Source organism: Apteryx mantelli, chromosome 16, assembly GCF_036417845.1.
Source record: "Apteryx mantelli isolate bAptMan1 chromosome 16, bAptMan1.hap1, whole genome shotgun sequence".
Taxonomy (NCBI): Eukaryota; Metazoa; Chordata; class Aves; order Apterygiformes; family Apterygidae; genus Apteryx; species Apteryx mantelli.
This window is the reverse complement of record NC_089993.1, coordinates 2663947-2785842: the sequence shown is the minus strand read 5'-3', so window position 1 is coordinate 2785842 and position 121896 is coordinate 2663947. Positions and strand designations below refer to the sequence as shown.

General features: G+C 44.1%; 2 protein-coding genes across 2 annotated transcripts; both read right to left on the bottom strand.

Annotated features, from left to right (window-relative positions):
- Positions 1-14550: 14550 nt before the first annotated feature.
- On the bottom strand, positions 14551-68784 carry GSG1L (GSG1 like). Its single transcript, XM_013939988.1, has 5 exons — positions 68484-68784; positions 46219-46266; positions 24150-24302; positions 19605-19716; positions 14551-14848 (listed from the first exon to the last, which is right to left on the bottom strand). Exons 1-5 carry the CDS (start codon positions 68782-68784, stop codon positions 14551-14553), a joined length of 912 nt encoding a protein of 303 aa, XP_013795442.1.
- A 19697-nt stretch (positions 68785-88481) lies between these two features.
- IL20RB (interleukin 20 receptor subunit beta) lies at positions 88482-104599 on the bottom strand. The gene is made up of 7 exons (XM_013939990.2): positions 104387-104599; positions 98965-99091; positions 97993-98183; positions 93133-93257; positions 89460-89610; positions 89008-89153; positions 88482-88836 (listed from the first exon to the last, which is right to left on the bottom strand). The coding sequence occupies exons 1-7, from the start codon at positions 104448-104450 to the stop codon at positions 88711-88713; spliced, it is 930 nt and encodes a 309-aa protein (XP_013795444.1). The 5' UTR covers positions 104451-104599; the 3' UTR covers positions 88482-88710.
- Between the last annotated feature and the right edge of the window lie 17297 nt (positions 104600-121896).

Here is a 121896-nt window from a genome sequence, read left to right as displayed (position 1 = left end):
TTGGATTTTGTACCTCCTTGTTCACATCCCTTTCATTTTATACCACAGAAACAATCATCAACTTGGCACATGTGAAGAAACTCAGCACCAACATTGCCAGCAAACTTTTATGTGCAGGCGGTAGAGAAGTTGCAAAGCCAGCTGGCAGAATGGCATGTAGAGATAAATGGTTTTTGCACATGCAGAACCTGGCCTCAAACTATGGTTCAGAGACCCAAACTCCATGACAGTCCCCTTCCTAAGCCTAAAGAAAAGGATGTAGAAAGGTGAGTCTGAAGCTACAGCATGTACCTTTTGTGACCTTGAACATGTCATTTCTCATTGCTGCCTGCTTGTCTTCCTCTCAGCAGAAATTATAACACTTACCTACCTCACAGGGGTTACAAGCCTCATCACTGATGCTTTTGCTGTAGCTCTGCATGGTATTTCTTATGCAGATAATATAATGAGCTTGTTTGCATATTTGCAACTAATTGGCATACAACCAAAAAAATGAGCTTTGGGAGAACAGGAAAAAAAAAAAAAAAGGGCAGGCCTCGGGCTGGGGAAAGAAAGCGGCTTTGCTTTGGCAGAAGACTAGTATTTGTCCTTAGCGTGAGATGCCACTGGCTATCTACCTGGGCCAAGCAAGGAGGCAGAAGCTCGTGGTCCTAGTGCAGTTGTTGTCTCCCTGCAGTGGGCAGTTCTTGTCTTTTTTGTGAGCACGTTCACGAAAGCTGAGGTGGGTGCACAGCTCTGCAACTGCAGCTGAGACTTTCCCAACTCTTTCTGTATTCTGGATGCTCTGCATTTCCAGGGGAGAAATGGCTTTGAATCTACACTGTGCTGAGTCACTACACTTGCTAGTGATGCAGTTGAAGAGCTCAAATCCATTGATCAGTCTTATGGCACCAGCTCCTGTGAACAGCTTTTGGGAATTTGGCCCCAGTGCGGACAACCTTACAATGATAAAGAAAGCACTGGTCATCAGGAAGTTTTCAAACAAGATTAGGATGACTGTCATGTGCTGTCTCCTCTCGCTTCCTGGCACCACACAGAGTTACAGAGATGAGGAGGCTGAGTATGAGCTATTCTGTGAAGTTCTGATGCGCCTGTCCTGCCCTGTCCCTAGCAGACTCTCATAACACAACTCTGAAGTATGGTGTTCACTTGCCTATACCACAGGGAGTCTGTGCAGAGTCACTCGTGGGTCTGGGCTCAGAATGCAGGTTATTGTCTCAGCCTCCGTCATGCAGCTTTTGCCAGAGAGGATGCACAGCCCATTTGGTGCCCTGTGTTGAAAGTTTGGCTGTGTCACTGAAGAAATGGCTATGCCTAACAAAGGACAAGAGTGCTACAATTGCCATGTTGCAGTTCAGGCAGTAAAACCCAAGGCTCATGGTGTAACATCCAGCAGTTTCAAGAGCTATTCTCTGTGATGTCCAAAACAGACATAATTACATTTGTCTGCTCTGTCTGTAGTCACCCAACTACATCTCGCAGGGTCAAGAAGAGGCAACAAAAACTATAATTCCTAATAAGGTTCCCAAATAACCAGTTAATGCAACAGTGTGCAAAGCACAGCTTTGTGCTTCTCTTGCCTTTTTCTGAGCAGCAATCTGTGGTTTCAGGCCAAAAAGTAGAAACTGAGATGATTTTGAACTCAAAACTGAACAGTGATATGGGATTGTGGATGCTGTGCGGTATAACTTGTTTTCATTGTCACATTTTTAGCATTTGCAGTTTGGGTAATGGGACAAAAATAGCAGGAGTGTTTGAAGCTAGAAACACAGTCGAGGAGAGTCCTTTGGTCAGATACAGGCATGTTCAGACTTGATGTAGTACAAGAATTGCTCCAGGAAGCAGACTTTTCATCTAAAGGTTGGGAGCATTTGTGCCATCATGAGCAGCAGTAACTAACTTTTTTTCCTCCCTAATAAGCATGAATAATAAAGATTCTAAAGCGGAAGCTGCATTCATAAGTAAACTCTGAACTTGGAGCAGATCTTCACTCACATCACTTTCTTAAACTAGATTAGATGTAGTCATTGTAGGTAGCTGATGCTAAGATGAAACTGATGTGATATTGAACAACGGCCACTATTCTTTAGCCTGGTCTTCCTGTTGCTCTACTCCTTTCTCCCAAATGAAAAGGCATTTCTTTTCTCCTCTCCTCAGGGAAAGTGTGGTGTCCCTGGGTGATTCCCTGGGCTGCTGTTTAAGAAACCATTTCAACTGACATACATCCATATTACCTGTTAAAAGGGTGATCCTGGCCTGCCCTCTCTACTTCTGTTTTGCCTCCCAGAGGTACTTGAATAGCGAGTAGTGCTCCCCATCGGTATGAACGAAGTATGTATGGAAACGTGTTTGTGTAAACACCAGAAGAAACAGTAGAACTAAAGGAATGGCCAGTACTGATAACTAAGAACAGTGTTTACAGCAGTAAAACCATCAAGGCCAAAAGGGCCATGCTCTGATAAGGTCAGGACTATTAGAGCTGATGCAAGTGCGGAGGTGAAAATTCAAGGCTGGGGAAGAAAAGACCATTCTGTTGAGCAATCAATTGGCTTAAACCAATTGCAAAACCACAAGTTTAACTTACAAAATGACTTCTGTACTGTGCACAAGACTGCCAGCCCTTTGGGTCAGGGGTTCTTCCGGATAAGGTACTTCATGGCTGTATTATCTCGGTGCAGTGACCTGAAATAGATACTCTTGTCCTCTGTACCACGTCAGTGTCACTGTTTGGCAGTGCCCTGATAATTGCGCTGGAGTCATTCTGTGAAAGGGGGTGCAGTACAATGGACTACTATCAACATTCACCCTTCTAACACCTTCACAACAAGGTCACTTCCTTTGCTTGTTGGTCTTAGTTATGGGCTTACCAAATGTGTGCTGTTTACTTTCAGGCTTAAAGTCAGAGTGAGAAGCTGGATATAGAAATACAATCTTCAAAACAATATTAGGCAGCAGGAATAACACAAAATGCAAAGTGCTATACTTGAGCTTCTCAAATATGCTTGCTCAACTGATGCTTAGGGTCAGTTTCAATCGCAAAGAGATGGGCTAAGTTATGAAATATAATTTCTTAGATATTGTACAAGAGTAAATGCTGAGTACGGATCCTCCAGAGGACTACACTGACTTCCAAAGCTTATCCACTTTCCACTAGCTGAGGATCTAGCAGAGACTTAAATACAGTCTAACAGTGAGGAATGTAAAAATGCTGAAGAAAATGCTAGTAAAAGCAAAGGGTTAGGTTGAGTGAGGAGACCTGAAGATGGCATATTTGAAGTATTATACATGCTGCTCTTCTTTCCTATGGTTTTCCAGTCATTTGCTACCAGCTACTGCCAGAGGCAGAATGCTGGGCTACATGGACTTTTGGTCTGACTCAGCTCAGCCACTTTCATGTTCCTTAATATTCTGTATAGGCTAGGTCAGACTTCTGCCACAATGTATTAGCTCTAGTAAATCCAGTTATTAGATGCTAACTCTTTGAATCAGGGCTATGAATCCACCCTCAGAGAAGGGACTACAACACACTTTGGTCTCCTGTTAAGATTAAACCAGTCTTCCCAGTGGAATGACTGGCCAGGTCTGAATACCTATAAAAGGTTTAGCTTGTGGCCTGTGAACTGGACCTGTGCTCCAGTGGCTTGCGTTTTTCTATAAAGCAGTGACTTTTCCTAAGTAAACGGTCTTCAGTCTTTTGGAAAGTTGCTGCAGTTTGTCACTGGAAGTGGGGGTGATCAGTCAATAGTCTGCCCCCAACCTTCCTTATGTGGAGCAACTGGTGGTGGGGAAGTTCTGATGCCACTGTAGGTTCTGGGATTTGCTTGTAATATTTCGGTTCCTGTCTTCAGTTTGACCTAGAGATATTAACTGTCTTACCAGTTATGAATCTTGTTACAGAATTAAAGAATGATCAATTACTGGTAGTCACACCTTTGGTTAATTCATTTCCTAAATTGATTTATTGTGAGGTTTGCTAACTGATCCAGGGAAATAGCTCCATATCACAGGTCTTTCACTCTGTGAGGCCCCAGAATTAAGGTTAATCTTACTTTTGCCCTTGGATTTAGGACAAAAGTGGGAGGGCTCTTGTATAGCTTTTGGGATGATTTTGGCTGTATTGTCAAGAAAAAGCAGAATGACAGTGCTGTAGGTATTTTTATGTGGTGACTGGGTAAACCTGCTGCCAGTCAAAATGGAGGAATGACTCTAAAGTTTATTTCAAGATATCGCTCAGAAAAAGGGAACTGGAATAATTTAGGGAAACTTCTTGAGTATGTGAGAGCAGGAGGAAAGAAAAGGAACTTTTAATGATTGGGGGATGCCCTTGGGTTTGCATCTACTCCTATAACAGTAGAGTGTGATAATGGTCAGAAATTCTTTATTTCACCTAGATGTCACATCTATCACTCTTTTTTCTTGCCCCTGCCACATCATGCTACATTCTGCTTATCTGTGACTTTTTAGCCAAAGCACTAAAATAGGCTTTACAGGTAAGAACACAGCATCATCTTGAAGTCTAATTAGCTGAAAGCACATATTTTGTATAATGCTTCCATTAAATCATTGTGAGAGCATCAATGGGAAATGTAATTTTTCTTGTTTGCTTTCAGGTGTCATTGATTGTAATTTAAGACACTGAACACACTGAATGAAGTGCACCAGGTGATTTGGATACTTGTCTTCTCGCTTGCAGTTTGCTTTTACAGAGCTGCCAGCACAGCTAAGGAGGTAAGCTGTGTGTCCTTTACATCAAAATACTGGAGTGGACTTGGGGGTAGGACCAATATAACCTTGGTTCTATTCCTTGAAACACCTCGCAATATCAAAAATTGTTATTTTTTCTTTGAAACAAAGACCTTTAGACAGTCTTCATGATGAAATAAGCCCATTTGAGCCAATAGCCTGGTATGTTGTGAATTTTCTTGGGAAATAATGACCCAGATCAGTTTCGTATTGATAGAAATTTCCTGCCTGTGAAAAAGAAAGGATGTGGATCTGCCTGTGGAAAGGCCCCTGATTGACATGACATTACAAAGAGTAGGGGTTACCAACTGAGCTCGTGACTAACCAAGCTTGAGAGCAACGCTAGTATTATCACGTCTATGGGAAGATGACCTGCAGGGACATGGGGCTGGAGAGCTGTTTCAGCAGGTCTGAGGAGGAATCAGGCGCGCCTCAGTTGTGAGGGCTGTGGACATCACGCTTCCATGAGTATGTAGCTGAGATGTGCATCTTAGCACGACAGAGGCAGCAAAATGCTGTGAGGTTTCCACATTTTAATAGTACAGAGTCAATCTCAGAGCTCTGCCAAGCAGGTCACTTTCCCAACTCTCCCTTCTGCTAAATGAGGAATTGCTTTCTTTGCAAGGAAATTAATGCATAAAACTGCACACATCTTTCCTGGAGAGTAAAGGAAAAGTATAGTATTCACAATGGGCCAGGAGCCACGCTCCAAAATTGTTCTGTACATAGAACCACCAACTCCCATAGCCTAGAGTAAGCCTTTTTGCAAATGCTGAAAAAAACCGTAGCAATTTTCTGAGTAAGAATTAATAGAAGCACAAGAAATGGCATTAATTATATTAATCTTATTGTCTACCAATAGCTACTTTCAGTCATTTTATATTCAATAGCATGCATCATCATGAACTGGTGATAGGTAGAGAAGAAAAAAGGTAGTGATACTGAAAGTTATACAGTTATAAATTAGAGCATATTTTTAAACTATTGTGAAGTCACAGCTTCTTGAGATAACATAAAATTATAGGATATGTGCACATTCTAAATTGAATCCTGGAGAATTTTGTACTGTTCTGTGCTAGTGGATTATCGTTTGGGTAACACTGTCTGGGGAAAGTACAAAACTCTATTTTCACATGTTCCTACTCCAAACCCTATTCTTAACCCCAAGAAACCAGTATGGGGATGGTACAAGCCATTGGGTATTGGACATAATCAGAGCCATGGTCACTTACTATTTGGGGAGCAGCTATGGAGGCACTGTAACCTCAGGTCCCCAGCCTCAGCCCTCTCTTCCTCAGTCCTGGAAAAGAGAATATAGAAGTAGCACTTTTAACAGAAACAAATGCTGCTCCCAAATGTACAGAAATGGAAGGGTGAAAATCAATAAGAGTACAACATACCTGGGCTCCTCCATCTATAGCCAGCCAGGCCCATTATGGTGATCGTAATGGTCTCAGGAAGGACTTGGTTCCATTGGCTTTGCCCTTCTCAGGGGAAAGCTTATGTAAAGAGGCCATGGGGAATAGAAATGAGGGGCTCAGGGCTGCGTCTCTCCCATTCTTTCATTCTTCATGATGAATCTAAGCGTCGGGGACTAACAGCATTGTACAGTACATGTGTGTTGGAAGTGGGTATGTTGCTAGTGCTACACCATTTAAATGCCAGTCGGTGTAATTTTCCAGAAGGAACAGCTCTGCAGATAAACCTTCCTGTGTTGCAGAATAAAGTACAGAATAAATCCAAGGCAGAATGTTACACTCATCCTTGTGTGCTAATGAAAGGTGAATAATCAGATTTGAAATTCTTATTGATGTCCATATGAAAAAATACTGACTCTGTAAATGGAAGCTAATGCAGCTCAACAGCTTAAAACCTGTTCAGATACCTAGGTGACCAAGGTGGACATCAGAGCAAAAGGTTGGTATGTCTTTGGAAAATATCGGCTATGATCTGCACATCATTTTATATGAGTACAATGAAGTTAGAGAAAAAAAGGTAAGATTAAGGTACCTTAGAGAAATGTTGTTGAGTCATGAATAGTTCTGATTTATCATCTCTGCTATAGTTTTGGTCCTGATGTCTGTTTCCACCTGCTTCCAGCACTACAAAACTGCATTTTCAAGCCCTGAAGAGACATTTTGTCTGCACTGGTGTCAATGGAAGTTTGAACTCAGTTCACACTAGAATTTCACCAATAGCATCTGCCTGATGTTGAATTGGTTTTGCAGATCAGAGCAAGTGCTCAGTCACCAAGACCAGTGCAGTGAAATCAGCTGCAGTGCCACAGCGGATGTTGGTGGGCAACTGCAGGTTGGCAAACGCTGCGTTATGAATGAGTTACCTGTGGAAGGCTGAACCTTCGAGATTTACTTGCCAGATTTGTATGTTGGATTAACAGTGCCTAGTAAGTGAAATTTGCTTCACAGGGAGCAGAAGGTTGGATATCAGGCTGGATACAGGGCTATGCCAATCCCTAGGATTCCCTCTGCCACTGGTGCCAGGGTGGGCTGACCTCCTTCCCCCTCTCTGCAGTGGCTACAGTTCCGATGGGACTCAACTCCTCTGGCCTCCTCCAGCCTGTCCAGGCCTGGATGCATTTCCAGAAGCTGCTACTCCTCCTCTTGTCAGCAGCAAAATAGGTCAGTGACTAATTCAGGTTGTTTCACATCACTGCAATAACTTTTCATTCCTTGCCCAGGCAGTGAATAGCTCCTCTCCACCCAGAGCTCACCTGAATTGGATTTCTACCCTTTCAGGGCCCCCTATGCCTGACCCTAGGCTCCAGTTCTCCCGTACTCTCATCGCAAGCCTCTATGTTCCATTGCTCCAGATCCTTCCCCCTGTAGCTACAATCCTCCTTGTTACAGAAGTTGTGACAATTGCCCCAGAGCCTCCTTCTGCCCACTAACATTTTCTACCCTTCCTCTGGCACACTGAAGAACGAAAGAGGAAGGCTTCCTTTCTTTATCTGAAATCTAAGTCCACCAGAGTTCTGGGAGCAGGGAAAGAAGGTGGGGAGTGGCTGAAAGAGATGTTTTGGATATATAAGAAAAGCAAAAGAAGAAACTGAGGACAAACTTGGGGAAGGCATTCAGCACAAATAGCCTAGATGCATTATTCCCTGCCTGAGCTGACGTGATAGTGTCGCTGTAGCCAGCTGGTTTAAACACCAAGTGCAGCTCTTATATTATGAGTGTGCCCTAATTATAACACAGCAATAGGTTGGGCAAAGCTGCTAAAATTGCTGCATCTACTATTGATTTCCATCTTGCCTTCCTTTCACTGCTTCTTTTTGAACCCCCTAACTAGGCAGTTGCACATAAGTGAGAAGTTACACAAAGAAACCTGAAAATTTGACAGTCCAGGTGCACCAAAGTTAGTGCTGCACTGGAAGGGCTACCTCTGTCCCATGCTTGTGAGCTTTATTATCCCATAACCTTACAGTTAAACTTGTACAAGGTAGAGAAGAAAGTGAGGGAGGTTACGACAGTTTCCTGATTCCCTGCCCTGCACCCCACTGCAGAGCAGCTAAATCTCTGTGGCAGCAGGCCAAAGGGAGGGAGGCCCTGGAACTGCTAGCTGTGCTCTGCAAGGCATTGCAGAAGCCAGCTGCAGTGGAAGTGGGGAAGGTCCCAGCATGCTGACATTCCTTTAGCTGAGTGTTCCATAGCATATCAAACGAGAGAACATAGGACCCCCATCCTCCTAACTCATCTGGAAGGATCCTCAGAGCAAAGGAAGTAGAATCCCCTGTGGAGTGATACCTCCTCTGCTAGCTGGTGTGAACTGTAGACGAAGCACCATGCTCAAGATAATATGGGGCAAGAACAACTTCATATGAAACAGAATGGAAGGAATGTTAGACAGCTATTATCAATTGAAACCTCATTAAACTGAAAATTGAAAAAGATGAGCAAAATTATAGCAAAATATTCAGGCAAAGGAAAAACAATAGAAAAAGAGAGAACAACAGATAAGAGAACAAAGATCAGAAACTGAGAATTTGCAGCAAATTCTGCTGATAGTTTTACAGAATGCTTAATACATGAATAATGCCTCCAAGTCCCTATCATCTACTTATTCTACCTTGAGTTACTCTGAGCACAGAGGGGCTAAAATATCCCCTTGTTTTATGGTGTGAGCTACATAGTCTTTTTTGTCTGGACTTTTCAAAGTATGCCAGGCCTGGGAGAGAAATCATTGTTGAATATAACACCATGAATCTTTCATTTTCAGCAGCTCTTTAAATAGTTATCCCAGTGATTCAAATCAGTAAAATGTTTTGTGGTTGCTCATATCAGCGATTTAAGCTGTGTCTGTGTCTGCATGTAGTCTGCAACTTCATTGTGCTCACGTGTGGACCTAGGTTTGGATAACTATATGTGCACTGTTCCAGGTAGAGTCAGAACAGGCTGTGGAGCAGCATTGGGGGTGTACACATATGTTCATCCTCTCTGAAAGGTCTTTCCTATGTTCATCACAGCTGAGGCAGTTCTTACGATGTGAAGACTGAAGTTAACAAGCAAGAGTGTCCCATAAGGGATGTTTCTCCTGCTTCTTCAAGTCTATAAAGAACTTTTTTTTTCCCCCAATTTTGCCTTTTACTTCAAGTTTAAATCTGAAAGAGACAGACTGAGGTGGCAGTAATGGATACTGCACAAGGCCCATATGCTAGAGGAGGGAGTGGGGTGAGCTGATTGGGAGGGAGGGGGTCGGGACAGCAAGTCCTGTGCTGACTTGGCTTGTCCCCAGCATGACTGTTCTGCACTGGTTGGTGGGCATGGCACACACTTTTGGAACTGGGAGCTTTCATGGAGACATAACAGGTCTATCATCTAATACATATCTAGTAAATCTTCATTTGGGATCTTAAGGAGTCCTCAAGAGAAGGTGACGCAGTTATATGTCATTAAAATTAACTGAAATATAGTGATGCTACGTTTGACAAAGTACTTGCAATATTAGTGATGTTTCACTGTCAATATTTTTCATAAAAGTGATGTTGTCTTCTCTGGGAGCAGGGACCTGGAGAAATATGTTCCAACAGAGAACTTCTGTCAGGCAAAATGGGGGCTAACTCCTTCCCTGCCTCTCAGAAGATAAACTGCAGCTGTGGAGAATAATGATAAAGCTTTAGCTTTCAACAAAAATATATTATTCTTAGAGAACTGCCCATTGCATCAAGTCTGTTCAGCACAGAGACTAGCCGCAGGTGTACAGGGTGCTCCATGTGTACTCAGGTAGAGGAACATGCATAAATGGGGGAAGGGATGTGTGCAAAGCAACTGGAAGGAAGAGAGGCTGGAAGGATTTATTTATAGGATATGAAAAGGAACATGGAGGTGTAAGAGTAGGAGGGAATTTGAAGTATCCCTGGATATATGTGCAGGAAGGAAGGCGAATCTAAGTTATTTTCTATTTGTGCAAAGGAAGGACAGAGATAGAGGAAACTGTGTACTTGCTGGAACTGCTGGCACTTTGCTGGTGACATAAAGCATATGAAAATACTGTGTTACTAATTGCTCCCAGGACCCTCTGCATTGGCAAGGAATACACAGGTCAAAGTAGTGAAGCTGATCGTGAATATGCCAACTAAAAAGAAGTGCATGTAATGCTGCATAGCTTTAGATCTCTGGAATGATCCCATGGTAACGCACTCTCTGGGTTTCTTGTTATGTATTCAAATACAACAATTAAAATAATGTGAAATAAAAAAGTAAAGTCATAATCACAAAGTACATTAGTTGACAGCGAAGCCAAGATCACATATCAACAACCTGCTAGTTAAAAACATTGTAAGAATGTTGTAATTATCAGTACAGAGACATAAGACAGTCGTAGCTGAAGTGCATGTGCTGGGAGGTCTGTGGAGCGTTACGCTGAAGGAGGAGCAGGGATGCAGCAGAGGCATGTTCTGCACAAGAGCTGAGGGGTACCTGTGTAGTTTGGAGGTGCATTTGACCATACCATGGATGGGAAGAGCGTATACCGGGGGCAAATGTGTATTTTGGGCTATCTGTATTTAGAGGAGTACTTCCATTTTGGAGGGGGTCCGTTGTGGGGGTGTTTGGGTGTCTGCTGAGGCAGTTGTATGTACATGGTGTGATTTCAGTTTGGGAGCACCATGCGCTTGGACTGTGTTTGCTGAGTGTCTGTGAAGGGGGTTGGAGGATGTGACCAACAGGTGAATTATTTACACAGGCTGAAGATGTGCGGAGAACCTGGAAAGATGGAACAAAATATACAGGCCTGTGAGAAGGCAAACAACACAGACAAATGTATTAAACACAGGGTGGCTCAGACCAGTGCACAGAGGAATCACAAGGAACGGGCTGTTCTGTATGTACTTTGTCTAATATGGAGCTCGTTTTGTGTGATATATATATAGAAAAGGAGAGGTAAAAAGCATATTGTTTTTTACTGGCTGAGGTGGGACTTGCATCTTGTCTAAGGCATATGTGTTTAAATACCCTCTCAGTTGCATGGGTTTCTCCCAGGACACCTGAACCAGCATTTGCTGCTGCATTCAGCTTGTTGTCATTCTTTGTGGACCAAGATCAGCAGCTGACCTGATTAACTAGTGTGCTGGTGTGAAGGTCACCGAGATTACAACTACTCCAACATGAATTTGATTGGAGACGGTGACATGGTGTTGATTTACATGTGTGTAAAAGTGGGAGAGTTTGAAGTGTCATATGGAGAGTGCAAAAAGAATCAAAATCAAAACACACAGTACAAATGTGGAGACATTGAGAGGGCTACAGTCTTCCACGCAGTTAACATTCTTTGCTATTTGTTGTTCCAGAAAGGGTAGTAGTGATACTTTATCCAGTTCCATTAACTTTTCCCAATATAACTCAATGTATTCCCTTAACTTTTCCCAATATAACTCAATGTATTCTGTTGCTTACGATTCTGTCATTCTGTCATCTGTAATTCCAATTTCAATAATTCAGTTCACTGTCTTCCTGTCACTTACTGCTGATTTCCCCTGAGGCACATGCTGACCACTTCCCCCTCACTGTGTATTTTTTTCCTACAAAGAATTAAAAAAAAAGATCACTGTCACATCTAAAAACAAAATTAGGAAGATCACGGTCATTTGAATCCTTTCACTGATCTTTCCAGAATGTCTGAAGGGTAGAGTGAGAACTTGTAATTTGGCAGAGGAGTAACTGTAACAACAGAGACTATCAATGAGGGTTGGCTAACCCAAGCAAAGTAATAAGCATGGAAGGTCTCCATTTCTTCCTGCTCAGGAGAACTCCTCACGTTTGCTACAGAAATCTCTGGTGACACCAAATCTTCTGTCCCCTCTGAGCTTCCCAGCCACTCTCTTCCACCACTGAGAAACAGCCACATCTGTCAGCAGAACAAGAATGAATCCTTCTCCTGCCTTCTACCCCCAAATTATCTTTACATTGCTCCCAACAATAGACTTTTGGTAAGCCTTCTCTCTGTAGTTATCAGCTCTTCATTCTCCATGAAGGGAGAGGGGAGTCTATCCCCCTTTCCTTATATCTGGGGTCAATGTTTGTGTGTTCTTCACATCCTGCAATTTTAAGCAAAGCCTCAAGCTTCTCGCCAAAGGAGGCAGCAAGCATCCCCATGTAGCCGCATAGTGTAACAAAGAGGTTACACAGGGTTATCTCTAGCAGAACTCAGAAAAACATGCTTTCTAGCATGGCATATCTACATCCCACTCACTGAGCCTTAAGTGCCTTTCAGAAGGACCCTGCAAAGTCTGAGGTCTTCTCTATTCTGTTTGCGGAGCAACTATTTCTTAGGCAATGTACTAGTTTATATAATATGATGTGTCAGCACCTTCCAGAGCAGTTGATGTGCATCCTGTCTCTGCTGTCAATGCATGTAATTGCTCCAGTAGGTCATGTCAAGGCCCATTGTAAACCCCACTGAGACAAGGATAAGGTGTGCCTGACTCTGCATTTGGTAAAGGCAAGAGAAGAGAGCTGGATGGTAACAGGAGGGGAGGATGGACAGGTCACAGAGCCGGTTTGACGGTGGACTAACCAGCATGTTTTTGAGAATGGAGAATACTTGACATGTGGCTGGTGGTTGCACTGGACAAGCAGTAGGTAGAGATCACTGCTGATGTCTGTGTGTGTATATGGGCAATGATTTTTGTGTGTATGAGTGTGGGGGAAGGGAAGCATGTGTTAGGAAGAGGGTGTTTGGTGTATCATGGACCAAATATGGAAGGAGACTGGAGGCCAAATAGTGTGTGGGAGGCAAGTAATGTGTATGAAGGGGAAGACCAATGCATATGCCAAGATGGTGTGTAGACAATGTGTGAGCCATGCTGGATGGAGAGGATGGGCCTTGTGTGCTTGGGGGTGTATGTATATATCTATCTATACATATCTATATATACACACACATATATTTATATGCTGAAGAGCTGTGCAATTGTTTAAAGAAGGCATATTCAGGGATTTCCAGGGTTTGCTAGTGGAGTAATGAAAAGCAATATCTAAACCAGGATTAGTGGTGTGGAAGAACAGGTAGAAGGGTGAAGAGCTTGATGTATGCGAAGTGGACAGTGGAAGGAAACAGACTGTGTATGTGTGAGAGAAATGGATGAGCTCTGTGTGCCGAGGGGTAGAGGTTGTGAACGCTGATGGGTATGCTGGCATTTCTGGAGGACATATTGGGTTTGTAGGGAAGCTTGTAACAGTTTAGTGGGGTGAGCCCTGTGTTTGGTCCAGGGCTAGCTGTTTTGTGGGTATTGGGGTATACAGTCAGTATGTTTTGTATGGTGGAGCATGTATCCAGGATGAGCCATAGGGGCAGTGTATCTCTATGGAGAACTTTGATCATGCAAAAGTAGAGGAGGAGGCAAAATATGGGGCACTGGCTGTGCAGCGGAGATGGGAAAATATCTGATGCATGTGGGTGATATCTGTATGTGTAGGGGGCGGGTGACAGGAGAGCATGACAGGGAATGTTTCTTCTCTGGAGGACGGGAAATACTTTATATGAAATGGAGAAGAAAAATGCCAATAAGAAGTGTTCCTGGTTGTCCTGTCCTTTCCATGGTGATAAAAGCACTCTCTGGCCAAGGAAGGAGCTGGATATGGAGCTCTCTGATGAACATCCTGGCTATTGAGCCATTGGCTATGAAGAACCATCCAGCTCTGCAAATGTGTGCCTGCGGGCAGGGCTGGGCAGTGCATGCAGGCAGGCAGCGTGGGCTGATGGACAGTGCAAGGCGTTGGGCAGTGTATGGGGTAGGCAGAGCGTAGGGTGGGCAGTGTGTGATGGTGAGCTGTGTTTAAAAGGAGAGTTGGTCTGTGGAAGAGTAGTTCTGGGCCTTCAGGGCTCAGACAGGATTTAGACTGAATTTAAGGCCCTGGTAGCAGTGCGGGTGGCAGTGTGGGACTGTTTCTGCAGAGGAACATACTAGTGGAAAACAACATATGAGCTGTTTGTGTGGAGGAGCCCAGGATGGGTTGTAAGCATGTGAGTATGGAAGATGGCAGCTCAAGTGTGGCTTGGTGGTGGCTGGAAACAGTGTCAAAGCAGTGGCAGGATTATAGGGAGGTGCTCATTGCATGTGCTGAGAAAGGATGGTTGTAACATTTGTTATACTCCTGTAATTTTCCCAGGTAAGAGAGGGAAAATCTGCTTGCATTTGCAGCATAGCTTCTTATGAAATGCTATGAATCAGACACATACTGTAAGTACTTGCCAGTCTTGTGTTTTAATGAGTATATAAGAAATGGCAGGCACTGGGACATCACAAAATTTAAGAAAACACAAATCACGTAGGAACTTTTGTGTTTCTCTTTAACACACATCTTCTCCAAGTATCTCAGAGACTTCACCCATGTCTGCTGAAATGGGTGAGAGCCTGGATTTTCTGAGACTAGCAAAGTCCACAAAAGCCTCCACTGACCGAGAGACTGACTGCACTGACCTTTCTCTGAAGTACTTGATGGCTTCCTGGTCTAGGAAGTTCTGCTCTTCTCGAAAGCCCTGCTCAAAGATTTTGCGCTTGTGTCTGAACTCAATGACAGTCTTAGTGTAAGAGTTCAAGGTAGTAACGGAGGCCGCCATGCAGCAGGTGAAAGAACCCCATGCCAGACTGTGGAAAGAGAAACCAGCAGACAGAGCTGGGTTAAGACAGTAGCTCGTGTTGTATTTCTGGAGTCAAGAGATACACATACATAGGATGTGACCAGGTAGGTAAGTCAGCAGTGACAAACCCATTCTCCACATCTTACTTTGAATGATGCTGTGCTAGGGGATTCCTGCTCTGCTTATGGGGTTGGGCACAACTTTCATCCCACAGAGAACCATGTGGAAGAGCACTGACCTGAACACTCTGTGCACTCTGAGAGGAGAGTCTAACGCATCTTGAGTCCCCTCTGAAATATTTCAGAGGCTTGCAGACAAGTGCTGAAATGTATAGAGCAGTAACAAACTTCTGGAGGAAGCTGTGCAGAGAAGTGTAATGCCCAGAGAGCTGGTCTTCTGGACCAGAGGAAGTTCTCTAGCACCCACAGGAGACTGGCTCTGCAGTGGCACAGCACTACTGCAGGGGTGTTTTCTATCTCATTCTTTATGCCTTCATCAGACTACTGTATATCCTTCTTTCCTGGTTCATGGACTTTTCTAGCACTTCCAGCTTATCTGGTCTTTGAAAGCCTAATCAGAATAGAAAAGAACGCTTTTGTTTTGTGGAGAGATGCAATCTGAAGGCAATGCCCTAAGTGCACAGCTAATTGTAGTCAGCCAGTGGCAGGACAACTGCAGGAGCCAACTGGGAGCATGGACGTGCAGAGGGAGAAGGGAAGTGGAAGTGCAAAAGTGACCATTCCAATGCCAGGCTGGAAACACAGCAAGTGTTGGCCTGGGTCTCAGACAGGCAAGGAGAATTTGGCTGGGAGCTGTTCTGCTCCCTGCTCATGGGAGGGGTTTCTCTCCAGGATGCTTTCTGCCCTCCCTGTACACCTTTCCTCCAGCCTTTACTCACTATCTTCACATTAGACATGGCTGAGGGAAACCCATGGCCCCAAGGAGTTTAGGCGCTTTTTGAGCATAGGGTGATGGCACAGGCAAGGCACTGAATCCCTCCTTTTGCTTGCAGGACTTATCTGTTTAGTCTCCCCTTACCATCACATTCAGCTCTTCCACTCCAGCTACACATAGTTTACGGTGTCTTCCTAACTAATTTGGATTAACTTAATCATCTGTGTCACCTACACACTTTACCTGCTCCTTTCTTACACCTTGTCTATAACCAAATATAACAATGTTATAAATTATGCAGCACAGGAAAAATACAGCCACAGTAGCATTATCTTATAAATAAGAATTATAAATAGAGCTCTCAGCATGAACTGTTTTCCTATTCTGCAAATATTTTACAGGCAGGGAAGCAATTTCCCATTTCAAATTTAGACAAAAGTTGAAAAAAAACACATCTCCGTGAACTGGAAAATCTGAAAAAAAAAAGGTTCAAGTAAACAGAAATGGCTCATTTCAATAATTTCAGATTTCAATGTGTTCAATGTGTAACAGCAGTCCTTTAGGGAATCCCATGGTGAGGAGGTGTGTGGAGGCAGACCTTTCCTAGTACTTTTTGAACCTGTTTGCCAGTTGCAATCAAATCAGAAGAAAGGGTAGTGAACCTTGTGATGATGAAGGTTTCCCACGGTTGGATGGAGAAGTGGAAAGGAAACCTGTGGCTACATGTGAGCATCCAGCTACAGGAAAGCCTAGCAAGCGACGTTGCACACAGAGTCAGTAGAAAAGCTCTAACTGCCCCAAACATTTCCAGCAGGGCTCATAATCAACATCAAGGAAACCTGAAACCACCTGCTTTGCTGTGCTCAGTTGATGCCTGGGGAATGACAGGCGGAGAATTTTTTTTTTTTAAGTTTCTGGTCATTTTTCATCCTTAATCCAGAAATGTTGAAAGGTTCAGAGAAGGAAATACGGGATGAAAGACTCTCAAAATGACCTCAGGTCTGGTGTCTCATAATAATGAGACAATTATGATTGGTATGCTTTAGTTTTTATGGACCACAGTTGAATATAACTTATTTTGGAGAGTAAAGAGCACTGAGTTACATCCTACCTTAAGTGAAGATCTCTTTAACAATGATGCCCCTCCATGCCAGCTGTGACCCAAATGTGGTGGGACTGTATCTATACTGCTTCTGATAACAGTGCTCAGGGCTGGGCTCAAGTTCCTCTGTGGCTCAGATAGCTCGGGTTTTTGCATTTGTAATTTCTAGGGGAGCAGAACTTCAACTTCCTTCGATCTCCAGGACAACTGAGACTCCCTTCCTGGAAAATTCCCTGGCTCACTCCAGGCTTGTGCAGACTGACATCTAGGTTTTGCCAATGGCTTGGACATGGGGTAAAATAACACAGACTAGTCAGTGCATTTTGAACCCTGAGTTATCTAAGCAGATCACAAGCAGCCATCCCTCATTTTGAAGAGAGGAATAATTATCATTCCCATTTGACAGAGGGGAAATAGAATCACAGAAACAATAGTTTTTCCATTGTCACATGGGAAACTGATAGTCTGGATCTCCCCTCATGCCCTCTGGCCCTTGGCCATGGGTAGATTGTTCCCTGGCACCACTCTTCAGCAGTGTTTAAATTCTCCCTGCTCTAACAGGTTGTTTAGTAGGATGCTGCAATGATACTTTTTACAAGGGGCTGTGAATAATGCTGATGTCTACAGTACTGATATAGGGATATTTAAATCTCATGCTTCAAGGCGTCACCTGGACCCAGAGGGAGCAGGAGGAAATTCCTACAAGTGCAGAGTTCCCGAGTTCGCTCAGGCTGCATGGGCACTTGTTTTTGTCTTCTGTCAGATAGGTGTTCAGTCTGGGCAATGCCGGGGGCAGTTGCAGTTCTCTAGCCTGCATGGCAGTGATGGTTCAGTGTTAGCTGGAAGGAAGAAGCCTTGTTTTTGCAGTGCATGTGTTTCAGACTTTCCTTTGCCAGGTCTGTTACCAGCCACTGGCATGGCATGAGGAAGCCCATGGCCTTCCTCAGGCTGCTGAGCCCCAGTGCAGGGTGAAAACGCTGCTGCTGTTCATATTAGTCTCGGGGGACGGTGACTGAGCTGCTGTTTGCTCAGTGGCCAGCTTCCTGTGTTGGCAGGTGTGTTGCCTTGAAGGGCAACAGTATGAGGGGAGGAAGAGAGATTACTAAATCTGCAAAGTTGCCTTGTGATAGCAATAGCTTGGATGGAGGCTGGAGCTTTAACTAGGGTTAACAGCTTTAACTGTTTAGCTGGAGCTTTAATAGTTACTGCAAGGAGAGAAGCTGAGGCTCCAGTTCAGGGATGTGCGAAGAGCTGAGGCTGCTCCCACAGATTCGTCTGCTCATGGATATCTCCAGCATCAGCCCTGGTCTTTAAACCAAAGCTCATCATACCGTGGCTCTGGCCGTCCAGGGGCAACTGCAGGAAGCGAATGCACCTTCTGCTCTGCGACAAAGCTGTGGCTAGGACAGTAGGCAGTGCTGGGTGCTGTGATAACAGGATGGCATTCGGGCTTCTGAATAACCCTCTCCGAATGCGTGTAGAGTTAATGGGCCCAGGGTGGGCTCATAACACCCTACAGGACCCATGAGCAGCTGGTGCCTCTTCTGGGACATGGGGTCTCTTGTCTTGCACAAGATAAAGGAGAATAATCTAATGAGTGCTTTATCACAATAGACATTTAACACCATTCTGAATTTTGAGTATTTCAGTAAATTATAAAATAGATTACTAAAGACAAATAAATAGATAATACTCATTATTATTTAACTATATTAATAAATATAGTTAATTATAAAATAGTTATAAATATGTATATAAGTATTCTAAATATATGAACACACTATATTTATAAGTTTGTCGTATGCAAAAAATATTTATTATTAATAAACAAAATTAACTATATTATAAATCCAATACAATTTATAGTTTGTAATATGTTACTAAAATGTTAATAACTTCTCCCATAAAATACAGTGTAGTGAGGGGTGAAAGAAAAACTAACGATCCCCTGCAGGGCTGTGCATAAGAAGTATTTGTATTCTTTTATTGGTGTTTCCAAAGATTGTTGTTTCTGCTTTGAGAAGGAATTAAAATCATACAGTATATTCAGAAATGAAAGAAAGAAAGAAAGAAAGAGTTTTCCCCAGCCATCCAAGGAGTTTGATGGCTCTAGAGGGCTATGAATGTTGTTTGCAATGCAGGTATTTCTGTTCTCTGCATGTTCCTGTTCTTGTTACACTTCTTGTAAAGTTGGGAACAATAAAACACACCTGACATAACTTGGCCAAATTATTTCTATGCGATTTTCAGAACATAACTGGAAAAGTTAAAAACTAAATGAAACAAAAAAGAACATTTCTCCAAAATGTCTGGTGTTCCAAGACTTTTCCCCATGATTCACAGGGAAGTATCATGGTACCAGGAGAACTATGCCTTCCTCTGCAGTTGTGTTAAAAATCTCAGTGTAAGGTTCGACTGAGACATTAATTAAAAGCAAAAAAAGCTAAGTCTCTGAAATGTCATGGCAATTATGTACCTAAATTGAACTTTAATGAGAGTGCTCAATCTGTGTTGGTAATTGTGGCTGCTGTTTATTTACAAATGCTATGTACCTGCTGATATGCACAGCTTCCACTGCACAGTTACTGAAAACTGTCCTCTAACACCTCAACAATTGTATGTCTATGGTGGGTTTTGGCTCCTAGGATTTTGGCAGCTGGAAATTCACATGCATGTTCCTGGAAATTGGAGATGATATGTACAATTGCCCAACAGATTGATGGGACAACCCAAAAATGAAAAGATATTAACTGGTACTGACACTTACCAGAAGGACCATCCATAGTCCCATGAATGTGGTCTCCAGTCCTCTGGCCCAAGGCTGACTGTCACTTGGAAAACTTGAGTATACATCATGTGTGCCACCATCCCCAAGAGACCTGAGAAGCAGGAATTATAATAGGATTTTTTATGCTAATGTTTTTCATGATTCTTGAGAAAGCTACTGCCGGAAATGCTTTGAAAGCTCCAGTGAAGGGTTGTAGGACTTTTTATGCCTTCTATTCTACTGTGGAGGAGGGAGCTGCATGGGCAGAGGAAAGGGGTGACTGAGAGCTCATTATTTTACATCATACTGAATTCTCAATTGAAAGAATAGTTAAAGAAAGAAAATCTTTGAAGAAAATGTTGCACAATTAGCATCACTACCAACTTTGCTGCTGCAAACCAAGGCTATAACACCCACAAGATATTTCACTTAGCCCGTCTCAGGCAGGCCTCAGGTAAGGAGAAAGACTTCTGAAGGCAATACTAGACTGAATGTGTTAATTCCAAGCAGAACCATATTTTATCTGAACAATTGCTAAGATTCGTAAATTTAAACACTTTAAAAGTCTTGGATATTATACAAGGAAATTAAGTTAACTCAGTATTCCTGATGATATGTGGTGGAGCATACCACAGGAATACTATTGATCGTACGATGTTGAAGACACTTGCATTTGTGACACCATTATGTTTTGCTGAGATGATTACAACTGGGTGAAGATAAGACAATGTATGAGTCAGTCTACTCACTGTGATATTAAAGAACCCCAGAGCATGGACCTGTACTCTCATAAAATAGTGCTGTTGGCAGGTTGGCAGAGTAGGAATGGATTGTAGTCAGATCACAGGATAGCCTGAGTTTGCTTTGCCACTGAGCTGACCAGCATGGTGCTTCAGCTCAAGCAGAAAAACCTGCCTTTATTTTTAGAAGCAGACATCTATCTGAGGAAAATCAAAAGAAGTGAGGACCAGTAGTAGCTCTGATGCTTGGAGAATCTTCTAGCTACAACAGCCAGGGATGTATCCCTAGATGGTTCAGAATGATGACACTAGCTGAACTCGGGAAAGGCATGGGTTCAGACAGTTAGCTCAACAGCAGAGCAGGATCATCCAGGTCCCAAACGGATCTTGGGCCTACAGATGCCAAAGAACCCCTTGGGCTGCGAAATGGTTCAAGGCACTTTGAAACTCTGATGTTCTGCAGCAATGGAGTACAATGTCAGCCCATACATTACACATTAACTGAAGTCACCACTTACTGCTATCTCTGACCATCCACTCTGCTCTACAGGGGCCCTTCCTCCACATGAAAGATCCCCTTTTGCTCTCCCCAGACCCAAATTTTGGCTCTTGACTCCTGTTTACTTTCGAGAGCCTAATGAACTTCATTTGTCTCACCACACATGTGGATGATTCAGGGCAGTCCTGGGGGAGGGAAACTGAGGGGATGTCATGTTAGTGTTGTGGGTATGTTAAGCAGGACCTTCAGCAAGACAAATGTCATATTTGATACAAATAACTGCAGAGGCTGAAAGAGGATATTTTATTACAAGAAACTGCAGTGATTTGCTCAGCTGCTTCGTGTCGGTGTGACACACTGGGAAGTTAGGAGGTGGAAAGCAGCAATTCACATTGGCAGAAATGAGATATTGGCAGGGTGGGCGGCCTAATGGGAGCACAGCAACGTGGTATGCACCTTGCTTGTTTCTGGCTATATTTAATTTCCAGAATTCATTGGGAGCCTGCAGTACTTTTTAAATCAGGGTATTTTTCTCCAGTTGACAGTTACAGCATTGATGTTAAAGTTTGTGGATTGCTGTTCATATACCTCCTGCCAGTAACTTTTCAACCTTGATAAAACATTACAGACAGACTGCCCAGAAACATGTCATCGTCACTCACAGCCATCAGCAAGTTTGACACGGCCAAGACTACCTTCAGCAAAGCAGTTCTTTTCTATCATACGAAACCTTAATGGGGGTTTCAGCAGTGTTCGAACCTTTCACTTGAAGGGGCTGTGTGGGAGTCCAGGATGACAGTCCATTGATACAGGTGAGTAGGAGGTCATCAGCAAGCACTGCTCTAACACAGGGACCAAGATGAAACTGTGCCATTTATTGCTTTTTCTGCCTAACGGGGGGAGGGTCAGAGGAGGACATTTATCTGGCTGTACTGACAATAGCATTATGCAATGTATAAGCTATAGAACCTCAATACCTGTCTTTTTTACTGTGCCGCTTCACGCACTTTTTGTTTGTTCCTGATGCCACCCATAGGTTTAGTTTATTTTACATATACCTTGCCAACTTCTCCATGTGGATATCCTATGATATTTTATGTTGCATTTTTAATGTTCATATTTTGGATAAAATGACCTGTCTTTAACAGAAATAAACAAATGCGGTATTTATCCTTTCCTGCAACCCGCTGTTTAAGGGCTGGACAAATAAGACAAAATGCCTGTATGCCCACCCACCTGGAATCCAAGGCAATGGATGCTTGCAAATGGAATATCTGACAATATGGTGGGACTGTAGCAGAAGCGCTGACCACATGGATTTTTTTTGAGATCATTAGACCTGCAGGACCAGAGCTATTTCTAGGTCTCAATAATAGGAGAGCTTAAGGAACTAGTTTTGGAAAAGACAATGTATTTTGAAGCATTTTTGGAGAACTTTCCTGAAAATATTACTTATGGAATATATCACATAAATTGAATATAAATATTACCAGCGAAACCATTTACCTGGTACATTACTGAAACACAGGAAATTCTATCTGAACATAAGGAAAAACTTTTTGACTGTGAGGATGACAGAGCACTGGAACAGGTTGCCTAGAGAGGTTGTGGAGTCTCCATCCCTGGAGATATTCAAAAGTTGTCTGACAGGGTCCTGGGCAACCTGCTCTAGGTGACTCTGCTTGAGCAGGGGGGTTGGACTATGTGATCTTTAAAGGCCCTTTCCAGCCTCAATCATTCTGTGATTCTGTTTTGTGATCACCATTTTTTTCAGGAACATCCTAAGCCAGAAGTTTTCTGCATTCCAAACTTATGCTACTTAAGAATTAAAACTTACAGAGTAGAGTTGCCAGTGCAGAGGAGCAACATGTTTTTTCCAGAATTTTAGAATTAGAATAAGCAAAACTGCTTGTCCAAAACCTTCCACTTGTAAAAATAATGAGAAAAAACTAGAAACCAAAAAGAAATTTTGTTTCAAATAAAATTTTCATTTTTTTCAGCTTTGGAAAAAGTGGAGTCTTTTTCTACAATTAGTCTTCTTTCCTTTCTCTGATATTTTTGTCACTGCAAATAACAGCTAGCATTTATTTTATTGCCTCTTCCTGTTTTTCTATCCCTGTCCCCTGTAAAATTTTAAAATTTATATTTGGAATCTGATGTCATTTTATTTGTAAAAGGGGAAGGAGAAAAGAAAGACAGAAAGATGTGTGAAAGAAAACTTTATAATTCTTACAAAACTTACAACTGCAATTAATGACAAAAAGAAAAGAGAAACAGTGTGGAAATAATTACCTGAATGCTGAAGAATTCAGTGTTGTTTGTTTTTGCAAATTGAACTGAAATGACATTTTCTATCTAAACAACATCCAGAGCTGAAAAATATGCTTTGGCCATTTTTACCAGAATTTTTTGTCCTCTCAGATCCACTTCTGATCTAAGTTTTATGCCACAAATTGCACGGCACAATTTGAAACAATCCCTGAGAACAGAAACTTCTCCACAGAAATGAGCACTGCATGTTATCATCTCTTTTGGCTTGCAGTGCAGCAGGATAAAACGCACTTGCTTTCTTTTATTGCAGAAGTCCTTCCTGCCAGAGAAGGCTGTGCAGGAGTGCTCACAAAGGACAGCTGTTGCTGGCTGCTTCCATAATTCCTGGGAAGCTGCTCTCTGAACTATGGAGTTTTTAGTCAGCTCAGAAGTGAAAAGACCCTTAACTACATGGTTATATTTGCTAACTTCCTTTAGAGAAGTCAATTCCTTAAATTTATACACTGAAGGATTCCAAGCACAGACAAAGCATGAAAATAGCCTGAAATAGTTGCTCTGAAAGATGTACACGTCCCACTTTACTCTTAGGGTTGTTTCTAAGTGTAATTGCTAGAACCCTTTTCATTCTCAACTTTGCTAATGAACAAGACAGACTTCTTTTTTTTTTGGTTTGCAGTATCAAGCCTTCATATTTTCTTAGGATTAACAAGGCAAAAAGAATTTTCAACACTATACTTTTTTCACCTCCTATGGGAAAACCAGTGTGATGTTGCTGAAAAAAGGAGACTTGGGGAGGCTATGGTTGGGGGGGGGCTAATAACTGCATTGTCATTGGAGATTCAGGACTATGTATTTCTACTTCTCCCTGGCAAGAGGCAACTTTATTATGCTGGCCTTGCGCCAAACTTGCAGTGAAAATGGAATGGCTAAACGTGGATAAAAGAGTCTTGCAGCCCCATATTTCTATTCTTTCAAAGTTTTAGAAATTTATTTTGTTCTGGTTCCTAGGGCAACTGGAAAAGGGAAGATTCATACCTGAAAGCACAGTGAAGACAGCAGCAAAGGCATTTAACTTGAGCCCATCTATCACACTGCTTGAATGAAAGAGCTCTAGGCACATAAGGCTGAATCCAACGACTAACAGCATGATGTACAACACCTCAGATACTACTGACAGCCACAGGACACCTGCAATGTACAAGAGCAGCAACCAGTCACTTATTTGGTAAATACTTTCAAAAGCTTAAAATAAATTGGGAAATCAGTAATATATAGCAGTAGTTGGCTATTCAGACAGTTCAAATTTAGCAGACAACCACCCAAACTCTCTGGAGAAATAGAACAAGTGGTGAAGGAATGTGTGAAGAAGCGAAGGTTGATAAAGGTACTGGAGAAAGAGAAAGCTGTTGCCTAGGATCCCAGTTTGGCTAAAGACTTCATTGGTATACCTAGATCATCTTGGCTCCTATGACCCAAAACATGAGATACAGGATCCATTTAACCTCTGCTATGTCATGGTTTGGATAAGCAGAATTTAGCATACATGATGGTGATGGCACACGTTACTCTGCAGTATATGGGCTGCTGAGAGATGAAAAGGTCTGGACTCCTTTTCACAAGGCTGTTGAAAGCAAATGCATTCAGTCCAGGTTTTAAAATGCATACCAGTTTTGGGCATCAAGTACCAGAGCCCTGTTCTATAAAAGTCTCTTTCCTAGAAGCTAGTGTCCTGCAGAATGACTGTTCTGATTTGGGGTGTTTGGATCCACTGCACAGATCTCTATTGCTGGGACCAGTAGATAAACTGCCAGAATACCAGTGCCTGTAGCCAGTTATTTATAACTCATCGGTGAAAGAGCTGCAGATACAAATTTTGGCTGCCTCTGCACCCTCAACTCCCAGATATAATCCTGCAGATGAAGGGAAAAGCTGCTGTGCCCCATTAGACCTCAAGTTCTGTAGGACTTCGGAGATGTGGACAGGTAAGTGGTTCTGGCAGTGTTTTGGTAAAATGGCAGGCTGAGATTGGTGCATCCACTGCAGATGTTACGTTTGGACCTTTCAGCCCAAAGCCTCTAGCACGATCTGAATATTTTAAAGTCACCAGGCCATGGGGTAAATTTGAGAGGATGGTAACAGATGACAATATTAAGTCCCTGCCAGATTTCCAACAGTTGTTTCAAAATGAGAATCTGCTAGAATTCTTTGCTAACCTGATTGCTAGAGAATTCACCTAGAAACAATGAGCAGTGATGGAAAATTTCAGTTTAAGTAGTTGAAACATGGAAAGTTTAAGCATCTGAAGATGATGGCTTATATGAGAAAATTTTAGTCTGTAACCATAGAGACTGCTACAGACTGCACTTTATATTAGTATATTCTCTCCTAACTGTAAGAGCATGTGTGTGATAAAGACTATAGTTGAGCTTATCAAATCAGGTATGCAGCCTCACTGTTATCAAAGTATTCGAATCTCCTCTTAGTGACCAGGAAGATCCCAGCTCACATTTTGCCTGGGAACTTGTCTTTGTAATGTCATCTGTTAATATACACTATTAGTTGTTCCCACTAGATTTGACCTTTTGAGTTTTAAAGCAGCACTACAGAGATGGCAATAAATAAACCTTTTAATTTCTCACTGCGACTTTATGTGTAATATTGCATCTGTCAACAGCAAACAGCTGTTTATGTCATCGCTATTAGTCAGTTTGGTGTCAGAGCAACTGGCAAGCTTTTCTGAAAAGAAGTATGAGAGACTGACAGCAAAGGTGGTGTTCTGAGATACAGCAGGATTAAGGAGGGATTTTATCTCATTTCCTCACAAACAAAAGTTTCTATGACAAGAAAATGATGAAATTCTTTCAGTTGGAAAGGCTCCTATTTAGATTATCTAAGCCTGACCTACAAACTGAAGCAGCGGAGAGCCCTAATTAGTCCTAATTCATAAATATCTCAGCCTACCTGGAAAGAGTGATGTGCAACATATCTGTCAAGACGTTTGTTTATTTTCCTGATTTGACTCTTGAGGTAGGTTCACTGCTGGTGTCTACACACCAGGGTAGTGCTGCAGTAGTGACTGCTGTTCAACATTATGATGCAACTCTGTCCTCTGCTTCCCTGAGTACGAAATCTATCCCCTTGTTTCAGTCCCTTTCCTTGCAAGGCTTCTTCCTCCTTTTCCACTTACCCTATGCACATCCCCACATGACCCCTACCCTCACCCTCCTGAGACTAATGGGTCTCCAATGATCATATGCATTCAGTTGCTCCGAAACCTCCAGCACCTTTCCAGGACATGAGGCATAATACAATTTTAATTGTGCAGAATGGTGCTGAAAATGGCATTGCAGAGCACAGCATCCTACAGCATCGCTGTAGTATCTGTGCCTACTAATTCTAGTAACGTGTAATTTCAATACTGGTAGTGTTAAATAGGTAGTTCATCATGAATTTCCTTCTGGCTTTTTCATGAAAAATATTGATTTAACCTCTTATGCGATTTTATGAGCATCTGGTTGTCTTTAATCCAAGCATTTACAGGTACATTTTACCTTGGCTTTTCTGAAGTTATGGTAGTGATTCTGAAGGAATAAAAAGTAGGGGTTTCAGACTTGTTCTCTGGTGTTCCTATCTTCGTCCGTCTTTTGAATCTGGACTTAGATTATTAGGGTCCTGATGTGACAAGAGGATTCCAGAGTCTGTTCTATATGAATGCCTGCTACTGAGTTAGGGATGCAAGAAACACAGCAGACTAGTCCACTCGAGAGCTCTGTCAGGTGCTTCAATCTGCCTTGCATCTCCTGTCAGTCTCTGGCCTGCTTCCATATTGAATGCAGACTGGAGAACTGGCAGTCCAGGAATAATAGAAGAAGCCTCAAGACCAGGTCCTGCTGTTCAGTGTTGTTTGAAGTAGACTCATAAAGCAAACATGATTCATTTTTTGAGCAGAAGCCTTTCCTAAAATGCTATGCTCATTTGAAAGTCAGACCTGGATTTATTTGGTAAATAAAACATGCCACCTGTCCTCAATTTTGGTCAGAGTTGTAAACAACCAAAAATACTAACTTCACTTTCAAAGCTCTGGTGATTCTTTTTGGTCTATCTCTCTTCAACTTGATTGCTACTGCTTCCCCCTCACCTACCAGTGCAAAAAGGCTATCTTCTTCCAAAACCCTTCACCCTGAAAAATGAACTACAGTTGTCGTTCATTCACCTTACAGTGGCTTGTGAATGTTTTAGATTGACTAAGGAAACCAAGAGCTTGCAGCTTTTCTAAGTTTCCAGAATGTCTGTTAAAAGCTTAGACAGTTCATTGATATTTGCATGTTACTACCAAGCTTCAAGAATGCACTATGAAATAAATAATTTAATGCAGTTAACAAGGAGTAGGAAGGAAGGGTGAATTTTAACGTAAATGTCATCAAAAAGACCTCAGAGCTAATTGCTTCAACAAGTTAGGAAAGCTAATGGGGGCTGAGACTCATGGGGATTTCTTTGAGTTGGCTTATGGGGGTTAGTTTGTGTACATCAGCTGTATACATATTTTATCTACTGCTCACCTATGAAATGGTGCTTAAAGCTGGATGCTGTAGATGCAAGTGTAATGTGTTTGAGAAATGACAGGAAGCTGATGAGATGCACAGCACATCCCTGTCAAAGGGCCCAGGTTAACATATCCAGAAGGAGAGCAAGGGAAACAGCTCAACTGTGTAGCCCGCGGCCCATCTTCCCAATTTATTTACACACTTCTGCATTAGACAATCATTTGATAAAATGGACAAAAGGCCTGTGACAGTAGCCCTTGGACTTCACTGTCCTCTCAGCTGCTTTCCCTCTTCATTTATGGATTTTGCATTTAAGTCTGGAAAGTTACCCTTGACATCTCATTTCTTTCCTTCCCATACCATCCAGACTGAAGTGTAGTTCAGAGATTCCAGCACTTTCTTATGATTGCAGGAGGTATGGGTTCAGAGCCATTCAGTCTGCCTCATTCCCACTGGGCAAGAATCTGTATTATGCAAGAGATGAGTCTCTCTCTCTCTCTCTCTCTCTCTCTCTCTCTCTCTCTCCCTGTCTTTGCACTCTGATTTACTAATGGAGTGGAGGGGAGCATATTAAAAGGGTTTCTTTTTCTTTTTCTGAGCAGTTTGAACACTTCGGCATCTGTAGCCCCTGAACAAGGAAGTGATGTTTTTTGGACTTCTACTCTTAAGTCCACCAAGGAAATCCACCCTTCATTTGACCATTCATATTGGCTGCCATGACCATCCTCCCTAATGCCTATGTAAAAAATACTAACCAGTTAAAACCGTTATTGAAATCTGCCTTCTCCCTGAGACACTCTTCCTAGCCTTTAATAGTTTCACCATAAATTCATCTCAGAAGCAATCTCCCTACAGTCTGGCACATGCTCAATGAATCTAGACCATACCCAAAGAGCAAATACAAACTTTGCTGATGCATCTTCACCTACTATAGAGCCTTGAAAAGCCCTGCATTCACTTCTTGGAATAAAATACACACAGCGCAAACTCAGATAATTGATAAACAGTTTCCAATAGAAGGTGGAGATTTTTCATAAAAGTCACTCCATCTCTCAGTTCTGAAACAGCTTTCAAGGATGATGCTAGGCAAAAAACCCCACAACTCTACCAGATACCAAAAATCATGGACTCCAAAAGGTTACTAGCTTTAGGGAGCATTATACTCTCTACCACTATTCCAAGAAGGAATAAACTGTCTCCCGCTTTTTGCTATGATGTAACCACTTCACCCTATCCTCACTCTCTCTTTGCTATGTATCAGCTAGGCCCTTCTGATGAACCAGCCAATACAAGTTTAACTGAACTCAGAGCAGTTGGTCTCAACTTATATTTAGCTATGAAGTTTGCAGCTCCTGTTTCAAATCAGAAAAAGGAAGTGTGTGCAAGAGCATGCTTACTTTTTCCCATGATGCTAACTGGCCTAATAAAAGATCTTGCCAAACCTTGCCTTGTCTGTGTCTTCTAAATTTTGGAACATAAGGGCTTTTCTGGATTTGAGCCAACGCTCTTTAGGGGAGAGAATGTCTCTTTGCTACGTGGTTGTGCAGTGCTCAGTGATGTGACACTCTTGTTCACAGAAGCAATGCAGATAAATAACAAGTAAAGGCTAATAAATAATAGGCCTCTTTCTTTCCAGGGCAGGAATTGTCTTATTTCTCTGTTTATAGTGTCAAGCACATGAGACTTGAATCCTGAGAGGTTATAACCAGAACATAAACATTTAATACCATGGTCAGTGATAGCCACAAGAGTTGACAAAGGAGAGAAGATATATGACCCAAGATACTGCACATGACAGATAAGCCGATCTAATTCGTGAGCTACCGCTGGGAGGAGCAGACTTGCTGTCCTCCAACCCTTGTGCTCCTCATGTTTTCGTTGTGTTCAATCAGCAGCTGAGTGCTTGTGCATTGGGTCAGCTCAGCAAGTTGACTGATGGAAAATGAACCCTGCAAAATGTATGAAGTTTTCTGCATGATCAGCCAGCTCAGCTGCCTGTGCCTGCTGCTTGGGGAGCAGCTATATATCTGGCAGGCAAGACTGCAACACCCAGAGCCCAGCAGAGACATAGCAGTTGTCACTGCAGTTAAGTGCAGTAGGGGGCAAAGGAGTCCAGAAACTCTGCTCAGGACAGTGTGGGACTGCTTGGGATTATGCACTGATGGTTGTGATGTACTGAAAAGAAGGTAATAGAGCTGAAGTGGAGAGTGATGGTCATCAGAGATTCTCCCCTGTGGGGGATGGAGGCACCCATTTACCAGTCTGACTTGTTGTCTTAGGTGGTTTGCTGCTTGCCAAGGGATCTGATCTGGGATGCTGCAGAGGAATTACCAAGGCTTATCTGGCCCTCAGGCTATTACTTCTTGCTGCTCATCAATGTGGACACCAATGATACTGCTAGGGGCACTCTTGAGCATATCCAGAGGGACTGCAGGGCTCTGGGTGCTAGGGTGAAAGGCATGGGAGCCCAGCTGGAGATCTTGATCCTGCTAGGGAGGAGGAAAGGCTTGGGAGGAATGAACACCTGACTGCATTGCTGGTGTTGCAGGGAGTGCTTTGGCATCTATGAGCTCAGGACCCTCTTTGAGGACCAAGGACTGCTGAACAGGGGTGGGATCCATCTGATCAAGTGTGTTGGTAGTGTCTTTGCTAACAGGCTAACCTTGTGAGGAGGTCTTTAATCTAGGCGCTTTGGGGAAAGGAAGAGTTGTCATAATCTTAAGAGATGTAAAGGCACAGGGGCCAGTGAGGAAGCATCGGGGGGGCGGAGCACATGACATGCAAGAAAAGGCTGAGATAGCTGGGTTTGTTCATCCTGGAGAAGAGAAGGTAAAGGGGAGATCTTGCTATCTACAGCTACCTAATGGGAGGGTACAGAGAGGATGGAGCCAGACTCTTGGAGGTGTGCAGGGATAAGATGAGAGGCAGGCATCAGACAAAATTTGGAACATCAGAAATTCCAACTAGAGCTAAGGAAAAAGGTGGTCAAACACTGGAACAGGGGCCCAGAGGGGCTGTAGGATCTCCATCCTTGGAGGCATTCAAACCTCCACTGGACATGGCCCTGAGCAGCATGGTCTAATGAACGTGCTCAGAGCAGTGGGTTGGATTAGAAACTCTGGAGCCCCCTTCAACCCTACCTCATTCTGTGATTTTATAACTGCACAGTTACTAGATCCAGTGTGCTTGGGGAGTAGGTGGGGAGGAGGCAGTTAGCTGGGGTGGGGATAACTGGAGTAGAAAGAGAGTGGGACTATGGCTCTAATTAGCAGCTCAATAATAGATGAGTTTTGCTGTCCTGGGAAACCTTTTCCCAGTGAGAAATAAAGACTGGGTGAGTTTCTGGTGGAATGCCCAAGGAATACTTCTTTGTGTCCTGTTACAACCTAGTACGAAACTCTTATGTTTGACTCTCATGTGTCATGATGTAAACTGAGTATCTGCTCTGTGCTTTTTAAAATGTTTTTAATGTGGGGAAAGGTCACAAATGGAGCATTCACGTAGTTCTGACTATGTCTTGTCCTGCCTGCTTTGATTTTCAATTTCAACAGAAATAATAACATCCTGCAAATGCAAGCTGTGCCTGGGTTTTACATCTTCTTGTAGCTGTCAGAAGAAGAACAGTAGATTCAGGTTATTAATTCAGGAGACTGTCTCTCTGTTCTGTGCTGATGCTGAAGTGATCTCCCACTGTGCCTCTCTCGACATGAGATTCATGAGGCAGTCACTTGGCATCATTTACTTCCACTTACAATCTCAAATGCATCCTTCCTGCAAAGGAGCGAGCTCCTTCTCTTGAGGAGACCTCAGTTGTTCCCAGGTGACAGGGAAGAAGCTCTCTTGAGGGTTTTTCTTTCCTCTCCCTGTCTTCTCTGCTGTCACTTTTTATGGCTTAGTCTCCACCAGCCTGGGTCCTCTGCCCTAGTAGTTTCTCTGGCTTAACGCAACTTTTGTGAAAATCTTTCCTTCAGAGGAGTCAGCGTGTGAATCATTAGGAATCTCCTACCTGCCTAGCCAGTATCTGAGGGTCTGTGTTCTTATGATTCATTAGCTTTCCTTCATTTTTCAGTCTGTGTCCTGCTTATGCTTTTGCCTTGTCTCTTCGTTGAACCGACTGTTATGTGTGCACCAGTGCTGTGGGTTTTGTGTACAGAGCTCGCCTAAGTTGTGCATGTTATGTCAAGGATGTTTCTCATTACTGCAGAAAGATTTCAGGTTCTGACCTGCCTCCTCCTCAACATATGCAGCAGCCAGGCTGCTGTGTGTCCTTCCCGCTCATGTTGTAGGAAATAATATTGCAACATTGTAGTAGCAATATAGTAAGTCTTGATGTGAGAAGCTCTAGGAAGGGAAGGGCTTTTATTAAAAAAAAAAGAAGAAAACTGATTTCACTCATGCTCCCATGCCCACATTCTCACAAGCCCAAGTGTGTGCAAGGAGTCCATCCAGCATGCAAGCACCAAGATGCATGTATGCAGCCAGTCTTTCCAGGATTCCCTGAAATGATATGAAGGACAAGGGATGCCAGCTGTCAAGTCCTCCTCATGTTTTCTGGGCTCTTTTTTGGTTATCAACCACGCTATGAGTTTGGATGTGCCTTTTTGTCACCGCTAGGAGCTGACAGGGGTCTATTAGTCACTTAGTTACACACTAACAGAGTCACACACTCTGTTAGTCACAGTCTGTTAGTCTGTTAGTCACAGTTTACTCACTGTCCTTTGTCTCCCAACCTGGTGTCCTGAGAAGCTACAGGTACTAAAATTTGATGACCTAGTAATCTAGATACCGTCGGCTTCTGCCATTCTTACCTCTCTTATCCTGCCATTTCTTCTTCTGGTGCTTCTCCACCAACCATTCAGTCCCAATTCATACTAGTCTTAATGCTGCTATTACAATCTTCTACAGTGTTGCCGAAAGTGATAGTTATGTTTGTGTACTGTGAGCCATTTTGGTTCTTTTCTCCTGTCCCACAAACGAGACACTGTCTCTGTGGTGGCACAGGCTCCACAGACTGTGGAGCTGTTCCTGGAGGGTCATAATCTTCAGGACATCATCCTTTTTTAGCTGAAGTTCCATAAGTGCAGGGTCTAGCCTGAGAGGCTCATCTAGAACCTGAGATGGTAAAGCTGGGACTCACTGGAAAGGTCCACATAGGTCAGCTTACATCATAGGATTCCTACTCAGAAGGATTTTCATATTTAATATTATCTGTTCTCAGAACAGGTTGCTGTACTGCTATATGATCACCTGCTTTGCCTCAAATGAAAACATAGCCCTGCTGAAAGCACATTTCTCATCTGTGCTGTCATTGTCCAGAGATTCTGATTTCACAAGGAAAATCAGCAAGCTAGCCAGGATTTTAATGAACTTCTTTGGGTCTCTGAATATTGCACGATTGTTATTTTTTCAATAATATGTTAAGAGATTGTTTTCTGTGGAGTTCAAGGTGAAGTGGAGTTCTGTGGCATTCAGCACCACCGCCTCACAGAGGTGAGTTTCACCTCTGTGATCACTCTGGAAAAGGACTTGGCAATTGAATCAGCATTGCTGCAGACAAAGGAAATTCATTTTCCAGCAACCTCAAGTGAAGTGAACATACTGTTCATCATGATTGAAAAGATAATTGTTGTCCCAATGATCCCTGAAATCTTAGGAACTTGAGTACATCAGCACCATCAGACAAGATCAGTCCCTTGCATTTCTGTCAGACAGTGGAGGGCAGCACCAACACTTTGAAAGTAGATTCAAAGATATTAAGTATGTTTCTGCAAAACTGGTGACCATGTTGAGTGCGTCTGCCAGGCAGAGGCAAAGTGTTAGCAAAAGGATGTTGAAGACAATTCTTAAATGGAAGAGTGAAACAAACTGAATATTTTCTTGATGGCAAGGTAAAGAAGCTTTACCACAGCCCACACACATAATGAGCCTCAGGGCTCCAAAAGTCTTCACAAAACTTGAACTTATTCAAGCATCTCAACTCCTGCTCATCAGGGAAGGCCCTGCAGATGAACAGGCTATTACCTCTTACCAAGGAGCATTCTGAATCAGGAATCTCCTGTGCTGAGTTTCTTTTGAAATGGGAATTCTGAAAAAAGTTGTAGAAATTCTGCTTGCAAGAATGCCAGCCATCAGTCCACATTTCAGTGAATCCTGGTTAAGGAATCCAAAGATCTGTGTGGTTAGTGACTTCCAGAAGTTTTCAGCTGATTCAGAACATCTGGTATCCAACTTAAAAAGTATAAATGTGAAACTTCAGTAACCATGGTTGCCTTCTTAGGTTATTCTATTAGTATGCATATGACCTTTTTCCTTTGGAGTAAGACAAGGTAAGGGCCATTCACAGTGCCCAGAGCAAAAATACAAATCAAGACATCAACTGTTCTTTTTTCAAATCTACTGCAATTTCCTGTTATGAAAAAACAACAAAATTGCCAACTCCAACTTTTCTGTGATGGAATTCTGGTTAAACTGACCTCAAGAAAGTCAAGAAATTACTAACGTGTACTTCTGTGTTCTTTCTCCACAACATGCACAGATGATTATTAGTTGGCTTGTGTTTCAGTATTAAAGCCATTCTCAGACACTTGTTAGTAGCTTGGACTAAAATACTAAGAACTTGGAGCCATCTGAATGAGGTTGTGTGCAGGCTGATAAAGAAGCATTTGACATTGTCTCTGAAACTACCAAGTTCCATAATTTTCATCTGCTGTTGTGCTTTTGAGATTAAAACAGCTGACAAACCACTTCTAGAGATTCTCTCAAATGACACATCTATACCTCCAATCACCTATGGTCATATACAATCACGGAGTTTTATGCCAAATGTTTATGATTGTATACTTGTCTGCAAATCAGAAAAATTGATTTTTGGTGCCTGCTCACTATGCCAGCTGTTTCTGATGCCAGATTGTGAAGTCCTATCTCCAGACAAAGTAAATATATTGAAATCCCCTCCTGGCCTGCTTTTCCAGGCTGGCCAGATCATGAAAATGACTGACAAAGATGCATATAGTACCTGTTCTCAAGGCAATCTGTATGTGTTCATCTCAAGTACATGTTCTCTTGGCACTGAAGGGGTGGCCAACAGAGAAATTGCTGTTAAAACTCAAAGCATTTTTAATCCATAAACACGAGCTGTTTGCTTATTAAAAAAAACAAAACTCTTCTGGAGATATCACATTGCTATTCCTGAAGGAGATTGCTGAGTCATGTTAACTATGCTATATGCAGCATAGGCAGAAATTGTGTGCATGAAAATGTTAGTCATGCATTTTGGCTAGTGACTTGGAAATGATAACAGAATTAAAAAAAAGTCATAAATGAATGTATTACCTGCCAAGCTATGTGATGCCACCTGCTGAAAGCCCCAGTGTTCCCTGGACAATGCCTGTATTGACTTCACTGAGCCCTTTCAGACAGAAAATTAACTTCCTAATTGTGGTAAACTCTTACTCAGAATACCTCAGTGGGATTTTATCCTCCTCAGAAACACCTACTGTGTCAATCTCTGTTCCCTGCTGAAGATGATCTGTGATTACTGCTTACCAGCCGTTCTAACAACAGAACTGCCCTCATGGCTGATGAGTTCAAGGATCTGACTGAGAGATCCTCATTTGAACTGTCACGCTGTATCATGCTGTCCCTGAGCATGTGGTCAGGCTGGACAATGGTGCAGACAGACCAAGAGACCTTGAAAAGATTTATATTTGCCAGGCTCCTCACAACACAGTGTTACACAGCTGGTCTGATAGTCAGAATGAGTCCTCCTGCGCTACAGTGAGACAGCATCTCAGCTCACTCCTCTGTCAATTCAACTCTTATCTGTCTGAGAAATTCTCATACAAGTAGGTAGAGGCTGTGGGTTAATCTCTGTCATTGTCTATATCACACTTCATGATGTGACAGAAAACCTCAGTGAGAAACAGTAGAACTGAGCAAAGCATGTTCATTAAGAGCTATTGAGGTCATCAGACCTGATGAAAATGAAGCCCAGACCACCAAAGGACAAGTTGGGTACTGTGTTGTTGAACAGCTGAAGAGACGACCACGTCCAAGCAACTCTGTCCTGGAGGCTGTGACACTTCTTCTTACCTCCTTATTGGCATTACTCCTGGCCCCAGACACTGCTGCTGCTACTTGAGGAAGAAAGTTCTCCTGTTGGCCTGTGGTTCAGTCATCACTCCCAAGATCACTGAACTGCTGAACAGCACAGGAAAACCATGGCAAGGCTGAGCGCTGTCAACTGGATAGACATCTTCCAAGGTAGGAGGGAAAGGACCGTGCACTGGGGCACAGCGTGGTTTTGGGTGACGTGAATTTGCACCAAGGAAGCCATAGTGCAGATGTAGTTCTCTTGCGCAGAAATATTTCAAAATTCCTCTTGTTTTCTGTGCGTGCTCCAGCAGGCAGGGAGATGAAAGAGGTGTTGCTGTTGTTCATGTTACCAGTAACAAAGGGTTATGTTCACTTGCCTTTGGCAGCCTCAGTTCTGTCTGTCCTGCTTTATAAACACAACACTTACACTGGAGGTGGTGGGAGAAGGGCACCTGCATATTACTACTTCTTGGTTTCATTTGTTTTTTGATGGCGAAACACTAAAGGCAGTCTTTAGAGGTACTGAGTTAGACCTAAATAGTGCATGAAGGACCCAGAACATACCTTCATCGTGATTCAAGGATTGGGGGAAGGCATCTGCTATCACCCTTGCTGGGTGACTGGGAAAGGGAGCACAGTGACTAACAATTCTCTTGGACTTCCTTATTCCTTATATAGATCTAATTCTCAAAAAGATGCTGACAAAGCATAGTCCATGGCACCCACTATGATCTGCCACATCAGGGAAAATCTGGCTATTTCTTTAGTATTCAGTTCCAGAGATAGTAGCTCCAATATAGTCATCCACATTTGGCAGCTGCAGAATGTGTATTAGGCGCTGTTTCATGGTGAGCGCTCTGTTGAGACTTAATGGGTATTTGGTTTTCTTTCACTAGTAATTTTTAAGATGTCTTGTTTACATATGTAGAATGGCAGTTGCTCTGTGGTTTTGGTCCCGCCTACTTCATTCTTCTTCCTCTGTATACTAGCCCCTATGTTTTGGACCCCCTGGCCACCATTGCTCTGCTTTTCCAGGCTTATCCACTGTGTTGGAATGGACACCTGGATCTCACTTTAATCTCTCCTCTTCACATTCAGTGCTAGAGAGAAAAAAATATACTAATGGGTACAGGTTGCTAGATGCTGTATATCTTGTTTGAGAAAAGCATTAAAAGAAGCTTAAATGACCATTATAGCTCATCCTTTCTCTTCCAGTTGCATTCTGATGGCTTTAGTCACTTACTCATCTCTTCTGCTCTGAAGTTGGAATTATAAGCCAGAAATATTGGATTGATCAATAAAAAATGGTGTAAGGAATAAACATTGAGCATGCTGTTGTGGCTGGCATAGGGATCCAGCTCTGAGCAGTCGGCCCATCTGTTGGTTAATGTAGTCTCATAATGTCAGACCATCTGCCTGTTCCTCTTGTGCTGCAGTGTAGAAAACTGGGATGAGAGAAATAGATCACGAAGCTATGAGAGACCTTTCTCCAAAACAAATAAGCTTCATGATCCTAAAAGCTATCAAAGATATCTACAACTATCCCATCTTGTTAGACAATTAAGACAGTTAAGATAGAAAAAGGGCCAGCACCCAGACAAAACACTGCAGTTTGCAGAATGTGAGAGAGCATATGATGAATCTAATCACTGGAAACTGCTTAGGTGTTAGAAGAAATGCCAGCTGTTTTGATTTTGTTTAGCTTTACTTCTTCATTGGTTTCTTTACTTTGAGAGGTGAGGTGGAGCTGTGAGTCAATTAAAACCATTCTCTTTGGCATGATGATGTGCTTTCTCTGATGTTTTTATGGTTCTGACATTGAGTGTGGATCTGAATTTAATCCTGTGTATGACACTGGACAGAATGTGGAATATCTTTGTGCCTATTTTCCCCTTTTTCTAGTGTGAATACAGTAGAGTAGCACTGTAGAAATGACTACAAAAACCACTCTAAATCAAGACTATCATCTCATATGCCTTAATAAATATATTTGGGTTAAATATTTCCCTGTGAAGAGCTACAGTGTGATATACTTCTATCCTCAGCACTGGGCTGAGGAATGAATTATATTCTGACCTTGTTGCTAGCATTCCCCACAGCAGAAAATTTCACTGTTCTCCGTGTCTCTGGTATTACCAACATGAAAAGAAAGCCTATTGCTTCCTAATGCAGATTTACCTTTAATTCTGTTATTACGCATGGTTTCTTCCCAGTATATTTAATTTGTTTTAAAAATAACTTCAGTGATTCATAATAGATATGTAATAAAACATAGGTAAAAGGTTAGTAATACAAATTTTTTCTACACACTTTATTATATCTCTCCTAATACAAATGCACACGTATGTGTGTGTGTGTTTGTGTCCTATTAGAAATAAATTAAAAATAATGTAAGCAGAATATGAAATTTGCACAAAGACAATAGGGAATATTTTCAAAAGGGTACAATTTCCCCAATCACATTTCTTTTCATTGGATGTAGGTCTCTAGGTGGATGAAACCCTTTTAAAAATGCTATCCGTTTTTTCTTGTCAAGATCTGCTACCCAGCACACAAAAAAGGAGGTTTAGTTTTGAACTTGGTCTGTTTGAGCTTCATTTGTCTCTTTTCCAACCTAAAATTTGTTCTGTGTTGTCATTGTCATACAGAAAGTGTTCCCTATCTTTGATCATAACTGTCACTCTCCTCTCTATCTCTTTAAATTTTATCACATCTTTTTTGGGCTGGGGCTGGAAGGGGAGGGGTGAGAAGTGCACACAGAGTGCTGGGTGTAGGTACATCATGAATACATGTGGTGGCATGGTGATTTTTTCTGTTTTGTTCTTTATTTCCTACAATCATCCTAATATTTCTTTTCATCTTTTTTTAATCTCTACAGAGCAGTGAATTGATGTTTTCATAGAAGTGTCTGCCATCACTCCAAGAGCTCTTTCCTGAGGGCTAAGAGCTAATTCAGAACCCATCACTTTACATGTAAAGGTAGGATTATTCTTCATGTGCACCACTTTGCATTTATCAACATTGAATATCATCTACCATTTTCTCTCCCAGTCACTCAGTATCATGAGAGCCTTCTACCATTCTTTGTAATTTTTTTTTTTGTTTTAGTCCTGCAAATGGCCTATTATCAGCAGTAAGTTGTTCACCCATTTTCTCAAGCACTTCTGACTGTGTAGAAGAGCACTGGCCACAACACAGTTCCCTTAGGGACCCCAGTGGCCACCTGCCTTGATAGTGAAATTTAGCCTTTAACTTCCCATCTTTAACTAGCTAATTATCTGTAGAAGGACTTTCTTCTTCTCCACTGATGACTTTAAGAGCTTTTAGGAAAGGATCTTGTTGAAAGTCTTCTGGAAACTCAGGTAGACTGTAACAATCACATATCATTTATACTATGTTTTCAGTGACTACTTAAGGGATGCTGACGGATTTGTGGAACGCAACTTTTTTCTAGAAAGACTATGTTATTTCTTCTCCTTATATGATATTTTTCCATTTGTATATTTTTAAGTCTTTATCATAACAGCTAACATTTTGCCTGGTATAGATGTCAAAAAGGTCTGTTGTTCCCAAGATTCTTATGTAGATCTTAGAAAAACAATTAGTGGCACCTTCCATTCCTCTGATACGAAGGCAGCTTTAAGTGGTTTTTACGCAAGACAATAATTCCCATACTCCCAAGCTCCTTTAGAAGTATTGGGTGAATACCGTCTGGTTCTAGAGATTTGTCACTGTTCATTTTGGCCATTTGTTCTAAGACTTGTCTGCTGGAAGATTAATTGAAGGTAGATCCTCTATCCCTCTGTACTGAAGGGTTCCACCAGGAACCTTCCTAAGCTTCTCCATGGGAAACATAGTTACCAAAAATTCATTCATTTTTTTTTTGTGTTAGTCTTTCTTCTTTGAGTGATGCTTTTACATCTTGAGTCTATTGGCTAGAATCTATACATTCTAGCAGGCTTCCCACTTCGAAGTACATGAAAAAAAGAAAGATTTATGATTAGTTAAGATGCCTGTAGCACATTATTCCTCAGACTTTCTTCTGCCTTGCCTTGTTGTGTTTTCACTTCTGATTTGTGGAGTTTATGTTCTTTTTAATATTTCTCGGTTCCATATGAAGTTTTCTTCCCTGTTTGGCTGCGGTGTTTCACAACACTGGATCCTATTTCATATTTCTAATTTATTTTCTGATAAATTATGTAGCATCTTTGAAAAATTTTTGTACTCTATTTGTCCTTTTAGCTAACCCCTTTAATTTCTTTTAATCAGCTTTCTTTCTCTCTTTCTTTTTTAATATTCCCTACTTCACACCTTTTTTACTTTTACTTCTTCTGCAAAGATGCTGAATCTCTGTAACTTGTGATCACAGATACAATCCATCTCTTAGTAACATTTTTAGTCAGGTTCCCAACACCACTCAGGACTTAGTAAAGAATTACCAGTTTCCCAACAAATTTCTCCATGGTTATTAAGTGTGTCTAAATTTTAAACTCTGCATCATACCAGGTGTGACAGTTTCTCAGTCTATGCAGGGGTTATTGAAGTTTTGCCCTACTGTTTTATTTTCTGTACTCATACCTTCTCTTATCTTAAGTTTAACCCTGCTACTGTCACCACCCGAATGGGTGATCACTAATTGAATTCTGTGTTTATTGTTTGAGCATGGAGTTCATCCACAGAGATTCTGTGTTGCTTCAGTACATGACATCTGCTTTGTTTTTCAGTGTAATCAGTACCATGATGTTATTGTCCCACTAATTATCATTCTACCATCTAATTTCTGATACACCTATTACATCAGTAGCCATCAAAGCCAGGCATCTAGTTTTCCTTCTTATTAACTGCTGTTCTAGAGCTGGCTTAGAAGCATGTATACATTTAGCTCAGTTTTCTCTTTCTCTGTGCTCAGTTTAGGTGAAACTTTGTTTATTTGCCTTCTGCAATGTGCTATCCTAGTTTTGCCAGCCACTTTTTAGACAATACAGAATTTTTATTGCTGCATCTCTACAGGATGCATCATCATGAACTGTGTAGAGGACCTGCAGAAGACGTCTCCTACCTCTGCCTGTGCAGTCTGCAATTTAAAAAGTCCCTTGTAACATTTTTGAGTGTTAAATGCTCACTGGCAATGAACATTTTCTTTCTGTAAGATTTTGCTTTGCCTCAACCTTCATATCTTCTAAAAAGGCTTGTTTATTTTATGCATGTGAATTTCACTATAAATAAGCAAAACACACTGCAATATAGGCTGTCCCTCATGACCTGCTGCTTTGTCATTCTTAATGGGTGTTATTCCATAGATGTCACAGCTGAAGCAAGCAAGGACTGACAGACCACAAGAGTAAGTTAGAGCAGATTGTACCTTGCCCATAAGGAGCTTCTCCTGTGAATCTAATATGTGAATCCTATCTAATATTGGTTGCAGCCATGTGTAAACTTTGAGCCAGCACTGACCTTTTAGCCTGTTTCTGACACAACTTCCCAACAGGGCTCCTGAGGCCAGAACAGCACATTTCAGCACACGCTACAGACACTCCAGGTGTCTGGAGACTGCCTGCGTCACAGGCACGCTGAACACCACCCCAAAAGCTTTTGGGGACGCCACCTTTTCTACAAACCCTCTCTCTGCCCAGCAAGGTTCTTCCAACACAAATGCTGTTTCCAGCTAATCTCCACTGCATATATTCCAGTTTTTCGCTTACATAAGTTGTTTGGCTGGTCTTTCACGACTCCTCATCCTCCTGCTCTCACTATGTCATTGTGGTTGAAAGCTGACATTTGTACATTTGGGGAAGGATTGGGGAGCTGGAATCTCCACAGAGATCTAGGCAGCGGGAGGAACAGGTCTGTGTGTGTAGACAGTTGTGGTGTTAAGCTAGTCAGTGAAGTCATTTATCAGATGATTTGATGGGACATATTGCCACCTTTGCCACTGCTTTCTATTGTGATACCACAGTTTCCAGACATAATATTTGGCATTGGTCTCTTCTTCTTGAATGTATCCTGCATGGCCTCTGGGAAGTCCTCGGGCATGGATGTGAAGCAATGGGAAAGCACAGCTGGAAGGTGCACCCAGAAAGGCTGATGAGATGAGGAGTATTGCCCCAGCCAGTGTTCTGGATGGGCACCACACCAGGGAGCTTAGACAGGAAACCTGTGCTAACAAAGATTTGAAGAGCCCAAAAGAGAGGAAAGGCTGGAGACTGAATTCAAAAATGGACTAGGTAGCTAAGAGCAGGTCCTCTGTCTGCTGAGAGAAGGAAAGGAAATAGGAGAGAGCTCCAATGGAAAGATAAGGAGTTTGTGGAAAGAAAAGGGGTTAGTGCATGACCTTACTGAGTCTTTATGGCTGCACAGTTACCTCAGATAAAGGGAAATCTGTCAGGAGTTGGGCTGCTTTATAAGATGTCAACAAGAAAGAGGAAGGTTACATTTCTTCACGTGTGGAGCAAAACTAAAGTGAACACAAGCCCTGTGATGAAGAAGTAAAAGAGCACAACTAAGTCCACTTCTCCGTGTATGGCACAAGTATCCCTCACTGAACATGTTGCTCTTTTATTCTTTGAACATCAAAAATGCTCAGCAGGAACACAGCTTTGATTACTATGGAGAAGATCACAGGAGCAACTGAGAACTTAAAAATCAGCTCCAATCTACGGGGATAGTTTCCATCCAACTCCTTTTGGAAATATTTGCTATCTTATTTGCTGTCTTACTACTCACATCTGTAATGAAACTTAGAAAATAACTCACTGCCTGTAACCCCAAAACATCTGTTCAGTGACAGCCCATTAAAAATCCTGGCCAGAATAACCAACTATTGCCCTATCATCCTTGATCAATAGCAAATGGAAGCTGTCATCAGAAATATTTGTGGACACAGAAGATGTTTTTTTCTAGTTATTATCTACCATCACCAAGCTGATTTCGTTAAGCAGATTTGGCACTAACAACCAGCAATAGCTAATAAATTCAATGTTGGGCTTACAAGGTTCTGACAAATTGTTGGCAGCTGCCTCCTTAAATGCGGGGAAGGGCTCTCTTAGTGTGGGTTGGAAGTGTTTATTTATACCATCCTGTGGGTCTGTTTGCCCCAAATTTGGATGCCCAGATCTGCCTCCTTTTAGCAGCTGTCGTTGGTGCAATATATGCAAAGGGTAAAACAGCTGATCAGAGAACTTGTTATTCAGCTACACTAGTGATCAGCAGAAAGGGATTAAAGTTAGCGAGATCAAGCATAAGTTATTGCTTTTTTACAGTGAGAATAAGAAAAATTATTTCATTTGTGAATGCAACATTTGTGGAAAAGATGTAGTTAGCCCTTGCCATAGATTTCTTTGTATTTTACCATGAATGGTTTAGGGATTAGCTTTTCTACACTAAGAAGCTTTAAATTAATAAAAAGGGGGTTTATACTGACGTGCTGTTACATGGTGATGGACTTCAGAAGTGACTGGTTCCACAGTCAAACTAAGCTTGTTCTTAAGCTTCCTTCTAACCTGACTTAAATGTGGAAGATGATGTGCTCAGAGATATTCCAGTGGGCTTTTTTATCTACATGGGGCTAAAAGTCAGTTACATAGAGGTTTCCTTTGGATCCAGGGAAACCAGCTGAAAGAAACCATGGAAAGCTGAGTGCCTAGTTGCAAGAGATGCAGAACATCTACACATGGAGACATTTAGAAAATCACAACCCTGAACTACCACTTTTTAGTGGTAAGTGATGCTAAGAAGGTATACAGAAATTGAATGAGTTGAAATCTCATTGTGGAGATAAGTTTAATTCAAAAATCCCCAGTTATACAATGGACAGGAAAACCAAAATACCTTAATATAACTGATCTCAAGAAAGATACTCAACTTTGAATATTCATTGCACTTTATCAAATCTCATTTCCTTGGAAGAGGAATCAAGAATCTGCTCCAGCACTGGGTATTACTGACTAGTTGACAAGCCTCTGACCAGAGTGCATGCCCAGTCAACACAGCAAGCATTTGGAGGTGCACACTTGTATCTCCATGCTCCAAAAGGATGGGGGAAATCTGTCTCCTGCCCCATACCAGCAGCTGACCACACGGTTAGCCAGCTGCCCAGTGTTACTGCCTTTACTAAACAGGATGTCACCTTGGAGCTGAGCAGAGATCAGCTCTCAGGAATCATCTCTTTTCATTACATTCATTGCTTCTTTTGAGAAATAGAGTTTCAAATGCTGATTTCTCGAAATACCCTTTCAGCACGGGGGATACTTAGTAAAGTCGATGCCAAGTGAGGGGAAGATGATGAAATTAAAGGAGTATGAGATCCTTTCTGATTGGAAAAGAAGAACAGAATAAGCCAAGAAGTTAAAGAATTCTGCAGTGAAAATAAGTTAGGCATCATAACACACAGTTTTCTCTTTGCATGGGATGAAAGTATCTCTGCACAATAACAAGACTGATTGAGGAGAATTCAGATTGACTACGTTTCAGTGTCCAGCTTGATGTACAAATGCAGAATTTATTCTGGTTTTGCTTATGAGTCTGGTTGTCAGCGGTTTCTAACTCCAGGTGAGTGTTCCCCTCTCCTGTGAGTAAGCCATACAACTCAACAGAAAGACTTCAGAAACATAAAGAAATCATTTTCTTCACTAAACTTACACCAGATGTACTCACCTTTCTCAATAAGGAAAAGTAGAATAATCTAGAAACACACCCTGACACCAAGCAGTAACTCTAAAACTGCTGCAGAAAAAATCTATTACTGACAGCAAAAATCTATCGCTGACAGCTTTTAGCATGACCGACAGAAATACTTAATGTAAATCGCTAAATGCTGTCTTGGAAAGTCCGTGGGTGAAGCAGCTAAACACTGTGTACCAGAATGAACTTGCTCAGAAAAATGATGCACAGAAACATCCCCTTGCCTTTCGAACTCACACATCCCATGCAAGGGAGCTCCGAACCTCAACACAGTATATAATAAGCATCCCCTTTCGCCTGTTTTGGATCTGCCTCCTGGTAGTATCATGTAATATCCACTATTCCTTGTACTGGGAAAGACTAGCCAACAACCATTCCCCAGACTACCTTTTTAATTCCTCTCTCAAATTTATAGATGGCTATCATTTTTCCTTTCAGGCAATCTCTCTTTTAAGCCCTACTCTTGCCCTTGTACAGAAACTTTCAGAGATCTGATAATTCTTGCTGCCATTCTGCGAACTGGACTGAAAAGGACAAAATCACACACTACAGTTAATATATGGGAGCAGCTCTTGGATGTTCATCATGCGTCAGGATGTTGTCTGCTCTGTCCTCAAGTCCTTTCCTAATCCAGTTCCTTTTTGACCACTACCAAATATTGAGCCAGGGGTTTCATAAGAATTGTTGTACCCCAAGGTCCCATTTCTGTGTATAAGACTTAGCTCAGGGCCCATTAATGGTAGTACCTCAGGACTGTTTTTTCCTTAATTTATTTTTTCTATAATTTATTTAAGTTTACTTACATTGAATTTCACACAGGCTTGTCTGTGTTACCTCTTCTCCCACTGAAATACCCCTCTACTTCATCAATGATAATTACCCTTCTCTTTCAAATTGTCCAGCTGATCAACAATTAAGATAAATTAAGAACAATTGTTCCTAACAGCATTTATTGCCTCCCTGCCAGACCTGATGAAGGTACCATATGCCCAAAAGGTTTTGCAATTCTGTCAGGTGATCTAACAAAATATATCACTTCTTCTTACAAACATTCATTTTCCTCTGTCCTTTGGCTTTTCCAAAAGCCCATTATTGGCATGAAGGACACTGCAAAGCTTGTGCGCCTGTTCAGCTGCAGGCAGAGTGCTCCGCCTTCAGCAGGAAGCAGGTTGGGCTCAGCTGCCCAGTTTGTCAGTTAATTGAATTCTACCCAATTTTTTTTCCATGATGAATACAATTTTGAAATATGGATTAAATTACTACTGAGAATCTACAACTCCAATATCAGAGTAAAGAAAAGCTTTGCAGCCTGCCCCTTTCTGTGCACTTGATTTATTTATTTATTTTTTTTTTTTTTGAGGGTAGCTCAGACAGACAAGCAGCTACATGGTCCCCTCTCACAGACAGACAGTTGGTGCCTGAAAATGAACGTGACTGCAGTTTTCTGTCTATTAACGTCTTTGTACCCTGATGAAACTGCATAGCATGCTCTTCCTCAGTAGAGGAAGTAGGGAAATGTCTGTATTATGATATACATCTTCATTTCCTTGAAAAAATATGTCTGAATGAAGAGAAAATGCATCAGAGAAAAGACAGATTTGAACAAACCCGCTGAATAAAGGACTCTCTTAAACCCTTGGCACCTGTTTCAGCTGGCTGTATGTAATCTGGATGACATGCAGGTTCTTGTGCACTCAGGAGGTGTTTCCCCTGGCATTGAACTACGACAAGAACAATACAGGTGAGATTTGCAAAAAGGGAAGAAGCCTGGACTGTATTTGTCTTACCTTTTTCAGAAGCTGGGGCAAGGTCAATAAAACTTCGACATTTTTCACCTTTAAAAGAAAAAGATTATTTTAGGAGACAGAAATTGATTAGTTTTGCTCTGCCTTCCCTTTCTGACTGGTGTTTCTGCCACCTCTCCCACCTGAGATGCTACGGGGCCACTGAGTTATCATTATCTCTTTCACACAGAGAGCAGACATTTACCTGGGGCTCCACTCTGGGCAACACGCATCATCCTTACGTGGCTGGACTCTCCCTTAGGACTACAGGCTCTTGGTCAGAAGTGTGAAATACAAGTAATGAAGAGAAATTTTCTCTCCGATTGTTGGGTCCCTGTTGGCTGAGTGCTGCTCTTTTCCGAGGGCTGGGACAGTGCTGCACTCTGGTTGGAGAGGCACAGTGCAAGGCACTGCAGAGGGATAATGCTGGGAGGACACAGGCCTCCTTCCACCAATGCTCTTGCTCCCTTTCCCATCTTCAGGATACCATCTGTACCCCATCAGGGTTGGACTGAACCTCCCAGTGCCAGGAGGCATTCCCATGGACACAGATGTATCTCTCTCAGAGTTGATGAGACAGATTTTCTCATGGCATGTTCATGGGCCAGTGTGGGGAAAATGGTGGTGGCTTCAGGAGCCTAGTCAGTGCTAGTGAGCTGCCACTGGTAAACCCCCAAACGACAGTACTAATATTAATAGCAAATATTTTCAGAAAAAAATGGTATGAAAATGATACAGAGCAAAAAACCAATTTCCTCTTCTCACCATTGCCTGAAAGTACTAACATGTACAAGGGATCCAAAAAGTTCATGCAAACAGGGGAAAGGGAGTAGTACAGTAAGGACTTGCCAGGTCTGCCCCAGGATATTGGCTGCTCTGCAGTAACGCACTGCCAGCGTGCCTGAGGAGATGGATGTGTGCTATTACAGCATCTAGCTCTCCTGCCACCTTTGAATCAAGTCCTTTCCTGTGGAAAGCTCTGATGAGTGTCCAGCAGACAGTAACCTGGCATCAACACCCCTCAAACAGGGACTGGCCATCCTGTCCCAGAGCTTTCTGATCAAGGCACACCCCAGTTCAAAGATCCCACTAAAGCTCACTTAGCAACACACTGCTGCAGTTGGTCATGCAACATGTTCAGTAATTAAAGAAGCACGAGCAAAGAGCTTTGGATTTGCCTAAATTGTAAGAAAAAGCAGCTGCAGGAGCTGAAGATGGGAGGGAGAACTGCTAATTATCCTAAATTTTACCTTTAGCTTGTCAGAGTTAGATGCAGACCTGCACTAACTGTACCACAGAGATCAGGGCCTCCTTGGGCTTCCAAGGGTGCTATAATAATGTGAATGGTGTTGTTCTAGAGTGCAGCCACCTTGTCAATCTTGCAGTGTATGAGTAAGAAAAGGCATGAAACAAGAGGCAAGAGGGGAGAGGACAAGGTCGCACAAGGTGACTTGGAGCACTAGGGTGGCAGCTATTGTAGCAACCCGGGTAGGATTCTGTTGCTTAGATCTTTGTAGACACTTTAGCAGAGTGTAAGAGTGAAGAGTTTAGCAGAGTGAAGAAAGAATAAGAAAGGGTTGAAGAATGATCGGAAGTAACACAGAGGTAACATGTTGGGAGTGGCAAAAACAGAAAATGATCTTCCAATCTTCCCATTGTTATTCTGAAGGCTACAGAGCAGGGAGGATTGCACTAATGAAGGCCAAGAAAAAGTGATTTGCTGGATGTGCAGGAATTAGGGTCCCATTGTATAAGGGGAATAGCCAAGAATCAACTGCCTGCCTGGGCTATGAGGGTGAGGGAAAATAAAAATGGGAAGTTGTCCTCAATGACTGGAAAAAGAGAGAGCTCTGAGACTTCACTGGATTTATGCCCCGTTCACTGCACAGCCACAAAGAGAGATCAGAGACCTTCAGATTGGATGGGAGGAGAAGGACTCAGAGCAAAGACACGTCTCTGAGTCACCAGTATGGAGAGGTAAGTAGAAGCTTTATTTTTTAGGTTGGACTGAGGATGAGGTTGGTCCTCCAGAGAATCAATTCAAAGAACAGGAGGAGAAGTGGGAGGAGAACCAGGGGAGAACAAAAGGGGAGCCTAGATAGGTCTCCTAGGAAAGCAAAATCAGAATGTGAAATGATGAAGAACTAGTTGACTGGTGTTGTGAGGATGAGGTTATCAAAGATTTCAGTAAGAGTTATTCCAAACAGAGATGAGCTTTTCTCATTTTGTCCCTTCATAAGTTATCCAAACATGAGAATTTTTTTCCAATCTACGCAGTTAATGGGAAATGGGAAAAATTAATGCCTTCTTCTTGTCACTCATCCCAAATGCCGGAGAATATCCATTCTCCTGCATTTTGTAGAAAACAAATGTTGGTGTTTATTTGAAATAGTTTCCCTTCAAAAGGTTCTGAAAAATTTTATCTAAGAAAGGAAAATGTGATGAAAAACAAGATTTCTAAAAAAAAAAGTAGTTATCAAAGCTGGAGTAAAACACCTTTGTAAGAGAGCTCCCAGATGCCAGGAAGAAGAAAACTCTTTGGATCATGTTGGCATGTCCGAGGTAGCATGAGTGGATTTACTAGGGCCTAAGAAAGTTTTGCTCCCCATTAGTCAGTGCAGAGCGCTTTCAGCAACACCCAGCTGTCTCAGCCCAGCAGCTGCATGAAATCTCCCTCTATTTAGAGTGAGGCTGCTTCTATTTCTAGTAGCTATTCTCAGACCTGAGAGCAGATCATTCATGAAAATGTTCCTCTGTGAAATCTCACAAAAAAAACCATGTCCGCCCAATATCACTTTCAAAACGGGGTCCATTATGCTGTTATCATGCAAAAGAGTGTTCCTGGTTGACATCATCACCTGGAGGTAGCAGTAAAAGACAACTGGCTTCAGCACAGCCCTGCTCTGGGTGCATCTATGCTAGGATGGCAGCAGAACAATCAAAGTTCTGTTTTGGGTCAATTCATGCAAGATCTTTTTTTCCAGTGTGCACTGAGTTACCTCTACCCATGCATCTATCGTTTCTGAATATATAGCTGTCCCTGCCTGCTGTGGGATGATTCTTGACTGTCCGCATGAAATGCTTGATCTTGGATCAGAAATCTTTAACTGGGACTCTGGGAAACTTTTCATGTCTCAGGTGGCATGATGAACCATTTCACTTCTTGGACCATTTTGCTCAAGCCAACAGTGTCTTGAACAAAATGGGAACAATTCTAAATTTTCTGGCTGGTTTTAGTGTCTTGGTGATTGCTGATGAGAGAGTTAAATTTGGTGGTCTTTAGAGGAGAAGCCTGAAGAAGCAACAGGTTTCAGAACACGAATCCTACAGATGATGGAGAAGAAAACATATTTTTGAATCATGTAGCATATCCCCTGAGAAAACAACAGCAAATTCTTCATAGCTTACAAAAGACTTTTGCTTGTCAATTATCCTTCAGCAGAGTGAAGAATTCTTCCATGTCATAACAGACCCCCTCTGACATGTTCTGAAGTCTTTTTAGCTCCTGTGGTAGTTGCTCATCTACAGCAATCATTTTTGTAAAATGCCTTTTAAAAAAAATATATATCTGGATATTGTGCATTCATAAGTAGGCTGCTTGGAGGAGAGGTATCTTAATGAAGGACTCTTGACTTTGGATTCATATAAATTTTCCTTGGAAGAACCGGGTCATACAGGAGCTGGAAGAATTCTTGGAGACTTTCCTGAGTTGTTTCTAGTAAAGATTTGTAAATTATTTTAATTGAACACCTGTCTCAAGCTTAGAGAAGAAGGAAACCTAAACAGGTAAATCATTAAATTATCATCAGTAACTACATCGTTTCCATTGTGTCTACATTTTTTCAATGTAGAAGAGCCTGAGAGAGCCTGCAAGCCACAGGACAAAAGACAGAATGAGGGCAGCTAAGTGCAAAGCAATCAGGAAGGAATTTGGTTTAATCCACTGTAGTGTGTGTGAGAGGGAGAAAGAGAGAGACTGGGAAATGAATAACGCCTTGTTTTCCTCTCTTCACAGCTTAATGGTAGTGACTACCTTGCTTTAAGCGTCCTGATTTTTGAGAAAATGGCAGCAGGTAACTCACACATTGAGGATGAAATTAGCCATGGAAGCAATGGAGCAAAAACTAGGAGGAAAAGGGAGGAAAAAGTTATTCACAGTCTTTCAAGCAAAGCCAAGATACTTCTTAGGTGGCTAAAGGTGGGCTCAGTTGAGAGGGGCATGGTGGGGTGAAGTTAGTGGGTAGGGAAGAAGTCACAGCAACGTGTGTATGAATAACAGTAGGCTATGAAAACTGGCAATTACAGCAATCATGACAGGATAGTCCCAAGACTCAGACCTGAGTTTTTATGGTTGGGGAGTGTAAAATTAGGAGCGAGTTTTTGGCTAATGTAACTCTCTGTAGAGTTAAAACATTTTCTGATGGTCGTACACCAGCTGTGGCTACTCAGTGCTTCACTTGTCAGAGTAAGTGGCTTGAACAGCCTTCTCTGAACAGCTTTTCCATCTTCCACTTCTTCCCTGTACACCCATATAAAATTAAACACACAAATGAGGGATCATCTCTATTTTTTTTCTCTGCAACAGTGACATTCAGTTGGATTACACTCTGGTAGCTGAAGCAAAACTAGTTCAACTGATGACCTCACACAAGATTTCTACCATACTAATACTACCTCTGAATGCTCCAAAGTGGCTGGCAGATAACAAGGACAGCAGGATCTGACTATGTAAGTTAAAGTGGGGAAAATACATTAATAGGTATTTATGCCAGACTGTAAAGCATTCAAAATACTACAAGGTCACATTTTCTTTGGTCACAACTTTTACTATTCCAATGTGAAATTTTTGCTTCTGCTGGAAATTCTCAAGTCATAAGAAAAAGGGAATTAGAAGGAGGATTAAGCATAAAAAGTTAAACTGCTGAGTTCTAGTTAGGAAAGAGCGACTCCTATGCCACCAGCCATGAGAGAGCAACTCAGCTCAGCAGCATCAGAGGAACCACATCATCTACAGCCCGCAAGCACTGGACTGTCATTTATGAGCAAGGCTGACCAGGACTTCACAGAGTTTTCATACGTCAGGTGTCTACCACGATCTAAAAATGTCAGTTTTGTAGTGCTCGTCTGCAACTGTGTATCAAAAAGCAATGTCAACAGCAGATTTTTAGTCCTAATAATAGTATTTGTACTAAATTTCAGCTAAATAGACAAAATCCCATGTAGTGTCTCGAAGACAAGGCCTTCAAAATTTGAGTACACTTGGACAAATGTTCTGTGCTTCACTTCAGAGGAGGTTAATAGTTTTGGTTCAAACAAACTTGAGGGGCCATTCACTTGGGTCACTTGTATAAAGCCCAGCATTCAAATTATGGCTGCCCAAACACTGTGCTTTTCACTCAGGGAGGATGTGAATGAGGGGAGAAAAGCTGTTTTTTATTATTCTAGAAATATTTTATAAACCAAGCCATGAAGACATGCTTATTTTCTCATGGAACAAGGTAAGCAAAAACCCCCAAATCATACTGATCCTGCCTGTAGACATTACTGGATTCACACTGTCAGGCAATTATTTTTGAAAGTTTTTTATTAAATGCTTTGAGAATCAGCCTGGGGTCCCAGCTGGGCACTTGATCATACAGCACAAAGCAAAGAGGCAAGTACTTTCCACAAGAACTTGATATTTAAAAGGTACTGGTTCACCTTTCTGGGAGGGCCGAGCAGAGCAATTTGTCTTACTCTGGTTTCTTTGGCGCAGAAGTCTAAACCTCACCCACCCCCTTCTCCAAATGGCAAGAATCAGGCCCTGGTTTAGATATAAAACTTATGACTCTGACAAACAAAAACTGAGGCAGAAAGCAAGCTAAGCAATTGCATAGCATTTCCAGATCTTTTTTAACCCACTGTTAAAAAAGTAGGCCATGCCGGATCTGTCACACATCCCCGTGACATTGGCCCGGGTACTGTCTCTGCCTTGTGGCTGTTGCATCCTTTTATCACTGTAAATTAAATTTCCGCTGTTTAGGACTCCACCTCTGCTTTCTCAGGCACTCTGAGAAGCATATTGTTTCTGAGCAGGAAATGTATCTTGAGGATGAATGTTTTGACCTTTCTTTCTACTTCTTCAGGCAACCAGAGAGATTATAAAGTAATTCCTCCGCTCAAGTGCATCCATCCACCAAGTCTACATGTTTCTTTCAATATGATATGTCACAAGGTGACCAATAGCCTGCCTCAAGTAATCAGAGCACTGCATGCCTGCCAGAGGTAAGGGAGAGGAATCCATTTTGCCCTTTAAGTCTTTAATTCATGCAAAGACAGCTAAAGGAGGAGACGATTTTTTACTAGTTTTCCTCAATTTTGATTACACAGTCAAAGACTGATTTAGGAAATGTGAGCCATTAAAAAAGAATAAACAGCAAAATGCTGTAGAGATGTTGAAGTCAGTGCGTAATTTTTTCTGAATAGTAATTAATTATATGTACAAACCACTATAAAATGTTAATCCTTCTGGTGTCTTTGGTGCCAGGATTGAGATGAAAAAAAACAGTCAAATGATAGCTGTGCTGAAATAACAATCTATTATTATAATACTGTTGTTATTACTTTTCAATTTAGTATTTACAGTTTAAAGCCTATACTAAATATGCTAAATGTGCTGTGCATATAGTCTGTAGTCTGTTTGTCTATGTATAAGTTGTTATAAAAGAAAAAGTTCACTTGCAATTGAAATGAACATGCAAAGTCACCATGGCAGAGAGGACTTTTACTCTTTGAATCCAGAATTGTCAAGAGGATAGTCAAGGAAAGGAAGGTGCATATCAAAGGAAAATATCTATTTCCAAAGAGGTAAGGCAGTCCATTCCTGATGTTGATATAAGCATATTGCACAGAGTTTTTCACTCTAGCTATATGTATCTGTGGCATTTGTTTCAATGTGATCTGTTACTTTTATTGGCGTTTTATCTTAACCTGACTTCAAGGTAACTGGCTAGCGCTCTCATCCCTCACCCATGGGTGCAGTGAATCTGAAGCCATACTACTGGAAACCTTCACAAATACTTGATTCTCTAGCATGTTATCCCAACGCAGCCAAAAGGGAATGGCATTTTCTACCACAGAAGCCATACAGGCCATTCGGAGAGTTGGAGCTACACAGTGCCTTTCAGATATGCTGTAGAGTATTGAGAAAGCCTTTCTGGTATGCCTGGGTGCTGAGGGGGCTGATGGTACTGTAGTGTTTGGCTGCAGGTGCCTCATCTGCAGGACAAATGCAGAGAGTGTGATCAGAGGCTATCCTGAGGAACGTGCATGCTCATCCTCCCTCGACCCAGCTTGCCCAGAATGCCAGCTCTCCTTGGAGAGATGTAACCAAGGCCTCCAGGTTAAATATGGACAGAAAACGTGGGAGTGTCCAGAAGGAGGCCTTTTGGAGCCATGGCACAAAGAATGGTTGCAGATTGGGGACAGCGTAAGAAAAGCATGGAGGGGGATCACTTCACTTTCAGTTGTTGATTGCCAGATTGTGCTGGGCTTAGTGCTAAAGGCTGTGAGTCTGTAGGAACTGCACAAGCAACTGCTGATGAAGGATACTTCCCTTCATTGTTCCATGTATCTATCATCCTGTCTTTGGAGCACAGGAAAAACCGTCCTCCATCTTCAGTGGTAACCACTGGTGGTAATTTTAGATCATCTTCATACCCCAATGTGCAGACATGCATCTCACTGAGAGCTGAAGATGTCAGCAGTGCTTTCATTTTTCCTCTTAGGATTTATTCTAAGTTATTTTTGGATATCTTGTATAACTGATCTCTTAAGCCCTCTTAAGTTTAATTTTAGACTTGGCAGAGTTTATCCTGCTGTGCTGCCCTTTTCAGATGCATCTCTTCCTCATACCCAAGCTCCTGGAGAGCCTTCAGAGAATACGAAAAGGCTGGCAACTATGCTGTAGGTTATGGATTTAACAAGAACAGTGTCTAAGATTCCTCGCCTTGATAGTCTTGCCCTCACCCAGTTGCAGCAGTGATTCTGAGAGAGGAGAAAGCCAAGGACTGGTCTCTTCTATACGTAACCCATTTACCCAGAAAGAGGAGGTGTGACCTGGCTTGAATGCCCTATGCTTCCCTGCAGGAGCACTGGCCATGTAAGGCGCATCTGAGGCTCTCTGGAGCTCAGGGGTGTCAGGGAGTTGCTGAGGAGAGAGGAGTGTCTGAGCAGCTAGGCACGGACCAGAGTCCATCGTACGAACTTCCCCTTGCAACCAATTTCTTCCATGGCTTCCCAAGGGTGAGGTGGAAACATGTCACCTATGCAAGCCCTGGCAAATGCATTCTCTTGTAACCATTCCTGCTGTGCACAGGCTCAATCATGTTGCAGCTGGATTTCCTGAGAAGGGGCTATGGATCACAGGGGCTGTGGGTCATGGCGGTCTGGGTCCAGCAACAGGAGGTGTGTGTGTGTGCGTGTGCGTGTGTGTGTGTGTTCCTCTAGAGAACTTCAGTCCTCTGTGTGTGTATGCGTAATCCATTAGGGAACTTCAAGCTGGACCAGCCAGAGAGTAGGAGGAAACCCACATCTGGAAAGATCCAAAATCTGAGCTGATTGCTGGGTAAGGGACCTGCAGTCCGGACCTGGATATTAAACAGACTTAGAGCTCATGATAAATTCGAGGGATCCATGAATGCAGTGTGCTTGTGCATCTGCAGAGGGAAAGGGTGTGCATGTTTGACTAGCGAGCTTCAAACCTGCTCAGCCGGAGGGGAGGAACAGGAGTGAGCAGCGTTCCTGCTGACGTGAGTGCTGTTGGTGTTTCTGCTGTGATGGTAAAGGCACAGCTCCGCCTGGGTCGGTCTGTGTGGCCGGCTGCATTAGCATCACGTGTGAGTGTGTGTGTGTGCGCGTGTGTCTCCATATCATAAATACGTGCTCGGCTGAACCTGCAGAGGGGAACAGCAGCAACCCGGCTGGGGAGAAGAAATCCTCTGGGTCTTAAAGTCCTCCAGGCTGAGTTCCTGTTCCCAGGAGAATGCACAGCATTTTCTCAGACAGGCTCATTGAGACTTTTTCCCATTTCATAGCTCTGCAGCTGCACAAGCCCCCACAACACTGCAAGTCAAATGTGTTCCAGCTCCTGAGGTGTTTCTACTGCAAAAGGCTGGCTTTGGGCTTTTGTGTGTTCTTATGAAAAAGTGTGCTGGAAAAACTGGATCTAATTAGTGCAAGTGTCAGACCCAGGGGATGAGTGAGAAGCTGTTCGGCATAGGGAGATGACCCCTCTGCCTCTCTCACAGCATGAGGGCCATATTTTTTCCATAGTGCTTCTCCCTCTGCTGCTTACAGTGTGGTGGGATGTTCTGACCTTTCAGCCCTTCCCAGCCTGTGGCACCTACTTGCCATGAAAATTGTCTCATGCCTGAAAAATCAAATCATTTTAGGAAAAAGGAGAAGGCTGTGTGAACTGAACTGAACTGGTAAGGACAGAGGATGCTGCAGGGATGGGAAAGAGGCATTGCAAGACAGTCGTGCAAGTGTCCTGTCACCTCAAGTGTATCAGTGCAAGTACCACTGAGCCCCCCTGCACAGAAACAAGGCTGCAGAGCAGCACTGGCAGGCCAGTCCCCCAGACACCTCCCTATTCCTAGTGCATGCAGGTAGTGGGGCTGCTGTCTTACCTTCTCCACTGAAGAGACCTACTTCAAAGTCAGCCACACTCTGAAGCTGAGCTGCTCCTGCCTCTGTGGTAGAGGCAAATGCTTGTTCCTCTTACCTTCCGCAAACAGAGTTCAGACACCTGTACCTTCCTAGCCTGATCAGTGATTTGAAAGGAAAAGCTAAGAAAGAGAAATGGCTGTTCCACATCCCCCAGATTGAATCCTGCCATAAAGCTAAGCAAGACAGACTCATACAGCTGTCAGGACTACACAGTATATTGGTGCCAGGGCTGTGAGCTACTGCTGCCCTTGTGCTGTGCACACCGTATCATTGCCACGACGGAACTGCGCTGCGACAGATCAGATGCGCCTTCCAAAGTGGACGTGGGGTGACATCCTTCCAGGAGCTTATGGAAGTGGTAGACTCTTGAGAGCAATTGCAGAGCTGTATAAGGACAGCTGGAAAGGCAGGTCTAAATGGGCACAGGTTGGGTCTAAACTATAGCACCCAGATGTTATTCAAAGTTCATAACACGGCTGTTGTGATAGCAAGGACCAGAAACTGATGTCCTGAGTCATGCTTATTGGCCTATGTTCCTAAATTAATTCCTCTTTGAGCTAGTGATAAAAGTCTTATTAATAACCAGAGCACCAAAGAAAAGCAGTTCTGAAATATCCAAGTTTTCATGTCTCCCATCTAAACTATTTCAAAATATTCTAGTTAAATAATTTGACTTGGGAGAAATGTGGTAGTTCTGATTAGAAGGAGGTTTTCCGTTATAACTGTGCTTTTCATCTTGGAAAAAAAAAAAAAAAGAAAAAGCTGTCTGTATTCACTTACCCTGCATAAAATTTCACGAGTTCAAAAGTACAGTTTTGAAGGAAAATTAAATGTTTAAATTTCATTTAAACAGCATTTCCTTTTAGTGACACACTAGCGCCCAGCCTACGAAAGACAAGGTCCCCTTTTTTCCCAGTAGGCCCTAACAAGTCTTTATCTCTCCTATTGTATCTAGAGCCATGTGACTTTGATGAGGTTCCCACAGCATCTACTGAGAGTAAAATCATTGTATTTGTCTAAAAAAAGATATAACCCTCCAGGGATCCCAGTCTAGGAAAGAGGATGAGGACTGCAACACAACTTCAGCGAAATAAAGTACTACATTTGGGGAAATGCAGGTTAATGAGCTAATTCAAACTGAGTTGTATCAGGTTAATTAAGAAATAAAATATTCCACTTTTGATTAAACTGATCCCAGATGGAGGATTTAATTGAAATTTTTTCTAATGAAAAATCAAATCTTAATCAAATCTGAATGGTCAATTGGATAATGTTGATTTTGCTGGAACAATATTGTCCTCTGGAAAATAAGCCACTTGTTTCAGAATGACATTAAATTTTGTCTTGAGCTATGAAAACAGTTGTTTTCTCTCTCTCTCTCTCTCTCTCTAACAGCTGTCATTCATACCTGTTGCCTGTCAGCATTTCTCTTGCTTCCAAGTAACATGAGAATTTGCTCTGTTTGTTCAGCCTCTGCTGAAACAACTCACAATGTTTTTCCCTTTTGGGGCTGTTTTTAAGTCTGAATATTATAATATTTCTTGCTCTCTGTAGACTCAACCTCTTTAAACTTTCTGCTTCTTAAAGTGAAAGAGCACTTCCTTAAGCTTTCCACTTTCTCCTTCCGGGCATGCGTTTCTCCTCGCTTCGCATATTCACAAAGCAACCACCTTGGTAATAATCATGTTAGAGAGGTAAAGTCTGTATGTTTTGCAGACTCTGGCATTTCCTCTTTGCTTCGCTGGAGCACTCGTTAGCTGTGCCGGGGGCACCGGGTGCAGGCAGAGCAGGGAACATGCCGGCGCGTTTGTGCTAACTCACACCATGTGCCATGGCAACTGTGTTTTCTGCACTGAAACTCTCCCTGTTGCGAGAATCTTTCACAGTGTCTGAAAGCAAACTCCTCCACAGTCTGTTCTCAAATCATGTCTAATTCAAACACGTCCAAGTCACAAGACTCATCTGATTATCTTAGTTAGACCTGATGGATTGAGTGGCCATTTGCATATATACATCTATTGTTTCCTGGAAAATAGTTCTGATTATTGAATGAATGGGAGGATCAGGGAAACAATGGTGCAGAGAGAGGCTTTCAGTGACGCTGGTGTCAAATTAGACCTGACTTTATAATCAGGAAAATATGAAATAAGACAAGCAGTTCTGAGTTACTTTAAACGTTTCACACCGTGGCATGGGGAGGTGGGAGTTGTTACCTGTTCATCCCTCAGGTGACCCATCTGCCATACTGTGCTCAGCTCTGCGATCAGAGACGCTGCACCTTGCTTTGAGTCTCACTAGCTGTAGGAAACTCATCTCTTTCCAGTTGTCGTTCCAGACAGTTAATGGGAGAGTGGAGGTGGCTCTCCAGCTCACTGGCTCTGCAGGGAACTCAGGACTAAGGATTGCCCATTTCATCCATTCATGCAGTCCCCATTTGCAGACAGTCATGACACAGTACTCTAAAGGCAGAGTGAAGGTGGAATAGGTGGGGTGATTTTGTTAATGGAACTGCACCAAAATAAACTAGCTATCAGGGGGTTCAGTATGTGTGGGACTATATGCCATGGATGGTCTCCCAGGAAGCTGGTAAAAGACTCAAAATTATGCTTTTCATAGAACATATAGCTGATATATACCTCACTGTATGATATAATGACTTATACCTTCCACGATCTCTCATGTGACTGCATTAGCAGTTCCATTGAGGTTGGTGATTAACAAAGACCAAAGAAGTAAGTAACTGATAAGAGCTTCAAGTCCTGGCTGTAGGAGAAGCCATGTGGTTCAAGATCTCCCCCGCTTTCTAACTGATTAGGATCTGTGTGGAGTCTCTTTTAACCATGCCAAGGCTTTTCCTCAGAGGATGTCCAACCCGAGCATTTGCATTGGATCTGTGCCCTAGCTCCAGCCATATGTAACAGGGCAGGGAGAGATGAAAGTCACTGAGAGCAGAGAAGGTATCTCCATTTCACAGATGGGTTTACTCCAGAAAAGAAAAAAACCCCAGCTTTTAAAGCCAATGTGTGCCAGAGATGGGGAGGAAGGCAGATTCAGGACAGAGCATTACTCTGATGGCATGGCATGTTGCTGTGAGCATGAATCCTGAGGTTACAGCTTCAAACATATCCAAGGGAGTGTAGGTAAGAGCTAAGGCAATCGCTGGAGGGGTAAGGACCTTGAATGCTAGAACCTGGAGTGCATCAACCTGTATATTTTCCTTACAGTTAACACTACAACACTATTTCTTTTCTGGCTTGCCCATCTATTTACCCTCTGTTCTTAGCTGTTGTGTTTCAGGGTCCCTGCTCCAAAATGAACTTCAGAAACTTCTCCCAGCTTCCTTACTCAAAGGTGCTCTGTTGCTTTTTGGGCGGAGGTGTCCAGTTTTACCAGGCAAGCTTATCTAACCCTGAGTACAGAAGCTAAGACAACCTTGACCTTCCAGCCACAGTCTTTGAAAGGAAAATAACAAGACAGACTGTATGACACTCACACACAGCCCACTGCAAATGAATATCCAGTAGTTGAGATCAAGTGAAGAAAATGTGCTTGCATTTCCTTTCTTACGCCTTATTTCCAAGCTCAAACCTAAGACCTTTGCAACAAAGTCTCACTTAATAGTTTTTGTCTGGTCAGGTGAAACAAAGTGAAATCAGGCTAAAAGACAGTACAATGTGTTTCTTGGTCTCTCCAGACTTGGTGAGTCTAGAAATGGTGGAGTGACCATGCTTCCCAAGCAACTTCTCACATTGTAAGCATGGTGTATATCCTTCCCCTCCCCCCCCCCAAATACAGCCAAATGCAAGGTGGGATACATTAAAGTTAATTTTGTTCGACTGTGACTATTGTACAGGCCAATTCATGTCATTCTATAGTAATAACATTCACTTCTCACTGTTTACTGCCTTCTGTAGTCCTCGTATCATTTGCAAGCTAGATCAGAAAAGATGTATATTATCATTTAAATTACCAACAGTGATAATATTACACCAAAATGTGATTCACAGAGTGTTCTGCTAGAAGCAGCCTTATTCCCTGATTAATCCCCATTTTGAGATCTCTCAATAAGCCAGTTTTTAATTAACCTAATGTAAATTCTGTTAATTCCATATGAGGGAATTTTTAAAATCAGGATGTAGTATGGTGTTAAGTTAAATACCATGGGGATACTATGACAATTGACATTCCATCCCTTATTTGTTACTATAGACCTGAATGTATTTGCTCTAACTGGCATGAGAATTTGTATTTCTTTGAAATATAGGAACTGTGTGCTAGCCTTCAGCTTCTTTGAAGTTTATTCAGTTAGCAAGAGACTAGGAGAGCTCCTCAGACACCTCCTTTAAGACTACTGGGTGTAAATGGTGAGGATGGAAACATCCAAACAGAAAGTAACACAGTTTTTGCCCATGACATGCACAAAGTGACTTATCAAAATAAGGAGCAGATCATTGCCTAGTCCCACGCTTCTTTACTTGTCTGTTATGGGCACCAGCCTTCAGAGATTTTGGATCCACATTTTTATATGATAGATGCTCATACAGCTATTCTATCTAGCAGGATCAGGAGGACCTCTGATCCACGAATTGCAGTGCACCACAGGCACAGACTATCTTGAACATCCTAGAAAGACCTGAAGGTCTGTAATTAAGCAGCTACCACCACAGAAGCCACAGCTATCATGTACCACAGGAAGAGAACAAGAGTGATCGTGAGGATGACTAACAGATCTAAGAACTCTTATAATTAGCTTATATTCCTATGGTGAGGACTATCTTATCCTATAAGCAAAAGCCAAGAATTTGTTAAGAGGAGTTCACAGGTGCTTTTCTGAAATGGACCTTTTCCCATGTTACAAAGAAAGGCAAAAATCCATTACCATCCCTGTTATCTAGCCTGGGGGAGATTTCTTTTCTGATCCCAAATTAGATCATCAGCTTAATGTTCAGTGCATGAGCAGACATACCAATTAGATACTGAGAAGCCGTAATAATGCTAACAGCAGCAAAGCATCCTCCTTACATACTGTCTCCAGCTGTAGCCAATTTCTGATGCTTTAAGAGAAGGCATAAAACCCTCCAGAAGACATGATGTGCATCAAGCAGGCAACTAATTCTTTTCTGGCTCCCACCAGCAACCAGTAGAAACCCTGAAGCATAGATACAATATAATATGATATAAACACAGTGTGAACAAAGGCAGTCAAATGAAGACTGCTCCTTTCAGACCTCGTTAAGATACCAACAAATCAGATATGCAGGACTCACTCCAAATGCCAGGACTCACTTCCTCATGCCAGAATCATTCCTCTTTCCTCATACAGTTCCTTTACAAAGTATCGGTTTCAGCCCATTCATTTTCTTTGCTCACATTGCCCTCTGTGGAGGTCAGATCTAGAGTCACTTCCTGGGAACCCTTCTGTGGATTTTCACTTTTTTTCTTAATGGCGAATTAAATTTTTTGATCCTGAATGTCTGCTTTTTACTTAAATCATCATATTCTTTTCTTGATGTTTATCCTGAAATATATATATATATATATATAAGGTACCATGATATCCCCTCTTGATCTTCAATTTCTTAGATGAAATAAGACCCATTCTTCTTTTGTTTTCTTGAAGGAGATTCTCTTTTCCTTAAACTACCTTGGAAATCCCACTCTGCATCTATTTCCTACCCCCCCTTTCTTTTTTTTACCATAACTGTGCATGATGGTGTTAACAAGGTGCACTGGTGTTACCCGTGTCTTTCATAATGATGTGGATTCTTCCCTAGAATAACACCTTTCCTTTATATAGCAGCACTTTGGCAGCTCACAGTCACCTCAAAGAGTGGCCCACAGCTTGTTTCTTTTTTTGTTGCCTACAATTGATAAGTTCCTGTGATCTCACAGAATTTTATGCCTTAGCATTTGGTGCTTTTAAATTTCATTTGATTCTAATTATTTGAATATTATTCTTACTAATCAGACCATCTCACCTTTTTAGGTATGCAGAGACACCTCTTCTCAGTAAAGCTGATATTCCCAAACTTTGTGTCACAGCATATGTAATGAGTGCATTGAGGATAGGATTGCTGTCTCCAAATTAAGACTTCTGTGTTGGAAATTTCAGCTTCTTGGCCAGATTCCTCTTCTGGCCAATAAAGAGGGCAAGTAATTCCAGGGTCCAGTAATATGACATCAGGAGGAACTTAGTCTCCTGCAAAAGTACTCATTACTCTTCACTGATTGTAATGATAATGTTGATCAGTTTAGGCACAGACATCTACATTTGCTAATGTCCACAGGTTTGTTGTGGGATTCACCTTTCCTTCTTTTTCCAAATTAGATGAAATTAGTTGTATCCCTAGTTCCTTTTCCTAGATCACTAATCACATAGTGATAACAGAATCAGGCCCAAGACCAACTTTGAGGATCACCAAAACTAATCTATCCCCATTGTGATGCTTTCATTTTTCATATTATTTACCACAACCTCCTTGTTAGCCTGTTCTGTAATAATTTATTTATCCCCATCATAATAATATATGGTAAAAAGGTATAATAATATAAGGTAAAAAAGCAGATTCAGACATAAGGTCTACCTACTTCAGTATCTTTTTTCTAACATCATCAAATAACAGATATTTAGGGAAGAACAAAAGAACAGGGTGAATATGGAGTGATTCTGCTCCTGATATACTCTCCTCTTGATATACACAAGAACTTTGGGGACTTCCTGATCAGCAGTTGCATCCAAATCATTGTGTTAATAACACCAATACATATTTCCTCCCTGTACCAGGTAATCCCTAATTTTGGCCTTCACAACATTTCATGGCAGGGAGCTGCACAGAAAAGAGTATTCCTTTGTCTATTATGCCCTCCTGTTCTTAGATGATGGAAGTTGTGAACTGTATTTCTTGCCTGATCTCTGTCATTCGCTATCAGTCCCCATCAGTGTCATAGTTCTCTGTCTGTTGTGTCTCAGTCTTCTTTCCAGTCTGAAGAGGCTCAGGCTATTTAGCATCTCCTGATGTGGAAGTATGTCTGTATCTATCACCACATTGTTATGGTTCTCTCTGTTGTCTGTAGTTCTTCTGTAAAAAATTTTCAGCGGGATACTCCATCAAATGCTTTACATAAATCCAGGGAGACTGGGTCTAATGCATTACCCTTGTCTAAGAAACTATTCATCTTGTTAAAAGATCTACCTTTGATAAAACCCTACCTTTGATAAAACCCATTTGTTGCTCTGTACTGACTGCTTTCCCTGAAATCTGTCCTAAGGTTGCTGGGTCAAGTGGCCTGTATCTTTTTTTTCCCAGTCTTCTTTGAATATAGCAATGTACAGATTCATTACAGATCCTTGCTACTAAAGTTGCATTTTCATGTGCCAATTATTTCAACAGTCTCAGGTGGAGATTATTCAGGCCCCCTGGGTTCAGTTCCTCTATCACAGGAAATTGTATCTTTAACATAGAGTTCTACCTCCTCAATTTCTTTTACCCACCCTTTCCTTCCTAAACAATTTATAACTAGCAATTTTTACATTCCAGTCATGCAGATAGACCCGCCAGGTTTCAGTCATGCCAATTATATTACATTTCTCATAATCCAGCAAGAATTCCCTATTCCTCTTGCTTTTTAATTACATGCTCACAAGGTGCTCTTCCTCTGTCCCTCTCTCCGGACTGCTGCCTGCAGTGAATCACATATGCTCATTATCACATGGTGGGGTGGGGGGAAGAAGAGTGATGCAGTACTGCTCTGCATCTGTAAAAGCGTATGTCAAGTTCTTGTTTTCATATGTTACAGATTTATCCATTTCTGTAAGACGCACCTCTTGGTCTCTGGCTCCTACTGCAAGTGAGCATTTAATATCCATATTTATGCCCCCTTTGATGCCTCCTTGCATATCATGTAAATTCCACTCTACCATTTACTCTTTAAAGAGTGCTAAGGAATATATAATAAAGAGAATACAAAAAGTTACAGCCCCCTTGCCCTCAAAACACGATTCCAAGTAAATGAAACAAGCCTAGGTATACCCATTCTGGATCTCACTATCTTCTTAAATGTGGAGCATGGTGAGCAGTATGGGAGCATGGTGAGCAGTGTGAATCATTGAAGGGGACAGTACGGTTAAATGGCACCTGGACAACTGTTTTTCTTATACTGTTTTTCCCTCTGAATGTGGAAGTTATTACTGAGATTGTTTTTTCATTAGGAATTAAAACAAGCTATGAGTTAGTGTTAGTGTGCTTCTCTATTGAAAAATCAAAGTAAACACTCTCATGAGCAAAATCGGCTAACATACTGTTATCCCTTCCCAACTCTCAAACTCCTCTATTTGCATACACCATTTTATACCCACCTTAGCTACTTCATGCGTTAATTTTCTCATGTCATGTATGTTTATGCGTCACAAGATATACAATATCTACTTTACTATCAGCTCACTTCCCAACCTGCTGCTATTAGCACATCACTTGTCTGGTGTCCTATGTCCAGTACTGACACAACACAGACCTAGTCTGCAGGTTGCAAGTGAGACATGCACTAGCAGCCATACTCAAAAAGAAATGAGATGATAGAGATCTCAGCTAGGAGGTGCCAGGCCATAGCCAAGGAATTCACGACCTGGAACAAGGCACCACGTGTCCTGTTCCGTGAATGGGACTTGTGACCAGCAGAGCTACAGAGCTCATAGGGTATGCTTTAGCTTTATCCCCTTCTGGAGACTAGACTTCTCTCATTGCTCTTAGGCTCCATCCATGTGGGATCCAAAACACTGAACCTGCTCTGAAAGGGAGAGCCTTTATCTTCTTTTTACTAGACTGGGATTCAACATTCTTTTGAGTCGAGGATTATGGTTTTTGGCTAAATAGTTATAGGGCTCACCCACTGATGGAATATATATGCTCAAGTCCCTCTTTTCCCAGAGGGGATTCACAATTATATTTCACAGGGGCCAAATATTTTTCATATTCTTTACCAGTCTTAGACTTATTGGATAAAAATAAATTTTAGATTCACCAAATAACCACAGCAGCACCTCCCCCTCATTCAATTTCTGTTAGAGATGTCTCAGTGATACCTAGAAACCCTCAACAAGATGAAGGCCCATTTTGCTGGTCTCTGTACAGAAAATGTATGGCATGATTATTACACCTCTACATCCAGAATCTAAATGGGCATTTCAGATAAGCAGTGGGAGGTGAAGACACTCAGAAATGTTTTTTTCATTGCATTATAAATGGCATTTTAAGGTGGGGCAGAGGCCCAACCTCTCCAGCTGGTTGGAAGTCTGGAAATCCTGTCCTCCTTTGCTGTAGGACTGCGGTCCTCCTGTTGCTGTTGGGACTGGTCCTGCTGCCTCTGCACTTCAAGTTCTGCTATTCTTCAGCTCATCCAGTGCAAACCAGAGAGCTCTCGACAGTGCCCTCAACCATAGGGAGAGGAAAATCAAAAGCCTGGTGGCTAGACAAAGAACGTGGCTCACAGCTGGGAAGGTTGAGAGTCCCTGGAGAGCTTTGTCAGCACCACAGGAACACAGAGTGTTACTGGCATTGCAGGTGAGATTCATATTGCCTATCTTCAGTCATCTGTGGTGAGGAATCAGGGACAGAGCACAAGCTGTAGGAATGGTGCTGACCGTAGACTGTGGCTGTATGTGCTGGGACAGAGCTGTGAGGCTACAGAGCAGTTACTGAAAGGATGAAGCAACTGGCTGGATGCAGGTTGTTGACATCAGATGTGGGTTAAAAGAAGAGTGTTTTGGCACGTGTGGACTGTTTAGAACAGTGCTTTGTGTATGGGATATGTGGTATCGACACGCAGGGTAAGCAGGCTCCAAGACATGGGAGCACAGTGTTAGCAGCATAGCAAGTTCATGGGACCTATTAAGAATAACACTTAGGCTGCATACAACAAGTGGGTGACAGTGTGATTGGTACATGGATTGTGTGACTGTCTTGGATGTATTACTGAGAGCATGGTGAGCTGAGGAAGGGTGTTCTGATAATGTTGAGCCTCTATGGAGTGAGTGACTGATAGCATTGTAGACACAAGGAGCATTTAATGACGGTATTGAGGCTAAACTTCCTATGCTGTGGCCTTTTTCAGTATGCTGTTGATAAAGCTGCAAGAAAGGTGCTGTCAACCTTGTGGACTGCACTATGCTTGTGTTTTGGTTAACACACTACTGTCTGTGTGCTGTGTGTGGTTAGTGGTGTTTTCTTGACATGCCCATGGCACCCTAGGGTGTTTATTAACAAAATAGGCACTATGCAACTTGTGATACACGTTGGTGGACAACAAGTGTGCTGTGGACAGCACAGTGGGCCTCTGGGATTGATTACTGTTGTGTGGAGCACTGGGGTTGTATGTATAGCAGGATAGCTGTTGGACTGGGGCTGGCTGGTGGCTTGCTGCCCCGCACCTCAGATAGAGCAATCACCAGCCAGGCTGCAAAAGACCATGACAACATACTGACAATCTGGCATTACAAACCAGTAAGTTCAGATGAAGACCTTTCATGGCCATTTTATGTTGATGTTTTGGGGACAAAATTAGGTCTGTGTTTGTTATATCATTCTTGTCCTTATCAGAGAATATATGATAAATCCTGAGCAAGGCAGCAGTCTGTCTAAGCCAGTACGTCCCTGTCTGGATTCTGTCTAATGGCTGGTCACTCCTGGCTGGCTGATTGAACAGGTCCTTTCACCAAGTTAGTGTTTTAAATAAGAGCAGGCACACATGGCTGCTGTGGTGCCGTGCTGGAGGGGAGAAACAGCCCTCTTTCTCCTGCTTTCACCATAACTTTCTAGATCTGGCTTTCAGCTGTCCCCTCAAATCACTCACTACAGCAGTGCTTGGTTTACCTAGCACAGATTAAATCAGTATATTTTTCTTCTCCCACAGATACTTCAGAGTTCAGACTGGGCTAGTCACACAAAGTATCCTAGACATAAGCTTGGCTTGGAAAGCTTGCAGTGTCTGCCAGAAACTTGGGTATGCTTGGATCCCTATCCCAGATAAGGCTCTCAAAAAGTGCAAGAATCCTAAGCTGGTCTTTTAGGCCACTGTGGCCTAAGCTTGTTTCCAAATCAGTAAGACAAATGATTTTTTTTCTAAATTTTTCTTTTTAACATCAAGAGGGTTGCTTTGCTGCAGTCATTTCTGCATGGGGCTATTTATTGACAGTCCCAAGCTTGGAGTTCATGAACATTTCTGTTCATACATTAAACTGAGCTTTAATGACCACCTAATTCTTGAAGCACTATCCCCCAAAGTGCCCATGAGGGAGATACACAGCACCTTGGGATGAAAGGGACTGTGAGCTGCTAGTCAAGTTTGCCCCACTTTACAGTACATTTTTATAGAGCAGTTTTATCAGAATCCCATAAATTTCCCTTTATCAGAACCAAGAAGCCTGCTGCAGAGACAGAAGTTATGCTACCTTCACCAGACCGGCAAGTCCTTTTCAATGCTGTTTTGGGCAATAATTTTGCCCAGGGCAATACAGGCCTTTGTTGTTTCCTGATATACTGTCCTCAGAGACACAACCCATAGGATGATTCCTCTCTCCCAATATTGGTGAAGGACCAACTCCCCTACCTACTCCTTGAACGATGGCAAGTTAACATGGAAACAGCATAGCACTGGCTGTCCCTGTCACCAAGAACCAGCACTCCACCAGCCATCAGTGTCCCTGTCATACTGTGTCACATCTGTAAACTTCGTTTTCCAGTCACATAATCTAGAAAAAAGCTCTTTCAAAGCAGAGTTTGGACACTAGTTACCAGACAGCTCCGGGAGTAGGGACTGTCAGTGTGCATCTGTCGAGCCTTAAACCAGTCCCAGCCCTGATACCTTCCATCCTCCAGTGGTTTATTTGTTGGTGAGTGCCAGGATACAGTGATGCACTGATAAGCTGGAGAGATGTCTTCTCTAGTGGTTCTCAGCAAGTAAACGGACGAGCAGGGAACAAAAATGAGCTTTCTTGTGCTCAGTCCTGCCCTTTTAACTGCCATTTCTCTACTCTACTTCAGTAAACAGCATCTAGCCACAAGGAGGAATTTGTGGGTGGTCATTTCCTTAAGGGATACTAGAAAAGAGGAGGTCTGGGCTACAGACTGTGAACTTTACGCTTTCTCTGTTAGTCAGACCACTGTGCTTTGTGTTATTTAGGGGGCAATTATAATTAGCTTGGGTCACTATTAGAACCTCCATAAAAACTAACAGCCCCTGTCTTTTGTGTGCTCCATGGAGCAGCTCCCCAAAGAGAAGCACTGACCAGTCTCTGGCTGCAGTGCCAGTGAGGGGTAGCCCATATTGCTTAGCAGAGGTTCAGCTGGATCCAGAGCACAGACCCCGCATCAGCCAGCAGGTAAACAAGCAGATCTTTGCTCTTGTTGGAAACAGGTTGCTTTTGCACAAAGAATTGCTAAAATTCTACCTCTCTCTGCAGGGTGAATCTGCTTTACGATACAGCACAGGGCAGCTTGCCTGTGTGTTTATTACAATAAGCCAAACAGAAAGCAATGCAAGCTGGAAGGAAGTTGTTTTATACTTACCGGCAGCATTGATATTTTCCTCACAGGAGTACCAGATTCCAGTGTGAAAATACCTGAAAAGGAAGCGGTCATCTCCCGTCTCCCAGCTGTAGTGAACCACGTTCTGGTTGGTCTCGTTGGCAGTCTCATTCCCGCTGTAGTTGAGGCAGTTTGTCTTCTTCTCTTTCCCACAGCTCGGCTTGGGGACCCTCTGTGTGCCCTCACACCAGTGGGTTGTGATAAAAGCTGTTGTAGAGAAGAGGAGAGCCATCAGATTCAGACTCACTGCTAGCAGGGCTCTGCATCTTCGATTTGTCTTCATGGTAAATCCGCCCTCCCTCCCCCTCCTGCTGAGAGAAGAAGTCAAAGGGGTTTTGTGTTTTGTTTTTTTTTTTTTTATTGGGGGGGGTGGAGTTCAAAGCCTCTCACGATTCAGAATCCAGTTTTCCAGGGAGCAAAACTCTCAGCTTCTTCCAATCTGCTGTTGTAGCGGCGAAGGAAATGCTGCAGCCAGACTCCCATTCTTCTCTTCACTTGAAATCCTGCCTTTGTATGTTAAAGGAGCAGCTGCAGGCGCGGGAGCGCAGCCATCCTCTCGCAGTCGGTGTGCTTCAGAGCGCTGAAAGGCTCACAGAGGGTCTGTCTCGCAAAGAGCACCGAGAGCAAGTGAACATCTGCTCGGGTATCGCACATGATCCCAAGGGGCTCTGCAGCTTCCTCCACCGGGAGACACCTGCAGGCTGCAGGACTCACTGTCCTCCGCTCCCAGTGCGACGAGGCGGGAGAAGCCCGGCAGGAGCCAGGCAGCAGGGACGGCTGCCGCTCTCTACCACGGTCCTTGGCGGACCTTGGGGGCCACCGCATCACTCTGACAGCTGACTCTCGCTGGGGGGGAGGCGTCACATCTTAGTCTCCAGAAGAATCATTATTCGTCCCTGTGAAATGCACTTTTTTATACCAGAGGGTAGACATTTGTCCATAAAAAGGAGGGATTGAGTGGTACTTTAGCTTTTCTTCTCTGAACTAGTGAGTATAAATTAGGGGGTTGTTTCTGCTGTCAGTTCACCAGTGTAATTCTCTGTCGTCAGGGGTTTGCTCTGGAAGTCAGCAAAGCCCCAGAGGAGTTCATATTTAAAAGTCTGTAATGAATAAAAAACATGTATTCCACCATAAGAAATGGAGCCCCTTTCATAGGCTTTCATTTCCAGACATAGCCCACACAGATGTTCAGTTTGAAGTGGGTCTGCAGGGAGTTCCTGGTTTGTGTGGTGGGACAGAACTAATTAGAACAAACTCCGACCTTTGCTTGCCAGATGACAACGCTGTGAGAACAGGGAGCACTCAATAATGTCCCACTTCCAAAGAGACATGTATCGCCCCATCTTGTTGGTTTGCTGACTCTTACAGTTTATGACCACTTTCCATATCTGGTCAGAGCTATCTGGTGAATACCAAGTGCTGTGAGGAGACCAGGGTACTCAATGTCAGTGGTGGTACAGTCTGTAAGACCCTGCATCCAAGCACTGAGGCTGGCCACATTTGTCACACAGCGTTGTTTTTGTGCCCTTATTAGAGGAACATAATTTTTCGTGGAGAAGAATTTGCGCATCCCGCTCAGGCTTTGGACTGAGCGATACTTCCAGCTTCGTTCAGACACCCTGGAAGGGCTGTGGTGATGTTTGTGGCCCCGCGGAGCAGCCGTAGTGGGTGGATGCAATGGCCAGGCCTTATTTCCCAGCACCAGAAGCAGAGCAAGCCCTAGAAATAGCCATGAAACCACGCAGGCTAGTGCTAATGGAGGGGCCAATGCAGACATAAAATGTGGCAGTAGTTCCTCCAGCTTCTTGAGGAAGGGCCAGCTTCTTCTTAGCAAGGCACTGCACAAGACTTCAGGGACCCATTCCTGCCTCTCTCACACCTCTCTCACAGATAGCCATAGGACTGTGTTATGCCTTTTGCTGGTGTCTGTCCTGCATGTCTGGTCCCAAATGTTTGTGAGAAGAAAGTTGTCACTATTTATACAGAATCATTTGGTTCTAGCCTTTTTCTTTTAAAATAAGCTAGGAAGGTACAAGTAGAAAATGCTACTCTTTGAGAACAGTTGTGATGTCAACTTCCCAAGGTTAGTGGAACAGCTTTGTGCAGCAGATACTTCCCTATGTATGTGGCCTTCATTTGGCTCAATCCTGCTCATACATGATGAAACCTCCCCAGCACCAGATTTCTCCAGGGGCCTGTGCTGGAGGACTACATCTGTGCACAGTCTTCCTTGCACTGTAAGAATGGCACCGTACTCTCTCCATCTTCAAGTCCTTTCAGCATGTCACCTTGCAAGCTACTCAACATTATTTGGTGGGTTTTAATTGCAGGCAAACAACACAGATGACAGTTATTTAGAGGACAACAGGATTATTACTTCGATGTTTTTTATGTTGCAGTACATTTCACTTAGAAATGCTTAATTTCATACGTTTCACTGAGAAATGGATCTAGATGTTCCCATGCTTCTCAGGTATATCTACCTGCTCAGACAAATAAATGATGAACTTCCAACTTTGACAGAATGCCTTCACAAGAATGCCTTCTCCAGGATTATCCTTCCAGTGGCTGTCAATACCTGACTCCACACTTTTCTAAGTGTGAATACACGTCTTTATAGGTCTTTTCTCACAAATCTTCTCTATCTGCTGCTCCATGGCTTGTGTTTTCTGGTTCCAGCAACAACTTTTGGACAGCCAGTTTCTCCTACTGGGAGATGGACATCAACAACTTTTGTTGTCTGTGATAATTTTGTCCTAAATACTTCAGAGATTTTGTCTTCAGTCCTAATCCTAACAGAGATTTCTATTTCTGTTCCTCCTTATCTTCTTTACTCCTGCTTTTTTTCGGGCTGACAAGTCTGTTGAGAACAGAAACAGTGGCAATATGGGAAAATAGGCAGAAATTTGGTTTCTTTTGTGATGTAGAGTTTTAGGATCTCAAGAGTTTTAAAATATTCAGCACAAAGTAAAGCATGGTGAAAGTCAGGGTTTTTTTTTTTTAATGTGAAAGTTTTTCTTTTTCCTAGCAGAAGTCAGCTTTTTTCCAATTATTGGACTCCTCTGGCTGAATATGTTGGGATTAGTTGAAAAGAAGGAAACTAGTCTCTGCTATACTCGTGGTGTAATGCCCCAACAATTTATCTTTATATAATCTCTGTTTATCAGATTTGGTGTGTATAAAAATGGAAAGATCATGCATGTGTTACAGAAAGCAGTTCAGATGCCTGGATTAAGTTGTATTCATGTGGTATTATCTTTAATAGTAAAGCAGAAGGGTTTGAATGCTATAGGGAAATAGGTTTTATATTGCGGCTACAAAAGCCTCTAAAGTCATTTTGACAGCAATAGCTTTTCTCTCATGTTAAGAGAAAAACTACCTTCATGGGTAATAACTAACCACCTTTTCCTTTACTATTTCTTACTGGATCAGTGCAAATTGTTATTACGCAGTATTTACTCGGGTACGGAAAGAATTTGACTCGGAGGATTTAAAATAATGATAGCATTTGCAAAGGAACTCTTTCAACCAGGCTGTGTTTTTCTCTGGTTTAAAACTGCAGCAACATTCACTAAAAAAGAAGAAACCCTTCTTTTGGGTCCCTCAGTGATGGTGGGGGACCTGATGAGCTTAGACTGGTTCTTTATTTGATGCCAGCGGTGTCGAGGAGGTCTCCCTCTGTAATGTCTTCTTCAGCACCCACTGGACTGGGCTTCCCTGTTTCTCCTTCCACCTTGGGCTGGACTCCTCCTGGTACCTTGTCTTCTCAGTTCCTCCACACCACAGAGCCACATAATTCCACCCGTTCAACTCATTTGTTGTGTGAATGGCTCAAAATTGCCTTCTCTAGTCAGGATTTTCCTCCTTTAACCTAAACATAGGCCATCTGCATAATTCACCTTTTTCTTGTTCTCTCCCTGTGGCAGAAATGAATGGCTGGTGTCCCTCCCTTTCCCCCCCTCATCCTGCCCAGTACGCTTCCTTTGTCCCCACTCTATTAAACAAAACAAAATATTTTTCCTGACCTCAGTCACTCAGCTGGTTTGACTTTTATAATTGGAGAAGGATGGTGTTAGGATGGAAATGCTGTACGTTCCTCCCCCATATCGTGACCATGTATGTTGCCACTGATGCATAGTTTTTCCATTCCATATCTAGGTTACCTGTTGCTGTTTTCACCTCATTTGCTGTTTTTACCTCATTTTTTATTTTTCTCTCAGTACTCACTTTGACCCAAAGTAGCCTGTGTTCAGCAGTGATCCTCAGCACTCCAAGCCTACAGGCTTGTAGAAACCCCGCAGATCTGTGAGGTGCTGCTGAGAGACATTACTGATTTTTTACACAAGCCTCAAGTGAATGGACAGTCTGGCAATGGTATATTTGAAGGTGGGCTGAATATTGATACCAGATGAAATCCTGGTCTTCAGTTTAACTTTTGGCTTTACTAAGGACAGCTCTTCCATTCACTTTGCTTCTGGGCATTGAATCAAGCATAACAAGATTGCTCAGGAAATTTTTCCTGCTCCTAAACTGACCAGGCAAAAAAATTGTTTCTGACAGTACTGTAGCCAAAGGCCTTTAGCAATCTGGACAGCAAGGAAAGCAGTAAAAACAAACTGCTGACTCTCTTCTATGCTTGTCCCATAACTAACGCTACATTTTCCTTGACCCAGTGTCACTCGTCGGTATGCAAGACATTTCTAAGTGCCCTCTTCAAAGCAGCTGGTTTGGATATTTTAATCACTTGTTGGTGTTACTCACCATTTCCTTGGCACCAGAACTGTGTCATTCAAAGACTAGATCTGTAGACACTCTTTCTCCTGATGACAAATGGAGTCTCTGCAGCTCACCTGAATTGCAGTCTGTCCCAAACAGAGGGTCTCTATGTAAAAATCTGTGCGATCTATGTATTTACAACACGATTGGCATGCTAAAATATTTGTACTCATCTGGTATTTGCATTTAATTGTTTCAGCAGCTGGTGGAGAGAGAGATGAACAGAAATGACAGACCTGAAACAAGTTTATGCTGTAAATTATGGCTCTGAGTCTTGGCTGACTAAATTGCCTGAAAAGGCAGTCCTCCTAATGCAAGGCAATAGCTTAGGGCGCCCTACTTAAAACTAAGAAAGAAGAGACTTTGTCTGAGGGTAGCAATAAACTGAGAGATAGAAGATGCTCTCCAAGAATTGTCTGACTCTATTTAAGAGTCTCCTGTATGCAGGGGGCCTATTTTGGTCCTGCACCTTATGTTCACCCTTATCAAAGATCTGAAATAACTGAAAGTCTTAGCAAAACTTTTGTAGTTCACTGGAGCAGGCAGCAGAGCAAGGATGAGAGCAGTGATGGACAGCTAGTACAAGCAGAGTGGGGGTGCAGTCAACATGACAGATGGCTAACAGGAGTGAGGGCTGGCTAGTGGGAGTGAAGGGTGGGTACATGGGAGTGAGGGACAGCAGGCAGGAATGAGGGATGGTCATGCATGAGCAACTAGGATATTCCAGGGACCATTCCCAATAGGCCATTTATTTGTGACCACCCATTTTGGAAGCAAAAAAAAAAAAAGGTAATAGCAGGTGCAACCATTCTGTGCAGATGGCTTCAGTGACCAGGGATGTTCCCAGGCCCTGGTCCCCACATGTACCATGTATGAAAAGGACCATGAACATGTGGGATATTTTGACATTGGTCTCTCCAGATATTTCCCTGAGGTTAGAATTTAGATGTCTGACGCCTCCTCTCCTCCTTCTCTAGTGGGTGATGTGTGCAGTTTGAAGGCATGATTGTACATTGCCATAGACTGCAAAATGTTGTCTTTGTTGAGTGCCTCTTGAAAAACATGATGTCCAACTCAAGAACAATCCCTTTCCTTCATTCCCTGCCCTTCCTCATTGTACAAGCAATTCCCATCTTGGACAAACTGTAGTCACCCATCACTGCTTTCTCTTGTAACCTAGCTTCTGTTTCCAGGCCCATTACACTCCAGCTGACCACTTAGCGATACAGGTTAAGATGTATTTGGTGAACACAAGGCAGGTCTATCATCATGGCTCCACAAGTCAGGGCATCCCGATGCCACATGGGAGCACGCTGGAGGACAGAAGGGCTGGGGTTTCTGTGTCCCCCAAAGTGGGATGCTCAGATCACTGAACAGTCTGGCAGAAAACAGGCTGAGCAGCCTCAGGTTGTGGTTTTGAGGGCAGCTCCAGAGGGATTGCAACAGAGTGGTATCAGTGCAGCTATAGCAGTTACTTTAGTTGTTGCAAGGGTTTTTGCCCAGTGCAAAGATGCAGTTCTGCTCTACCTGATACTGAGTGGTTTTATAACCCTCCTTTCCTGTGTGGTGGCTTTTATTAAACTGCTTTGATCTGTACAGTTATTTCGGTCTCCTGATTTATGGGTAAATAGGAAACCTTTCCCCATTCACAGTAGGAACCTTTCTAACATAAAGGATGTTTGCTCCCTGGATACAGATCTCATTCTTCTAGTTGTTATAAGGGGTCTTGGTATCCTACTTTTGACCCTGAAATAGAAATCTTTCTATCTTGGAGTTAGAATAATCATTTCCTCACAGTCGAGATGCTGACTGTTGGATTGGATTCAGATGAAAGTTTAATTAATATTTGTCACTTTTTCCAAGGCTAACTTTGCTCAGATACATTTAAATTATTTCAAGAAGTTACAGGCTCACCTAAGCAGAACTCTAGAGGCAGAATTCACATTCCTTATTACTAAAATTAAAGAAGCATTCTTGCACATCAAAGCCTTACTGGCAGCTTGTGAGCTTTTTAATATTCATGACTCCTTGGCCTGGCAAAACAGTGGCCCCAAGAGATGATAAAGATAGCAATATTGAGAAATGTCAAAGGGCCGTTATACAAACATGCTCTTTTATAACCCCAGACATCTGATTTCCACATTCATGTAAATTTATATATGGTCATATTCCACTGTGCATTTGCAGGTGCATCATCAGCTAACTACAGATGAATTTGTTTATACCACTTCCATTTTTTTGCAACATTACTAGGGTCACACTGACACTACAGTAGCTGATCAAAATCTTTTGAGATCATATTGACCTTAAAAACGTTGTATCCTAGTCCTTCAGGCTAAACAATAAAACTGGGATGGATTTAATGAAAATTTCACTTCTTCCTCAGGTATGAGCTTTGGCTCAAACTCTGAAATAGATTTTTTTTTTTTAACTCCTCACAGGTATCATCTTGCCTTTCCTTTTTTCTCATTTGAAGACTTTTTTCCTCCTATTATCAATATATTTCTAAGAACAAAAACTAGAAAGTTTAAGTGATTGTAGTTTTCAGTTTCTGCCTCACAAAGAAGTAAACCATGTACATTTAGTGGCATTTACATGAAGACTAATGTTGCTTATTAATATGTTCATGAATTTTGTTCCCATTATTAGGATTTGTCCATATGCCCAGACATTTGTAAGTAGTAGTATATGATTTGGCAATGAAATTTTACTTCAAAAAGGGATGTCTAGGCAGATTTGAGCAAGGTCTGTATCCTGGAATTCATGTTTCTGTGTATTCTCTCTGGAGAAACTGTGCCTTGTGCAAAATGCATCTTAGAAATTAGACTCTACTAGGGCAAAGCAGGAAAGGCTACTTACATTTTCTATACAGAGATGGCTCTTTGGTGGGGCCAGTCTGACTGGCAGAGATAACATCATTGAACAGGCCAATTCTTTGTATTATTTTGGTGTTTTTACTTTTTATCATTACTGAAGAGAAAATATATTCCAGCACCACAAATGCACATTTCAATAAAGAAAAGATCGTTAGCAGGATAACAAAAAGGACTCTCTACACAGAACAAGCATTCAGTGACTCAGGCCAGCAGAAGATTTGGATTTCAAGATTAAAATATTCCCAAATCTCTCTCCCAAGTCTAGAAATAACAGAAGCAAGAAACTAAGATCAGCAGAAGGGGTTGACTATTTAAATTTACATAAGCAAGAACTCTAGCATACCTATTTAATGATGTAGATAGATGTTAATGATGGTGTAGTTTATCACAGGGCTGTTGCCAGGACATGCATCAGTTTATAACAGAAACCATTTAAAATCAGGCTTTGGATTCTGAGAGATCAGATCATTCCTACATGCCTGCTGAGCTGTGGTAGTTGTGCATACATCTAGGCCATGGTAAACATAAGAGAATGCAGCTTCAGTACAGACTAAGCTGGGCTGAATCACCTCCTCTTTGTGGTGGCCTATGAATGTACTAGGAAACAGCTGCTATACTTTAATTGGCACATGGGATGGGGTCCATCTGTCTGCAGGTAGTTATTTACCTTGCCGATTTCTAAATCTGAGCTGGTTGTCTAGAGTCAGTTCAGAGAAACACATACTTCTAGGCTGAAAGGAAGTATCTGAGATGTAGCAGCTACGCTGTGCTTCTGTTTGGCCCTGTGGACTGTAAAGAATGGAGTATGCTGTAATACATATGCCTTCTCGACCAATTCATGGTACTATTGTGCTTCATCTGATAAGAGAAGTGGGCTTGAGCTGGTGCACTTTGAACAAACCCATGGAGTTATGCAGGCAAACTTCATTCTATCAACACTACAGTGGGTGCAACAAGCTCTTGGTGGAGCAAAATGAATGATAGAAAATGTTTCTGACCAAAATCAGACATTGGTTTTAACTGTAAAGTGATATGGGCATATCCTTTGTATCACAGAGAATGAAGACAGTCACCACTGGTTCATGGTTCTAACATAAAATGAAGGTGTATTCTAAGCTAATGGATCAAGAGCCCTTGAACTGTGGTCATGATCCCAAGCAGTGCTGCTGGCTCAGAAACAAATGGAAGTGGGGTAGTCAGCCTTAGGGTGAGTGCAAAGTTTCGTGACCACAGGAAGGCAGACATTGTGTAGGGCAGTCGGGCTGCCTCTAGAAGATGGAGGTGAATTTTGTAAAATACTGCATGCATGACAATCTATGTTGAGGAAAAGGCCAGAAAACATAGACAGTTTGTAGACAGAGCAAGCAGATTTAAAACATTTTAGTGCCAAATCACAATCTGAGTAGAAGTCTTTCCCTCAGAGGAAGTCAAAACAATACAAAGAAGAAAAAAAGAGATTGATGGTGAAGGCAAAACAGAGAGGAAAAGATCTCCATGGCAAAGCTGGATAATTACATAACAGTGTTCCAGGTAGAAGACAGAAGGTCAGCAGAAGGATGACAGGTTGGTGCACAGAAAGCTTGCACCTGACAGTGGACAATGTGTCACAGAGCATTGGAAGAACCATGAATGACTATGCAGAAGTGACAAAGAAAATGCCAGATCACACAGGCAATATGAGAAGCTGAGAAGGCCTGAGTCAGACTATTCCATAATGATGGTATAAGGCAGCCTCTGAATTGCAAGACATTTGAAGTAGCACCAGACTCAGTAGAGTGATGGGGACAGCGTCAAATTTAACAATGAGTTTATACCAGATGGCGGAAGAGGAAGTCAAGACCAGGACTTGGCAAAGAAAGAGTAAATGTTAGCCATCAGTCTGTCTGGATAGCAGCAGGAGGGATGAGATATATGAGCAGCCCGGAGGACGAGCAGGACACTACTTAACAGAATGAAAGCACAGCAGTGAAGAGATAGGGATTATACATCTAACAAGTGGGAGGTAGGTTTGAAAACAGGATATTTGCAAAACCACAGAGTTGCAGCTGGTTTGTAGCAAAGATCACCTCCATAGGACCATGTGAACTCTCTGGCCCCAGTAGGGGGGCAAAATGAAACAAAACTATTCAAAGGAAATGTGCAATCATCTTCCAGGAACTAAAATGGGAATGAAGTTTGCAAGAGGGAAGAAGCTCAGCAGTAGCATAAGGCTCTGGCCTGTTTAGCTCAGGAGTCTGAGGCTGTACTTGCAAGCTGAAAGCTGATTGCACATCCGTTCTTTCCAAACCCTTCCCTGCATATGAAGTTGACTGAGTTTCAGTTGGGGAAAAGTCCCTTCTTCTCTCAGTTTCCTGCAAGGTTTCAAATAGGGAACAGTCCACCTCTCCACTTGGTCTCTAAGGTTGTATTCATCAATTGAAGAGATCTCTATTTTTCCAACCGTGTGCTCCAGTGGGAGGCTCTTACTCATTGGAGACCCCACTCAGGTTTCACAGAAGTCTATTGTTCTTCTATAAAACACACCGGACTGCAATCTGAACAGCTTTAGTAAAATGGAGAGCATCTCCCCTGACCAAGGAAGCTCCATAAGAATTCACATATGCTAATATAACCGACATAATACAAAATGGTGTACATAATTTGAAATAGATACAGAGCACTCAGTTAAAATAGCTCTGCAAAATGTGAATCATAGAATATTTTCAGCTGGAAGCGGCTCTCCAGAGGTCCTCCCTGCTCCAAGCAGAACTAACTTCAAAGCCAGATCAAAGCTACTGAGCTTTGACCAGTTCAGTATTACGTCCAAAATAACACGAGAGAGATTCTGACTGGATTTAAGGAGAAACTTTTTCACCTTGAGGACAGTCATGCAGTGGAACACATTGCCCAGAGAGGCTGTGCAGTCTCCATCCTTGGAGGTTTTCAGGACCAGAATGGGTAAAGCCCTGGTGTGACCCCACAGATGACTCTGCTGTGAGCAGAAGGTTGAACCAAAGACCTCCTGAGGTCCCTTCCAGCCTGAATTATCCTATCATCCTACGAGTAGCTATGCACCACAGCTGGTATTCAACTCTCCCACCTTCACTTTGGGACTCTTGGCTGAATATTGCCCAGATTGCAGAATTGTCTGGATTGTGGAAGCATATCCACTTGTGAAAGACTATGCTTTCCTGAATAAGGATTCCAGCATGGGAACCTTCATAAACTACTTTGCAGTAAACAAAGCTGTTACAAGTTTAGCTTTTTTCCTGCTGTGGCTCTAACTTCTCTGAGAACGCCTTTGATACGTGATCACCTGTTGGCCCTGTAGTCTCCCTGGCAAGCTTTCCATTTCTAATGTAATTAGAGAAGGATATATTATTAGTTTAGATGTCATTAGCAAGTTGTTCCTCAAATTCTTTTTGTCCTGATTGACTGTGTGTTTACATTTCATCAGACAGACATTGTGATCCCTCCTTTTTTCTCATATGGAGATGACTTCAAGTTTTTGAAGGATGCCTCCTTCCTTGTACTATCTTCCCTCACCTTCCTATTTCATTGTACCAGCTTTTCTTTGCTTGTCCTAAAGTTTTTTCTGACAGGTAAAATGCATTTAATTTGAGCCTCTGTTGTGTCTTTAAATAGTCTTCATGACACCTGCAAAGGTTTTCCATTTAATTGCCCCTTTCTGCTTCTTCTTAATGAGCTTCCTAATTTTCATGTAATACCCTTGTCTGAAATTAGCACAACGATAGTTGATTTCTTATTCTTAGTTTTACTCACATGGATGCTGATTCTGAGTATATTATGATCATCTCTTGAATATGAACATCTCTTGAACTCATCAACAGTAACATTAAGAACCTGTTCCTGTGCAGTGCTCAAGAAAGTTGAGAGTTGCTTTTCTTCTTATTGAATCTTGAGCTAGATGCTCCAAGAAATCATCACTGAGGGGGTCCCGTGATTAGACTCAGCAAACTTCACTGAGAAATTTGCCACATCCATGTGAGGTAATCAGTGTCCCATAAAAGCTGTTTTTGCCTCATAAACCTTTCCTTATTCAGCAGGTACAGTTCCAGAATTTCAATATGCAGGAATTATACTACTTGTTCATTGGTTAGCTTGTTTGGCTGATTTGAACTGAAGCTGTCTTTCACATATTGTACCAATCTGGTACCTTCATGACCTGTGCTGTCCTTCATGTATGCTGTGTTTCCTGGTACTGTGGCATACCACTGATGCTCTGCTTTCTGCCAGATTCTTAGTACTCTACTGTGTCATTGACCTTGTTCAGAGCTAAGCAGTCTGCTTCCCCCAGTGTACTCCTTATGTTTCCAGCACTGGTAGAAAATTGTATACATTTACAGCTATGCATATACACTTCTATTTCTCTCACCTTCTTTCAGGGGAACTTTATGCGGACCTGTCATCCTTCTTCATCTTCTTCTGTTTGGGTTTTGCCATTTTTTCTTTTATCTATTTGAAGACACAAAGTTTCTCTGGTTGCACTGCTAGAAAATGGATGTATCATCTTTAAACAAATGATTTTCTTCATCTACATGGTGTCTTCCATTCTTCATTTGAAAAGCTCTTCAGTGATTCTATTTTGTTTTAGAAGCTGATCCCTCCTCTGTGGGCTCCCTCTGTTCCAGAAGTTTCTCTTATGCTTGATGAAAGCACTTTTCTACATTCAGTTTGCTCACGACCAATACTAAAAATATGCCCATGAGGGGCATAAGATGCTCAGAAAGCATGTAGCTACTGCAGAGGTCTTGCTAGATCTCTGCACCAGAGAGCTGTACTTCACAGTGTCTCCTCATTGGCATTACTTCCCAGTGCCCATCACATCCTGGGCTTTGGCTAACATGGAGGGAATTGGGGATAAACGGTTTTGCCTCCGGGCAATCATGTAATTCCCAGCACTGAGGACAGCAGCAGTCCTGTTGTTACGGCTGCAGGCAGATGCCTAGGTCCTGGCCTGTGGTTATGCTCATTGACAAGGATATGGAAAATTACTGGATATGACATGAAAACTTGCTGGATATGACAGGTAGCAATGTAAAGTGCCAACAAAACTTCAGACAGCGCCATGAAGGATGGCTGGGTTTCAGAGGTGCTTAAGGGGGAATGATGTGAGAAGCAGCCAAATTTCACAGACAGTTGGAGGTAACATTGGGGACCTTTTGTGGAGCAGAGCACTTCAAGACCAGCAGCACCTAGGGAACTGTTCCTATAATACCATATAGGGCCAAGATCATGGCAGTGGTGTCAGAAATACCAAAGTTAGGTATGGATACAGCAAAACTAGGACCAACGGGGTAATTGGACGTGTTGTTTATTTGTAAGGGGATTGGGATGGAGAAAGGGAGGGAAAGGGTAGCAAAAGGTAGGGTGAAGAAATGGGAAAAAACATAAAAAGAGCTACTTTCCCTGGCTAGCAGGGGAACATCTGGATGGTCTGATGGATTGAGAATCCCAGCATCACCATGTCAGTGCCACCACCAGACAGGCAACTTCGGCTTCTTCCCAGTCACTTCCTAGCACTTACCTCACTACTGCAGCAGTCTCTTCCTTGTTCCAATGGTTTTGCTGCTTTGTCAATGAAAAAATATGTCTATGTTCTTGGTAGTCTGACAACAAAATGCTTCTGCCCCAAAATCAGGGAATGACACCCCACACTATACCCTCCCTTGTCTGTAGCCGAAAAAGTGACCTACAGTGAATCAGAAGAGAAGTCTACTCTCCCCAAAATGCCCAGAGGTTGTATGGTCCTGGGAAGCCCCCTGAGGCAAAGACACAATGAGCTGTGGGGCCAGGTATGTCTCCAGTCAGGTTAGGTGTGTGACACATCCACTAGCATGGAGCAGACAAGGAAGAGGGCAAGGACAGGTGCAGTAAGGGGGAAGTACAATAAGGCCAACAATGTTTGCTGGTTCTCTGGGCAAAGACCTGGCTTTAAGGAAAAAATGATAAAACAGAAAAAAAAAGAAAGAAAAAAAAAACGGGGTGCTTTCAGAGCAAATTTCTTATCTGGACAAATGGTTCCCCTCCCCCCCCCCTTTTTTTTTTTCCTCTGTCTTGGGGCCTTGTTGGGGAAACTGGGAACTGAAGAAGTCCTGCTACCTACCAGCCCACATTTTCTCTTCTTGTCCCACCACAGGGTGCCTGAAAGGATAGGGATGAAGAACTGTTCTTGAAGAAAGGGCAGGTCTGAATTTCTTACTATGGGCCATGGGCTAGGTATGCTCCTAAATTAAGACTATATCCACACTCAAGGTGAGGTTAGATTCTCTCTCTCTCTCTCTCTCTCTCTCTCTCTCTTTTTCTCGTCTCACTCCCTCTCTCCAGTGTGTTTGGACATCTTCCTACAGCTGGTGTGGCAACTACCATCTCCTCAGAGCCTTTGGAGCTCTGCATGCAGGAAACATGACCAGCACTTGTGCACTGGCAATGAGCCTGCATCTGGCTCTGGCTCACTCTTGAAGCTTGGCTTTGCCTAGGTGAGGATGCCATGCTGTCCTGTTAGAAATGGGTGGTGGTAGCAATGACAAAGACCTGATACCAAACCCTGGCAAATGGTGTGCACATCCATCTCAAGCTGGACAGGCAGGGCAGTGCTCTGGATTCAGACATCTGACAGAAGATAAAGGCTAATGTTGAGGTCCATGACTCGGAAAACCTCAGATGTTGTTAATGTCCTAAGGGAAAATGAAAACACAGGGCCTTCAGCCTACTTGTAAAGGTGGTTGATGGTCAGTGGCTTAACGGTCTGCATCCAAGGCTAGCTTTGATATGGTGCAGCCATGTAAACTCAGGGCTGCGAAAAGCCTCCCCTCTGCCTCAGTAGCTGCATTTGAGCTCAGGCCCTCGCCCTTGATCCTTGCCAGAGCCACACTGTAGGGCTACCTCTGCCTGGCCACATGCTTTGCTGCCCCAGCCAGGTCCTACCGACTTGCCTTCCCGCTTGACAACAGATATGCCTTGTCACTATGGACTTGTCTGGTGATCAGGCCTGTGGGCCCATCCTGGCCACCATCCCCAGAGCTGCTCTGCTCTTCTTGGCCAGGGTGTGGGAGGCTGCACCTTGTCAGGGAGACCACAGCCCCTTCCCACCTTGCTGCACCCTCAGCACCAGCTTGCCTCCCCTTGCAGACCTGCTGCTTTCCTCATGGCTCCCTGACAAGGAAATATGATATGGTCAGAGAAACACAGAGAGCTGGGGAGGAACAACGGACCCCAGCATGGGCTGAGGACCACGTCATTCTGCACAAAGGCAGCCATTGACATCCTGGGCCAGGCAAATTCAGGCTGGGGCTTTCCAGATTTCTCTATATTATTCCAGTGCTAGAGAGTTGTAAAGTCAGCTCCAGCACACTGTCAAACCTCACTCCAGGGCTGAAGGTTGTAGGGACGAAGAGGACATTTCTGGAGCAGAGCAACTGCCTGCTGGCCTGAACAGCGAAAGCCTGACCTTGGCTGTTAATGAAAGGTCTGCTTGTGATCCTGAGCGAATCAATGACAAACTTCTCAGAAGCAGCCATTTCTACAGTAATAGCTAAATTATAGCCCATACACAAAATGAAACCAAATTAGGGCCCCATTTGCAATATTCATTTAGGCATATTCTAAATGTAAGTCCTTAACCTTGCTATCTTCTAATTCCTTTTATACCTTGACTCAGTCATTTCTGTATTTTTTATGGTTTGTATTATTAAGAAGAGCAAAACTAACTTGTACTGAGAATTTTCTGCTTATGCAGTTTTGTAGAATTTTAATACCAACGAGAATCTTTTGTATGTTGACTCTTTCAACAATAAACATCCTTAACCTTAGTGTTTTAGAAGCTTATTATCTTTTTAGCACTTTATTTGCAGGATGCAGTACCACATTCACAGGAAATTGAAATTAATTTGTATTCAAAGTAGTGATTTTGGTTACTTTTAGATTTTGTAAGAAAAAATGTAACTTTTAAAGAGACAAAATCATATAGCAATTATGCAGAAAATACTTAAAATGATAGTTTGTCAATTTAAAGATTTCTATTTGATTGGAGAATGAAATGCTGGACTCTATATTAACATCAATGGCACTTAAAAATAGCCAACAGTAATATACTTCAAAGGAAATATACCTCACAGGAAAAATTGGGGTATATTCCCTGGTTAGTATTATGGAAAAGATAACTGAATTTTTTGGTTTCTTGTCAACTCAGTAATATCATGAATGTCTTTTAAATGATCATGCAATATTTTTTAACTGGACTGCACTCAATAGAATGAATTGGGTTTTTTTTGAAAACAGGTCTTATCAGTGTTTATTCTGTTCTTGTGTTCCCACAAAGTCTGCAGGAAAAGCTTGTTTTTAGGAACCACATCCTTCAATTTATACACAGCTGAACATGCTGCAGGTTTGTATTTTATTTTCTTACAACACTTTTTTGAGGAAAGCAACAAAGAAGTGTACTTTGAAAGAAAAAGAACCACTCACTACCGCATCGGTGGAAAGAAAGAGAGTAGAAGTTCATCAGAGCATGCTGTTCTTTGCCGCGGTTACTTGTGTGGTCCTTCTTTAAAATGCGGTATCACGATAGTGGGAGCAAAATCAGTTATCAAAGGCAGCCATTATCATGACTGCTAAGGCACAATTAACTCTTTCTCTGTACGGAAATGGGCTAAAGGGAGTGAGTAAGGGCAATTGCCTATGCCAATGCTACAGTGTTACCACATACATGGATGGCATAGGAATTACTTTTGTTCTATTCTGTAATTTCTCAGGCCTAACAAAACACAGCACATAAAACACAGTGGGGAGCTTTCCAGGGACTTTCAGTCAGCATGTCAAATTTGGTCTCAAGTCTCCGCAGACACAAACTGGAATATCCTGATGCAAATTGAATATGGTCCTGCTAAGCTGAGAGCGGTACATAAGCACTTCTCTTCCATCTCCCTATTTTAAGAATTTTTTTCAGGTGTTTCTTGTGTTTAACATTGTCCTGGCAGCTTTGAACAACAGTTTAGTCCTTTTATTAGCAATGAGGAAGGTTGTAAAATCTGTCACTGAAGGTGTGAAAGAAACACATGCTCTGTGCTTAATATTTTATTTTAATGCTTCTGGAAAAGATTCATTAAAATTATGTATAAAGATCTATTCACATTCAAATTAACAAGCCTTTTCTTTCCCTGCTTTCCTCTGTTTCCCTCAAAAATTGCTGCTACTGATACAATGCAACCAAGTCATAGGAAAGGAGAGGGAATGGTTAAGGCTTTTCAGACCTAGTCACTTCTGAGCGTGGAAGGGACAAGAAACAGGAGGGTCCCCCTATGGGAACATCCTTGCGAGGCACACTAGAAACCAAGATACTGAACTCATCCACATCAGTGGGAGATGAGAGGTGCAGGAGCTCCCTAAACCAGCTTTACCCTGAAGACCTCCATAATGGGGAACTATGTTTTGAAAACCCAAGCACGGGGCAGGGCTTTTTAAGGGGATGTTCAGCTCCAGCCCTGGGCTGGAGTGCGCTCATGTGCTGACTGTCCTCCTCTCCCCACCACCACTCTCTGCTGCCTGCTGCCAGGATCAGCCCTCCACCAGCTGTCTCCCACTGCAGCCACCCCAGCAGGCCCCTCAGCATTTGTCATACCAGCCCATGCACACGATCTTCTCCTCTTCAGTCCCAGATCCTCTCCTTGTCTGGGAGCACCATGCCATGAGTGTCTGCAACAAGCCATTTCCCAATTAACCGGAGGGGTGAAGGTGAACTGCCTCACCCAGAGAACACAGAGGTGGCAATAGAGTCCAGTGTCACTCATTTTTTTCACAGAGCTTTGTTGACACCTGGTGGCCTGATGCAAGATTGCAAGAATGAAATTCTTTAAAAAGGCACATTCTGTAAGGGAGAGATCTGACAGATTTCATTAAATCCACTGATAGCTTTAAAAAAAGCTTTTCATCCCCAAGTCTTTTCATGCCCTGCTAACAGTTTTCTGCTCCACAGTACTAAATGACTGTTCTTCCAAGTGAAAAACATAATTGCTATATATGCAGAACAACTGTATCTTATTTGTACTTGGCAAGAATTTTTCTTCTTCTTTTCAGACCTCATGCATTAGGATGATGTTAGTATATGTGGAAAACTGATACTGTTAGGCCTGGAACAGCACTGACACAGTGATGCAGGGATGCTCTACCCATCCATCTGGGTATTCCCCTGCTAGCCAGAGTAAGCACCCTGCCTATCGCCCACCCTGGCTGCAGAAGCGAGTTTGCCTTTTACAGCATGGACAGAACAAAAGGTTTGGCTTATTGTCCTGCTTTTCCTGTGGTGATCAACCACAGGGCTGTGCCACAGGTACCCCGGACAGCCCTGACCGCATGATTTACACACTCTTTTATCCCTTTTCCCATTTCTTGAGCCTCCCTTTCTCTGCCCTTTCCCTCTCCTAATTGTCTTTCCCCGTTGTTCCTAGTTTTGCTAAATCCAAACCCAAATTTGGTATTGCTGATACCGCTGCCTCCATGATCTCGGACCCATGTGGTATAACCAGTGCTGCTGGCTGCGCAAGGCTCTGCTCTGCAAAAGGTACCCAATGGTCCCTGTTACTGTCTGTGAGGTTTGACTGTTTCTCACATCACTGCCCCTTAAGCACTGGTGAAATTCAGCCATCCTTCATGCTGTCTATAATTTTTGTTAGCACCTTACACTGCTGTCTGTCACATCCAGCAAGTTCTCATGTCATGTTCAGGAATTTTCCACATCCTTTTCAAAGACTGTAACCTCAGGCCAGGGCCTAGGCTTCTGCCTGCAGTCCTAACAGCATTTTCCTCCCTTCATTCCAACAATAGCTGTGTAAGAAGCTCTTACCACTTATCTCCTGGCAGCTTTGTTTTTTTAAAAGCCCAAGTAAACTGCAGCAACCTTTTGAGGCAAAAACACTGAGGCTGAAGTGGTTTGGGAGTAAGAGACTGGGCTATATATTTATTGCTCTGGTGAAATCCTTGACACTGAAGGTGGGCACTGCCTTGGGACCATCAATGTGGGTAAGAGAGATGGAGGGGAAGAAAGTTAACACATGTCCTTTCCTCTGTTTTAAACAAGGCCTGACACATGCACAGAGAAGTCACTCAGTGCCACATAGGCTGCAGGAGCAAGGTAGCTAGAACCAAGTCCTGTAGTGAGGAAAAGGGTGCTGGGACAACTTGCACAGATGTAGAAAGTATAAGGGCATCAGTAGCCCTGTGCTGGTGTCCTGGGGGGCCACAGCCCCCAAAGCTGACGTTGTTTCAGAGCTTGCCAAAACAACCACGCAGGACTTTTCTGGTGAATTCAGTAGGTGCCCACAGAGACAATACCTTTTGGAGATGGTACCTAAGATGGGTTGAATGGTTGTTTTCTGCCTCTTTCAAATCAGGGTAAGGGTAAATGAAGGCTATACTTAGAGTTTGGCTGGGTCCTTGGCCTAGAAGGCTATTAATGGAGTGAAGGTTGTGATGTCTCACGGCATCTTCCTCCTGAGGAACACTGCTTCAACTTCTTGGTAGGGATCAGCCTCAGGCAGCAGCAGGAGCCTGTTTACAGACTAGAAAGAGGCTTTCTCCTTCTGAGTAGGGAGGCATGGGGAGTAGGGAATAGGACAAAGAGATGGCATGAGGTTCCAAATCTCAGAAATTAAATGTAGACAGAAGGACAAAAATAAGTTATCTTACCAAAACTGAAACACAGATGAACAACTTTTTTCTCAGCCAGTAACTAAGTATATGAATGACTTTACTAACAGCTGACACTATCCCAAAACATAAAAACTAATGAATGCTGCACAAAATCTTTTTCACGGGACATAAGAAGAAAAATGGCACGATAGTGGGGCACAGATGCAGCCCTAACATACACTAGTGACCTCAAGAAGCCCAGTTCCCATCAGTTCCCTGTGTTCACTATAGTGAAGGGAGGGAACATCTAAAGAGGCACAGCTAGATCCAGCTTGAATTGCTGACTCCTCACCTGAGTAGTCTTTTCATACCACCTTCCTATAGGACTATCAGTGGATACATTTCCTACACGTCAGAGTGATATTCTGTAATACCTATCCAGTACCAGGAAATTTTAGCAAAATATGAGGCTACTCCCTGCTCCAACAAAGCTATCATTTCAAAGCTATCATTTCCACTCACATCTCCCCAGCCTTCCTCATATCATGCCCTTTTGGGATGAGTGGGGAATCTCAGGATATGTGTCCTCAGACAAGGGACAAAAGATCCTAATACCCATCTTTACCAGTGAGGACACTCAGAAGATGTCTGGTCATCACTATGGATATGAAGGGAAAGTACAGAAACTAGTAGTTGTCATCTGTAGCCTTTACTTGCTTTTGTTGATGGATGAAGATGTTACAAAGAGGATGACAGTAGCAACCAAGACCACATGCTCACACACAACACCTTTAGTTTTCAGCATATTTTAGACACAAAGAAAACAAACATTACTTATTGGTACTGTGAGGAAAACTGCTGAGGCACAATCTGCCAGACCTGTTTAGAAGATATGTTTCCACAGTATCAGTTTTTTTTTTTTCTGGTCTGTTCTAAAGTGTTTCTTGAATCCACAGTCGAAGAACCTCTTCTGAGGGCATCACATGCACCATCAGATCACAGTGTTCAGCTTCTTCACTCCCACACAGTATCAGCTGCGTGGAGGGCTCTGATACTTTCTGTAAAACAAGTGCACTCATATTCAAACACTTTCAGACTGGCAAGCTTGTCTGTCTTTCTTCTACCTGCCCCCCAGAACTGTTCCTCCTATCTTGCCTGCCACAACTGCCCAGAGACCTGGTGCTCAGGACCCAGCCCCCTAGTAGCAACAGGCAAATCAAAAAAATTACCAGTGTGTCTGGCAGGACAACAATGGGGCAGCAGGAATACTGAAAGATTTTACTTGTTTTCCAGGCGAGGAAAGGCAGGGTCAAAGCAGCCACAGCAAAGCTGGCAGAGGAAATGAGGGCAGTAACAAGCCACATGGATCTGCCACCTAGAGACAACAGAAGGAGAAAACTTCTCAGAGAATCTGTGAGGACAAACCACTCAGTGCTGTCAGACTGATCCCTCTGGGACTGCTCTTCTCACTCACCCTGGTGAGATTCACTGCGTGCACACCAGGGAAGGACTTCAGTGCCAGTGCACCTTTTTTACCTCTCCCAAGGAACAAATGGGGCAGTGTACTTGCAAACAAGACAGGAGACATTAGGTGGAAGCAAAAAGAAGAGACCTGAGCTGCTGGGGTGTCCTGCTTGGGTGCGACTACACTGGGGGAACAGAAAGGAAAGCTGGCTGTTACCTTGTGCCCTCACGCACTGCATCTGGCTGAAGTTGCTGCTTCTGTTGATGGCCTCTACATATGTCTGAGCTTTTACACAATAGTCAGTTCCTGCCTCCATGGTGTCCAGGTGAAGCGTGGAGCTGATCTCTTTCACCATCTTCTGCTGCATCTGCAACAGGCCCAGAAGAAAGAGCATCAGAACTTAGAGTAAGGGTCTAACTGAGTGCAGGGGTCCCACCATCAATGCTAGCCTAGACATTACTAGGAGAAAAGATAGGAAAATAATAGGAGCAGCAGATGTCAGAGTAGATTGTGTGAATAAAAAAAGAGAAAGGAAAAGCAGCAGGCCATAAAGTGTGGTAAAGTGAAGTGACCACACTTGTCTGGAAGGGTAGGAGGGGATGGAAGGAAAGAACTATGAACCGAAGAGGCTTCATGATGGTGTTGGGCCACAATATTAGACCATGACCTGCTTCTCTGGTGAAAGGGCTGGATGACTGGTCTGGAATCAGAGTTTCTGTTGGGATGCAAATATCATGCCCGTGCTACCGGTGCTGCTATTCTAGGGGTGCTGAAGCTTTTCTGTGATTTTGAAGCACAAAGAGGGGAAGGGATGGACTAAGGAGGAGCAAGTGAGAGCAGCAGATAGATCTCAGTACCATGTCAGATTTTGCACCCCCAGGGTCCTGCTGCTGCAGCTGTTTGAAGCCTCTCCATTTGTTCAGCTGTACAATGCTGTGGTGTCCCACAGCACTGTATATTTTCTCTGTCCCTCATTTGTACTTTCTTCACACATCTGGTTCCTGACAGGCTGGGAGGGAAGTATAAGGGAGCTTCTTTCATGTGGATGATGTCCTTATACACACTCCCTCACTCCTGCCCCTCAGAATCTGGCATGTACAACTGTAACATGCTCTAGTGCACCATAAGCAGTGTATGAACACTGGAACATGGTTATCTTGCAATAAAAAGGGCTCCATTAACTGCTAGCAAGATGAAGTTGCTATTTCTAGTCTGCCCAGTCATGAAGGGAGGACAGGTAACACTCAGCCAGTTGCTCCTAATTCTGTGTTGCAGATACAAAGCCTATGCTGACAGAAGGCCTCATGAGCTTGCAGCATCATATGCATGCAGACACCACCAACTAGCCAGCAGGGCCCTCCTGGAAGAGCAAGTCCTTCTCTCCATCAAAATATCCTCCTCCACAAAAGGGTGATCTTGAGGTTGTTGGGTTTGAAAAGACTTCAAGGACAAAATCAGATCAATTACTAGCTGGGGTGCATAACCTCTTGAAAAAACTGAAATAAGGGGTGTCAAATATGACATTTATTAAAAAAAAAAGGATCCCAGGAGACATCCGGACAAGTACTGAATGGTAAAACTGATGTTTATGACTGTCCAGTTGATAGAAAGTATTCAGAAGTCTGGAATTAATGTTCATGGGGATAAATATCACATATTGGGAAAAAGCTAATATGTATTTGTAAAAGAAAGTCAGCTACAAGCCTATAAGTTTCCTTCTAGAGCACATGGACAGGAGACACGTGGTTGATATGGTTTACTTGGATTTCCAAAAGGTTGTCAAGAAAGCCCCTTTCAAAAGGCTATTAAGTTAACAACCATGGAATAAGAAGGCATCAGGGCCCTATGTGCACTGATTAGGCTGTGATTGCCCTGACCAGCCCCAGCTGGGCTGCCCCACTACCACCACCACCCTGCCCATGACCCAGGAACCCTATTTAAGCTCAGCCCAGAGGCTTTAGTCTCTTCCTGAGCTATGCTATAGGAGTGCTGGTCTCTAGCCCTGTCTTCTGGATGAACCTTGGACCTATGTTGTAGATGGCTGGTCTCCTGGATGAGCCCCTGGCAAGTACATTGCAGCTTTGTCTCCAGTCCTGTCTCTGGCCCTGAATCCTCTGGCTCCTGACTGGGTTCCCTGGATGGACCCTGGGCCTGGTTCATTGCTTGCCTGCTCTGGGGTGGTTGATGGATCCTGCTATGAGCATTTGGTTCTGCCTGCTGTGGTCAGACCCTATAGGTCTGCACCCTATTAAGGAGGGCACTGCCTGTGTTGGGCTCCCCCTTGGATCCTGGCTTGCCTGTCCTTAGTGAACAGCCCTGCTTCTTGCTGCTCCCTGACAGAAGGAAGCCTTTTGTATGGTTAAATTGCTAGCTAAAATATAAGATACAAAGGGTATACTTTAGGAGGTTATGGTGGAGACCCATGTGGATCTGCGCTCACCAAAATGTTAGAAGGGTGATCTAGAAGGGTGAAGACTGAAACATGCCAAGAATACTAAAAAACACATCAGAGTACTAAAGATGACAGCCAACTGTGAATAACTGCAGGAGGACCTTATAATAAAATGATAAATGAGATTCAGCACAGATAAATTTGAGATGATGTTCACTGGAATTTTTCTCCTTCATTTTTTTACACATTCAATAGACATTAGTGGAGCATCCCAGTCAGGGACAGGAGCTTGAGGTTCAAACAAGAAGTTTTATAAAAGTGTCAGCGATGTGGTGGTCACAAATGTTAACAACTGCTGGGAAAAGAAAAGAGCATGAAGACTTGTTTTGTTCTGTAGTACAAATACATAATGCTCCTGTGCCTTGAACTGTGCAGGTATAGTCCCTTTCCACCTTAGTAAAGGCACAGAAGTATGGCAAGAAGAACTGGAAGGATAGAAAGGCTCCTATGGGGTACAGCTAAATAGACTAGGAGTCCTTGACTTGGAAAGAGACAGTGAACACAATTACTGGTGCGGTGGGGAAAGTGAGCAGGGAATAACTTCCTCTTTTCTAAATTAAGATTTATGTGGCACAACATTTAATTAAGCTGCAGAACTCCTTACTACAGGAAGCTATACATGCTAAGTTCACATGGCTTCAAAACCAGAACATTAAAGGCACTAGTTCTGGCTCAGGAATTCCCTGCAGCTGTCTCTGAAGCTTGAGAAACTAATCTAAGTGTGATTGTACACAGATCCTGTTCTTATTTGCTTCTCTGGTCACCTCCATTAGCCCCTGGAAGAAAAATAAAATACTGGATTGTACAGACCTGTGATCTGATTTGATATGGCTGAATTTATATTTTTATGTTATTAGGTGCTGTGGAAACATGAAGTTCCCAAGAGAAAAAATTCTTGGAGTCTAGTAAAAATGGAAGTACCTGAAAGGAATGCAAATTGTCAGTATTAATTTTTACCCGGGTATAATCAGTACCCTCAGCAAGTACATTACAGCTCATTCTCATTGGGCAGTTGTATTTTACAAGAGACTCCTGACAAACCTTTGTCAGCACCTCCAATGTGACATCTTAATCTAGGTCCAAGTAAACCAAAGGATTTCTGAGAAGAAAGTCAGCATAAGCACCTTCAGTCCATGACTTCTGTTTTGGTTTATTTTAACTGCTGAGGTTCCCTGTGGGATTCCCCTTCCAAGAAGACAGAATGTGGAAAGAGCAGACAGGCTTCTCCACAGGAATGAGAACAACATACTGGTGTATGCAGAGGAATACTGTAGACCCTGACTCTGTGCAGATCCTCCAGCCTTGTGTAACAGTGACTGCCATGATCCACTTGTTGCAGCGTGGAATAGAAAACAGCCCCTGGACAATGTCTGTGTGGTCTCACTCTAAGTCATGTTGAGTCTCTGTCCTCACCCAAAACCCAAGGATAAAACTTACCCTACTCTCCTGGCCCTTCTTCCAATAGAGAACACAGAACTGAAAGGCAGGCCCCATGTCTTCCAGCTCCACTAGTAAATGATACCCATCTGCTATGATCTTCATCAGAGGTGGGGTCAGGTAAGCTGCCAACACAGAGAGAGCACCATTATCATGGCAGAGACAACTCTTAAAAAAACAACAAAAACAAACAAATAAAAACAACAACAACCAAACAAAAAAACCCTCCCTTTTCCTAGCTAGAAGAGGAAGGGAAGTTCCTTGCTATTGCTGTCCTTCAGCTGCCACCATGAGCGCAGTAACATATCAATCTGAAATAACAGCTGATTGCTTCAGTGGGGCAGAAATTCTTCTGCCTTCTTCCCAGTATGTCTAGATATTGAACAGGAGGAGGATCATGACTGTGTTGTGATGTTGTTTGGCAATAGCTGTGTTGCACAGACTTGAAAGGTTTTGAATATTCTCCAGTGGAGGGAACTGTCTGGCCCAAGGGTCCCATGTGATCTACAGCAGCAGAACCAGTTGGGCCACCAGAAATTGAGACACTGGATCAGGCCAGTTCTGCTCCTGGGCATTAGCTTAGCACTAAGACACAGAGTAGGAGCTGTGGAAACAGCTGCTCCTTCATGGAAATTTTAGCAGTAACTCAAAGATGAAGGAGAAAGCAACACAAGCCTCAAGGATAAGCAGAGTTCAATGTTCCTATCTGAGAAAGGAGAACCCCAGGAAAGGGTTGGGGGGGGGAAAAGCTATTCAACCAGTTTCTGGGTTACATTTTTCCAAAACTTCTGCAGCTGAGAGCTGCTCTAAATCTGCCTGTCAGAAGGAGAAATGAGCCTGCTTGCAGCAGTAGAATATTTGGTAGTGTGCTCTGCTCACTGAACAAGCTGGGGATTTTCAGGCTGCTGACCTTACACAGAGATGGGGAGGCAAGGGCTTGACAGCGCCTCACATTTCACCCACACAGCTCTGAGCCCATGTGGGGACTAGTTAAAGGCTTGAGGCTCACTTAAGGTTAAAAGCTACAAATCTCTCCATAGTATTGCTATTGCGTGTGTTCTTAATGACCTGGCTTATGGAGTCCAGCTGAATTTATTCAGTTCACATGAATCCTGGATTTCCTTCCAGTGTCTACATGATTTTGGATAGAACTGGTCTGCTGACCAACTGTGACTTATGTTTTTTTCACTGTATGCATGACTTGCTTCACACTTACTTCAATATTCAAAGTTTGGAGTGGTCTGGGATTATGCTGTGAGGAATATTACAGAAATCAGAATTAACCAAACATGGCTCAAACTACACAGTGTACATTTGTGAATTGGGAATCAGGGCAGCACAGAGATCATATTTGCACTAATATACTTATCTATGCCATTTCATACCATTCTGTCATAGTTGAAACTGGCTTCAACCTTGTTTTCAACAAAAGGAGGAGAGCAATGTATGAAAAGAACATACCGAAGTACTTAATAGGATTTACTCTTGTGTGCGGTGAATTGACATTAATATTGAGGAATATGAAAATACATAAAGTATGTTCACAATGAGTGTTCCACAAACGGGAGACCAGGAGAACTATTTCCTGCTTTAAAATGAATCTGATTAACATAATGATCCCTCAAAAAAAAAGTGATAATGCCATTTTGAGTTTTAAAAAAATTGGGCTGATTTATTAACAACTGGACACTGCAAGATGCAAATACTCACCAAACAGGATCATTTAATATTTACCTCCTGTGCGGGCATCCTGGCTACCAAGTAGCTATCTGAATGTTGATAAAGAGGAAGTAATATTGACAAAATTATTATTTTTAGAAAGATCTTTGAAATGTTTTTCATGTACACCCTTAAGTATACACCTAAGGCTTTGAGACTAGAGGGCTTTTTTGGTCTAGAAGTACTGTGGGAACAGCTGATGCCCTGTCCCTCCATGAGCCAAATATGCAGTGTAGTATAACTTGTGGGCTGTGCCTTGAATTCCTTAGTACCTGTCAGTCTCAGAATGCTGTATTTCCTAAGGGACACCAAAGCAGGCAAAGGAAAGGGAGCAGTAAATATGCATAGGGGACAATACATCTGTAAGAACTTGCACCGACTTTTTTCTCCTTCAGATGTCTGTACATGTATGCACATTCACATTGTACCTGATTGCAAGCCATATCCTCTGAACTCTCATCGCTTAGCCAAAGGAATGTATTGAGGTCTCTAAAACAGTGACTAGAGGATTATGTTGTCAAATACTTCACTGTAGCAGGAAGCCTTGGTGATGGCTTAGCATTGGGGAAAGGTGTAGAGGTAACTCCAAGTGGTCACTCAACAGATCTCACAAATGAGTCTTGACACTGTGCAGAATCCATCAGGCTATCTTTACTGGAGATCTCTACCATGAAAATGAATGGACAAGTGAGTCTCCCTCAAAGGTTTTGACTCATTGAAATATACAGACAAAGTGTGCCTGCTATCCAAGGTGCCTAGTGGGTGTGTGGCACTGCTGACAACAGCTATTACATTGCTGAATGTGGCCAAACAGGTCCACAGCAGTTTGACGGGGTCTTCCCTTTCTGTGGTTCTTCCTATTTTCAGAAGCAGCCCTAGGCACTGAGATGCGCTCTGACTGAAAACAAGCCTGAACATGACCTAGAGACTGTATCTGTCTGAGATTCCCACCTAGTAACTAGGATCCAAGTTTGCTACAGTCCTAAGCCAGGTGGATTCTGGATAGCCTGCTCTCAAAGTGAGGGGAGGACTGAAATTCCAGTCAGGAAAGAAAGTGCCTCGCCATGCCACACACATTCCTCAGTGCTGACTTAAGGGTGGGGTTGCCATGTAGAGTTAGGATCAGACTACAGCAGAGATAATGAGGATACAAGCTGAAGGAAATGGGTTGTGAGCCTGAGCTGGTGAACAGCTTGAGTGATGAGGAGCTGGGACACTGATGCACATATGTGCAACATATCAGCTTTCTTTTGGTGACCAGAATGAGAACTGCTCAAAGCTACAGTTCAAGTCTTTTAAAGATGTTGATGGTTTCAGCAGTTGGGAGATGGAACTCCCTGTATGAAAGTTCTTCCACAATCTGCTGCTTGTTTTTCAGCAATGCTGTACCTTGCAGGTACACAGCGACCTGGTGTTGAAAATACAGAACTGCTTGCAGAGAAAAGCAAGATACCAGACCGCCTCAGCTCCAGCCAGTGCCAGCACTATGGGGCTATTCTAAAACTGAGAATCATTTGAAGAACTGGTGTCTGTAGCCCATTACTAGGACCTGATAATTTGCTATAAAAGTTGCAAGGTCCCAGAATGGTGGAGTCTGTTGCATCTGTGATCTAAGCTGTAGGAGCCTTCAGAAGCCTGGCTAGGGTCCTTCATGGCCACTTGTCATATAATCCACTCTGCCAGATGGGGCATGATGAAAAGACAGATTTTCCTACTATATCAGCTGACTTTTAAATCATATGCTTTACAGGGAATTCTGATTGAACTCATGAAGACTGAAGCAGCACAGCTACCAGTGAATGAATAGTCCAGGACTTGGGATGAGCGTAATCACCAGCATGGTAGTCTCCTACTTATAGGATCTAGGGAAGGACCTGATGCCATCTGCAGCTTCCATCTATGTCAAAATTGTGGTTTATCGTTTAGGCAAAAAGACAGTCCCTTTCTGAAAGCTCATTGGGGAAAGAGGGAGAATGAGAAAGTTGCTGCCCTCATTCATGAAGAGGGTCAAGCTAAGGAATATCCTTTCCCTATCTCTGCTTAACAGTCTGATCTGTGGCTCAACTCCATGCTACCATAGCAACTGGAAAAGGAAAAGATTATTCATTAAAACTGCCCTCTAGGGAAACAGTTCCACACCAGCAGGCACACTCACCATCTTATGTAGCACTTCTGATGGTGCTGCTTTGACTAAGGGCTCTGTATGACTGAGGACTGGTCCCTCATGAGTTAGTAGGTAACTTCCAATGACTCATGAAGGTTTCAGATGGGGTCCACTTTGGCCTTGGACAGGCAGTTTCATCCCTGGCTAAAGCTGATGACTGCTGCCCATCCCAGATTGAGAACTGCCCGCTAATAGTGACCTCAGGAGAGGTTTTTATTGCTGAAAGCAGTTGATGGCAAGGCAGAGAGAGGATGATTACAGAGAAATACTGGAAGTAGACAGTACGCTGATTTTACATGCTGACATGATCCTTGGGTTGAGCTGGTCCTCAACTTTGCAAGAGACGGAGGGGTATGGAGAAAATAGCCTGCATTGTTAGGATTGTGGCAATGCCATGGCTTCTGTTTTTCTCTCCTCTTTTGAGGTTACTTCATATATCTGATGACATAGGAGGAGGGAATCATGTCAAGAAGGGAGCTAGATTTCTGGGACAGCGTGAGGCCAGCAGAGGAAGATGTGGCTGTTTTCTAGAGAAAGAGTTTCTCTAGGAATAGATCCTGGACCCATGGTCATGTGAGGTGTTTTGTTTCTTCCTCAGAAGAGACTTTAGATGGAGCATTGATAGCAAGCCTGATTGATGAGGACTTCTTGAAATCAGGAGCAAGACTGGTCAACCTGCCAAGAGAAATGCCTAGGGTGTTCCCACCTTTCTTTGAAGCCCTTAAACTTAAAGCCCTGGGAAATATTGCCCTGTCTCAGGAGGAAGCTCATATCCAAGAACACAGTGTGGCTGCTTGAGTGAAATATCCCAACTTGGCATGAGAGAAACTGAGTGTGTAGAACATGCTCTGCTCATTTATAGGCTTCATGTCACATGCACACCATGCAAACATGCACATGTGCAATCCCTCAACACTGAACAGAGCACTCTGACAAATACACAACTGATGTAGCACAACCCAAATGGCGGGACTTACTTGTGATGCGATTGAAGAAACCTTTCAGGGTGCCCCACTCTGATCTTCGAGTGCCAATGTCTGCCCTCACACGCAGGTTGTAGGGCACAGTGGCTGAGATATCCTCTGTGATGTTACACACTGTAGCTGTGATGAGTGAACACTCACAGATGGGGATCCAGCTCTCATTGGCATACTCTCGTTCATACTCCCTGGGGAGAGGAAAAGAGCAGACAGGCAACAAAGACAGTGATAGAGGATATCTCTATGACATCTCCTACGACCTGGGCTAAGACTGCTTGCTGGTTCTTTCCAGGTAAAACCAGTACAGGGATACAGTGGGGCTGGAGTACCAGGAGTGTATGAAACCAACATGGGTGTGCTCTAGACATTATCTAGAGATAATCTCCTAAGCAGGCTTGTCCATGAGCCAAATGCAGCACGTTACTCTGGGAAGTGGGAATATTCAACCCAGTGTTTATGTACCAGATCCTGCCCCCTCACTTGACTTGGTCATCTTTGGTAAACCAGAGTCCCAAAGAACCCATGTTGTGATCCAAGTCGTAGCTCAAGATGCTCCAGAAGCCTCCTACATTTTCCTAAGAGATATTCATGTCTGTAAAATGATTAAAAGATTAACACTGAATAAATCTCAAATGCTTTCTCTTTCCTCCTCTAAGTAACCTATTGCTTATCTTCTTAGCTTTTGAGTTCTTTGGTCAGAGACAACTTTCATGTATGGGCTTAATGCACATAGTGGATTACTCAAGTATCTATTAACAATCAGTTATTGATAAGACATGACCTCAGAATGATCTCAGAATTAGACCAAAAAGTGTTTTTTTTTCCCACTTGTGATTAACAATGATGAAATATCAAACTTCTCTTAGACCTGTGAACTGAGTAGTGTTCAAGACATATAAGCAACACAGCATTTTAAGTCTAACTAAACAGTTCAAAGAGCAAAGAAGAAAAAAAGCAGCTGGAAGTTACCCCTGAAACTCAACGGAGTATCTCACAGTTTCTCCTTGAATGGTCACAGGGCTCCAAGTTAAGAAATGTTTCATGTTGGTAGAAATAATAGAGATATTCTGAGGTGCTGACAGCAAAGCATCTTCATCTAGAATTCCCAGCAAAAGAAGGAAAAAGAAGGTATAAGAATGTAAGCTTAGATGAATTCTGCAAAACTGTGTTTTGCATTAGAAATGCACACTGCTCATTTCTTTACTGTGACTTCAGTGTTTGGATGTATTTTACAAAGAAGGGGAAATGACAACCGAAGAGCAAATGACAGAGCAGTTAGGCTGGCACTGCTTACAGAAAGGGAAAGCATACATTTCCATTATTTCAGACTTTTTCATTATACCAGTAAAACAATGTGCAAAGGTCAAGCTTTTAGAAAGCCATCTAATCTGATTTAATGAAGTCAGGTAAAAGAGATACTCTGTTGTGCACAATAAACTGTTCCAATGGACCATTTACCTCACGGTTAAAAATGTGCAATTTCTTTCCAAGCTTGACTAGGCTCTGCAGAAGAAGATCCTGGCTCAAGTACACGTTTTTTCCTATTGCAGGATTCTAATAATGTAAGTGCTTGTAGATTGTAATCAAAGTACTTCTTAATGGTCTCTTGGATAAACTTAATCAACGAATTATGACTGAAGCTATTATGTTACTCTCTGGAATCAGGGACTCCTAGGTTTGGGATGGTGCCTACAGTGTGGTTTATGGATTTTATCCTATGACATCTTAATGAAAAAACATTAGGAGTTTAGGGAGAAAAGTGCAGAAGGCAGGATTCCCCAGGTGAGCATTCTCTATACTATGGGAACAGCCTTCTATCTGTTCTGCAACTTTCTGGTCCAGAGAAAATTACTTTCTTTCTGCTCAGCAGGAAATAGTTCCCAAGGTACAAAGGACCTTTGAGACAGAGGGAGAGAGGAATGGAGTGATTCCTACCAACCCAGTGTAGCAGTGGTCATTTCAACACCCTCCTAGGAACAAGGTAACTACTCTAGCATAATATAAGTCTGTTGCAACAAGATTATTACCTTTAGCATTCAAACTTTAAAAAAATCATGTCCATTTCACTTAACAAGGTCCAGGTTCCATTAATCCCTAGCTGGCATTAAAATAAGGTGCCTTCTTTTAAGCTATACTGACAGAGTTAACTAGTTAATGTCAGTTGTCCTACCCAGGATCAAATCTAGGTTGACAGGCCCATAATCAGTATTTTCATAGTGATTATTCTTTTAAGGGACTGGCACAATGCCTGTCATCTTTCTGTCCTTAGAATATCCCTCATATTCATGTCTTTATAAAGTCATTAATGTTCTGGAGAGAACTGATCCAACTCTTATGATTCTTTGACATGGATCTGTTGACATAATGTTCAGTTGCTCTTTAAACTGAGCTGCAGAGATCTCTGAGACAAGTTGTTTTCTTCCTTGCTGTTTAGACAGCAGAATAATCACTGTATGCCTTATTAAAAGTTCTGTCGCTTCTGTCTGGTTGGGGTCAATACTATTGTCAAGGCACTTTTTGTTTCCAAAAGACTTTTTTTTAAAAAATAAACAAACTCTTTTTTGATCTTAACTCTGCAGCTCAAATACCCATTTGGTCCCTTGTTCAGCTCTCCACAGTTCTTGACATCGAGGTCACTTGTCAGTACTTTTCCATGAAATCTTGGGTCCCAGATCAATTTTTGGAGACAACATCCATAAGTGTGTGCATTATGTAATAAACTTTCGTTACATGACCAGACACTATTTTTTCCACATGACTCATGCACACAAAATGATGTTCCAGGTCTGAACAGAGGTGATTTGCACTGAGATGTTTCCTAATTTTCAAGTTCTTGACTTTAGGACCTTTTGGTATATATATATTTTTGTATTCAAGAGTCCTGAACCCTATCTTAATTAAATTGTCTATAAACCAATTTTAAAAGAATAGGATAGTTCTGAATTTGGAGATCTACCTTTTAATGGCCAAAAGATCATTTTTCATCTGGTCAAGACCTATCTTCATTTCCTGGATATGCTTAGATTAGTACACAATTTTCCTGGTTTGCTGACAAACTGTTGGCACAGACCTGTCACCTCACTTACCTGAACCACAAAAGCCACTATGGTTTCTTTTTTTCCTTTCATTAGGAAAAAACTCAGGGTCTAGTGATGGTGTATGTATCTCTATAAAAAAGGAGATCACAGTTTTAAGCTTCTTTTCTTATTGCTATAGTCTTGGGATAGCCACAGACTGCTACTGGGAAGATCTCTTCTCCAAAAAAGAAAATATGTATAAAAAAATAATCAGTTGTGTTGTACACAGAACATATTTGCCGGTTTGTACAGGGCCACCTACTTCTGAACTCTCCAGTGGAAGCTGTAGCACACAGCAACTATTCATTCAGTGCCATTGAGTATCTGTGCTACAGTGTCAGAAAGCTAAGTTTCCAGCACTGCAGATAAGACGGGGTTATAGTGTTATGGCCATGTAGTTCAAATAGTTCAAACAAATGGTGTCCTAGTTTGGACATCTGTATTCAGACAAAGAGAATTGCATCCCTCAAATAAGATATTCTTCAATGCTGTTGACCAATAAAAGCAATAATGCACCTCCCTTCATTCTGCCTGGGTCCCAGAAGAGAAGTTCATGCTCTTCCAAAATACTGTTGATCCAGAGGTAACACAATCCTGTGCCATATCCAAGCAAATATATAATATTCTTGTTTCCCAACAGTCCATCTCTCGCAACAGCTCACAAAAAATTGTAAGCAAATTAACACTGGGAGAGAAGACAAGCTGAATGCAATCCTTTGCCATTTACACAGGGAAGGCACTGATTATAAATAGTGAAGTGCATTGGTTCAGTATTAAAATACTCCATTAACTCTGGCCCATGCATTTTAAAGGGAGAAGAAACAATTAAAGTGCAGGAGACAACTGGACCAAGAGAGCAGGCAGGACCAGAGGGCTTTTACCCCAGTGCTGTCTGCCACTTCCATATGATTTTGGATTCACAAGCAATAGATAAAACCTTCACAGGACAAGCCAGACTACTGCCTTTCAAGTCAGGATACTGACTCTTATAATTACAGCACCAGTGATTTCAAAGAAAAGAAAGAAATTTCCAGATTTTCTCTGTAAGTACCATTTTTTGCCTCCTACCCTATCAGGAATATATTCCATTTAATTTGTTACACTAAGAATGGGTTTCAATTTACAACGGTGGTGATTTCTTTTGAACTTTGCTTTTCTCATTTAGATACTCTTTTTCTTCTCTTTGTGTTAAGGAATCTCTACAATAGAAGTAAGCAACTTCAGGATCAAGTCCAGTACATTTGACTTTCTAACTTTTCAGTTTAAAGTGCTTAAAAATTCCACTGATAAATTTCCATGGCTCTAGGGTAGTTTTTGATACCCTTTCTTCTCTGTGAATGTAAAACACGCCAGTATTTCATCACTTCTACTTCATCACTAGTTACTGCTACTTCATCACTGCTATCACCACTACTTACTGTTAAATGTAAAGGATGCCATAAAAAATTAATAAAATTATCTCTCTGTTTATAATAGCCTCTTCTTTCAGGGGCTCAACAACACAAGAAGAACCAATGGTTTCAGGACCAGTGTTGTGTAGTGTTGGAAGTGGTTTTCCTTGTCTATGCTTTTTCTGGTGTGCCCCTTAAAATTGTATACGCAGGGCTAAGAACGCCCTCCTTAGTGCTGTGTTAACAAACATTGTCATCTTTTAACTTCTTAGCATTGTACCATTTATTCTCCTCTTTCTAATCTGGAGGACAGCAATGTCATCAGCATATTGTATCTTAGGGCATGGTTTGCTTCTCTGCATTTGAGGAAATTTCAGCAAAGAGGTATTTGACAAGGCAATCGTGAACTCCAAATATTGGTGACAAGAAAATAGAGTAAGTATATGTCTATAACACCCCCAAAAGCTAAAGGAATTTCTTTGTAAGCCTAGTGGTAAAAATGAAAGGCCATACCTCTTGAACTCCTAGAATCATACACTTTAAGATGATAATAGCAAATTATGCTAATCAGTCTCTTTGGCCACCTTTAACCTGAAGGCTCTGGGAGCACCCCCATCCATGTTCCAGCTGCACACACTGACTACATAAGGCAAGATCCTAGCATATACCAGCTTGCCCCTTTTTCTTCCCAGCACTCTGGATACAAAGCTCAGATTCCCAGGCTAGACAGGAACCGTACTGCGATCTAACTTGATGTCTGCTCTGGGCAACAACAGGGTCTGTTCTAGACATAAACCTTCAATTGTAAAATGTTCTTTGCTCTAATGAAGGAGACTAGGAGACATAAATCTTCATGTTTCAAGTCAAGGTCAATGGAATGGGAGAACGCGTGGTGGAAAGTTATCCCATCTTTCTCTCCCATGGTCTGTCACAGTGTGGAAGACAAGGTTGGATGAATATCAGTTCTGAGTAAGGCTGACAGCCGCTACATGAGCAACACGGCTCCTGCACAGAAACATCACACAGCTAGCCAGGCCTTATTAAACACGAATACAGTAAAAATAAAACCAGATTTCTTTAAAGAATAGTTGCCTGTTTGTGTCATCTTTCAAAAAATATTTGTCACAATCTTCCCCATTGCACAGAATAAATTTTTAGAGAACATTTGACTTGAAGCTGAGTCAATGTTTGCCTGCCTAGCAACTAAGAACTATAAATAATCCATTTAAAATATTTTGCTGGCCAAAGAAGCTATAAAATTATTTTTTTCTGAAGCAGAGAACAAAAAGGAGCAAGACACAACCTGAATTCAGGAGCTAAGATGGAACATTTAGAAAGACATAACTGAGGAAAATCTGAGCACAATGGCAAGTGATGTTTTCTTTCCAGAAGAATGACTATCTCAAAAACACTGAAATATAGTCAGGACCCCCTAAGGTCAAACACCTTCTAGATATGTTTGGAGCCTAGCATTTACTTGGAGAAGCAGATTGCAAAATGCACAACCTCCTCCCAGGGCAGAGACTATCAGTGAATATTTTTGAGCCAATAACTAACACTTTATAAATCTTCCTTTCTAACCCTGCATCCACTCCACAGGTAGGGAATCCCCTGTGTTTGAAAAGATAAGCATTTAAAGAGGAATTGCAAATACAGTATTAGTAAGTTCATTTCCTTAAAAACAAAATTTTCCTTTAGATTTCAGAATTGACCTGTAGAACACAGAATTTATGGATTTTCCTTCTCATTTGCTTATTCTAGTATTAATTTTAGATGAAGAATTAAAATTCAAGACCACTTGATCTTGCACTATTGGGCTTAAGTTTGTATAACCAGGTTTAAAGAAAGGAAAAAACACTTTTTGTTCCCCCCAACCCCTTGCACTTCTGACTTCAGTCAGCTGGAGATATTTTAACCATTTACCTGTGAGATTAGGTGCAATCAGAGCGCAGAGAAAGGAGATGAGCTTTAGGGACATTTTGCTCATACTTGTCGCCTTTTCCCACGTTCATACCTTGTTGCGCAGCTCTGAATTTCTCCTTCCTAGACGGGGAGCCCTGTCTGAGCTAGCCATGACGCGAGTGAAGTGGGGACTTCAGGGGAGTATTGCAAACGTTGCTTCTGTGCCCATCTGCGCCGATGCCGAAGACACGCATGCATTGTTTGTAAGGGTGTAGTCACAGGGAGTGCCGGCGTAATTTGATTCCAGCATTGCTTTACAGGTCTGTGCAACTGCTCAACTAGACAGCATAATCCTGTTTCACTGGATTAGCAATTATATGTATTAAATGAAGTCATAAGGAGGAAACAGGATTCATTCACTGCCATGTTGTTTATATCGCTGTAAATGCTCAGTTTTCTGCTCGGACCCCAAGCTGGCTAAATCCTGGTGCTTCCAGACACCTAAGCACCAGGAAAGCTCCCCAGTATTGCCAAAGCACACCTGTGGCATCAGACTTTGCACAAAGGACTGGTGAAGGATGGCATGCCTCTGGGCTGACAGAAGGGAGGTTCATGCTCTGGTTTATCTTCAAATGTTATTTTTAAGGCAGCTGTGTTGGGTGTGTGTTGAGGGGGCATTTTGTTTTCAGATCTGAATTGGTGCAGGCATGTGATTCCCAAGGTTTTCTAATCTTCGAAGGTCTGTTGCTCTCCATATTGCTTCTTGAGCAAAGACAGGCTATTCAGCCAGCCAGCCATGTGCTCATAAACGCAGCTCCAAGAACAGCTCAGAAACATAAAATCGCTTGCCAGCTCCAAGGTTGCTGCAGCAGCACCCATTCTGCCTGTGAAGCTGGTTTCTTCAGAGGCCAAGGAAAAGAGCAAGCTCAAATGGAGGCTTTTATGTTCTGCAAAAGGCCGTTTAAATTAAACTCAACTCTGGCCATACAGCTAAAGGGGGAAAAAAGTGCCAAATTCTACCAAACGCTTTTCACTCTGGGGGAACGTATTAGAGACTATATCTCCAAAACTTCCTTTTTCCCCCTATTTGCCACCTGACAAAAGATTTTTTCTTCTAAAAAAATATCTTCTTTTGCATGCCCTTTAGTACCAAATATAAATCTACTGTTCTCAGTGGTGCATTAAAGGGACCTGTCAAAACATGTTTACTCCATATTTTCTTAGTAACTAAAGGATCTTTATTCTTTAAAATAAATAAATAAATAAAAGTACTATTCCTTTAATCACAGGTTTCCAGACCCTCAGCCATGTAGGAAAAGTACAAACTCTTACAAATATATCTAGTGTAAATGTATAAATTAGTGACCCTCATCACCTTTCAGGAGTTCCTAACATCTTTGGAAATGGCTGTTGTCCTCCAGACATCACCACCATCATAAAAAGAATTTTTATTGCCTCCTCATGATATCATACAATTGTGAATGTTTGCCACTTTCTTTTCCTTATTTAGTGTGAGAATTCAGGCATTTGGGTTTGTGAGTTTGATTTTAGTTTGGGGACTTTGAGTTAGGGATTTTTTAGTTTGGGTTTGGGTTCATCTGGGGATTGGGGTTTTGGGTTGGGAGTTGGGGCTTTGGGGTTTGGAACTCCAGGTTTGGGGTTTTCAGTTGGGGGTTTAAGGGTTTGGAATTAGGAGTTCAGGATCAGGGCCTTTGAGGTTGAGGGTTGGGGGTCAGGGTTGGATTTAGGGCTTTGGGTTGGGGTTCTGGGTCTTGGGGTCTGAGGTTTTGTGTTTAGGGGTTGGGGGTGGGGTTGAGGTTTAGGGTCTGGGGGCTTGGGATTAGGAAATCGGGGTTGGGAGTAAGGGAAACAGCTGAGAATATCAACACCTTTTTAAATATAGTGGTTCTAATATATTAAGATGTCATGGAGAGAAGTCTGATGTCAGATGGAGTGTAACATAATCATCTTTTTCTTCTTGATTTATTAGTTGCATTTCTGCAGCACCAAAGAGTCCTATTAAAGGACATGGTGATAGCCACAGGAATGTTTAACTTGAGGGCTGGTAGTCACTTCTCTCTTCCTCCAGTACTGGGGAGATGGACTGAAGCGGTGGCATTGCCAGTCCAGTGGGGTAGTGGGGCTGGAGGTGGCAGACCAGGGCTGAGCCCTGTGCCCGGTCTGGCTCGTGCCTGGGCCCTGGCTGCTGCAGGCTGCAGAGGAGCCTCCCAAGGAAGAACTGGGGTTGCTGCTTACGCTGGGAGCTGCAGCTCCCTGGCAGACCCGGGCATAGTGATTTCATGTCTCCTCGAGCATCCCTGTGCCCTGGGGCTGCCGGAGTGGCCTGAGGAGTACAGTTGGCACTGACTGGAGAGATTTGGCTCCAACCCCCTTCATGCATCTGCACAAAGTGTCCCCGTGCTGAGAGCCAAGTACTCGAGGGAACTTCTGGGCTGGCCCAGCTTTGCCTTTGCTATCGCCAGGGAACACTTTGGGCAGCTGGCTGTTGCTGCCTGGGGTAAGCTGGCCCAGAAGGACTGCTCCACGGCTGCTGGCATCCGACTGCCAGGGATATTCCCTGCCTGGACGACCTTGGGGACAGCCAGGTAAGTGGGATGGAATTGTCATGGCCAGCACCTTGGTTCCTCCAATGGTCTTGTGAGCTCTGGGGTGTCCCTGGCAGAGGGATGTGCCCATTGCTGGGGTCCCTGACCACCACCCAGGGCTTTGACTGGGGGGAGCAAGGCTGAGCTTGGTGCACAGTGGCAGATGTGTTTGTAAGCAGTCTCAGGCTGGTGCTAAATATCAGGCTGTGTTGCCTTCTGTTTGCTGCCAGGTAGGTCATTTTGGGGGGAGTCCCTGTGATCCCTGCTAGGATCCCGACAGCAGAGAGCAAGTTCCTGTCCAGCATTTATTAGGCTGGAGTTTGAGGGCAGGAGCCTGACCTGGGGGACCGGAGACAGCCATGTTGGTCTTACCCCAGTTCTGCTCTCCTTTACTCATGAGGAGCTTTCTTTCAGCACAGATGATGCTGTTGTTGCGAGGAGCACAGCCTTACTGATATGAGGAGAGAGGGGGAATCCAGCTGCAAGAGGAGATGTTGGGTAAGAGCCCCAGAGTGGCAAATGATCAAAGCTAAAGTCTGAGGTGATTTGGAGGCCTGAGCACCCTCATTCCTGGAAAGTTGGTTGTGCTCAGCATATCCGGGTGGAGGGTCTGGAGTTGATACCCTGTTTCCTGCCTTCCCCAAGAGCCTCATCTTTCCTGACTGCATGTCCAAGGCCAGCTACTGGTGGGAGCAGAGAGTGTGTGTGAGTGTGGGGATCTGTACCAACAATTGCAGTGGGCCTGCAGGCCTCAGGAGCTCGTATGTCCAGGTGCCAGCAGCTGGGGAGACCCTGGTTCCAGGGGCCAGCTACTGGATAGACTGAGTGTCTAAGCCTGTGTGTCTACTGAAGGGATCCACATTGTACATATGCATACCGGCATACCTCAGAGATATTGTGGGTTCAGTTCCAGACCACTGCAATAAAACGAATATCACAATAAAGCGAGTCACATGAATTTTTTGGTTTCCTGGTGCATATAAAAGTTTTGTTTACACTATACTGTAGTCTATTAAGTGTGCAATAGCATTATGTCTAAAAAAAAATGTACATACCTTAATTAAAAAATACTTTATTGCTAAAAAATGCTAACCATCATCTAAACCTTCAGCGAGTCGTAATCTTTTTGTTGATGGAGGGTCTTGCCTCGATGTTGATGGCTGATCAGGGTGGTGGTTGCTGAAGGTTGGGGTGACTGTGGCAATTTCTTAAAATAAGACAGCAGTTAAGTTTGCTGCATCGATTGACTCTTCCTTTCACGAAGGATTTCTCTGTAGCATGCAATGCTGTTTGACAGCATTTTACCCACAATAGAACTTCTTTCAAAATTGGAGTCAATCCTCTCAAACCCTGCCACTGCTTTATCAACTAAGTTTATGTAATATTCTACATCCTTCGTTGTCACTTCAATAATATTCACAGCATCTTCACCAGGAGTAGATTCCATCTCAAGAAACCACTTTCTTTGTTCATCCATAAGTAGCAACTCCTCATCCATTAAAGTTTTATCATGAGATTGCAGCAATTCAGTCACATCTTCAGGCTCTACTTCTAACTCTAGTTCTCTTGCTGTTTCCACCACATCTGCAGTTACTTCCTCCACTGAAGTCTTGAACCCCTCCAAGTCATCCATGAGGGCTGGAATCAACTTCTTCCAAACTCCTGTTAATGTTGATATTTTGGCCTCCTCCCATGAATCATGAATGTTCTTAATAGCATCTAGAATGGTGAATCCTTTCCAGAAGGTTTTCATTTTACTTTTCCCAGATCCATCAGAGGAATCACTATCTATGGCAGCTATAGCCTAACGAAATGTATTTCTTAAATAATAAGACTGGAAAGTCAAAATTACTCCTTGATCCATGGGCTGCAGAATGGATGTTGTGTTAGCAGGCATGAAAACAACATTAATCTCATTGTACATCTCCATTAGAACTCTTGGGTGACCAGGTGCATTGTCAATGATCAGTAATATTTTGAAAGGAACCTTTTTTTCTGAGCAGTAGGTCTCAACAGTGGGCTTAAAATATTCAGTAAACCATGTTGTAAACAGATGTGCTGTCATCCAGGCTTTGTTGTTCCATTTATAGAGCACAGGCAGAGTGGAATTAGCATAATTCTTAAGGGCCCTAGGATTTTCAGAATGGTAAATGAGCATTGGCTTCAACTCAAAGTCACCAGCTGCCTTAGCCTCTAACAGAGTCAGCCTGTCCTTTGAGGCCAAGCACTGACTTCTCCTCTCTAGCTATGAAAGTCCTAGATGGCATCTTCTTCCAATAGAAGGCTGTTTCATCTACATTAAAAATCTGCTGTTTAGTGTAGCCACCTTCATCCATTATCTTAGCTAGATCTTCTGGATAACTTGCTGCAGCTTCTAATCAGCACTTGCTGCTTCACCTTGCACTTTTATGTTATGGAGACAGCTTCTTTCCTTAAACCTCATGAACCAACCTTTGCTAGCTTCAAACTTTTCTTCTGAAGCTTCCTCACCTCTCTCAGCCTTCACAGAATTGAAGAGAGTTAGGGCCTTGCTCTGGATTAGGCTTTGGCTTAAGGGAATGTTGTGGCTGGTTTGATCTTCTATCCAGACCACTAAAACTTTCTCCATATTATCAATAAAGCTGTTTTGCTTCCTTATCATTTGTGTGTTCACTGGAGTAGCACTTTGGATTTCCTTCAAGAACTGTTCCTTTGCATTCACAACTTGGCTAACTGTTTGGTGCAAGAAGCCTAGCTTTCAGCCCGTCTCAGCTTTCGACATGCCTTCCTCACTAAGCTTCATCATTTCTAGCTTTTGATTTAAAGTGAGAGATGTGTGACTTTTCCTTTCACTTGAACACTTAGAGGCCATTGTAGGGTTATTAATTGCCCTAATTTCAATATTGTTGTGTCTCAGGGAATAGGGAAGCCTGAGGAGAGGGAGAGAGATAGGGGAAGGGCCAGTCGGTGGAGCAGTCAGAACACACACAATATTTATCAATTAAGTTCGCCGTCTTATATGGGCACGGTTCGTGGCGCCTCAAAACAATTCCAATAGTAACATCAAAGATCACTGATCACAGATCACCATAACAGATATAATAATAATGAAAAATTTTGAAATATTGAGAGAATTACCAAAATGTGATGCAGAGACACAAAGTGAGCACATGCTGTTGGAAAAATGGTGCCAATAGACTTGCTCAACACAGGGCTGCCACAAACCTTCAATTTGTAAAAAACGCAATATCTGCGAAGTGCAATAAAGTGAAGTGCAATAAAACGAGGTATGCCTGTATATATATTTCCCACTAACAGACCTTCTCCCTGATCAGCCAGAGAGGGGAACAGGATGAGACCATTGGTGCTGTTTGTGTTTGAGTGAGTGTTGTGTCTGTCTGTCTGTGCTGATCTGTGAGGTCAGTCGTGTGTGTACATATAGAGAGATAGATAGATACAGGGGTGTGTGTGTGTGTGTGTGTGTGTGTGTGTTTGCCTACTGAGAATATGTGCTCAGCCCCATCCCCTTCTCCCTCCCCCCAACAAGCTGTCCCCTTTGCTGGAGGATTTCTGATGTGCTTGGTGGCCTCACAGTACTGCCATGGCAGTGATCTTCCTGTTCCAGCCCTGTCCGCATCCTGAGGGGACAGCAGCCACAAAGGCCTGCAAGTCTTGGCCCCAGCCCCTGCCATGCTGGGCACCATGGGGCTGGCTCAGCACAGCTGTGTCTCCTGTCCTGGAGTAGTGGCTGCTTCCTCTGCCTCAGCCCCGCCTTCCTCCTGCTCCTGGATGCCTGGGCTGCCTGGCCCAGCATCTCCAGCAAACAGTGCCAGGTAAGACTGGGGCTCCCAGCTGACCCTTCCTGGGGAGCCAGGCCAGCCCAGGGCCCTGAGGCAACCAGCGCCTGCTCTGCAGGAGGGCCTCTGGCCTGGGGGGTCTGGCAGGGACCCACACATACCATGTGGGTTCCTCCAAGGCCGAGGTCATTGTGCCAATGCCCCTGTGCCTGCAGATCTCTTCCTGAAGCAGATGCTGGTAGAGGCAGGCAGAGATCCAGGACCCAGGTGAGGTGATTAGGAGCAATCAGCATGGATTCACAAAGGGTAAATCATGCTTAAACAACCTGATAGCCTTCTATGATGGAATGACTGGCTGAGTAGATGTGGGGAGAACAGTGGATGTTGTCTACCTTGACTTCAGCAAGGCTTTTGACACTGTTTCCCATAAAATCCTCATAGACAAGCTCAGGAAATGTGGGCTAGATGAGCGGACAGTGAGGTGGATTGAGAACTGGCTGAATGGCAGAGCTCAGAGGGTTCTGATCAGTGGCACAAAGTCTAGTTGGAGGTCTGTAGCTAGCAGTGTCCCCCAGGGGTCAATACGAGGTCCAATCTTGTTCAATTTATTCATCAATGACCTGCATGAAGGGACAGAGTGCACCCTCGGCGAGTTTACTGGTGATACAAAACTGGGAAGAGTGGCTAATAAACCAGAAGGCTGTGCTGCCATTCAGAGAGACCTGGACAGGCTGGAGAGCTGGGTGGAGAGGAACCTCATGAAGTTCAACAAAGGCAAGTGCAGGGTCCTGCACCCAGGGAGGAATAACCCCAGGCACCAGTACAGGTTGGGGGTGGACCTGCTGGAAAGCAGCTCTGCTGAGAAGGACCTGGGAGTGCTGGTGGACAACAAGTTAAGCATGAGGCAGCAATGTGCCCTTGTGACCAAGAAAGCCAATGGTATCCTGGGCTGCATTAGGCAGAGTGTTGCCAGCAGACTGAGGTAGGTGATCCTCCCCCTCTACTCAGCCCTGGTGAGGTCGCATCAGGAGTATTGTGTCCAGTTCTGGGCTACCCAGTACAAGAGAGACATGGAGCTACTGGAGCAAAGGGCAACTATGATTAAGGGACTGGAGCATCTCTCTTATGAGGAAAGGCTGAGAGAGCTGGGACTGTTCAGTTTAGAGAAGAGAAGACGTAAGGAGAATATTAACAATGTGTATAAGTATCTGAAGGGAGGATGTAAAGATGATGCAGCCACACTCTTTTTCAGGGCTGCCCAGTGACAGGACAAGAGGCAATAAGCTGAAACTGAAACACAGGAAGTTCGGTCTGAAAATAAAGAAACTTCCTTACTGCGAAGGTAATAGAGAACGGGAAGAGGTTGCCAAAAGAGGTTGTGGAGTCTCCATCCTTGGAGATATTCAAAAGGAGATATTCTGTCTGAACACAATAACAGGCAATGTGCTCTAGGTGACCCTACCTGAGCACGGGGGTTGCACAAGCTGATCTCCAACCCTGAAGATGATGGAGACTTACAAAGAACGGCATGGCGAGTGGGCAAGGAAGGTTGCCCTGAAGAGCAACAGGGGGAAGGAGAAGGAGGAGCTGATGTGGTAAGGGTCTCCCCAGGTTCATGGGGTGCTTGGAGCCGCAGCCGGACCTCTTCCCACCAGACCAGACCTGCCAGCATGTGTAAAGAACTACTGCTAGGTCCGGCTTGGCACTTCTGCCTTGGTGTCACAATCCCAGAGAGCAGCGCCTGCGGAGGGGCAGGGGGCAGCTTGCCCAGGCAATCGCCCCCAGCCAGAAAGCCCTGGTGCCCAGCAAGGCAGGGAGCAGACCAGTGGCTCTTCCCAGACAGCCCGTGTTGAGGCGCCGGGCTGGAGCTGGAGGAAGGTGGTACGGAAGCTGGAGTCTGGCTTCTGGAGATCGGCATGGAGCCAGAGCCATGGGCATCAGCTGGAGGAAAACCTGTGCCAGGCGCCAGAGGTGGAGAAGGCCTGCCCTTATGCCCTCGCACCCAGGCCTGGGGGGCGGCGTGTGGCCGGCCTGGCCTGTGTCTGCCCAGAAGCTCTCGCAGGCCAGCAGCGAGAGCGAGCAGGAGAGGCTTGGGCCCCGGGCCAGCAAAGAGGAGGCCACCAGGCACCAGGGCAGCGGCTGGATGCCAAGGGGGACGAAAGGGGCTGCTCACGGGAGAAGAGGGCGCTGGTCGGCCCTCGTCTGCCCGAGCCCTGCGCTTCATCCCCACACACTGTGCAGAATGCTGATGAAATCCTCTCTCTACCTAGCCTCTGGGTGGGTGTGTAAGCTGGGAGCGGCGGTGTCCCACATCGGGGCCAAACCTGGCGGTGCCTGTGAGGTGGCGGGTTCCCGCAGCCCTCTGTGACATGGCGGGGCGTCACAGAGGGGCACCCGCCTCACGGCGACAGCTCCCTCTCCCCGCCGGGCCCGGCCACACTCCGCGGCGAGGCCTGGGCGACGCCAGGGCCTGCTCTCGCCAGCGCTCTGCTCCGCAGGATCTGTGGCTGCAGCAGCGCAGGAGGTGCCGAGAGGCGACCAGAAGAGCATCTTTGGCCCCCTGCTGCAGTGCTAGCTGGAGCGAGGGGGCAAAGATGGTCAATTACGTGGTCCTTAACCCTCCTTTGGGACCTGAGAATTTTCCAACGCTGAAGCAGCTCAGCACCAATGGTAAGGCCCTCGGGGCCCTTCCAGGAGTGCTGCTGCAGCCCAGATGTGGAGAGCCTGGGGCTGCGGGGTGGCTGTGGGGTGGCTGGAGGGGCCTGGCAGCTGCAAGGAGAGCCCCTCGAGACGGGGCCTTGTGGCTCAGGGCTCCCTCTGGCAGCCCCGACTCCCGGCTCCTGTGTGCGACTCTGCGCCGGCTCCCTGGGGCACGCGCAGGCAGAAGGGCCCGGGGCTGGGCTTGCTGCTCACCTCGCGGTGGGGACTGGCTGCCTCCAGCTCCCAGCGGGGCGGAAGGAGCTGGAGCTGCCCGGGGGGCCGTGCAGAGTGCGTGCGGGCAGGGAGCAAAGATGGGGGGAACGGGCCCCTGCCAGGGAGACCGCTGCCGATGGCCTGAGCCTGCGAGACTCCCGTGGGCTCAGCACCATCCTGGCGCTGCGCTGGAAAGCCGGTGCTAAGGCACAGCAGTGTTCAGACGATTCGCGGGACTTTTCATCAGCTCCGTCTGGCTTCTTGGGCAGGAGGCCAGGCCCTGCTGCCGCCGCCTCTGCTTGCTTCCCACTGCCTCTGGGCTCTCCAGATGGGCAGAGCAGGCTTGGAGCTCGGAGACCGCTTTGCACCGCGCGTGTCAGAGGGCAGGTGCCCCTTCTTCAAAAGGCGCCCGAGGCCTGCCTTTCCTCCCCAGACCTCCCCGGGCTCAGTGCAGGCACCTTCCAGGCTGCAGGTGGTCCAAAGCTCAGCTGGGCAGCCCCAGCGGTGCCTGTGTGTGTTCTGGGCGGCGGGCGGGGGGCTCGAGCGCACTTGCCTCTTGCCTCCTTGCTTACGGGGGAGCTGCAGGGGTGGGCTTGGCTGACTCGGAGCATGACACGTCTTTCGCTTGCTTTGCAGACATCGTTAAAATCTGGGCTAGCGCATGCTACTACCTCAGGATACAGCTGTCGCTGAACAGGGTGAGCCTTGCATCCTGCTCATCCGCTTGTCCCCGGAGGGCTTCAGCAGCCCTGACACCCACCTCTGTAGTGCACAATTAGTCTTCCCCTCGCGAGAGAGCACAACAGGCACGAGGAATAACAGAGCCTGCCCCCCCCACACCCCAACCCAAGCAGCACACACCCGCTGAGGAGCTGGCCACAGCACAGCATCTCCGTAAAGAGAGAGAACAAAGGAGGTCCTGCTCTTGTCTGCACTGTCTGGGGCTTCTCTGGTCCTCCTGCCACCGGGGTTATTTTCCCTGGGGTTGAAGCCCCTGGCACGTAACCCAGCCACGGGGTATTTCCTCTGCCTTTCCTGCCCCAGCAGCGGTTCTGAGTGTGAGGAGGAGGGAGAGGAAAAGGCCCAGCAGCTGTGGGTCTTGCCCAGAGCTTTCAAAGGGCCCCGTCTTGCCCCGTTGGATCTCAGGAGCAGGCAGGGCCCCAAGCACCCTTGCCACGGTCACACAAGTCCGCCAGAAGCCTTCCCTGCGCAGAACGCGCTTACTTTGGCTCCTGTGTTCTGCTTGCATTTCCAGGCGGTTAACATTGGAATTGGGACGTTTGCCGTCGTCAGAGACTATGTCAGTGTGGGAGAGGGCGAGGTTTTGGTTGTTCAAAGGCCTGTGTTCCAGCTGTGCAAGTTTCTGAAGCGATTCTACCGGCTCAGATATGCTCAGGGGGAAATTCCTGGTAAGAAGGCAGATGAATGCCCTTGCTCCCCCGGGGCAGCCCGTGCGCTGTGCTTCCTGGTGACATGTCTGTGACATGGCAGAGCCAAGGCTCTTCAAACTGGAGCGCGCTAAGCATGGTTCCCTGCCATGGGAACCGGCCCCTCTGCCCACCCTACTCCGCCACGCAACCGGGTGCTCATGCGAGGAGGCAAAGTTCCTCTTTGCCGCCTTCTGTCCTGAAGAAATCCTAGCGGCCCCCTTGGCACCTTTGTTTGCAGAGGCCTTGCAACACGTCGCAGGAAGGGACCCCATGAGCTCCCTTCTGCAGATGTCACCCAAGGTTAAACAGGACTGCTCTCTGGCAGTGTATTTCCCGAGGGAGGGCCAGGAGCTGCTGATGCTCAGCCTCTGAGTCGGCTGAGGTGCTGTGGGAGCGACTGGTTGCTTTGTGCTTGTTTCGCAGACGAGATCCCAGTTGTGCAGCTGAGCTTTGAGCAGATAGCCACGGACACCGGCTTCCTGCAAGAAGCAGTGCAGCGGTGCACAGAGGAGACCCTGCTCTTCTTTGCCGGAGCCCTGGCAGAAGGCAAGGAGGTCGAATTTGTCTTCAAGGATGTTGGCGTTCTTGCCGTACGAAGACAAGTGGTCAGCATGAGCTTTTTTGATCACTGCCTGGTGGAGATGGATGCCACAGGCAACGTGTTGCCAGCTCTTCTCACGGTGAGTTTGTCATTTCTCCGGTGAGCTACGAGGAGCTCTTTGGAAGTCCTGTCAAAGCTCCCGCAAGCTGTTTGCTCCTGGCGTGCTGTCACCCGCCTCACCACTTGGGCTGGCCACGCTCTCCATGAGCAACACCGGCTCTCGGTAGCGTGTCAGCTCATTGGAATGAGGGCCAAGCGGTACTGAAGAGAAGGTGGTGCGAGGCTTTCTGAGAGGCAGCTCCTTCGCTGAGCAACAGGAAGCTTTGCTGCCCCTGTGAGCAACAAGCACGTGTCCCTGAGGTCGCCTCCCATGTCTCTGTCCCATTGTAGGAGTCCAAGATGATGGATGTCGTCACCTTTGACACCAGAAACGACTTTCCTCGGGTCAGTCGTGATGGTGTCATCGTGCTGCCAAGGTGAGGATGCTCACTCCCGCGGCCCCGGCTGCCCAAGGGAGCAGCTTCTCGGCTCACGCTCGGGGGCCCCCTCTTGCCAAGGCTTGTCTTCTCACAAAGTTACTCGAGGCCAACCCTTTGCAAGGCAAGGCTCCCGGTTGCCTCCGTGCTTGCTGCTCCTCAGCTTGGGCAGGGCAGACGAAGGGGCTGCTGTGTCCTTGGTGGGCACTGAATGAGAGAGGGGGGAGCAAGTCCAGCGAAGGGCCACAAAGATGATTAGGGGACTGGAGCATCTCTCTTATGAGGAAAGGCTGAGAGAGCTGGGCCTGTTTAGCTTGGAGAAGAGAAGACTGAGAGGAGATCTTATCAACGTGTACAAGTATCTGAAGGGAGGGTGTCGAGAGGATGGGACCAGACTCTTTTCAGTGGTGCCGAGCGACAGGACGCGAGGCAATGGGCACAAACTGAAACACAGACACTTCCATCTTATCATGAGGAAAAACTTTTTCACTGTGAGGGTGACAGAGCACTGGAACAGGTTGCCCCGAGAGGTGGTGGAGTCTCCTTCTCTGGAGATATTCAAAACGCGCCTGGATGCAATCCTGTGCAATGTGCTCTAGGTGACCCTGCTTGAGCAGGGGGGTTGGACTAGATGATCTCCAGAGGTCCCTTCCAACCTCAGCGATTCTGTGATTCTGTGATTCTGTGATTCTGTGAGGCTCTGCAGTGGCAGCAAGGAGGCCTTGTGTAGCAATCGGCTCTCTCGCAGGAAGGCGAGGGAAGCGCTGGCAGAGGCTGATGGGGACCGTGGGGCCCCTCCCGGCTTTGCCATCCTTCCCTGCGCCCCTCAGTTCCCACACTCATTACCTACCCCAAGGACTCGGCAGGAGCTCTAAAAGAGCTCTGTGACGAGACTATCAGTGCGAGCGGCCCAGGCACCGTGGTGCCCTTTATTCCATCGGGCGTCTTCTTTCCAGGTTTGCACTTGAGATCACGGGCACAGCATCTGTCCATGCACGTTCTCTCAAGCCCAGGGTAGACCTGGTGGCTGGCGAGCAGCATACCAGAAAAGGTAATGTCACAGCCCACTGCTGGCAGGGGTTGTGCCTTCTCCTTTTGTCCTTGTGAGGGGTGGAGAGCCCACAACACGATGCATGGGACAGGAGCAGGTGTTTGTGTGACTCTGCGTCCGCGGCCTGGTAAATCTCAAGTGACTCTTCCCAGCACATGCTCTGGGCACAGCCCAGCACTCCAAATGCGAGCTGATGCTCTGAGTTGCACTTGCGCTGGGGACTCCCTTCCCTCACGTAGAGTGCCACCAGCCTTGTTGTCCGAGGTTAGCGTTTGCGCAGAAGGCAGTCAAAATGGAGAGGAAAGCGTCAGCATCCTGGCTAGCACAGTCTGCTGGGAGGTGTTAGTAATGGAGGGGTTTGCATAGCTCAGGGAAGCCAGGTGCTGGAGCTTGAGGAGGAAAACCATCTGTGGATGACTGGAAGAAGCCTCCGGAGCCTCGCACGGCACGACCGAGCAGCTCCGCCGCTCACGCTTGCTTGCAGAGGCACAAAGAGGCTATTCTGAAGAGTTCTCTTGATTCCTGCTTGCAGTGAGCCTGCTGGATCCGGCCGTCCTGGCTCGACGAAGGATTTCCCTGGCCAGATTGGCATTAAAGAAAAATGAGGAATTTGAAGGGAAGGAAGGTGGCCAAGACAGGTGAGGCTCCTGGGGAAAGATTGGGGCAAGAGAAGGGGTGCAGGAGGATGGGCGAATGGACACTGTGCTCTTGTCCCCATGCGAGCGAGATGTTTCCTCTGTCCGTGGTGCCCGTTGTGATGCCGAAAGGCTCTGCAACATCACAAGGACTCTCGTTCTGTTGCTGGGCACAGGGTTCTCCTGCAGAACCGCCTGGAGCTGCAGGAGCAGGGGCACAGGCTGTGAGCCCTGCCCGGAGGAAGCAGCTCCTACTCCGCTCCATGAGACTCACTCTGCCCTGTCTGTTCAGATTGCTGCCCGCAATTAAGGAGAGCTCCTCCAAGGCAGACAAGCAGCCAAAGGCAAAGCCTCAAGCCCGACTCCAGCTTGAACTCCCTGCTTGTGTTCATCAGCCATCAGGAAAGGTACACGATAGGGATTTGCCACTGCTGTGTGGTATTTCAGGCTCCAGGCAGGGGGTGGAAGAGGGAGGTACACCACCACACACCACCACCTCCACCTTCCCTGCCCTCCTGCCCCTGCCTAAGCCCCAGGAGCCTAACGCTGCCGGCTGTTGTGTTTCCGTGGCCTCCAGGGAGTGTGCTACCTCTGCACTGATCCAGCAGAAAGACGGCTCCGCTTGCTGGTGGCATCGAAGCGCAAAGAGATCGAAGCTGAAATATGGGGCCAATACTACGCAAACAGAACGAGGGCAAATATAGAGCGAGGCCAGGTATGGCAAGCACTTTACAGCCCCCAGGAGAATCGCCTTTGCCCCGCTCCCTGGGAGGGCAGCAGCAAAGGTCTCCCAGGCGCAGCAGGATTGTTGCCGCCAGCTAGCCGGGCAGGTGACTGCTGTCTGTCCGCTTCCGGGCTCCCTGCCGCGAGGGAGGAGCTGCCCCTAAGACGCAAAGGCCAAAAGGGACAATCCGCTGTGGCATGAGCAGCCTCTTTCTTGACTGTGCCCCTCTCAGGGGGATCAGGAATTCCAGTCTGCAGGCCAAAAGGGGTCTTTGTAAGTGGCATTTCTTAGCTGAAGCACTAGCCTCAGTCGCCACACGCTGACAGAGAAGCAAATCTCCCCCCGTTGGCTTCAGTGACCAAGAGCTGAAGCCTTGAAAGCTCTGGTTGTTGGAAAGGACCACTTTGGTCCTTGCGCTCAGCATGGCTTGTGCCATCACCAGGCACCTTGCCTGCTGCTCAGTCCCAATTCCTCCGGCCTGCCTTTTGGGGAAGAGCCCCAGCTGTGTGCAGCAGTGCTTTAGGGAAGTCTCTGCTGCCTTTGCAGACCACCTATCGTCAGGTGCGTGAGGATGCCGGGCCTCCTTCCCACGTGCTGAGAAAGGCATATGACGAGAAGCTCAAGGGGAGGACGAAAGCAAGAGCCCCAAAGGATGCCAGCTGGAGAGCTTCAGGAGGCAGGGAAGAGCCGTGCCTCCCAGAGAGAGCCCGGCAAGAGTAAGTGTGGGCTGGCTCCCGCAGAGGCCTGTAACCCCCAGAGGTGTCCAGACTTCCCTGGGCTACGGGCTGTGGCATCCTCCACTTCCTCATGACGCAGGAACAGCCTGGGGTAGACGCCACCTCCGGGGTGGCTGCAGCCCCATGCTAAGGGATGAAACTTGTCCCGAGCTGAAGGCTGTGGGTACTAAAGGCAATGGATGTGTGTGTATGTCCGTGTGCGCACACACGGGGACTGGGGAACAGAAGAGGCAGGCAGCATCCCAGCCAGAACGTGACGGAGAACTTCTCCCTGCTGTTGCAGCCTCGGTTCCTCACAAGCAAGCTCACCTCAGAAAGCCTCTCTGCTGGAGACGTCCAAAGCACGGCAGGGTGAGTGGGCAAGGAAGGCTGCCCTGAACAGCGACAGAGGGAAGGAGAAGGAGGAGTTCATGTGGTAAGGGTCTCCCCCAGGGTGCGTGGGGGTCCCCTCTCCTGCCATGCCCTTCAGTTGCCCTGGCAGCGGCCCCTGGAGAAAGAGAGTCTTTCCCTGACAGCCCTCAACGCCTAAGAGCTGCCTGAACAAGAGACATGTCCTGTCCACCCAAGGGGGACTTGGTGGGCACTCCAAAGAGCATTTCAGTAGGGGACCTCTGAGGCAACGGGGGCTGAAGCTGAAAGCATTGCTCAGCTGTTTGCCTCTCCCTTCCCAAAGCAGACAGCCTGTGCTTTTGCTGCCCGAGCGCTGACACTCGCTCCTAGGTCTCGGCGCAGCCTGACTTCACCCCGGCCTGATTGGCACTCTAGCTGACCTCCTTTGGACACACAGGCCCATGTCCCATCCCACAGACCACTGCGCTGTCCTCAGCAGCACATCCGGGAACAGTTGCCTGAGAGAAAGGCCTGCAGCGTTTCTCTCCCACCTCCCTCACCATCGAGCTGAAGGCCTTTGTTTTGCATCCTTTAGCAAGGGGGAGAAGAAGCGGCTCTGGGATCGCCGTGGCATGTCCCAAGCCCTGCCAGCCACACCGAGAAGCTGCAACCAGACCCGGAGAGTCCAACGGCCAGGTCCTTAGCCATCACGGCGGACACCGAAGGCTGAAGGAGGCGCCAGGGACTGTACCCAGGCGTGCTCGAGCGGAAACTGCCACTGCTGCTCTCGGCATTGGCCCCTTTGCAGCAGGAGAGCCATTAGCCATGGGGGACGAGGGGGGCCTTTGCAAAGGGTAACATCTCCTGCCAAATGCAAAATAAAGACTGTTGGTCCCCGTTGCAACTGGAGTGACCACCCTGTGTCCTGCAACGCCTTTCTCTGCAAGGAAGAGGAACCGCGGAGCTGTGCAAATGCTACAATGGCCTCAATGGCTACCAGTACGCATGGCGTCATTTTGGGTAGAGAGAGGAAGCACAGAAGTGCAGGTGTTGGGGGCTGGGATAGGCATGCCAGGGCCTGCATAGGGGCCAAGAGTGCTGGGCTGCGAGCAGTTGTGAGTGGCCGTTGTCAGTGGGCATGCTGTCCAGGAGCAGCTTTCTGCTCTTGTTTTCTCCCTAGGCATCGTGCCAATTAGGGAAGAAAGGGGAAGCTTCGTGGAGCCGGTGCTGTGGGCCTGCGATCGGCATGCCAGAGCGAGCAAGCCAAAGCAAAATACAGCCCACAATATCCACAGCGTTGGAATGGCTTACTTCCGTGCCGCTCCTGGGAGGCAAAACTAACAAACAATTGCTAGTAGTAGTCACTTTGTGATTCCTGCCAGAACGTCTCCTCCTCTTTTTGTTGACTTTAAGGGTCCGATTGGTCGCATTTTTCCTTTTCAGTTTTTCCACTGATCTCAGTATTCTTCATGAGTAATTTGGCAGGTCTCCATCTGTGAGCATTATTGATCAATTCCATCCATTCTTTAAAAGAAACGGACAGATTTAATCATTTAAAGAAGAATTGCTACATGTAGGTGTAGATTTGTATCCTCTTGTTCTTTGTTCCTTTAAAGAGAAATGCTGGGTGAAATGTTTGCGTAAAATTCATGCGCTGTAGGGTTCACTTTTGGAAACATTCAACACACTGCTTAAGCTTTGTCTACTCAATGTATTAAGTGTTCTCCAGTACTCCTCTCTGCTGTCTTCCTTCAACATGACTTTTCTTCTGGGGCAGCCATAATATTTTAGTGTTTGTTATTCACGCCTCCCAGATTCCAGCTATGCTTACACAGTCATGTGAAGATCGCAGGCAACAATACTATCACTAGGTCTAGCAGCTTCTCTTTGAGTTGCTCTCCAGGTTGGGGCCCCAGGCGCCTCCCATGCCGCTCCACTCCGGCACTCTTGCTGTCCACATCCAGATGCCGGAGGCCCTGTTCCTGCCCCCGGAGACCCTGGAGCTCCATGTCTGGGCAAAGAGGCTCCAGCACGAGTGGGGCTTGCCCAGCTTGTCTGCAAAGTGGCTGGGCGCATTTACCCCCCGGGCACCAGAATCAGCCGCCAAAAAACACTGAGCAGAGTTCCACATCCAGCTCCTCCTGCAGAATCCACCCTGCCCACCCCAAGGCAGCTGGCACTGCTCGGAGCTGCAGCCGGACCCCTTCCCGCAAGACCAGACCAGCCAGTACGTGTAAAGAAGTACTGCATGG

Bases quoted from the DNA above. Each gene is read 5' to 3' on its own strand.
- GSG1L (XM_013939988.1), bottom strand. From the start codon at position 68,784: ATGAAGACAAATCGAAGATGCAGAGCCCTGCTAGCAGTGAGTCTGAAT. The intron at 46,267-68,483 runs GTAAGTATAAAA...TTTCTTTTAAAG, and splicing joins GGAAAATATCAATGCTGCCG to GTGAAAAATGTCGAAGTTTT. The intron at 14,849-19,604 runs GTAAGTGTCAGT...CTCTTTCCACAG, and splicing joins GACTATGGATGGTCCTTCTG to TCTGGCATGGGGTTCTTTCA.
- IL20RB (XM_013939990.2), bottom strand. From the start codon at position 104,450: ATGAGCAAAATGTCCCTAAAGCTCATCTCCTTTCTCTGCGCTCTGATT. The intron at 89,611-93,132 runs GTAAGTTTTATC...GGCCTGTTGCAG, and splicing joins AGAAGGGCCAGGAGAGTAGG to ATGCAGCAGAAGATGGTGAA. The intron at 89,154-89,459 runs GTAACAGCCAGC...TGTTGTCTCTAG, and splicing joins GCAGTGCGTGAGGGCACAAG to GTGGCAGATCCATGTGGCTT.